At 41.6% G+C, this 144,179-nt stretch overlaps 7 protein-coding genes across 12 annotated transcripts in view; 4 read left to right on the top strand and 3 right to left on the bottom strand.

Annotated features, from left to right (window-relative positions):
• slco5a1b (solute carrier organic anion transporter family member 5A1b) overlaps nt 1–58,716 on the top strand; it is a gene marked incomplete at both ends in the record, with an annotated part of 82,188 nt that extends 23,472 nt beyond the window's left edge. The window contains 12 exons of the mRNA XM_083907996.1: nt 7,596–7,660; nt 30,852–31,064; nt 37,133–37,342; nt 43,846–43,993; nt 46,509–46,582; nt 49,495–49,572; nt 51,346–51,465; nt 51,795–51,961; nt 54,757–54,810; nt 55,751–55,815; nt 57,864–57,937; nt 58,645–58,716. Coding sequence (XP_083764122.1) covers nt 7,596–7,660; nt 30,852–31,064; nt 37,133–37,342; nt 43,846–43,993; nt 46,509–46,582; nt 49,495–49,572; nt 51,346–51,465; nt 51,795–51,961; nt 54,757–54,810; nt 55,751–55,815; nt 57,864–57,937; nt 58,645–58,716 — 1,340 coding nt within the window. The remainder of the gene's footprint in view (nt 1–7,595; nt 7,661–30,851; nt 31,065–37,132; nt 37,343–43,845; nt 43,994–46,508; nt 46,583–49,494; nt 49,573–51,345; nt 51,466–51,794; nt 51,962–54,756; nt 54,811–55,750; nt 55,816–57,863; nt 57,938–58,644) is intronic.
• An 11,987-nt stretch (nt 58,717–70,703) lies between these two features.
• lactb2 (lactamase, beta 2) lies at nt 70,704–111,886 on the top strand (the record flags this gene model as incomplete). 2 transcript variants are annotated; one of them, XM_083907576.1, is made up of 7 exons in its annotated part: nt 70,704–70,833; nt 72,328–72,488; nt 72,583–72,703; nt 77,872–78,050; nt 78,675–78,823; nt 79,301–79,388; nt 79,521–79,657. In XM_083907576.1, 7 exons carry the CDS (start codon nt 70,712–70,714, stop codon nt 79,559–79,561), a joined length of 861 nt encoding a protein of 286 aa, XP_083763702.1. In that variant the 3' UTR covers nt 79,562–79,657. The 2 variants fall into 2 exon arrangements, with proteins under 2 accessions (XP_083763702.1, XP_083763701.1); XM_083907575.1 differs by lacking the exons at nt 72,328–72,488; nt 72,583–72,703; nt 77,872–78,050; ... (1 more) ...; nt 79,301–79,388; nt 79,521–79,657 and adding exons at nt 104,448–104,608; nt 104,703–104,823; nt 109,955–110,133; ... (1 more) ...; nt 111,468–111,555; nt 111,688–111,886 and having other exon boundaries at nt 70,712–70,833.
• LOC310942377 (tripartite motif-containing protein 16-like) lies at nt 74,077–75,777 on the bottom strand (the record flags this gene model as incomplete). Its single annotated transcript, XM_083907757.1, has 1 exon — nt 74,077–75,777. One exon carries the CDS (start codon nt 75,775–75,777, stop codon nt 74,077–74,079), a length of 1,701 nt encoding a protein of 566 aa, XP_083763883.1.
• LOC310942243 (uncharacterized protein) lies at nt 93,919–101,631 on the bottom strand. 3 transcript variants are annotated; one of them, XM_083907585.1, is made up of 6 exons: nt 101,458–101,631; nt 99,348–99,466; nt 99,071–99,253; nt 98,830–98,925; nt 94,780–95,103; nt 93,919–94,248 (listed from the first exon to the last, which is right to left on the bottom strand). In XM_083907585.1, exons 5-6 carry the CDS (start codon nt 94,997–94,999, stop codon nt 94,067–94,069), a joined length of 402 nt encoding a protein of 133 aa, XP_083763711.1. In that variant the 5' UTR covers nt 95,000–95,103; nt 98,830–98,925; nt 99,071–99,253; nt 99,348–99,466; nt 101,458–101,631; the 3' UTR covers nt 93,919–94,066. The 3 variants fall into 3 exon arrangements, with proteins under 3 accessions (XP_083763711.1, XP_083763710.1, XP_083763712.1); XM_083907584.1 differs by having other exon boundaries at nt 98,830–99,253; XM_083907586.1 differs by lacking the exons at nt 98,830–98,925; nt 99,071–99,253; nt 99,348–99,466; nt 101,458–101,631 and adding an exon at nt 98,056–98,080.
• LOC310942799 (tripartite motif-containing protein 16-like) lies at nt 105,225–106,925 on the bottom strand (the record flags this gene model as incomplete). The annotated part of the gene is made up of 1 exon (XM_083908237.1): nt 105,225–106,925. One exon carries the CDS (start codon nt 106,923–106,925, stop codon nt 105,225–105,227), a length of 1,701 nt encoding a protein of 566 aa, XP_083764363.1.
• Nucleotides 111,887–121,876: 9,990 nt separating the features above from the next.
• LOC310942584 (nuclear receptor coactivator 2-like) lies at nt 121,877–137,302 on the top strand. The gene is made up of 18 exons (XM_083907995.1): nt 121,877–121,974; nt 123,767–123,993; nt 125,326–125,427; nt 125,513–125,653; nt 126,835–126,982; nt 128,726–129,914; nt 130,586–130,790; nt 130,875–131,075; nt 132,116–132,274; nt 132,369–132,495; nt 132,572–132,740; nt 133,320–133,631; nt 134,025–134,084; nt 135,379–135,790; nt 136,022–136,250; nt 136,326–136,470; nt 136,849–136,923; nt 137,053–137,302. Exons 1-18 carry the CDS (start codon nt 121,892–121,894, stop codon nt 137,062–137,064), a joined length of 3,996 nt encoding a protein of 1,331 aa, XP_083764121.1. The 5' UTR covers nt 121,877–121,891; the 3' UTR covers nt 137,065–137,302.
• Nucleotides 137,303–140,952: 3,650 nt separating this feature from the next.
• Nucleotides 140,953–144,179, top strand: part of LOC310942223 (ATP-dependent 6-phosphofructokinase, platelet type-like) — a 24,653-nt gene continuing 21,426 nt past the window's right edge. For all 3 annotated transcript variants that reach the window (XM_083907557.1, XM_083907556.1, XM_083907558.1), the window contains exons 1-3: nt 140,953–141,056; nt 142,170–142,243; nt 143,039–143,116. In XM_083907557.1, coding sequence (XP_083763683.1) covers nt 140,954–141,056; nt 142,170–142,243; nt 143,039–143,116 — 255 coding nt within the window. In that variant the 5' untranslated portion in view covers nt 140,953. The remainder of the gene's footprint in view (nt 141,057–142,169; nt 142,244–143,038; nt 143,117–144,179) is intronic.

Genomic DNA, 144,179 nt, shown 5'->3' with positions numbered 1-144,179 from the left:
GATTACAACTGCACTCAAGTGCGCCCTCCTCCTCCTCCTCCTCCTCACTCTCCGTCCTTTATTTTCTCCCTGGATAAAAGAGGAGCAGCGAGAGCGAGAGAGCGAGCGGTGCAGGATGAATAACGTTAAGCGTTGGCTCTGCTCCGCGATGGGAAAGTAGAACATGGCGATGACGACGATGGCGCTTTGAAGTGAGAGAATCAGATCAATATTTTAGGATCGAGCGCAGAGTTTATGAAATCTGTCACGGGGCTGATTTCGGAGCGTAAATCTGGGTTTTCTGTCCCACAAACTGAAAATATCTCCGCTTTGTATGAACATGTCGTCATGGTGGTGGTGAGAGAATGAGCGTTAAACAGATTATTCAGACTCAGTCGTCGGTGGTGGGCGGGAGAACATCGGGTCGGTATTTTTGGCGACAATTTAATCCTCGTCTTTGAAGGTGTCGAAACAAACGGCCGAGGCTCGAACTCACGATTGTTTCCATCAGACAGACGACGAGAGCGAGATTATGGAGCGAGATCTGTGGATTAATCGATCAGTCGTTTGGTCCACAAACTGAAGTTATTACATTTTAATGAATTTTTTTGTGTGACGGAAAAAAAGAAACCGGAGAAAATATTCACAGTTAAGAAGCTGAAAACATGTTTTAGTCTTAAAATAAACCCAAAAAAAATTACGTTTATAAACCACTCAATCTCCCACACCAGCATAACGCAATGTTTTGTTGGCTGGCGTGGCAAATGGATCATTTCCTGATTTTCAAAAATTCATGAAAATGATTCCTTAAGAGATATGCAAATATTTCCAACAGTTCCTTGTTCAGGGCGATGCCGACTATTACGATGATAAATTTCAAGTCATTCCGAGATACTTTTTGTTTTTTTGAAGAAACAGCTCACTGTCAAAGTGCATCAGGGCAAATGGATCATTTCCTGAAATTCAAAAATTCATAAAAATTATTCCTTAAGAGATATGGGAATATTTTGAACATATCCTTGCTCAGGGCGATGCTGACTATTATGATGGTAAATTTCAAGTCGTTCCGAGATACTCTCTCTCTCTATATATATATACATATATACACATATACACATTAATATACGTATATTAACGTAGGTTAACGCATGCCGCGTTTCCATGACGACTGATGGCGAAAAAGACGCGTGTGACGTCATGTTTGCGTGACTCCCCCATTGTTAAAAGGAGTCGCTAAAGCAACGCTAAATATACATATATGTATATATATATATACACATATATGTATATATGTGTGTATATATATATACATATATGTATATACATACGATATATGGACATACAGCCTCAGAAACAAAGCAGCGACCTCTGAAAACAGACTTCAAGAACCGAGCCGCTTATCTTTTTAATTAGGCCTCAGGTTGATGAGAGCTCATGTCTGTGTAACGTGCAACAGTATTGATCGTGTGTGTGCGTGCGTGTGTGTGTGTGTGTGTGTGTGTGTGTGTGTGTGTGTGTGTGTGTGTGTGTGTGTGTGTGTGATGATGAGTGTGTGAGTAAGAACAGCAGATATCACAGCAGCAGAGATACAAATCACTCCCAAACACCAGCGTCCTCGTTTACACTCTTGTTGTGTTTGTCGCGGCTAATACGCTTTTCCATCGCTATCGCGCCTCTAATGTGCAAGAGAAGAAAAAAAAGCTATTTACGCTTCACTTCGAGGCGCTAACGCAACGCGCCGCTCAACCTTATTAGGTTTCTTCACCTGAGCGGTGACGAGCACAATGAGACAAAGTGTTTGTGTAGCAACATGTCGCGTAAAAGACGACGTGTGACGCACCAAAGCCCATAGAAGAAAATCACTGATTTTAGCTCACGGGGACACAGGAGCTGCTGGCTCACTGCTGCCTCGTGTGGTCACTTTGTGTCATTAAAATACATTGGAATAAAGAATTTTGGAAGCCGATTTTTACAAAATAAGACGTTTGAAGTTAGTGATGGAGGCAGCAGTGGATCAACAACTCCTGTGAACTCCTGTGTCTCTGTGAAATCACTGATTTTCTCTATGGGCTTTGGTGTTGGAGAGTGAGTGGTTTACAAACTTCAGTTTCCTGTTGGAATAGTCCTTCTAACAGTGAGATAAAGACGTGAACGTGTTCTTAAGACATCGTAGACTTAAACTGACATAGATTTGATTGCAGGAGTCTTTCGTTAAAGTGGCTAAAATCAGTTTGTAAACCACTCACTCTCCCTGCACCAAACCCCATAGAGAAAATCAGTGATTTTAACATCACAGAGACACAGGAGTTCACAGGAGTTGTTGATCCACTGCTGCCTCCATCACTAACTTACAATGAATGATTTTGTTAATTCGGCTTTAAAAATTCTTCATTCCAATGTATTTCAGTGACACAAAGTGACCACACGAGGCAGCAGTAGACCAGCAGCTCCTGTGTCCCTGTGAGCTAAAATCACAGTTTTTCTCTGTGGGCTTTGGTGCCGGGAGAGTGAGTGGTTTATAAACTTCAGTTTCCGTCTTCCTGGTCAACATGAACGCGAGTTGTCGACGTGACATATTCTCGCTCTCCGTCGAGAAAAGATCGGATTCGATGATTAAAACGATCTGCTTCTGCTGAGGCTTTGATCTGCGTGGCCACGCCCACTTTCACGTGAGCGGCGGGGGAGAAACCGGAATGCAAATTCTTCTTCTTCAAAAAAAAAAGTAAGATTCCCTTCCTTTAATCTGCCGTTCTAATCCAGCTCTGACAGAGAGGTGAGAAGAAAGGAAACGGCAAAAATCCGCACGTACGTTCTTTATTAATTATGCAGGAAAAAAAAAAGAGGAGGAGGAAGTAGAAACGAGGAGCTGCTCTTTGAAGACGGAGGACACTAAACGTCACCGAGGCTTTGAAGCTCTCGTCATCTCCTCGACATGAGACACAGACACAGAAACTCGATAAAATCAAGTCAAATAACATATCTCATATATTCGAGCCACTGTTTCAACAGACAACATTTATCTTGTTCACTAGAGGACATCTATATGTGACGTGACGTCACGCGCGTCGTCTTTTTCCCCGGTCAGTCATCACGGAAACGCGACTTGTTACGCTAACGTCGTTAACGCGCCTGTGTGACGTTAAATGACGCTAACTTCCAGCAAAGTTATTTTCTGCTCACATGCTTTTACTCAACACCCGTCTGTCTCCATCTCTGAGTGAAGGAGATGGACGGTCGTCCTCGCGCTTCCTGTTCAGCCGCGTGACCGAACGCTACACTTGATCGATGGCGGCGCAGATCATGACACTTTGAACACCTGCACCAAAGCCCACAGAGAAGACCGACAAAGTCACTCACTCTCACAAACCAAAGTCACTCACTTTCACACACCAAAGTCACTCACTCTCCCACACCAAAGTCACTCACTCTCCCACACCAAAGTCACTCACTCTCACACACCAAAGTCACTCACTCTCCCACACCAAAGTCACTCACTCTCCCACACCAAAGTCACTCACTCTCCCACACCAAAGTCACTCACTCTCCCACTCTCCCACACCAAAGTCACTCACTCTCCCACTCTCCCACACCAAAGTCACTCACTCTCCCACACCAAAGTCACTCACTCTCACACACCAAAGTCACTCACTCTCACACACCAAAGTCACTCACTCGCCTACACCAAAGTCACTCACTCTCTCACACCAAAGTCACTCACTCTCCCACACCAAAGTCACTCACTTTCTCACACCAAATCACTCACTCTCTCACACCAAAGTCACTCACTCTCCCACACCAAAGTCACTCACTCTATCACACCAAAGTCACTCACTCTCCCACACCAAAGTCACTCACTCTACCACACCAAAGTCACTCACTCTCCCACACCAAAGTCACTCACTCTCCCACACCAAAGTCACTCACTCTCCCACACCAAATTCACTCACTCTCCCACACCAAAGTCACTCACTCTCCCACACCAAAGTCACTCACTCTCCCACACCAAAGTCACTCACTCTCCCACACCAAAGTCACTCACTCTCCCACACCAAAGTCACTCACTCTCCCACACCAAATTCACTCACTCTCCCACACCAAAGTCACTCACTCTCACACACCAAAGTCACTCACACACCAAAGTCACTCACTCTCACACACCAAAGTCACTCACTCTACCACACCAAAGTCACTCACTCTCCCACACCAAAGTCACTCACTCTCCCACACCAAAGTCACTCACTCTCCCACACCAAATTCACTCACTCTCCCACACCAAAGTCACTCACTCTCCCACACCAAAGTCACTCACTCTCCCACACCAAATTCACTCACTCTCCCACACCAAAGTCACTCACTCTCCCACACCAAAGTCACTCACTCTCCCACACCAAATTCACTCACTCTCCCACACCAAAGTCACTCACTCTCACACACCAAAGTCACTCACTCTCCCACACCAAAGTCCATAGAGTAAACCAGTGATTTTAACATCACAGCACACAGGAGTTCACAGGAGTTGTTGATCCACTGCTGCCTCCATCGCTAAGTTAAAACGTCTCATTTTGTAAAATTCGGCTTTTAAAAATCTTCGTTCAGATTGACCCCAGTGACACAAAGTGACCACACGAGGCAGCAGTAGACCAGCAGCTCCTCTCTATGGGCTTTGATGTGGGAGAGAAATGTATGGGTCAGTAAGACAAATCCGTCTAAAGTTCATTTTGCATATTTGTAAGACTCTTTTTCTTGTTACGTGCAATAATAAAGTGATAAAATAACCATAATAATCATAATAGAAGCTGTAGAAAAGTTTCCCTGACTCACCGTGAGAGCGTTGATCTGCTAATGAACTCTTGTTTTTCCCGCCTCGTTGCAGCGACTCATTAATTGTCGGGGCGTGTTTTGCTGCCGTCGCCCCCCGGTGTCGTATCAGCCTTAATGAATTGTTTGTGTGAACTAATGGACGTGTTTTAAAATCCTGCCTTTTTTAAAACGCGTCGGAGCGGAAAAAACCTCCAACGCTCCAAATGTCATCAATTAATGCGACGAGCGGCGAAAACAAGCAAACACGTTATTATGGTCTGTGATGGGAGTGTGAGCCCATAATGACTCTGTTCAGACACACACACACACTCCATAACCTCACTATATACATATGTATATATATATATATACACATACGCAGAATTAGAGTTACTGCCATTATTTTTATAATTTGGTAAATTGATAAAATTCCTTAAAAATGTGGAAAACCCCAAAACATCTGTTTATCCTATTTTATTTAGTCATTTTTAATATTTGATATACGTGTGTATAAGGTTTATATATACGTGTATATATGTATATATATGTATATATATATATATATATATATATATATATATATATATATATATATATATATATATATATATATATATATATATATATATATATATATATATATATACATATATATATAATTTATATATAGCATATAAAACCAGGAGTGTACCATGCTAACGGCCAGAGGAAGTGTGTTTTGTTAATCTGTGACGGGGAGCTTTAGGGGTAAACGGTGTAATCTGGGATTATCCGTCTTCTTCCTTTTCTTCACGTTTTTGCAGAATATTCCGTCTTCTTTGAAACGTCGGGGAAAAACAAAACAAAACAAAAACACGGAGCCTGGAGGAATTAACGAGGACCGAATCTCATTTCTACAAAAGGGGCCCCTCTTTATCCCACCCCCCCCAAAGAAAACACACGGGGGCGCTTCATTTGTCACTCGGGTCGCCCTAACACCACCCCCCCCCCCCCTTGGTGCCTGGATTTTTGCTTTATGTTAACTCAGTGCATGTGAGAGGAGCCTGGAGGGAGACGATTCAAACACTTCATTATTCACCGCTGACAAAAGACAGAGAGAGAGAGACGCCTGGACTATATAAAATATATATATGTATATATATATATATATATGTACTATCACACGGTTTTACCATGTTTTTTACCCCAATTTCCCGTGTTTTCATGCATAAAAAAACCTATTTAACTGAAAATAATCAGTTCAGCGTCTCAGGAGCTTTTTCACTTTTAATTTAATGGTTATGCCACAAAAGCACTTATTGTGAAATTAGCAGTTAAATCCTCATCTCAACGTCATGGATTATATTCTTGATTAATCTTCAAGAAGAATTTGATCCCAAAAGTCAAATGAATGACAATTTAAAAAAAAAATCCATTAAAACTGATTAATAGTCGGCTAATTCAAGGATGTGCGGCAAAATCTGCCTAGACAGGTTGTGGTGAAAGGAAAAATGGGCTAACATAGTTTAAAAAAAAAATAAAATAAATGATTTTAGCCACTTCACAAACCGTGAACCCAAAAAATTTACCACTCACTCTCCCTGCACCAAAGCCCATTGGGAAATCAGTGATTTTAGCTCACGGTGGACACAGGAACTGCTGGCCCTCTGCTGCCTCGTGTGGTCACTTTGTGTCACTGGTGTTAATCTGAGTGGAGGATTTCAAAAGCCGAATTTGACAATTTTACTCTATGGACTTTGGTGTGGGAGAGTGAGTGACTTTGGTGTGGGAGAGTGAGTGACTTTGGTGCAGGGAGAGTGAGTGACTTTGGTGCAGGGAGAGTGAGTGACTTTGGTGTGGGAGAATGAGTGACTTTTGTGTGGGAGAGTGAGTGACTTTGGTGTGGGAGAGTGAGTGACTTTGGTGTGGGAGAGTGAGTGACTTTGGTGTGTGAGAGTGAGTGACTTTGGTGTGTGAGAGTGAGTGACTTTGGTTAGTGTGGGTGACTTTGGTGTGGGAGAGTGAGTGACTTTGGTGTGGGAGAGTGAACGGTTAAAAAAGAAAGTCACCCTTTAATAAAAAAATAACCCTGACAGCAATAACAACATTGATGTAAAGTATTGGACAGTAGCCACAGTTTAAAAGAAAGGGCAACGACATCAGATTAAATCAGATTAAATCAGATTAAATCAGATTTTATCAATAAAATGAAAGTGGGTTGATTTTTATTCACTTTTAGAGGACGGAGAGAACAAAGTTTCTCCCAAAACAGAGCTTTTCAGATTGTTTTCGGCATCTGAAATAATGTCCTCAGTTTGAACGTTCGCTCGTGAACCAAGATGTAAAACGCAAAAGCTTCTCGTTTGAAAGTAAAATCGTGTTTAGGTCAAATTTTTCCTTCGCTGCGTGAACGGAGCAATGAAAGAGTGTAAAAAACGTGATTATGAACACATGAAAATGAGTTTTCTTGTTTTCTTTCATTCATCACGTTCTGTTTTTTTCCGCTGTGTCTTACGTTTGTTTGGTATTTTTATTACGTCCACGTCTTTCTGGTCATTTTTGAGGGTCGTTACGTGATCTGTAGATTTAAGAAAGAGTGTAGTTTTTGTTCATTTTCCAGCGTTTCCTCATTAAAAGTTCTCCTCTATGCAGACGATACACTCCTCTTTGTTCCAGAATGATCACGTCTTTCTCCTACTGTATCAGTGTTTTATTTTTATTATTATTTTTACTCTTAATAACTAACTAATGTTGTTGTATACATTGAAAACACTGCCCTCAGATGAGTCATTTCTCACTGTTTCACCACATTGATGATTGTCGTCTTCTCGCCGTAGTTCACCACAAAGTGGATTTGGAGAAGGAGGCCGAGGTCACCATCCTGGAGGCCGGAGTCACAGACGTGAGTACGATTCAAATCTAAATCCATGAACCTGTCAACACCAACAAATAACATATATCAATATTACGACGATAAACCTTGTCGGTCAAAAATAGGTGAAAATGTGCCTCAGATGAGTTGCAAAAACGTCAACATTCCTGTACCAACAACAGCAAAGCTAAGCTAAATGCTAACGCAAAGTATTTTGTTTCACTGCCCCCTGGAGGTTTAAAAAAATCAATTATGGTCAACGTTCATTTTCCAGCTTTTGGTCGTCAATGTTCTCCTCTATGCAGACGATACGCTCCTCTCTGTTCAAGAATAATCACATTTTTCAGAATAAAACTATTCGAGTTTCCGGTATTTTTGTTTCGTAATAAATTCAAATGTTGGTTAAAACGTTTTTTTGAGCAGAACGCCGTGTACGAAAATTCAATGATGTGTGTGTGTGTGTGTGTGTGTGTGTGTGTGTGCGTGCGTCACATATTCAAATGAATACATGAGAGGAAGTGAATGAGAGGATGATGAAGTGAAGCCTCACCTTTCTCTCTGTGGTCGACACTGAGCCTTTGATATGGAAATCACTGCTCACAGCGGGGGGGGGGGGCAGGGGCCAGGTGCATGCTGGGTATATATATATATATGTGTGTGTGTGAGTGTGTTCTAAAGGTCTGTCAGAGAGTCTGTGGTGGAGACGCTCTCACTCCCTCACACTCCCTCACACACACTCACTCACTCACTCCGTCACACACTCACACACACTCACTCACTCACTCACACTCCCTCACACACACACACTCACACACACACACTCACTCACACACACTCACACACACTCACTCACTCACACTCCTTCACTCACTCACTCACACTCCCTCACACACTCACTCACTCACTCACACACACTCACTCACTCACACTCCCTCACACACACACACTCACTCACTCACACTCCCTCACTCACACACACACTCACTCACTCACACACACTCACTCACACACACACTCACTCACACACACTCACACACTCACACACTCACACTCCCTCACACATTCACTCACACACAATCACTCACTCACTCATTCACATTCACTCGCTCACTCCCTCACACACAGGCACTTACTCAGTCACACTCACTCACTCACTCACACTCACTCACTCACTCACCCTCATTCTCATTCACTCACTCACTCTCTCTCACACAGTATGGTATGAATATCAATGAGCACATTTTTGGTACAAAGGTGTGTAAGTGTGAGTATTTTAGTTGACGTCGTTTTCAATAGACAAAAATAGCACAAAAAGCTAGCTATCTCAGAAAGATAAATAGCTTATTGCGACTTGATGATGGATAGATCCAAACAGGAAGTGAATCATTTAAAAAACAAAGTAGAATCTGGATTGCGTGATAATTATATATATTATATATATTTTTTTGCCCGTGTGCTGTCACTTAGCATTAGCGTTAGCACTCTGGTGCTTTCTCCACGGAGCAGACAACTGATTACAGATGACATTTAGACAACGTGTGTGTGTGTGTGTGTGTGTGTGTGTGTGTGTGTGTGTGTGTGTGTGTGTGTGTGTGTGTGTGTGTGTGTGTGTGTGTGTGTGTGTGTGTGTGTGTGTGTGTGTGTGTGTGTGTGTGTGTGTGTGTGTGTGTGTGTGTGTGTGTGTGTGTGTGTGTGTGAGTGAGTGAGTGAGTGTGATCTAGTGGGATCTTCACATTGTCGTCTGTTATCTCAGTGACATTAAAATGCTGCGACTACGAGAAACTCATCGTCGACTCTGTGTCTCGTCTTGTGTTTCACGAAGAAAAAGAATAAAAAAACACTCGCTAAGGACTCAAAGGTCACAGACGATATCACACTGTGTGTGTGTGTGTGTGTGTGTGTGTGTGCGTGCGTGTGTGTGCGTGTGTGTGTGTTTGACACGTATACAGAAAGACGTTTAACTCTTTATAACTTCATTTTAATGTCATGAAACAATATAGTGCATCAGGAATGTTGGGATTCTATAATTGTCATTAATGCTTTTTATTTTATTATATTAATATTCTTATTATTAATAATATTTTTTTCACAAGTAGATAGATAGATAGATAGATATCGCACAAAGAGATTGTCCGTGTTAGCTAGCTAGATAGTTACTAGGTATCTCAGAAAGACATTGTCCTTGTTAGCTAGCTAGATAGTTACTTGTTATCTCACAAATACATTGTTCTTGTTAGCTAGCTAGATAGTTACTAGCTATCTCACAAGACATTGTGAGCTTTGTCCTTGTTAGCTAGCTAGCTAGATAGATAGTTAGCTCTCTCACAAAGACATTGTCCTTGTTAGCTAGCTAGCTAGATAGTTACTAGCTATCTCAGAAAGACATTGTTCTTGTTAGCTAGCTAGATAGTTAGTTAGCTATCACAAATACATTGTCCTTGTTAGCTAGCTAGATATTTACTAGCAATCTCACAAAGACATCGTCCTTGTTAGCTAGCTAGATAGTTAGTTACCTATCTCACAAATACATTGTCCTTGTTAGCCAGCTAGATAGTTACTAGCTATCTCACAAAGACATTGTCCTTGTTAGCTAGCTAGCTAGATATTTAGTGAGCTAATTAGTTAGCTATCTCAGAACGATAAATAGATATCTCAGATAGATATCTCAGAAAGTTAGTTAGTTTTCTCAGTCAATCATTAGTTAGCTAGCTAGCTATCTCAGAAAGACATTGTCCTTGTTTGCTAGCTAGATAGTTAGTTAGTGAGGTAGTTAGCTAGCTAGCTCAGATAGTTAGTCGATTGGTTGGTGGGTTAGGTTTTTTTGGGTTCATGTATATGCTGATGATAATCGAGTGTTTCTCTGTTTGAAAACAAAGCAATTTCAGTTGGAATTGAAGTAAAATGAGCACAGCTGTCGTCAGCTGTAGATATTTATATACATATTATTACACTCGTGTGGACAGAAAAATCCAAGTTTGGTGTTTTTGTGTCCAGATAAAATGGAACATAATCTGAGCTAAAGTAGCTGAGGTACAATTCTGTTAAAGTTTCTTCTTCTTCTTCCCTCAGAAAATGTGTTATCATCTCTGTATTTTTGGCCTCATTAGAGTTCAGGACGAGAGGGAAAGTGATGATGTTTGTTTTCACGGTCGACCCTCGGCCCTCGCAGCGATCACGACTGCAAACGCTGCTGCAGATTTTTAAAGAAAGTTTAGTGTCGCAGACATTTTTTACTTTTTTTTCCCCTTGGCTCTTCAAACGCCACGAGTGCTGCTGTTAGCGAGCGGCGCGGCTCCTCTCAGAGTGCTCTCCAGGCCGAGGGAACCTGCTGCACTAATCGTGTTTTCACTGAGCGATCGCCCACAGGGCCGACCTCGGCAGCTTTTATCAGCTGATGAATACTTTGAAAAGATTGCACTGTTTTCCAGAGCAGCTTTTAAACCAAAACACTGCAATCACTCGCTAAGAACGGAGATCAGGTCTGAGCAGAGGTTTCTGCAAACGCATCATTCCATCCCAAACATGTATATATATCTATATATATATATATATAGATGTCCTACACAATTTATTTTATGAAATGAAGTAAAAGTACACAATTAATTTTACGAAATGTAGTTAAAGTACACAATTTATGTATGAAATGTAGTGAAAGTGTTACGTTTCCCCTTTAAAGGGAAAACCTAGATCTTAGGGAGTTGGACCCGAATGCAGAGCAGGACACAGGTGAGTATATATATAATAATAATATTTATTAAAAACGAAAAACATAAATATATATATATATATATATAAACACAAATACACGCGCTAGAGAGGGTGTAGGATGTGACAGTATAAGAGAGAGTGAAACAGCAGCAGACCAGATCCTCAGTGACTCCTTCGTGGCAAACACAGTTCGTTTTTTCACGTTCCCACGGAACGGACTCACTCGAGATGTACAGCGAGGAGGGTGTGATGATCCACGAAGGTTGAGGAGAGGTGAAGCCGCGTCGTCGTGGTGGAAGAGACGAATGCGGTAGAGAAGAACAGGAGTAGGCGATTCCAGGAGTGGTAGGAAATCCGCGGAGACTCGGTGTTCTTCTCTCGGCAGGAGACGTGGAGACCTGAATACGGAGATTGAGGTGAGTACTGGAAACGTCAGGAATTCTAATAGCGTAGTAGGAAAGCATTTACCAGCTAAGCGAAAACGTGGAACTGACACCAGAGAGACGCGAAGTCCCGCCTTATATGCCCGGATGATTGCTGATCAGGCGCAGCTGGGCAGGAACTGCGCAGGTGGACGTCATCTCTGGCGTCATGTGGGAACTGGGTCAACCACGCCCCCTGCAGGGTGAACACAGAGAGAAGAACAGAGAGCAGCAGGCAACAACAACAATAAAAATAGACGCCATGAAATGTGGATCGTGACAGTACCTCCCCCTCAACGGGCGCCACCTGGCGCCAAGGCAGGAACATCTGGGTGGTCACGGTGGAAGTCCTGGATCAGCGTCTGGTCCAGGATGAAGTGGCGTGGAACCCATGACCTCTCCTCCGGACCGTACCCCTCCCAATCGACCAAGTACTGGTGTCCCCGGCCGCGTCTGCGAATATTCAAAATTCGGTTAACTGTGAAGGCCTCACCGCCTTCGATCATCCTGGGTGGTGGAGGGGGGTCAGAGGGAGGGACCAGATCCGACTCGATCACAGGTTTCAGGAGTGACACATGGAAAGTCGGGTGAATCTTCAGGGATTGGGGTAACTTGAGGCGAACGGAGGTGGCGTTGATGACCTTGTCGACTGGGAAGGGACCGATGAACTTCGGAGCCAGTTTTCGGGATTCTACCTGTAGAGGGAGGTCCTTCGATGAGAGCCAAACCTTTTGGCCAGGTAAGTATTCAGGGGCGGGGATGCGATGGCGATTAGCTTGCTTCTGGGATTGGAGAGAAGCTTTTTCGAGGGATGCTCTGACCTCCACCCACACAGCCTGGCAGCGTTCCATGTTGGCCTGGACTGACGGAACCGCTACCTCCCTCTCCTGGAAGTCGAAGAGTGGAGGCTGGTAGCCCAGGGAAGCCATAAATGGGGAGACGCCAGTAGAAGCCGAGGTGAGAGAATTATGTGCGTATTCTATCCATGGGAGGACACTGCTCCAGTCTTCAGGGTGGCGAGCGGCGACACAACGTAGCGCCACTTCCATGCTCTGATTAGCCCTTTCCGTTTGGCCGTTGGACTGAGGATGGTATCCGGATGAAAGACTGACGGACGCCCCCAGTGCCGTACAAAAAGCCTTCCAGACCTGGGAGGAGAATTGAGGCCCACGGTCTGAGACGATGTCCATAGGGAAACCATGGATCCGGAATACGTGTTGGACCAACGTCTCGGCTGTTTCCATGGCAGAGGGGAGGGCAGGGAGGGGGATGTAATGAACCGACTTGGAGAATCGGTCTACGACAGTGAGGACAGTCGTGTTGTTATTGGAGGGGGGGAGTCCAGTGACGAAATCAACGGCGATATGAGACCAGGGGCGATGGGGAATGGGCAGGGGATGCAGGAGTCCAGCAGGCGGGCGATTCGACGACTTGCCTCTCGAACAGATGGGGCATGCTGAGACAAATGTGGCGACATCCAGGGACATGGTGGGCCACCAGAAGCGTTGTTTCAGGAATTGGAGTGTGCGCGCAGAACCAGGATGACAAACCAGCCTAGAGGAGTGACCCCATTGGAGAACTTCCGAGCGGGTAGCCTCTGGGACGAAGAGGCGGTCAGGAGGTCCTCCTCCGGGATCAGGTTCGGTCAGCTGGGCCTCGCGGACTCTTGTTTCCACCGGCCATGTAGCAGCGCCCAGAATGCAAGACGGTGGTAGGATGGTCCCCGGTTCCAGCTCCGGAGGATCTGGTGAGTAGAGTCGAGAAAGTGCATCAGGCTTCACATTCCGGGAACCAGGGCGGAAAGTCAATGAGAACTTGAAGCGGCCTAGGAACAGAGCCCAGCGAGCTTGGCGAGAGTTCAGGCGACGGGCGTTCTGGAGGTAGGCCAAGTTCTTATGGTCGGTCCAAACTATGAAAGGTTGGGCGGTCCCCTCCAGCCAGTGTCGCCACTCTTGCAGTGCCAAGACCACGGCCAGGAGTTCCTTATTTCCGACATCGTAATTCTTCTCCGCAGGGGATAACCGGCGACTGAAGAAGGCGCAGGGGTGGAGCTTCTGGTCATTGTGGTCTCGCTGGGAGAGGACCGCCCCTACCCCGGTGTCAGAAGCGTCGACCTCGACCACGAACTGGAGCTCAGGATCCGGGTGGGAGAGGATAGGGGCTGAGGTGAACATCTCCTTGAGGCGGAGGAAAGCAGTCTCGGCATCATTGGACCACAGGAACGCCTGTTTGGGAGAGGTAAGTCTGGTAAGAGGTTCAGCAATACGACTGTAATTCTTAATAAATCTTCTGTAGAAATTAGAGAACCCCAAGAAGCGTTGTAGTTGCTTCCGGGTGGTGGGTGTCGGCCAGTCCTTGACTGCAGAGATCTTATTAGGATCTGGTGCAAGACTGCCTTGCTCAACAATAAAACCAAGAAATGGCACAGATGTTGTGTGAAACATGCACTTCTCGGCCTTCACAAACAGTTTGTTTTCTAAGAGTCTCTGTAAAACTAATCGGACATGCTGGACGTGTTCCTCTTCAGTCTCAGAAAATATCAGGATGTCGTCCAGATAAACGAAGAGGAATTTGTCCAGCATGTCGCGCAAAATGTCATTAGCCAGGTGTTGGAATACTGCAGGGGCGTTAGTGAGGCCAAAGGGCATGACTAGATATTCGAAATGTCCCATGGGAGTGTTGAACGCCGTTTTCCACTCGTCCCCCTCTCTGATGCGAACCAGGTGATAAGCATTTCGCAAGTCGAGCTTGGAGAATATTCTGGCCTTACTGAGGGGGTTGAAAGCAGCGTCTAGAAGAGGAAGGGCGTAACGATTCTTCACCGTTATATCATTTAGCCCACGATAGTCAATGCATGGACGAAGGGATCCGTCCTTCTTCTCGACGAAGAAAAATCCTGCCCCTACAGGAGAAGATGAGGGGCGAATAAGACCGGTAGACAATGACTGATTGATATAGTCATTCATGCTTTGATGTTCGGAGCGTGAGAGGTTGTAGAGTCTTCTGGAAGGAAGAGTGGCGCCAGGAAGGAGATCAATGGCGCAGTCGTATGGACGATGAGGGGGTAACGAGAGGGCCCGATCTTTGGAGAATGCCTCAGCCAGGTCGTGATAACTCTCTGGAACGCCGGAGAGGTCGGGAGGCACTGGTGGGACGTCGGCCGTTCTCTGTGGCGACGGTTGAGCAGATCTGAGGCAGCGGGAATGGCACGGGATACTCCAGCTGGACAACCGACCTGAGGACCAGTCGAAGGAGGGGTTGTGGAGGGACAGCCACGGAAGACCCAGGATCACTGACGCGGAGGAAGCCGGAATGAGGAACAACTGGATCTCCTCGACGTGGTTCCCAGACAAGACCAAGGTGAGGGGAATGGTGCGAAGAGTCACTTCAGCCAGCCGATTTCCGTTGAGGTCCGAGATGATCTTGGGTTGCGGCAGGGAGATCGTAGGGATGCCAGCCTGTTCTGCCAGATGCGTGTCGATGAAGCTTTCGTCGGCTCCAGAATCCACCAGGCATGTGGTGGGAAAACAGTCCTGGTTCCAGCGAAGTTGAGCCTTCAGGGAGACCCGGGTCGGTGCAGGACAGGAGATGGTCCTGCTCACCAGCACTCCTGCGTGCGCTGGTGAGCTCAGGCTTTTTGGGCGATGTGGACAGTACGACATGACGTGACCAGCCTGTCCGCAGTATAGGCAAACTCCAGACTGTAACCGTCGTCTTCTCTCCGTGGGCGATAAACGTGTTCGCCCCAGCTGCATGGGTTCAGGAAGGCTAACCACGTTAGCAGAAGGGAAAGGCAGAGAAGAAGAGACGGAAGAATGTGGGGTATCTGGGGTACGAACAGTAGAGTGACGTCGTCTATCCATTCGTCTTTCACGGAGCCTACAGTCAATGCGAATAGCTAGTTCGATTAACACTTCAAGATGGGATGCTATATCGCGAGTAGCTAATTCGTCCCGTAGTTCGTCTGTAAGCCCACGTAAGAAAATGGCCCTTAAAGCCGCGTCATTCCACCCACTCTCAGATGCCAATATGCGAAAACTGACGGCAAAATCAGCGGCAGATGAGTTACCCTGTTTCAATGAAAGTAGTTGGTTTGAAATGTCACTATTATGAAACGCTTGGTCGAAAACCCGGTTTAACTCCGTAGAAAACGTAGTATATGAGATGGAGCGGTGGTGATCATCTCTAAGGAAGGCCGTGGCCCACTGAGCGGCTCTACCAGTTAGCAGGTTTACCACAAACGCGATTCTAGCATGACTTGTAGGGTAAGTGCTAGGTTGTAGGTCAAAAACAAGTGAGCATTGAAACAGGAAACTCGCACATTTATTAAGTTCCCCCGAAAATCGTTCGGGGGTAGGAACAAATGGTTCGCGGGAAGCTAGCGCGGGGGCTAACGTAGGGGTAGCTGGTGGAGAAGGAGCAGGCAGTGGAACAGGTAACCCGGAAGTTAGCAGCGGCTGAAGGCTAGCGGTTAGCTCATGAACGGCGTTGGCTGCGTCTCTTAGCAGGCCCTCGTGTCTGCATATGGCCTCGCCGTGAGAAGCTAACGCCTGGTGTATCAAGTCTCTGTCTGCCGGGTCCATAGTTGGTCAGTTCCAACTGTTACGTTTCCCCTTTAAAGGGAAAACCTAGATCTTAGGGAGTTGGACCCGAATGCAGAGCAGGACACAGGTGAGTATATATATAATAATAATATTTATTAAAAACGAAAAACATAAATATATATATATATATATATAAACACAAATACACGCGCTAGAGAGGGTGTAGGATGTGACAGTATAAGAGAGAGTGAAACAGCAGCAGACCAGATCCTCAGTGACTCCTTCGTGGCAAACACAGTTCGTTTTTTCACGTTCCCACGGAACGGACTCACTCGAGATGTACAGCGAGGAGGGTGTGATGATCCACGAAGGTTGAGGAGAGGTGAAGCCGCGTCGTCGTGGTGGAAGAGACGAATGCGGTAGAGAAGAACAGGAGTAGGCGATTCCAGGAGTGGTAGGAAATCCGCGGAGACTCGGTGTTCTTCTCTCGGCAGGAGACGTGGAGACCTGAATACGGAGATTGAGGTGAGTACTGGAAACGTCAGGAATTCTAATAGCGTAGTAGGAAAGCATTTACCAGCTAAGCGAAAACGTGGAACTGACACCAGAGAGACGCGAAGTCCCGCCTTATATGCCCGGATGATTGCTGATCAGGCGCAGCTGGGCAGGAACTGCGCAGGTGGACGTCATCTCTGGCGTCATGTGGGAACTGGGTCAACCACGCCCCCTGCAGGGTGAACACAGAGAGAAGAACAGAGAGCAGCAGGCAACAACAACAATAAAAATAGACGCCATGAAATGTGGATCGTGACAGAAAGTACACTTTTTTTTACAAAGTGTAGTAAAAGTACACAATTTATTTACAAAATGAAGTAAAAGTACACAATTTATTTACAAAATGAATTGAAGGTACACACTTTATTTACAAAATGTAGTACAAGTACACCATTTATTTACAAAATGTAGTAAAGGTACACAATTAATTTACAAAATGAAGTAAAATTACAATTCCTGTGTCCACACCTCCTCCTCTGTGTCCACACCTCCTCCTCTGTGTCCTCACCTCCTCTCCTGCTTCCTAACCTCCTCTCCTGTGTCCTCATCTCCTGTGTCCTAACCTCCTCCTCTGTGTCCTCACCTCCTCGTCCACTCGCCGCTCCTCTCCTCTGGTTCTGGATCAGCGCCGGCTAACAGCACGCGCCGCCTCATTAGCATTGGCTGGGTTTCATCAGATTAGTCTAAATTAAACTGTGAAATTGTTGGAGCCGTTAGCTTAAGTCGGACGTGGCGTGGGCAGCGGCGGCAGCGGCGGCAGCCTGGTGACAGAGAGCGAGGACGGGGAGGAAGGAGGGAGTGAAGGGTCAGCGCTGCCACCCTGGCTCACTGCCTCCTCTCCTCCCTCAGCTTTCACAGAAACACTCGGCCGAGCTCATGAAACAGAGTTTCCTTCCCAGTGAGTGAATGTGTAGCATTGTTGGCGTTAGCTTGTGTGTTTTTAACCTTCTTAAACTGACTTCTCACACACAGCCGTCCTTCATGAGCCTCACGATAATAACACAAACAAACTGAATTTCTACCGATGTCACAAACTTCCCATACTAATATCACAAACTCCGATACCGATATCACAAACTCAAGTATCTACTGATATCACAAACTCGAGTATATACCAATACCGATATCACAAACTTGAGTATCTACCGATATCACAAACTGAATTTCTACCGATATCACAAACTACCCATACTAATATCACAAACTCCGATACCGATATCACAACCTCAAGTATCTACTGATATCACAAACTCAAGTATAAACCGATACCAATATCACAAACTTGAGTATCTACCGATATCACAAACTGAATTTCTACCGATATCACAAACTCCGATACAGATATCACAAACTCGAGTATATACCAATACCAATATCACAAACTTGAGTATCTACCGATATCACAAACTGAATTTCTACCGATATCACAAACTCCGATACAGATATCACAAACTCAAGTATCTACTGATATCACAAACTCGAGTATATACCAATACCGATATCACAAACTTAAGTATCTACCGATATCACAAACTGAAGTTCTACCGATATCACAAACTACCCATACTAATATCACAAACTCAGATACCGATATCACAAACTCCGATACCGATGTCACAAACTCAAGTATCTACTGATATCACAAACTCGAGTATATACCGATACCGATATCACATACTCTGACACCGATATCAGTCGGATACAGTCATGTTAGTTTGTCTTCCTCTGTGATGAAGACGAGCACCAACTCCGGACCAAATATAAGTGGGAGTGGGCACAGAGGAGGCTCCGCCCCTTTTGTCTCTTTATTTATGTTTATAAGTCTTAATGTGTGGACACTGTGTGTGTGTATGTGTGTGGGGGTGTGTGTGTGTGTGTGTGTGTCCTCTGCCGTTCAAACCCAGATGTTATTCTGTCTTTACTGTACGTTGAAGATTTACGTCCCTGGGGGGGCCGAGGGGGCTGGGGGGGGGGGGAGGGGGCTAGCGTGTCATTGAGATGATGGCTCTTTTGTCTCCAGTGCCATCTCTGAAGACCAGTGGGGGGACGGTGTCTCACAGGAATCCAAAATATGTCCCCGCGCTCACAAAGGACATTGGTTTGCTTTGGTTTGTACCATTTTGAATATATCACACACACACACAAGCAGTTTATTCCGCAGCGTGTCCGTAGCGGCCTGACGCCGCGTCCGTGCGACACGGCTGACGGCGTTGACGATGTCGCAGTCTCAGACAAAGAGGCAGACGCTCCTGAGTTTAGATGAGTGATGTTTTCCAAGCTCATTATGTGGCGACTGTTGCTCACGAGTCTTTTGTTCGCGTGGCGGTTTAACGATGGCGAGGACCCGCGGCGCCGCAGGAGTCCGGAAAATAACGTCAGCGACGCACACTTCGGCGCTAACACGTCCACGCTGGAGATGATCCTTCAACTAGTAAACTCAGAAACTGTAGAATTGACAAGGAAGTGAAAGAAAGAAGTTTTCCTTGATATTTAGGTAAATGTGCGGCCGTGTGCCTAGGCAGGTCGGGGTGAAAGGAAAGGGAGTGAAGAATGAAACGGTTGGGGTTGATTATTTTGGGACGATTCCTTATGGAAACGCAGATATTTACGTACAGTACAGCGCCAAAGCAGAACCGTTCCACTTGTTAGAAACACTATCAACTAAGGGGACTGATATGCACTTTGTGGAATCTAATTTTTGGGTTAGGGTTCTTGGACCAGAGTTCGGACCATTGTTCGGACCAGAGTTCAGACCAGAGTTCGGACCAGAGTTCGGACAAGAGTTCGGACCAGTGTTCGGAAACTCTGACCAGAGTTCGGACCAGTGCTTGGACCAGAGTTCAGACCAGAGTTCGGACCAGAGTTCGGACCAGAGTTCGGACAAGAGTTCGGACCAGTGTTCGGAAACTCTGACCAGAGTTCGGACCAGTGCTTGGACCAGTGTTCGGACCAGAGTTCGGACCAGAGTTCGTACCAGTGTTCGGAAACTCTGACCAGAGTTCGGACCAGTGCTCGGACCAGTGTTTGGACCAGAGTTCGGACCAGTGTTTGGAAACTCTGACCAGAGTTCGGACCAGTGTTCGGACAAGAGTTCGGACCAGAGTTCGGACCAGTGCTTGGACCAGTGTTCGGACCAGTGTTCGGACCAGAGTTCGTACCAGTGTTCGGAAACTCTGACCAGAGTTCGGACCAGTGCTCGGACCAGTGTTTGGACCAGAGTTCGGACCAGTGTTTGGAAACTCTGACCAGAGTTCGGACCAGTGTTCGGACAAGAGTTTGGACCAGTGTTCGGACCAGTGTTCAAACCAGTGTTCGGACTAGAGTTCGGACCAGTGTTTGGAAACTCTGACCAGAGTTCGGACTAGAGTTCGGACCAGTGTTCGGAAACTCTGACCAGAGTTCGGAACAGTGCTTGGACCAGTGTTCGAACCATTGTTCGGACTAGAGTTCGGACTAGAGTTTGGACCAGAGTTCGGACCAGTGTTTCGGACCAGAGTAAGGACCAGTGTTTCGGACTAGAGTTTGGACTAGAGTTCAGACCAGAGTTCGGACCACTGTTCGGACCAGAGTTCGGACCAGAGTTAGGACCAGAGTTCAGACCAGTTTTCGACGTCCCCCTGATACTGAAGAATGAAATAAAGAACTTCTGCCGGCCGACAAGTTTTTATTTTCGTTGCAAGGAAAAGGTCAATCTTCACGGGAGTGATCCTCGCTGGAGAAAGACCCAGATCATCGTTAGCCCTCCACGTTTATACCTGAGTGACTCCCCTTTCGCATCCCTCCAATAGACAAAGGAGTCTGCCTTTCCAGGCCGTGTTTTCACACCTCTTTTTATCCACTGCAGGTATCGGGGAGCCGATTCCCTGCGGATGCTGCAGGAAGGTGCAAGTTAAGGCCAGACATCCTAGTTTATACAACCAACAGGGCCGTGTCAGGATTATATTAGGATTATCGGAGTGTTCACAACCCAGTGTTTGGGAATGATTCGTTTCGTTTGTCCGCTAACTTTGGTTGTGTGTCGGGGGGTGACATCCTGGACAGATGGTCAGTCCATAGCAGGTGGAGGTGTAGTGATGATGATGGTGATGATGGTGATGATGGTTGTGCGTCTCTTGTCTTTTGTCGTCGTCATGGAGAATAAAAAAGGTGATGTCATTTTTTCAGCTGCTGCTGAAAGGAGAAGGAAAATTAAACGTTGGCGCCCAAAAAAAAAAAAATCCTTTCTCTTTCAGGAGCTTTGAGAGCTGCTGTAGGTGGGGGTGGAGAGGAGAAGCCCACCTACACACACACACACACACACACACACACACACACACACACACACACACACACACACACACACACACACACACACTCTGCCTGCCACCTCCAGCTGTCGCCAAGGGGGACAAAAGGAGGTGTGTGTGTGTGGGGTGTCTGTTAAGAAGCTGGAGTGTGTGTGTGTGTGTGTGTGTGTGTGTGTGTGTGTGTGTGTGTGTGTGTGTGTGTGTGTGTGTGTGTGTGTGTGTGTGTGTGTGTGTGTGTGTGTGTGTGTGTGTGTGTGTGTGTGGTTGTTGAATAGAAAGATCATCTGCATACAGCAGTTTCTTCTTCAGCTCAACAGTTTGCTCATCAAATCAAACGATTTTAAAGAATTACAGGAAAACGGTTGTTATCGTTTTATTCTTCTACAACGTAAATCTACACATATTTGTCGTTCTTAAAAGTTTCCTCACCTGAGTGTGCGGTTGCGTCACAGTGTGGTCGTAGATTAACAATAATCTGACATCACTTGAATCCGTGACGGTGGACATTGAACTGAATCTTGACTTAACAAAATAAAAGTATTTTATTTATGACCCAAAAAAAAAGAAAAGAGGAGGACATTTTCCACATGTGAACACATGGACTTTACTTTCACGCTGTCATTAAATACACAAAAGACTGACGTGCGAACACACACACACACACACACACACACACAGCTGTTTGTCCTTCACTGGACTCAGATCCTCCTTCGTCTTCAGTCTCTGTCGCTAAGAACTAATTAACCCTGTTTGTTGATTAGCCCTGTGTGTGTGTGTGTGTGTGTGTGTGTGTGTGTGTGTGTGTGTGTGTGTGTGTGTGTGTGTGTGTGTGTGTGTGTGTGTGTGTTACAATAGATGGCAACAGTGGAATTAAAGACACAAGCTGCGAGTTCACTGCTCACAAAAGACGAGTTTTGCGTTCAAGCCTTTTGAATCACGTATTCCCCTCCTCGCCTGAGGGGGCGCTGCTGAGTCTCGTGTTGATGTTCACGCAGGACGACGTCCCGTTTTTTTTATTATTTTGTTTGGCGCAATTTTAGCAATTTTCTCCCGCGCTATTGTTCTACACACACACGTGCGTATGCTTTCGTTGGGTTTACCCACAATGCCCTGCGTCGCAGTCCACTTCCTGCACTTCCTGGGAGCAAAACCGTGATTTTTTTTAGTTTTTAGTGCGGTGTTGGGACCAGAGTTCGGATTAGCATTCGGAGCAAAAGGACTCAGCTGCGATGAAGCAAAAAAACTAGACAAAAGTAGACGAGTAAACGACAGACCAGAGTTCGGATCAGCGTTCAGACCAGAGTTCGGATCAGCGTTCCAACCAAAGTTCGGACCAGAGTCCGAAGCAAACGAACCCAGCTTCGATGAAGCAAAAACTAGACAAAAGTAGACGAGTGTATAAAGAACAGCAGACCAGAGTTCGGATCAGAGTTCGGACCAAAGTTCGGACCGGAGTTCGGGCCAGAGTCCGAAGCAAACGAACTCAGCTTCGATGAAGCAAAAAAACTAGACAAAAGTAGACGAGTGTAGAAAGAACGACAGATCAGAGTTCAGACCAACATTCGGACCAGATTTTGGACCAGAGTTTGGACCAGATTTTGGAGCAAACTGACTCAGCTTGGATGAAGCAAAAACAAGACAAAAGTAGACAAGTGTAGAAAGAACGACAGATCAGAGTTCGGACCAACATTCGGACCAGATTTTGGACCAGAGTTCGGACCAGAGTTCGGTCCAGAGTCCGAAGCAAACAAACTCGGCTTCGATGAAGCAAAAAACTAGACAAAAGTAGACGAGTGTAGAAAGAAAAGCAGACCAGAGTTCGGATCAGAGTTCGGACCAGAGTTCGGAGCAATCGGACACAGCTTCGATGACGCAAAAGAACTAGACAAAAGTAGACAAGTGTAGAAAGAACAACGGATCAGAGTTCGGACCAGTGTTCGGAGCAAATGGACTCAGCTTGAAGCAAAAACACGAGACAAAAGTAGACGAGTGTAGAAAAACGACAGCCTCAAAGAGAGAGAGAGAGAGAATAGATGGAGGATGGAGACACATCGCTCTCTCTCTCTCTCTCTCTCTCTCTCGCTCTCTCGCTCTCGTCTTCCTCCTCCTGTCGACAACATGTGGAGCCGTCGTCACGGCAACGAGGGGAGGTGACATGTGCTGTAGACAGGCGGGGGGTTGGGGGGGGGGGGATATAAGGAGGAGCCCCCACAGTGCACTTTGTAGTCTCTCTCTCTCTGTGTGTGTGTGTGTGTGTGTGTTGGAGCAGAGAGAGGGAGGTTCTCTCACTTCCTCTCACTCCTTCGTCTTCGTCGTCTTCATCCTCGTCTTCGTCGAGGACGGAAGAGAAAAAATCTGATCAAAATGGAACAAACGGCGAAAAGAAAATCTGGGAACTTTCTTTTTATCTTTGACTTCTCAGAGGAGGAAAAAATGGAGAGGATGAAACTCTCTCCTCTTCATCCTCTTCATCCTCTTCCTCCTCCTCGTCCTCCTGCTCCGGCACCGCTGTGGTGCTGGAGTCGGTGCAGCCGGACTGGGATTGGGATTAGACGTTAGGAGGAGGAGGAGGCATGAGCGGCACGACCACACCGTGGATTTTTGGTAGGAATTCATTATTGTTTTATTATTTTATTTATTTTTAAAAACGTTATTCTGCAAATAATCTGTGGGAAAAATCATCTCCGTTCATTCATTCATTCATTTCTCTGTTGGATTCACGTACATTGTTAGTCTATAGCGTTTTCTGATATATTTCATTGTAACATTGTAGCGCAGCAGGAGCAGTGGGAGTGTCAGATTAACGCGGATTAACGTTTACGCTCAGATTAAACGGAAATCGCTGTTTGTATGTTTTTTACCGTTTGAGCGCAAACTTTTTTTGTTTTGTTTTAAACGACGCGTTTAATCTCATCGTATTTTTTTGCGTTACGTTGTTGTTGTTTTTCCAAATATCTGCTCTTTTTATTTATTTATTATTATTTTATTTTTTTTAAATGAAAACAAAATAATGACGTATAATAACTTCCTCGCCCTGATAACGAGAGCATGAATTTTAGAAATTAGGGTGATATCGTCGGCGTACGAATAGAGTTTTATTTCCAGGTTTTTCTGGACTGGAGCTGAACGTGTGTGTTTGAGTGGGCGTGTGCGTGTGTGTGTGTGTGTGTGGACCTTATTTTTACGTAAATACGTGTACAAAAAAAACAAACTGTGGCTCCAACTTTGCGACGATGAATCGGACGTTAAAAAAACCCCCCCAAAAAAACCTGAACCGATAATTTTTAATCTTTGTTTCGTGTACGTACGTCTACGGCGGCGAGACAATGGCCGAGCGCCGCTCTCTCTCTCTCTGACCTTTTCTAACCCGCTCTGAATATAAAAAGAACCCAGAGCCGTGAAAATCCATCTGCCTTTTGTCTAACAAGAGCCGGGCTAATCCACACACACACACACACACACACACACACACACACACACACACACACACACACACACACACACACACACACACACACACACACACACACACACACACACACACACATCAAGTACCAAAAAAAAATCCACCTAATTCCGCCCCAAATTCCCTCTCTTTATACGCAGATGATGTCATTGTATTCAATAACTATATCGACTCCTGCAAACACTTTTACACACATATGTTAATTAATTTAACAAATAAATAAATATATGTATAAAAAGTTGTTTGGAGGGAAAAAAATAACCATATGTTATAATATGTTTAAAAAAACACACATAATAATAATAATAATAGTAATAATAAGAATTATTTAAATCTGTCCGTTCTGTTCGGTTTCCCTCGCTTTTTTCCCCCCGAGGTGTTTTTTTTTTTGTTCGTTCCACTCCCTTTCAGGGAAGCCTGTCAGTGTGTGTGTGTGTGTGTGTGTGTGTGTGTGTGTGTGTGTGTGTGTGTGTGTGTGTGCTGAAAAAGGGCTGAACCCAGCAGCAGCAGCAAAAAAAAAATAAAAAAATCACATTTTCTTCCTTGAAATGAATCAAAAACCATGGACGTGGACAGCAGAGTTAGCGTTAGCGTTAGCATTAGAGATAGCGGGGGTCCTGATAAAGTGCCTCCTGAGACGTTGGACGTTGAGATTTTCCACCTTTTTGTCATTTTTTTTTTTTTGGCGGGGGCCAGAGCAACGCTAATCTGCAGCAGGTTACAGATTACGGTTATTCCTCTTCACCCGCGGCGACACTGAGACCTCGTGTTTTCTGTGCGTGACGCCGTCTCAGAGCCGCAGACTCGCAGCAGATAACCTCTGGTTATCGGAGCGTAGGTGGCGCCGCGCTGACAAATCGCTGGCCGCTCCTTCGAGGAACGTTTAGTTTTTCACCGTCGAGGAGGCAAAAACAATATGATTTCACTGACAGATCAGAGGATGTGTGGGTTTATTTTTCTTGTAAGCAGCAGGATTATGGAAAACGTGACGTAGCAAAGTACCTGCTAATCCCAGGGATAATCCTATTACATTCTGAATCAGATCAGATTATTTATTTTTTTCATGAGTTCCTGTAGCAATAATTCTAAATAGTATATATGTCTGTTAATAAAATGTATGTATATATATATACATATATATACATAAAAACCCTGTACAAATTCAGCCTAGAAAAATATCAGACCATTTGAAATCATTACAGCCTGATCCAACAGGGGGCGCTAACTGTGCTAAAAGTGTCCTCCTAAAGCGACAATCATGACACCAAACAACCCAAAAAAATCTTCACGTGGACGTATTTTACGTTCTTCCCAGCAGATGGCAAATCTAATAGCTAATCTGCTGACTCATCTGTTAGCTTAGCTGCAACGAAGCATCCAATGGAAGAGACCCATGGAAGTATTTTATGTTCTTCTGCGTAGATGGCAAAGTAACAGGCAAATGTGTTAGCTTCATCAGCGCTAACGGCAGGAGAGACGCCAGTGGAAAAAAATGTGCTGAGTCACCTGTTAGCTTAGCTGTTAGCGGACAATGATGACACCAAAGCATTTGAAAGTATCTAATGTTTATCTCTCCATCGACACGTGGAAGTATTTTACGTTCTTCTGCATACACGGCAGAGTAACAAACAAATCTGCTGACTCACCTGTTGGCTTAGCCGTTAGCTTCACCAGAGCTAACAGAAGCAGAAGAGGCCTCAGTGGAGCAAATGTGCTGACGCACCTGTTAGCTTAGCTGTTAGCGGACACTCGAGACACCAAGGTGGCATCTGAAAACTGACTGATGGACACATTTCATGTTCTTGCCCGTCGATGTTAAAGTAGCTAACAAATCTGCTGACTCAGCTATTAGCTTAGCTGTTAGCAGACACTGACTTGTGAAACTGTTTTGCGTTCTTACCTGTAGATGGCAGAGCAACTTACAAATCTGCTGACTCACCTGTTAGCTTGTTAGCCATGTACCTGTTAGCTTAGCTGTTAGCGGACACTCAAGACACTAAGGCGGCATCGGAAAACTGACTGAACGTATTTCATGTTCTTGCCAGTAGATGGCAGAGCAAGTCACAAATCTGCTGACTCGCCTGTTAGCTTAGCCGTTAGCAGACACTCGAGGCAATGAGTCGTGGAAGCATTTTATCTTCTTCTGTGTAGATTTCAAAGTGACAAGCAAATCTGTTCACTCACCTGTTAGCTTAGCTGTTAGCGGACACGCGAGACGCCGAGTTATCAGGAAACCGACTTGCGAAACTTTTTCACGTTCTTACCAGTAGATTGTAGAAGTAACTTCGGCTGTACTCACCTGTTAGCTTAGCCGTTAGCTTTGCTCGAGTGAAGCGGCAGAAGAGGCTAAAAGTGACGTGTGAAAATCTGGGTTACATGTCATGTAATATTTGATAAAAAACAATGATTTTCTTATTTAGAAAAAGTGACGGACTGAATTGTTTGTGAGTTATTGTCAACAGTTAAATATGTGTTTTTGTGCGTTTGTTTTCTCTCCAAACTTCATTTAGCAGTTGAGGTCGAGCTACATTTGCTTGAATCAATAGACGGAGACATGTTAGGCAGCCGTGATGAAGTGTGTGTGTGTTTGTGCGTGTGTGTGTGTGTGTGTGTGTCGGCCACATCTGTCCTGTGTAACATGACTGATCTGTTACAGTTAGAGCATTGAATTATGGGTCGTTACTCGCCATCGCTCTGCACGAGACTTCATTTGACAAAAAACAATGAGATGACGACTCCGAGAGTAAAATGACAAATGAAGTTGTTTGATTGGTGGATTAAAAGAGAGAGAGAGAGAGGAGATGAGCGACCGCGGGTTATTAACGACCGAGCTGAGCGTAAACATTTGTTTACGTCGCGGCGTTTTCCACGTGAATGAAAAGAAACATTAGAAATACTCACGCCGCGGTTTGTTTCTGCAGTCATGGACGTCTAACGCAATATTTACAAATGTGAATATAAACGCGCTAAATATTAAACTGTTTATTACTGTCGTAATTAAATCGGCCGATCCGAAAAATCCGTAACTCAAACGACGAAAAGTCGTCGTCAGAAAAAAAAGTCGTACCGACTCAGCGACGAAAATACCACGTCCAAGTGTCACAACTTAAAAATTGACGTCACTGGTTGTTAGCGTGTATCGGAAATTGCATCGTGTATTTTCCCTGATTATCGGTATCGCGTAAAGAACGTAGCTGTCGTTCTTTCAATGGTTAACGCTAATGTACAAAACTGGCCCAATTAAATCGGCCGTTACGAAAAAATCTGGTTTTATGGCTGTCGTTTTATTGTGGGGACGCCTGCCGTTTCCTTTTCAACGCAGCCTCATTACTATGCGATTGGCTCTTACAGTACGGCTTAGAAGGCCCACCCCCTCCCCACCCTGAGAAAAGTGGACGGCCTACAAAGCGCTGTCCCCCGTCTGTCCTCACCTCATTGTGGGTCTTTCTTTATCAGGTGCTGAATGTGGCAGCAATGAATGAATGAATGAATGAAATCATGGCGGGGGGGTGGTGGAGTTGTGAAGGACTGTTGGGGGGGGGGGGGGGCCTTCCTCAACAGTCCATGTCCGAAGTTGATCCGCCCCTTTTCCCGCCTACCCAGGGATTTTTATATATATCATTTCCTGCCTCCATTTTTTTCGTTAACTCACCACACGACACTTCGCATAATCTCTCTGCGCTTAAATGAAAAAAAGAGTATGACTTTTAGTCCGACTAAATCCGATTTCTCAAAGTCCGACTAACACACTCAGATAACCAGAATTGGAGTCGAACTATTCCATGTTTACGTTCAGCTGGACCCAAACTAGCCTGGACTTTCTGCGTATTTTCGACACTTCCCGCCCCTCGAGTTTTCACCCTGAAATAACAGAAGTTGTTTTGGCTAATTTGGGTCCAAATTCAACGTAAAATGTTTCACGTATATGGACACGGAGTGGTTCTAGCAAGCTTCCAGCTAAAGTTAACAACAAACATTAACGGTACAAATGGGAGCTGAGCAGTCATGTCGCGTAATAATGCATCACAATTACCGTCTTCTATAGGTCTCTATAGTGTGTTCTATCTGCTTTACAGCAGTGCCACCTAGTGGTATAATGGAGTAGCACATTCACGACAGAACACAACCACCTTAGGAACGTATTGTTTCTCCCTTCAGATTTTTATTATTCCATGGCTTTCCGGTCATTTTTTTTTGAGGCAAAAATGCGATATTGTCATAGTGGTCGGACCAGTGCTCCTATAGCGCCCCGCCAAGGCGGAACATGGATGATGCAAGCCAAAACGAAGTTGCACCAAATTTCACGAAACTTGGTGGGAAGTTGCCACAGCCCAAGACGAACAAAAAAGTCCATCGGGGCCACGGCCTCAACTCAACAGGAAGTCGGCCATTTTGAATTCGGTGCCCTTCTTCGTGACTTGCTAACGCGGCAATTTGTGGCAGACACATAAGGGTTAGGGTTAACGTGACCCAACAGAACCTGTGCGTTGCACCAGGGCTCTACAGCGCCCCCTGAGGCGAAACAGTGCGAGTTTCTTCCTCTTTTGTGATTGATCTCCATTGAGGATTCTTTGTCAGGTAGAATTGTGAGTCGTTGTCTCATCTCGTTCTCGTTCAGATCCTGCCCGGGTTTTTGTTTGTGCTTTGTTGTCGAGATCATTACACCATGTGTGTGTGTGTGTGTGTGTGTGTGTGTGTGTGTGTGTGTGTGTAATGACGATGTCGGCCATTGTTAACTCTTTATCGTTGTGTGAAATGAGGCGGCCCCTTTATGTCGAGCTGGAAACGAACAGCGAAGGCGAAGCTCGTAATGAACACTTCAATAACAACAAGAACGCTCTGCAGAAGACACTGTGTGTGTGTGTGTGTGTGTGTGTGTGTGTGTGTGTGTGTGTGTGTGTGTGTGTGTGTGTGTGTGTGTGTGTGTGTGTGTGTGTTCATTGTGTTTTCTCAAGCAGACGAGACGGGAAATTTCTAGGAAATTTTCTTCCAATAACAGCAAAGGAGGAGTTTGTGAATTCTTCTCTCCAAATATAAATAAACGAAAGAGAAAACAACGATTTATTGCGATTTACTCCCGAACCCGGACAAAGTTCACAAATTATTATTTTGTCATTTGAAAGATTACAGAGTGAGTTTTTGGCAGATGGTTTAATCCAGGAATTAAAAAATAAAGGTGTAGGATTGATCCAATCGAGCGCTGCATCACATGATGTTGTTCCCACAGGTCCTTGAAATCTTTTAGAAATAGAAAAATAGACATGGAAATGGAATTTTGTGCAAGAAAGAATATGATATTTAGGTTTTAGGTTAAGTTTAAGGTATTTATTACAGGTTACAGGTGTGTACAGGTATGATAAGGTGTGTAACAGATGTGTATAGGTGTATTACAGTTGTGTACAGGTGTTTAGGTGTGTACAAGTGCGTTACAGGTGTGTACAGGTGTGTAAAGGTGTGTACAAGTGTGTTACAGGTGTGTACAAGTGTGTTACAGGTGTGTAAAGGTGTGTACAGGTGTATTACAGGTGTGTACAGGTGTGTTACAGGTGTGTACAGGTGTGTAAAGGTGTGTACAAGTGTGTTACAGGTGTGTACAAGTGTGTTACAGGTGTGTAAAGGTGTGTACAGGTGTATTACAGGTGTGTACAGGTGTATTACAGGTGTGTACAGGTGTGTGTAGGTGTGTAAAGGTGTAGTAAATGTGTATTACAGTTGTGTAAATGTATATAACAGGTGTGTACAGGTGTGTAAAGGTGTGTAAATGTGTCTATAGGTGTGTATTACAGGTGTGCACAGGTGTGTAAAGGTGTGTAAATGTGTCTATAGGTGTGTATTACAGGTGTGTAAAGGTGTGTACAGGTGTGTTACATGTGTGCACAGGTGTGTGTAGGTGTGTAAAGGTGTAGTAAATGTGTATTACAGTTGTGTAAATGTATATAACAGGTGTGTACAAGTGTATTACAGGTGTGTAAAGGTGTATTACAGTTGTGTAAAGGTATATAAGAAGTGTGTAAAGGTGTATTACAGGTGTGTACAGGTGTGTTTCAGGTGTGCACAGTAACAAAGTAATGTTACTTCCATTTTGTGATACAAAGAATATAAAGGTATAAAAAGTTCTGCTTTAGGGCGTGGCTTCTTCATGATTGACAGGTGACAGGTCATGATCAGCCCTCATGCTCCACCCTCTCGTTTAATAAAAACATCTGTAAACGTTGACACCTGCTCCTCTGTGGTCTACAGGAAAGCCAGATCGACCAGATCCCGTCCAAGTTCAGTCAGGCCGAGTCCACCAAGTTCCTGATCCTGACCGTGGTTTCCATCCTGTGCATCGTGGGCGTCCTGCTGGCCTCCACCGTCGTCTACTGCCTCCGCCACCGCTCCCACCACAAGCTCAAGGAGAAGCTCACCAACCTGGGAACGGACACCAGCGGCGATGCTACTGCCACCTATCAGGTAGGAGGTCGCACTGCGCCGTCCGCTATCGCTAAGATTCACCTGGTTTCGTATCGGACGCTGAGGCACAGATTTATCGTATCGCGTCACAAGCCGATATCGTGGCAAATGGGCTACGTTTGTTATTCTGACAAAAATTGTGTTCATCGTGTAATTTAAGCCATTTGGGGCAATGTACAGCCACAGGTCGTGTTATTAAAGTAACGCTAGTTAGCGCAAAAGATGCCGTGGCTAAAATTCACTTCCAAATGCACCACAAGTTAAGAACTCTAAAAAAATGTTTTCGTAACAAAAAATTTTTTGCGACACGAGTGAGTTTAAACGGGCAGATTTGTCATCGTAGATACTCGTGTAACGTTTTCCATTTTTAGAAATTAAATTATTAACGTAATAAAGATGCAAAATAAAAAATGATCGGACTTAAAGTCTAAAATCTATGTAATTTAAAGACTCGGTGTGTGATTTTAGCGAATTGTCGCAAATTAGTTATGAACGTACAGTGGTTAACTGTCGATGATTATTTGCAGGTCGTGTTAGTTAAGTATCGCTAGTTAACCCTTAAACACACCGAGACACAGTTTTTGGATTTTAATATCTTAAATATTTCATCCTTTATTTTTTCACGCGTATTGTTAAAAATGTATGCTACATTTTTTTATGTATTATTTTATTATTTTTAAGTCTATTGTTAACAACTTTAGCGTTAGCTAAAAATACTCACACTAACACCCTTAAGGACAAAAACGTCCCTCATTCAAATCACTGTTTCTGATGCGTCGTGACAACAACTCTGCAATTTAAGGGTTAAAAACTTTATCGACGTTTTAACGTTTGACGTGTGTGATGAGTACTGACGTTGGTGTGAATAATTGACGCAGTTTTTGTCGCTTCATTTCTGCTAATCTTTCACAAATACCAGGCTGCAATAACCAAACCAAAAAAGGAGTATATTGAAAATAATTCATTTATTGTGGGGGTTTTTTAGATCATAAAATCAAGGTGCGTCATGACAAAAACTTAAAGAATAAAGGTGCATTATGTAATAAATCATAAAATCCTCCTAATATGTCACAGAGACTCAGGAATAATGTTCATATAACAAACTGAACTCACCAACAACAACAGTACAAAATATATTTTACAGACTGCAAATCATGTTTATGTTTAGAAATCATGTTTTAGCGTCATGTGGCGCCACCTATCGCCGTCTACCAATCGTTGCAGTCAGTAGAGTCTCAGCTGCCGAGCAACCACAGGTTGCCAGTTCCGTCAGAAAACGAAACCTTGGTGTTTTGAATTTGAATGTAGTAACCGTTTTTGGCCACATGGCGCCTTTAATTTTTTTTAAAATGAATTAATATTTGATAAAGAAAGGACTGATTCAAAAAAAAGTAACGTAACATGAGCATTTTCATAGAATCCGACTTAAACGCAGCACAGATATAGACATAAGTATATAGTCGTTGAATTTATAAAATCTCCCTTCCAACACAACAGGATACGTCCCCCCCCCCCTCTGCTCGCTGTAATTATCCTTTGGCCGGAAAAGCCGGGCGTGAAATTTAATTTAAAGAATCCAATATTAAGAGGTTTTTTCCAGCAAAGAATTAGACGGAGATTTTTCTCTCTCTCTCTCTCGCTGACCTTTTCACCGCAGTGTTTTTAAACGAGAGAGCGGTCCTGAGAGCATTGATTTTATAATGAGCCCGGCCCTTTCCCCTAAGTGCTTACATTTCACGCTCTCCTCCGAGGGAACGTTTACCTTCTGAAATAGACTCTGCTGCTGCTGCTGTTCCTGCTGCTGCGGCTCATCGCCGGGGACGTGATGTCAGTGTTTTGCGTAATCGTCAGCTGTTTATCAAACATCCGTCATCTTATCTTGTATCTTAACGTGTGTTTTCTGGTTAAATTTTCCCTGACCTGAAGCTGCCGTTTCTACCTATCGCTTCTGTACGCGGCTCACTCTCCCTGCACCAAACCCCATAGAGAAAAACAGCGATTTTACATCACAGCGAACATCACAGCAAAACGGGAGTGGTTGATCCGCTGCTGCCTCCAGCACTGACTTCATACATGTTATTTTGTTAATTCGGCTTTAAAAAAAAAACCTTTGTTCAGATTGACGTCAGTGACACAAAGTGACCACACGAGGCAGCAGAGGACCAGCAGCTCCTGTGTCCCCCGTGAGCTAAAAACGCTGATTTTCTCTATGGGCTTTGGTGTGGGGAGAGTGAGTGGTTTAAAAACTTCAGTTTGGTGATAATAATAATAATAACATTCCTTTAAGTGACCAATGACAGGTCGACGTTCAGGCTCCGCCCCCTTCATCCCTCAGTGATGTGCTCATCCCCTGGTTTTTGAACCTCGTCTTATCTTCACGGTTCCTCACCTCCGAGCTTCCTCCTTTAATCCGCTAATTGGAAAATGCAAATGAACGAGTCGCGTGAGAACGTTGTTTACGCGCTTGTTTTGATTTAAATCAGATTTTTAAAAACCCTCGCGGACGATTCCCCCGTCGTCTTTATCGAGTCTCGACGTGGAGAAGCCGTCGTGTCGTCTCCAGGGGGCGACATGAAGTTGGAGTTGACAGGAAGTCAACAGACAACTGCCGCTCCATCACGTCAGCTGTCAAACACACGCATCACAGAGCTCCTAACCCTAAATAAGGGTTCCTAAAGGGTTCTTCTACAAGGACTGAGGTTCTACCTGGAACCATTTGCTTCTGAAAAACCCTTTTCCCCCCAAAGAAAGGGTTTTTCAAGGGTTCTTGGTAACACTAATGGTTCCAGTAAGAACCATTTTGATCCAGAGAACCCTTTAAAACCCCTTTCCTGAATAAAGGGTTCTCGGTGGAACCCTCCAAAAGGGTTCTCCTATGAGGACAAGCCGAAGAACCTTAGCGTTTATATATGAAGACCACTCGCTTACTTTAGAAACCACAATAATCCTAATCTTAGTCCTAAAACTTAACCGGTTCCTCAGAAAATTAGGTTCTGCGTCATTAGGACCCGCCTCCTCCCTCCGAGGCCCCTCCCACTCTCCGGGGCCGCACCTGTCACTCAAGACATTCCAGTGAAACACTGACATGGGATTGGCTGACGCTCGCTGCCCGGAGTTCACAACGTCGCAGATTTTAGTTTTTATCTTTAAATCTCAAAGTCAAACTTTTACATTAAAAAAAATCTAATAATAATCAGATTGTGATTAAATGGGATTGAACTTTACTGAACTCGAGATTTTATATTAACGCCTTTAAACATCTCGTTAAAAGATATCTCCACGATCCAAACGCCGTATTTGCGTATTTTTCAGCGTTGAAGATACTGTTTCATGTCTTTTGGAATTTTGTAATAATCTCAGGATTATAGAAGAGAACAGAACAGAGTAAAATTAATCTGCAGAAAATGTAGGAAATGACAGCAGAGATTAACGTAAACGAACGTAGCTGTGTTGTTTGGTTGTCGCGGAAACAATGTTGTTGCGCTGCACACCGACGCTAATGTTTGCTAATCTTGATTTTAGCAAGACGGCTACTAATGAGCATCGTCTTATCTCAGGCGTTCCCCAGGGTTCGAGTTTAGGCCCCCGCACTTTTTAAAGATCTACATTTTGTCTCCCGCTAACGTCGCCCGCTACGCCGATGACCCTCACCTTTATATCATCGTGTCTCCCGGTGACACGGGGCCAGATTACGTGAGTTTTTAACTGGTTAACAAATCTGTCAGCGACAGAGAATTCTTGGTAAACTTTCGTAAATCCACATCGGATTGTTTTGACGTTAAATTGCGGCGTTCCCCAGGGTTCGATTTTAGGCCCCCACACTTTTTAAATATCTACATTTTGCCTCTCGTCCGCCTTTACTTTTTTAATCCAGTCCAAGTTAAGAAAAGCTGCTTTTAACGACACATTTATATTCTGATGCTTTTCACGGCAGAAATCTATATTTTAAAGGTTTATTTTTGCCATAATATCATATCAAAGTATGTAAATACGTGTTTTTCACCACTTTTTTTTTGAGCTAGTTATCGTTATGAGCCTTTTTTCCATCGCTCTTTGTCCTTCCTGCTTCTGTTTGTTTGTTTGTTTGAGATCAGAATGAAAACACACACACACACACACACACGCACACGTGTTGTGGTCAAAGGTTCGTGTAAACAGGGGCGTCTCTATGGACACACGGGGCCCCCTCCCCACTGGCACCGGCTCAACCCGGGCCCCCGAACCCCCGACCTCCTAACAAGCTTTTGATCAAAGACAGGAGGTCCTCTCTCTCTCTCTCTCCGCCTGATTGGCTCGTGCTCAGCCGTCAATCACATTCTTTGGCCCGGTGCCCAAAAGAGGCGTATCGCTCCTTTAATCTCGCTTCATTACAGCTTATGAGACAGATTAAAAGGCAGATTAACGCCTCGTTAAAGCTGCGATAGACAATTTGTGGCTTGAGCTCGGCCTCCGTGGAGATTTGTTGTTATTTGTTTAAAAATAATCACAGAAGAGATTCCTCACCTTCTTCACTGTCTACCACTTTTCCTTTCACCACAACCTGTCCAGGCACATTTTCTCACCACTGATGTGTTTACTCATTGTTCTCATTTTACACACCCTGAGTGTTTTTGGAGGAAAATCTGCTTTTCAGAAGGTGACAGTCCTTGTTTGAGGTGGTACAGTCCTTGTTTGAGGTGGTACAGTCCTTGTTTGAGGTGCTACAGTCCTTGTTGGAGGTAGTACAGTCCGTGTTGGAAGTGGTACAGTCCTTGTTTGAGGTGGTGCAGTCCTTGTTTGATGTGGTACAGGTAGAACAGTCCATGTTTCAGGTGGTACATTCCTTGTTTCAGGTGGTACATTCCTTGTTTCAGGTGGTAAAGTTGAGGTAGTAGAGTCCTTGTTAGAGGTACTACAGTCCTTGTTGGAGGTGGTACAGTCCTTGTTTGTGGTAGTACAGTCCTTGTTTGAGGTACTACAGTCCTTGTTGGAGGTGGTACAGTCCTTGTTTGTGGTAGTACAGTCCTTGTTTGAGGTAGTACAGTCCTTGTTTGAGGTGGTACAGTCCTTGTTTGTGGTAGTACAGTCCTTGTTTGTGGTAGTACAGTCCTTGTTTGAGGTAGTACAGTCCTTGTTTGAGGTAGTACAGTCCTTGTTGGAGGTACTACACTCCGTGTTGGAAGTAGTGCAGTCCTTGTTTGAGGTAGTGCCGTCCTTGTTGGAGGAAGTACAGTCCTTGTTTGATGTGGTACAGTCCTTGTTTGAGGTGGTACAGTCCTTGTTTGAGGTAGTACAGTCCCTATTTGAGGTACAGTCCTTGTTGGAGGTGGTACAGTCCTTGTTTGATGTGGTACAGGTAGTACAATCCTTTTTTGAGGTAGTACAGCCCTTGTTGGAGGCAATAAAGTCCTTGTTTGATGTGGTACAGTTGAGGTAGTAGAGTCCTTGTTAGTGGTGGTACAGTCCCTGTCTGAGGTACAGTCCTTGTCGGAGGTGGTACAGTCCTTGTCAGAGATGGTACAGTCCAAGCACAGAAAGCTTTGCTCACATTTCATGGTGGTCACGTAGCGAGCAGACTTTTCTTTCTCATGTAAAAACTCAGGTTTCCTGTGGTTTTTTTTTCCAGTCACGTCCTGGAAAAAAATTGCCTCTTCACTGCAGCTGCTGGACGTCGGCTTTGTTGTGTTAAATACGTTTCTGTCGCTCATTGTTGTCGCTCACACGTGTTTCACGTTTAATAATTTCCAAAATCTTAGGGTCTGTGATTGAAACAGAGAACCAGGGTTTTATTAAAGAGACGTTTTGTTGAAAAGTGTTTGTTCCTTGAAGGTCACAACATTAAACAGACCGTTTTTTGATTAGTAAAAAAAAAAAAAACCCTCACACTCACAGTGAGGTTCGTTAAGCAGAGGTTATTTTATCACAAAAACTTCATAACTAATATAAACTTTACAACCTGATGTAGTATAAATATGAACAATTTCACCTTTTTTATACCATTAAATACCACATTCAGGGTCAGTATTGTTTGCTTGAACTTGTATATTTGCGTTGATTTTGTATATTCACTTTCGCTCTTCCTCCTGCAGGAACTGTGTCGTCAGCGCATGGCGGTCAAACCTCCAGCCGAGCGTCCAGAACCCATCTCGTCTAGGATCAACAGCGTGTCGTCGCAGTTCAGCGACGGCGGCGGCGGCGGCGGTGCAGCCGTCAGCCCCTCGGCGAGGAGCAGCATCTCCTCCTGGAGCGAGGAGCCCGTCCACTCCAACATGGACATCTCCACCGGTCACATGATTCTGGTGAGTCGCTTCTTTTGACCCCGCCCGCTCCTCATTTTACACATCCACTGTTCTGTTTGACAAAAAAACCCACGCAAGCGCCACCTAGCGCTGTAATGACCACGCCAAACCTTGAGGTGGCAGCGTATCGGGGAGCGTAGAGCCGTGCTAGCCAATCGGAATCCTGCGAAAAACAAAGAATGACTTCACTTTCCCCCCCGTAAACTCGCAAACATCGCACACACCAGATTGAAAGCTGTCATGACCACGCCAAACCTCTCGGTGGCAGTGTAGCATGAAGCGTAGAGCCATGCTAGCCGATCGGAATCCTGTGAAAAACAAAGAATGACTTCACTTTCCCCCCGTAAACTCGCAAACATCGCACACACCAGATTTTCATCTATAAAAAAACAAAAACATAAATACCGTGCGGCGTTAAAAGCTGTCATGACCACGCCAAACCTCTAGGTGGCAGTGTAGCATGAAGCGTAGAGCCATGCTAGCCAATCAAATCCTGCGTAAAACAAAGAACGACTCAGTTTTCCCTCGCACGCTCGCAAACATCGTACACACCAGATGTTTAGGGAAGTTTTCATCTAAAAAAATTCACACAAATTCGCCTTTGAGCCCTGTCATGACCACGCCGAACCTGTGGGTGGCAGTGGCACCAACATCGCCACTAAAATAACACGTAGAAATCTGGACGTTTTCCTGCACATTTTATCGGTTTCTGGTTATGACTAAATTCTTCTTGGGCTGCTTTTATTTTCATCAATCTGACATCGAAAGCTGTGTCGCGTAACCGCGGCAACATCGTCACCGATATCCGCGATGCTTCCTTCTGTCGTGTTTAGCATATGCGACGTGACTCACTGGAGGCAGAAAAGAGGAAGAGAAAAATGTTCTCGTTCCTTTTGTCGCCACAGATTTTTCTATTCATTGCTTTTGTTTCATCTAAATGATCTCGTCGCCCGTCGCCCGTTCATCTCTTTAAGAAAAACCCTGTTTTCACTGTTGTCTCTCATACGTATGCAAGACTCCGTCTCCTGGATTTTGTTTTTACCCTCATGTCTCAGTGCGTCTCTCGTCTTTCTCCCTGGGTCTTTTTTTCTTTGTTTTTTTTCTCCCTCCGTCTCATTACGTCCACACTTTCAGATGAAACATTTCAATCGAAACCTCAGCTGCATTTTGTCGAGCGCCATCGTAATTGGCGGTTTCACCTCGACCGCCCCCTCCCTCTCCTGTCTGTGATATGAAGCTGTCGGCGAGACGTGACGCAGCTTCTTGACGTGTTCAACAGGCGCAGAGACGATAATTACCCCTGAGATTTGCACCAGAGTCCAAAGCAGGAGAAAAACATTTCTCTTCGACTGCTTCAGTGTTTCTTCTTCTTATTTATTTTTTTCCACGTATCGATGAAAGGTTGAGTTCAGGTTGAGTTGTAGTTGAACAATTTGAAATACGTAGACATGTATATGATGTACACAGAAGCTGCTGGGCATCACACGTGAGATTCTATTATGAGATTATAGTTGGAGCCAAAATGGCGTCTTCACCAGGCGTGAAATTGAAATCGCTGGCAGAACCAGTTTTCTTCTTCTTCTTCTTCTTGTGTTTTGAGATTCACAATCACCAACATCAACAACATCAACACCAACATCATCACCAACATCATCATCAATACAAACATCAACACAAACATCGTCATCAACACAAACATCGTCATCAACACAAACATCAACACCAACATCAACACCAGCATCATCATCATCAACACCAACATTTACACAAACATCGTCATCAACACAAACATCATCAACACAAACATCGTCATCAACACAAACATCATCATCAACACAAACATCAACACAAACATCGTCATCAACACAAACATCGTCATCAACACAAACATCGTCATCAACACAAACATCATCATCAACACAAACATCAACACAAACATCGTCATCAACACAAACATCGTCATCAACACACACATCGTCATCAACACAAACATCATCATCAACACCAACATCAACACAAACATAGTCATCAACACTATAGAAACAGAAAGAGACTCTGAGGTGTGTGTGTGTGTGTGTGTGTGTGTGTGTGTGGGTGTGTGTGTGTGTGTGTGTGTGTGTGTGTGTGTGTGTGTGTGTGTGTGTGGGCCACAGTCTGGTCCAGCTGATTGATGACTTTGTTATCATGCTGGAGATTAAAGTGGAAATGTTGTGAGAGTGAGCTCTGATGAAGATGAAGATGAAGATGAATGGATTCAGTGGAGGAGGCGACAGAGATGAACGTCCTCTTCATGCTAAACTTAAACTTAAATCCACAGAAACTTCTTTAGAACATCGCTACAACGATATATTGCATCTTTTTTAGTCTTTTTTTAGTCATTTTAAAACGAGCTAAAAAGAGATTTGAGTCACCGGTTTCACTCCTCCTCCTCCTCCTCCTCCTCCTCCTCCTCACTAAACCCTTCACCACTTCACCAAAAATAATAATAATTAATTTCCTTCCATGAAAAGCGAACCCAGGTTCTTCGTCAGCGTCCACCCACTGCGTTTAATTTGAGGAGAAACAGCTTCCACCATCTTATCTGACTTAATGTATTACTTGGTCCCATGTGACCGCGTCCACCCCCGCCGTCTTAAGAGGATTAGTCCACTCTCTCTACGTGAAGCGCACTATCTCGTCGCTAAAGTAAGTGTCGCGGGAAGAGTGGGCGTGGCTTCAGGAAGTGGACGTTAGCAATGTGACACCGGCCTCTAAAATGAAGGCCAAGCGACTCGTGGTTGATTGACGTGATGTTTGTTTTCCACATTTAATGACATTTTAATGACATTTGTGAACCACTCACTCTCCCACACCAAAGTCCATAGAGAGAAATCATCATTTTAAGATATCACAGACTAAAATTGGTTAAAAGCTGTACAGTTAAGGCCATTTTACTCAATATTATTATAAAAAAAGTGACTTCAACTTCATTTTCCGGTCATGTACTTGTACTTTTTACTCGAGTGTCACCTTTAAGGTACTTTATACCTTCTGTCGACCCAAAATGGCCGCTGTATTAGTATCGCCCGCCCACCCGCACCCCCCCGCTGTGTTTGCTACAGGTGCTCAGATTGAGCCGTGATGGAGGCTGAGGATGAGTCTTATTGCAAAGCAGTTTTTATTGAGCTCCTTTAACCCCCCCCCCCCCACACACACACACACACACACACACACACACACACTCCCCCGGCGGTGAGGGGATTATTCAGTGTTTGGTCGACACACGGTGATCTCAGCATCTGCTGATTGGATTGCAATAATCCTTTTACACAGCTACAAAAACCCTATTACTCTGGCATTAGAGAGTGAGAGAGTGAGGCCAGAGGTGAGAGGGTGAGGGAGGGTGTGTGTGTGCGTGTGTGTGTGTGTGTGTGTGTGTGTGTGTGTGTGTGTGTGTGTTACCTCTTTACGACCTTCTTTCTCTCACAAACACTGACCTTGTCAGGACCAAAAAACCTGGTCCTAAAACATGGGGTTCTACGTTAGTCCTTAAGTTTAAAGACTAATATTTGAATTGTGGTTATAGGTTAAGGTTAGGGTTAGACATTAACTAGTTGTGGTTAAGGTTGTAGTCCGACTAATCATCCAGGTATTTTAGTCCGACTAAGACTAGCTCTGTTTTAGACGGACTCATGTGTTTACATGACATTAACAAAGCTGAATTATTGTCTTAGTCCGACTAAGACTAGCTCTGTTTTAGTAGGACTAACGTGTTTACATGACATTTAGAAAACTGAATTATTGTCTTAGTCCGACTAAGACTAGCTCTGTTTCAGTTGGACTAAAGTGTTTACATGACACCTAGAAAACTGAATTATTGTCTTAGTCCGACTAAGACTAGCTCTGTTTTAGTCAGACTAATGTGTTAACATGACATTAACAAAATTGAATTATTGTCTTAGTCTGACTAAGAGTAGCTCTGTTTTAGTCAGACTAATATGTTTACATGACATTAACACAACTGAATTATTGTCTCAGTCCGATGAAGACTGGTTCTATTTTAGTCGGACTAATGTGTTTGTGTGACCTTTAGAAGACTGAATTATTGTCTTAGTCCGACTAAGACTAGCTCTGTTTCAGTTGGACTAATGTGTTTATATGATATTAACAAAAACAAAATGTCGAATGCACTTTATCGTAAACTCACTTCATCGTAAATTCTCTGATATCAAACCACTTTTTCAACAAACATGCAGAGAAGCGACATTTTCACAATTTTAATCGCAGGTTTGACGACATAGGGTACGCAAACACAGAGCCGGTTTAGCTAGCTGCAGTCCTGCTCTCTGTTGCCCCCCATCTCTATTAGTGGTACTGCAATGCAATGTAGAGAAGATACATAAAACATTACACTTACAGTTATAGTACTGGACTGTCGTAAGCTGTAATTATTATTGTAAAATATACAATGTCTAGAAATTTTAACACAGAAGATCTGATGAGTTCATCGAGCTACGCTGCCGCTCCATTTTTAACCAACTCCCGTTTTAGCGGGAAGCCATTAGCCATTTTTTTCTTCTTTTTTTAATCTAATTCTGATTAAGATCGGCCGCCCCATTTTCTAACTGCCACCATAAATCATCGCCGGAGCCATTTAAAGAGCCTCGCCAGCTCATTTTTGTTCCCTCATCCATTACAAACAATCCATACTCTGTGACGCGGCGGACGACGATGTCCACGTCTGACACGGACACGGCGGCGCCGTCGCATCGCAGTCTACGCCGTCGCTAACGTGCGCGCGAGCCCCGACGCGTCCTCGTGTGAAGGCAGTTGATCGATTACGCTCTGACTGCTTTAATTATGAAATAGTGGCTGGAAATGATCTTCATTAACCAGAGTCGGAGAAGATTAGACGGATTTACGCTCACTGATTAAAGCGCAGGTCTCTCATTTAGTCCTGAAACACTTTGTATCGTTGTTCTGTTTTTGAAATTCTAATCAGGCTCCATGAGAGACATCGATGCATGAACTTAAGTGGATAAAGAAGTCGGATATCAAAGCATTTCTTTCGCAATCGTGTACATAAGCACATTTTTTTCCACCATTTTAATCGCAGTTTTAACGACGTTCTCTACACAAACACAGCAGCTTTAGCAACTTTTGGTGCTTTTTACCGTTGTTTTCCGCACTTTCTGACTCGATTTTTAAGGTTTCCGTAAATTTTCCGAATTGATGCACAAATACGGACAAAACAGGCAGAATAATTATACAGAATTAGCCACTTGGTTTCAAATCAAAGTTTCCAAACTTTGTGACATATCTTACTTTATTCCACCTTACTTTCTTCTTACGTCTCCTCCAGCGCTTTTCCAACATCAACACCAACACCAACACCAGCATCTACATCAACACCTACATCTTCATCTACACCAACATCTACATCAACATCTACATCTACATCTACATCTACATCAACATCTACATCAACATCAACATCAACATCAACATCAACATCTACATCTACATCTACATCTACATCAAAACCAACATCAAAACCAACATCAAAACCAACATCAACATCAAAATCTACATCTACATCTACTTCAACATCTACATTTACAACTACATCTACATCAAAACCAACATCAACATCTACATCAAAACCAACACCAACATCTACATCTACATCTACACCAACATCTACATCAACATCAACATCAACATCAACATCTACATCTACATCTACATCAAAACCAACATCAACATCTACATCAACACCAACATCAACATCTACATCTACATCTACATCTACATCAAAACCAACACCAACATCGACATCTACATCTACTACTACATCAAAACCAACATCTACATCAACATCAACATCTACATCAACATCAACATCTACATCTACATCAACACCAACATCTACATCAAAACCAACATCTACATCAAAACCAACACCAACATCATCAACATCTACATCAACATCTACATCTACATCTACATCTACATCTACATCTACATCTACATCTACACCTACATCATGTCTTACCAAGGGACACATTAGCATGTAGACTAGCGTAGCTGGGACTCAAACCCGTTACCTTCCAGTTGAAAGGCGACTCACTCGACCACTGAGCTACCGTTACCTGTATTAGAAGCTAGTAGCATCACTGCACCAGGATCCTCCCTAAAGACTCACTCTAGATTTCCTGAAAAGAAAAGTCCAAGTCCACCTTGTGCCGTTAGAACCAAAGATCGTAAAAGTATGCGTTCTGTCAGTTTGTCGTTGTTGTTCCTCAGACTGTTCTGTTGTTTAGTAACCGCGCGCTAACTCTGGAGGTGGAGTCTGTCCATCAGGCCGATGAAGACGAGCTGAACCAAAGTCTGATGGACGTGCGACGTGTCTTTATATTCCGCCGTTGACAGCAGCAGCATCACATACAGAAATCCATCCATCCATCAATCTTCTGTCTCTCCTTACTCACCTCCTCCCTCTTCTCCCCTCCCTTCTCCTGCAGTCCTACATGGAGGACCACCTGAAGAACAAGGACCGCCTGGAGAAGGAGTGGGAGGCTCTGTGTGCGTATCAGGCCGAACCCAACGCCTCCACCGTCGGCCTGAAGGACGGCAACGCCAAGAAGAACCGCTCTGCTGCTGTGGTGGCATGTAAGACGTGAACCCTCTGTTTGAGACTGTTCTTCTGCTTCTGTCGGACGTTCTGCTCATCGTTTTAGACGATTGTTGAAATTAACCGTAGTACAATATCATTTCTGAGGTTCTTTCAGCAGGAAAAAACCCCCTGAACTCACATTTAAGACCTTGAAACGCAACCCAATAAACCCAAAGTTAGGATTCTTCTGTTTCATTTTTATCCGTAGACTTGTAGCTACTGTTTGGCTAACGATGGCTAACCTGGGATACGTTTAATCCATGGTTTTTCTCTCAAGAAATCATTGCAATATTTGTGCTGTATCATCGTGGACCAACAGTTCTCAAAACGTTAAAAAAAAATTGTCAAAAACATTTTTGTTCCTCAAAAAAACATTTTTTGCCCTCAAATTTTTTTTTTTTTTCAAATTTTTTTTTTCTCAAACTTACATTTTTCTTCTCAAAACTTCATTTTTCACCCAAAATGTATTTTGTTATCAAAAAATGTTTTTCCTCAAAATGTAATTTATTTATCAAAAAAAAAATTCTCAAATTTATTTTTTTTCCCTCAAAACTTAATTTTTTTTCTCAAAACTAAAAAAAAATGTCTCAAAATTTTTATTTTCTTTCTCAAAATTTTTATTTCTTTCTCAAAATGTGTAATATTCATTGAAAAAAGTGCTTTTCCTTAAAAAATAAGGACATTTCATATGGGACCTGTTTGTTTGCTAACATCGTGCGAGGCTAAATGTAGCGTATGGGACCTTTAATCACTCGAACGCCCTGCACCGGAAGAACTGCAAAAACGTTGCCGATAATAGTTACCGATAATGACTGTTGTTTTACCTCATTTGCATAATTACTGTTCAGGAGAGCGTAGGTGAACCACGGCAGTTTGACGGCGACACTTCCTGGTGTCGCTCGCTCAAACGTGGAATCGTCTCACCACAACATTCCCGGTCTTTTCCGAGCGCAGTCTCCATTATCGCAGTCCGAGAGCAGCTGCAGTGAGCAGCAGGGCCGTAAATTAGTTTTCTATTAAAGCTCTCGAGCTCTGCCCTCATCAATGATTAAAATTTCTACGCTTCTGTGGAAATAGCCCATCTTTAAAAAAAATAACTTCCGTCCCGTTCTCTGCTCCGCGGCTTAATGAAACCCAGGTCGTCAGCAGGGAAGCGTTTTGTCGGGGAGAAATTGCACTTCCCACATTTGAAGCATCGCTGGCTTCTGCAGCAGATTTGTCTGGAGCGTCGTGTCAATCAGGAGTCGGCCGCGTTCGCCACGCGCCGCGTATTTCCGTCCAATTCCAAAAGCATCACTGCACGAACGCTGCAGACAGAACTGGTTTGTCTGTCTTTGGTTTTAAAGACTGTCCACACATACACAAAATGTCCACATGATCCCAAATGTGTCCTCACTTTATATTCTTTTTTAACTCCTGCAAAGTCTCAAACTGTCCCTATTTTCTAAAGTGTCCCAGGTTTTGCTAACTCTGTGAAGACGTGTGAATGTCCACAAATGTCCTCAAATGTCCTCACTTTCCTAAACTGTCCCCATTTTCCAAAACTGTCCTCACCTTTCCATTATTTTCTTATTCATTTCAAAGTGTCCTCACTACGCCAGGCTGTCCTCGCTTTCCTAAATTATAGTCTACCTCCCAAACTGTCCACACGTTCCCAAACTGTCCCCAGTTTTCTCAAACTGTCCTCATATTCCAAACTGTCCTCATATTCCAAACTGTCCCCAGTTTTCCCAAACTGTCCTAACCTTTCCAGTGTCCCCAGTTTTCCCAAAATGTCCTCTTTTTTTCCCAAATGTCCTCACATTCCCAATTTGCCCCAGTTTTCCAAAACTGTCTTTGCCTTTCCATTTTTTTCTTCAAATTTTTCCAAATTGTGCTGTATTTTCCAAAATGTCCTCACGTTCCCAAAGTGTCGTCACATTTCCAAATGTCCTCTTTCCCCCAAAATATCCCCAATTTCCCAAAATGTCCTCACATTTCCAAACTGTCCAGTTTTCCCACAGTCCTCACCTTTCCAAAGTGTCCCCAGTTTTCCAAAAATATCCTCTGTTTTCCCAAATTGTCCTCACATTTCCAAATTGCCCCAGTTTTCCAAAACAACAATTTTTCCAGATTGTGCTGTATTTTCCAAAGTGTCATCACATTTCCAAATGTCCTCTTTTTTCCCCAAATTTCCCGTTTTCCAAAACTGTCTGTCTATCCATTTTTTTTCATAACATTTTTTCCATTGTGCTGTATTTTCCAAAGTGTCCTCACATTTCTAAATGTCCTCTTTTCCCCCAAAATGTCCCCAATTTCCCAACATGTCCCCAGTTTTCCCAAATGCTTCTCAAACGTCTCCTGTTGGTTTCAAAGTTCTGAAGCAAAGTGAAAACAAAACCTCACAAACGGGTAAATCTCTACGTGACAGAGACGTTCTTTGTTTCCCTTCACAAAGACTCTTGTTTTCTCAGCCGCTGCGAACGGAAGTTTTCGATAAAATGCGTTGAAATTCCTGCGTTTGTCTTCCAGACGATCACTCCAGGATCACCCTGAAGGTGGAGAGCAGCCACGGGAACTCGGACTACATCAACGCCAGCCCCATCGTAAGTGACCGCACTCTTTGACGAGTTGGTACGTCGGAAGGTTGGAGTTTAAGTCATAAAAAACTCACTTTCCCTGCACCAAAGTCCACAGAGAAAATTGGCGATTTTACATCGTTGCATAGAAGACTCGTTGATCCACTGCTGCCTCCATCACCAAGTTTAAATGTAGTATTTTTTGGAATTTGGGGGTTGAAACCTTTTGTTCCGATCTACCCAAGAATAGCAAACTTAGCAAACGAGGCTAAAAACGCTGGTTTTCTCTACGGACTTTGGTGGCAAACGTTAGGTTCAAGTCAGAAACGCTGTGGTGAAGATATTGCAGATTTTTTACCAGTTGAATCTTAAGATAAAGGGTCAGCTGTACAGAGGCGGCCATTTTGGATCTTCTTTCTTTATTTACAGTAGCCCTCAATGGACAAACTAGCGTCTTTTTGCATATTTACGGCTACGTAGATTCTCCAACAAACGGAAGTGAAGAGATTTTTAAGTAAATTGATGTTATTCTTATAAAAGGGTTCGGGTTTTTGTTATTCTTTCAAAATAAAACATCCGTTTTTATGTAAATCGTAAATTTTTTACATTATCTGTCACTTTTACATTATACCCTTTTTTTTATGTCATTCTTCGGATCCTTGAACGAACCAAATGTTATTTTCATACGTAGCACCGCTTCCTCTCAAACTGGCCTTCAAAATAAAACGTGTGTGAACCTGCTTTTACGACATCTTCCAAGTCTTTCTTAATTATTTTTTAATTCTCGTGTATATACGTTAGCGATAACGGGAACAAATTGCTCTTAAGCTTATTCCTCGTCACAGGAAAAAAAAAAAACTATCACTTTAACTTCCCAATCTCCACGTCGCCGCTCCACACGGCTGCTGCCTCCGTCCCCCGGGGGGGCGCCGCGGGAACAAAAGCAGCCTCGCGTCGTACAATATCAATTTTGATGCAACGCTTGCTTAGCCTCAGCTAGTGTTTATGTTCTGCACCATGAATATTAATGATTGTTTGACTGGAAACACCTCGGGTGAGGATTCACAACGAGGAGGAGGAGGAGGAGGAGGAGGAGGAGGAGGAGGAGGAGGAGGAGGAGGAGGCGCTAACGCCGCGGCGCTCTCAGCTCACTTCTCATTTGAGACGGAAAAACTGGATCGTTGAGAAAACGCTCGTCTTTGACCTTGATTTATGCTAATTTGACATTAGTTAGCGTGTTTACTCTGACGGTGGGTTTAAGCCTCAGAACACGACAGAGGAAGAAGACGTGGAGAGTTAACTTTTCTGTTTTCTGTTTGGAATTTAGCAAAAAAAAAAATCAGCGGATTATTCCTTTAAACGCTTAAGAAACATTTAGCATTTAAAAATCTGTGAACCCACACACACAAAGTTAAACAATAACGCAAGAACATAACTCACGACAAAAAAAGTAAAACACACACAAAATCAAAGTCACTTTTTACTCCATTTAATTGCAAATTAAACAAAAATACAAATAAATATGATTTGATTAGATTTTTCTACACATTGTTTTTCTTGTCTCCTGAACATTTTCCCTCCTTTCTCACACATTTTCCCTCCTTTTTTTTGCCCTATTCCCTCCTTTTTTACACTATCCCTCCTTTTTCACATTCTCCGTAGTTTTTCACATTTTCCCTCTTTTTTTCCACATTTTCCCTCCTTTTTTTTGCCCTTTTCCCTCCTTTTTCACACTATCCTTTTTCACATTTTCTGTAGGTTTTTACATTTTCCCTCCTTTTTCACATTTTCCCTCCTTTTACAAATTTTCACTCTTTCTTCCTCTAGTCTTCTCCTTCTTTTCTTAGTCTCAACAAATGTAGACGTAAACATTTTTTTACCTTCAAATGTCTTTTTAAAAGCACAACTCCTGCCTCTTGCTACATTATTTTAGACCCGCGGTGTAATTCCGATGTTTTAATGAGCGTAAATCATCTGTGCCGTGTCGTCCCTTTTTTCTCCCTCTGAGTTACATTTGGAGTTCATTAGCGTAGCGTTATTGTTTGGTCGCCATGAAGAGAACAGAGGAGCGTTAAAGACGTTCAGAGAGAATCCCTCAGAAATGATCCGTCCTCCTCGCTGTAATTGCCTCCAGCTAAATTGGTCTCGCCCGTTATTACCGCACAATTTGCATAGTAATAGGCGGGACTGTCACTCACTTCCTCGCACATTTTTCGCTTCCACGCTCGTCGCCGACGCCTCCTGCTCTAATCTCCATCAAGTCGCCGAGAGGAAGTCCAAGTCCTCATCTCCTCCTCCTCCTCCTCCTCCTCCTCCTCCTCCTTTGACCGAGAAACTCCTCCAGCTGTGAAAACACGAGAATGTATGATTAACGTAAAATGGACAGAGATACGTCGTAAACTGTCGCGGTACGGTTCGGGTTGGAATGCTAACGTCCTCGGTCAGACTTGCATTTTCACCGACGACGGTACGGGAATAGATCGCAGTGCATTAAAGAAACACCGGTTGCAAGAGAGTGACGTTTTTCGGACTGTTGTGGGTCCTCTGTTGGGACCATACCATACCGTACCGTACCCTTTTAATCTGGTACTCCAAGGGGAGGAAGGGTGCCAAAGAATGGAACGGTTCGGGCTAGTTATTTTGGTACTGTTCCGAAACGGAAACCGAACCGAACCGTTCCGCTCTGTTTTTCCCCGATCTGGAAAACTTTAGCGGCCTCACCTAGCTTGGACAGTTCCCGAAAAAGTCTACCAAATTCCAGAAGAACCATGAATCGTCCCTCACTGATAAATCGCTCAACATCTATAGAGGAACTAGAAAAGCATCTTCTGCTTTTCCGAGACGAAGTCAATTAGGAAGTAGGAGGAGTTTATTGGAACAGCCACCAGGGGGCGACTGTGCTGGTTGATATGATCATGTCCTCATCTTTCCTTCCTCAGATGGATCACGATCCCAGGAACCCGGCGTACATCGCAACTCAGGGCCCTCTGCCGTCCACGGTGGCTGATTTCTGGCAGGTAAAACACACATACAAACAAACACACACACAGACACACACACCCCACACACACACACACAATCAATATTTCCTCTCCCCTTAAACAAGAGTTAACCGATTTTCATTAGTGCTGCTGAGTCGCATGGGAGACCGGCCTGTTCTGTTGGTGTCGTTATTAATCTCTCTTTTACCATCGTGTTCACTTCACACACACACACACACACACACACACACACACACACACACACACACACACACACACACACACACACACAGACACACAGACACACACACACACACACAAAACCAGTCAACAATGAAACACATTTTTAATGCAGGACAGCAAACACTTTCCCAACCGTCCCAAATATTAGATTGGGTTGAGATTGGGAATCTTAGACCAGGAGAGTGTGTGTGTGTGTGTGTGTGTGTGTGTGTGTGTGTGTGTGTGTGTGTGTGTGTGTGTGTGTGTGTGTGTGTGTGTGTGTGTGTGTGTGTGTGTGTGTGTGTGTGTGTGTGTGTGTGTGTGTGTAAATACAACAAAATGCAGTAGACGGCAGATGGATGTTAGCGGTCGTGTCGTGAAAGTATGCGCTCCCGTACGATGAAAAGCCGTTATGATACAAATCGTTGACGTAGCTTGTGCTCGCCGTTATCGTAAGCCAGCCTTTTTAACCGCGACTTATTCGTTACACGAACTCTTCTCCACGAGGATGCCGAGGAGTCGGCGTCGGAATCTGTCAGTTTCACATCTGCGCGATGAGAATCCGCGTAAAAGTGCGAAAAGTAACATCGGTCATTAACATCAATTAAATCTCCATCATGGCGGCGGCGGCGTTGATGGTGGCGTTCCTGTCCCTGAGTGGACGGCAGGTGAATCCGTCTTGATTATCCGGCGCGGTGATGATGTGGGAGCGCCGTTGTTTTATGGCTTCCATTAACAGCTGACTGAATGGATCTCCAGAGCCGGAGCTCTCTCGCCCTCTCGCCCTCCGGCTGTGAGAATACGACCGCCAGCAGGAAATATACGACCGCACGCCGCGCTCTCCAAACGACTCAGTCGGGAACAGCAGCAGCAGCAATTACAGCGCTCCGCTTCCATTTAGTCCGTTACCAGAGTTTCAAACAGAGCAGACTGTGTTTGAAAATGCGAAAGTGAAGCCAACGCAGAAGTAACCTAAACCTGTGTTCTCCAGAATGGCCACAGGGGGGCGAATCAACTAGGAAGTACACGGTGTTTCCCATGAAAAGTCAGACTGTTATTCATCAAAAAAGTTGCAAAATGAATAGAAAATATAGTCAAGACATTGACAAGATTAGAAATAAGGATTTTTATTCCAAATAAAACTGTTTTCAACTGTGCTAACATCATTGCAAAAGGGTTTTCTAAGCATCCAATAGCCTTCTAACGTCTGGCGACAGTATGACGTCTTGTTGCCACAAACCGTTGCTCCGTTGTCGCGTTCGATGACGTTGTTCGTTGTCGGCGCACTGCTACAGCGTCACGCTAGCCTACCAAGTGGAGGTATCAAGGACCGAGGACAACGATGCTAACGCCATTAGAGTTATCGCTCAATCAGACGTTAATGAGTCAGTTCTTCTGCCCTTTTTCTTCCGAGATAACTTTCACTTTCCATATTTCCGCCAGTTATTCAACAGTTGAGGAATTACGCTAACACGAGAACGCGTGACGCCGAATCTCGTCCGCTATTGGACGGTCGTTCCCGGAATGGCTCGAGTCGGTGTGAGGTTCTGTCGCCAAAGTCTTACCGCGCTCGTGTTCTGGTTTCAGATGGTGTGGGAGAACGGCTGCGTGGTCATTGTCATGCTAACGCCTCTCGTCGAGAGCGGCGCGAAGCAGTGCTACCATTACTGGCCAGACGAGGGCTCCAACCTGTACCACATCTACGAGGTAAGAGGCCATTGTTTGCACTTATTCATTGTTTGATCCATAAAATGGCAGAAAAGTGTAGAAAAATGTTTCCCAAACCGTTTAGTTTTCATGATTTCTTTGTTAAACGGAGCAAAGAAACCAGAAAATATTTCCGTTTAAGAAGTCAGACGAGGTGTTTTTTAACGTTAAGCGATCATCAAAACAGTTGAAACACAAGTTTAGAACCAAACGTTCCTTGTTTTCCAGACTCTTTACCAGATTCAAATCAACACATTTGACGTAAACTGATCTAAAAAGTGTGAGTTGTGGTGATAGTTGTGATGGTTGTGATGGTCGTGCTCCTGCAGGTCAACCTCGTGTCCGAACACATCTGGTGCGACGACTTCCTGGTTCGCAGCTTCTACCTGAAGAACATGCAGACCAACGAGACGCGCACCGTCACTCAGTTCCACTTCCTGACTTGGCTCAACCAGAACGTTCCCGAGAGCAGCCGGACGCTCCTGGACTTCCGCAGGTAGGCGATCGTCTTCGGGAAGCTCGGCGGCCTCCGCGGTCGTCGGGTTTGCCTCACCTCGCGCTGACGGCATGTTTTTGTTTTGATTTTTAACCTCACTCACAAACGACTGAGCTTCTTCTTCCTTCCTTCCTTCCTTCCTTCCTTCCTTCCTTCCTTCCTTCCTTCCTTCCTTCCTTCCTTCCTTCCTTCCTTCCTTCCTTCCTTCCCTCTTCCCTTCCGTCTTACCAGCTAACTAGCGGTTGCCAGTGTCATTTTTGTGATGTTGCAGCTAGTAATATAAGCCCAGTTGCATAGTCACAAAAGTGATCATTGGAGACTGTGACTCTGCAACCAAACGGCCTCCCTCCTCCTCTTCCTCCTCCTCTTCCTCCTCTTCCTCCTCCTCCTCTTTTTCACTCCTTGCTGTTGCCCGGTGACCTGCGGTGACCTCTCACTCCTTGTTTTTCTTTTTGCTTGCTCATGGTTTGCTTGACTGCGTCCAATCTCCTCCTCCTTCCTCCTCCTCCTCCTCCTCTTCCTCCTCTCTTTCTCTTTTGTCGTCGTCTCTCCGTTGCTTCCCTGCTGTCTGACGATTTCTGACTTGTGCCGTGATCTTAAAGGGATCGCTCAGGGATAGAGTGTCATATGTTCACTCCTTTATCTCAACTTTAAACGCCCCGAAAACACACGTTCACACACCGATTCCTCGCCTCAACCAAACCCCATTGAGAAAACCAGCGATTTTAGCTCACGGGGACACAGGAGCTGCTGGTCTACCGCTGCCCCGTGTGGTCACTTTGTGTCACTGAGGTCGTTCTGAACGAAGGTTTTCAAACGCGGACGTGACGCGATCGCACATTTGAGCTTTCCGACGGAGGCGGCGGTGGAGCAACAACTCCTGTGCGCTGTGACGTAAAATCGCTGGTTTTCTCTATGGGGTTTGGTGCAGGACAGTGAGTCACGGGTTTAAATCGTATTGGACAAATAGACTTCAGCACATATCTATTTTGCTCTTTTGTTAAGTGGTTGAAAATCAGTTTTTAGCACAATCAGTGGTTCATGGACAGAAGTAATAATATTTAATAACCTATTTATGTTTTATTTATGTAATTTGTCCCCATATTATATATTATTTATTTTTTAGCAATAAATGTACAAAGCTAGTTCCGCTTCCTCGGCGTCAGAGCTCACGACTCACGTTAAATCCACGACGATCGAGCGATATATCGCAGAATCTGACAGACCCAGAATAAATCTGACACTTACGCTGCCCCCTGGTGCTTTTTATGAGTATTGCAATAGCCAGAGAGGACCTGAAGTATCCGAACTTTCTGATAAATGGACGCCTGGATCGTCGACATTGCTCGTCCAACGTTAACATAAAGACACAACTAAGACGCTACGATCACAAAGCAGTAAAAATATATATAAATATAAATATACTGTGGAGTAAAGTCAGTGTATTGCACAGGTTTGGTGTTAAAAATGAGTTATTGTGTTGAGAGAGCGGCTCGGCCGCGGGGAAGGAACTGTTAATGAGTCTGCCGCTACGTCGCGATTTTATTGACCTTTATCGCCCCCCTGAGGGCGAAAGGGTCGAACTCGCGATGGCCGTGAGTAGAGGAGTCTGAGATGATGTGGGTATTTTTTATTATTATTATTATTGCTGCGGTGAGGCAGCGTGTGTCTGCGACGTCCTGGAGTGAAGGAAGAAGGAAGCCGAGGATTTTCTGTATGAATGAAAGCGTGAAAAGTTACGGTGGCGTCCGAACTCGTAGGATCTTTGGTGATTTGGTAAAAAGTTCCGCCGAGGGTTTGGGTTTCCTGCAGCACAACGTTTATCCAACAATCCAACAAAAAAGGCGAGTTAGCGCACGTATTACTGTGAAAAACTGAATCTCTGTGGATGTGAACAGTGCAGCTTCCTGCCAAAATCATACTCAACGCCATACTATACTATGTCGTCCAAAATGTTATGACTTTTTGGAAAAAAAAATGTTTGGTCCAAAATTTTACTAAAACGTCATATAATGATATGTATGACAATTAAAAAAAAAATTGGTCCAAAATTTGAAAAAAATGTCAAACTGTACTAAATTGTCCAAAATTTGACAATTAAAAAAAAAAATTCGTCCAAAATTTGACTGAAATGTAAAACTATATTATATTGTCCAAAATTTGACAATTTAAAAAAAAAATTTGGTCCAAAATTTGACTAAAATGTCAAACTATACTATATTGTCCAACATTTGACAATTAAAGAAAAAAAAATTGGCCCAAAATTTGACAAAAAGTTCTGGTAATTTGGTGAAAAGTTATCCTGAGTGTTTTGGGTTTTCTGCAACACAACGTTTAACCCAGAGGAAAAGGTGCCAAACAACGGAACCATAGTTTACGTTAGTTACAATTCCTAATGGGAACGCTAAAAAAATACGTACCGTACTGAACCAAACCGGACCATTGCACTGGCTTTGTTGGGACATTCTCTGACAGGTATCCAAGGTTTTTAAAAATGTGACAGAGGAACACATTTAAGGATTGAACAATCAAAAACAGAAGATTTAAGCATTGCGTTGTTTCAAACTGCAGTTTTTCAATTTGAAAAACGATTCATCGTAAACGTGGTGAACACTAACGGACAAGAAGTGTTAGCCAAATGCATCGCTAACAGGGGCTTTGTGGACAAACTCACAGAATCCGTTTCTGTTCCTTTATCGAAAATGTGAATAAACCTGTGTTCCGCGGTTGTTTGTGCTGAGACTTTTGTCATCGACTGATATATTTCTTTCCTTTTTGTTCTGTTTTCTTTACAGGAAAGTTAATAAGTGCTACCGCGGACGCTCGTGTCCGATCATTGTCCACTGCAGGCAAGTATAAAAACGACTGAAACTGTGCCTTTAATGTTGCTGTTAATGTTTCGTTCAGTATCTGTAGTTGTACATGAACACCGGACTTTTGCGCGTTGAATTTTAAATTTGAACAGCATGACACGTGTTTGTTTGAGATGTCCAAAAACAGGCCAAAAAATGGAAACTTGCGTTTTTCGCTGGCTTCCTGCAACAGCGTGAGTAAAGTAACCGTAATGAGCACGCGTTGGCGTTGACGTGCAACTTCTCCCCTTTCAGAAACCGTGTGAATTTGTCCGATAGCGCAAACCGTTGCGCAATTGCGGCAACACAAAGTGCGCAAATGTGTCGTAACGTGTATAAAAATCCAGTTTACAAAAAAAAAAAAAATTGAACGGGTTCAGAGTCGGTCTCTTGTGTCACGTAGGAAGTTTCAAGACGATCGGTCAACGTACGTAAGTTACAGAGGCACTTTCTGTTACGTGGCGAATCGTCAGAATCCGCCAAAATTCTGATGTTTTCGCTTTGTCGCGACGTGTCTATGTCGGTACGATAAACGTGCCCATAGACGAGTTAGCTCATTTCCGAAAGCCAAGATGGACGCCCAATTCAAAATGGCCGACTACCTGTTGCGTTGAGACCGCGGCTCCAATTGACTTTTTTGTTCGTCTTGGGCTGTGACGCGTACACGCCAAGTTTCGTGAAATTCGGTTCAATTCAACTTTGGCTCGCTCCATCCACGTTTCACCTTAAAGGGGGCGCCAGCACGATAGCTATATGCGGTTTTCGCCCCAGCTCGTAACGTCCGTGTCAAGTTTCCAGAGTTTTTCTGCTCGTTAAACTCGCTGTAAAATGAAGGCAAAGACACGGATTATTAATATTAATAATCTGAAGGATTAACTCTCTCTCTCTCTCTCTGTGTTTGTGTGTGTGCGTCTTTGTCTCTCGCCCACTCGCGCAGCGACGGCTCGGGCAGAACTGGAACCTACGTCCTGATCGACATGGTCCTCAACAAGATGGCTAAAGGTGGGTGTTTGAAAAAGTGCTTCAGTCTCTGCAGGTTATGTGCAAACGTGTTACCATGGAAACAGGCGGCAAAATGGGAAATTGTTGTGTTTTTCTGCCAAAAACAACAAATGAATGAGAGTAAATTCATAGATTAATGAATGATCCGCTTATCTTTATTTTTCTTGCTATTTTCAATAATAAAAAAGAGAAATTAGACGCGTTTTTTAATCAGATTATCATCTGATCTCTGATTTACAGTCGATTAAAGAGCAACAGGCAACAGCGTCAATTTATACGGATTTATTTATTTTAGGTTCGCGATTTACGTAAAAACTTGAATACTCTCGAGCATCGACAACAGAAAATCATCGTTCATCAATGTATATGTTTAGTAAAAAATTGACAAAAACGTCTTACTATACTATGTCGTCCAAAATTTGACTTTTTTTTTTGAAAAAAAATATTTTGTTCTAAAATTTGACAAAAACGTCAAACTATACCATGTTGTCCAAAATTTGACAATTAAAAAAAAAAAGTAAAATCTTGAAATTCTTTTCTGACAATTTTCTTGGAATTTTTTTTGACAATTTTCTTGGATTTTTTTTTTGAGGAAGAAGAAATCTGACAATTTTTTTGAAGAAAAAATTTGGGTCCAAAAATTGACAAAAACGTCATACTATACTATGTCGTTCAAAATTTGACAATTAAAAAAAAAAAAAAAATCATTTTGGAAAAAAAAAATTGGGTCCAAAAATGTCATTATATTATAATTTGCCAATTATCCTCGAGTGTGGGGGGGCGGGGCTTTCCATAGCGTTGCTCGTCGTTGCTTGTTCTGTCCACCTGCCCTCTGCTGGATCTTTTGGTGTACTACACGTACTACACCTCATGTATTTCCCGCTGAGCTCGTTTTTCCCTGCATTTCTCTCCGTCCTGAGAAGCCAGCGCCTCCAGCTCTTACATTCCTCCTCCTCCTGATCAAAGACCTCCTCCTCCTCTTCCTCCTCCTCTTCCTCCTCCTCCTCCCTCTTTCACACGGCAGATGAAGGACGGCGGCATCGCAGGGTCGAGGAGGTGTTGCTGTGGTTCTCACGTTTTATTCCCTTTTACCTTCCTCCTCCTCCTCCTCCTTCTCTTCATCCTTTAAGAACTGAGAGAAAAGCTTTTTCAGCGTCTCTGCGTTTTCTTTTTCCCGCCTTTTCTTCTCCCAGGTCCAGCTGCGTCGCTCGGCGTTTTTCTCGACCTCCTCCTTAACGCTCCCTCTTTTCCTTTTCTCCTCCTCCTCCCTCCTCCCTCCTCCCTCTCCTCCTCGACCAAGGCTTTTTGTCTTCTTCTTCTTTGCTTTAGGAAGCTTCTTTTCCCTTAATGTCGTCCAATTTCAGGGGTTTTATCCGGAAACAGCAACGAGGAAACGATTGTAGGATGAAAAAAGGACAATAAATTCAATGTTTTTCTTGTTTTCCAATGCTCTTAATCCTTAATTCCGTCTCTAAGTATTTTTTTTTTGCGTTCAAACCATCGTCTTTTGTTCCTGCGTCACAATATTTAAATAAAGAACACATTAGGAAACAGAGTAAACGACTAAGTCCTTGTAATCCTTGAAAGTTTTGGAAAATTCCAGGGCCCTTAAATAGTCACGGAGTCATTGAAAGGTGCTTGAATGTTGTGTCAGAAAGAAGTGAAGTTGATATTTAGGGTCCTTGAAATCCTTGAAAGTTTGTGAATTTGAAAAAAAAATGTTTTCAAGCACTTTCAATGACCTTCAGTGTCTTTTTAGAGTGAAAACCTTCAAGGGCCTTGAAATTTTTTTCCAAACTGACAAACTTTCAGGGATTTCAAGGAGGGTCCCCCTGGGTCCTAAAGATCATTGGTTAAAGGTTGTAAATGTGAAAAAATTAAATAAATTATAATTCAAGGGTCCTTGAAATCAAGGCCCTTAAAAATGTTAGCTGCATATGTAGTAATATTATGTGATATTAAAATATAGAAACATTAAACAAACATTATTTAATTTAACAGTGATTTTTTTACAGTATTTGTTGTTGTTGTGTGTTTTTGTGCGACAGGCGCCAAGGAGATCGACATCGCCGCGACTCTGGAGCATCTGCGCGACCAGAGGCCGGGGATGGTTCAGAACAAGGTAAAGGTTCTAAAAATAATAAAATAAATGTATTATTATAATATTAATATAATATTAACATATGAAAAAGTCAATGTCTACGGCAAATTTGACATACAGTAAATCCTGAGCTAGTTAATGCTAACTTTAGCGGTTATGGCTATGTGTGTTAGCGTAAACAACAGCTAACACAAAGACAACAAAAAAAAAACCTTCTTAATTATCAAAGAGACAATTAGTAGTTTACAAAGCGCTAACCTTCACACAACATGCTTATGGTAACAGCAAATGAAGTACCCACAATCCTTTGCACACACAAAATAAAGGTGACAAACACTGGGCTAGAAAATGCTAACTTAAGCTGTTATGAGCATGTTTGTTAGCATAAACAACACACGGCTAACACAAAGACAAAAGAAACTGTGTCCGGCTCAAGCTAAATGCTTTTTTTTATTTCACCTAGCCTACATAGCGCTAACTTTCACGCCAAACACAAGTGCCCACAATCCTTTTGCGATTATTTTAACAGCAAATACTTAGCTGGAAAATGCTAACGCGAGCTGGCGTTGGTAGTTAGCATAAACACCAGCTAAATATGTGAGACGTCTTCTCTTTTCTACTTTCACTGAGGGCTTTTCTCTTGCTAATCTGATTTTAACTCTTCTTCTACTTCTTCTTCTTCTTCTTCTTCTTCTTCTTCTTCTTCTTCTTCTTCTTCTTCACCACAGGATCAGTTTGAGTTTGCGCTAACGGCCGTCGCTGAGGAAGTGAACGCCATATTGAAGTCTCTTCCACAGTAGGACGGAGCGCCACCTGCTGACGTCCAGTGCTAGTGTTCTCTGTTACTGCTTCCTCCTCTCTCCATCTTGTCCTCTCCCGTCTCACCCTCTTCCTTCATCTCGTTTTTATCCTCCACCTTTTACATCGTCCGTTTTTCCCGTCCCTCTCCTCGCGCTAATCCGTCCAAATCGGTCGCGTACGTACGTAGAACTTCCCGCTATCGTAAACAATCCATGCCGCCTGTTCTCCAGGTGACATTTCACTGTATTTTATTTATAAACTGATTTAAAAAATCGTGTTCAAATGTACGAATTATAGTTTCTGTTCATTAGATTAGCATCAACTCGTTGCGCGGGGAAAAAAACGAGATTGTCAGTTTGAATCGGTAAAAATGCAATATTTTACCTGAATTGACGCCGCACGTTGGTGTACGAAAATTGCGACATTCACACAGTGTGACATTAGCGCCCTCTTTTGGTCGGCGAGACAAATTTGTCTTAAAATCAAAGTGGGGAAACGTCTTAGGATGAGGCGGCGCTGATTTCCCGGCGTATTTTGAGAAAAATAAACAAGATGCTAATATCAGAAGTGAGATTAAATGCGATTTTTTTAAGGGGCGCGAGCTCGAATTCGTGCGAGGAACCTATCGTTATCCTTCAGATTAGAGGTAAGCTCCGGCGAAAATGCCGAAAATCGGCATAGTGCCAGAACCCCTGCGTTGCTCAAGGGCTCAATAGCGCCCCCTAAAATGAAAAATTGAGTTCCACCAAATTTCGCGAAACTTGGTGTCAAGATCTTCTAGAACTAGACGGACAAAAAACTCAAAATTGTGGCGTCCATTTTGGCGATTTTCACCCGACGTAAATGAGCGAACTCTGAGCGCATTTGTCGTACCAACATTTTTTCAGTTTGTATTTCATTATATATATTAAGAACATTTTTTTAGCCTAGCCTAGCCGTAGCAATATATGTGTGTGTGTGATTCTTCGACATGAATCGTGGACAACCGATATCGTGGCTCGTCAGTGAAGTGACACTAATGTCTGCCTTAACAGAAAACACGAAACAAGGCTTTTTCTGCGACAAAACTCCGTCAGGCTAGTTTTGCTTTTTCTTTTTAAAACGGCACCTCCTCTACGTAGCATAAATGGACGACGTGTGCGGACTCTGTAGCTGAAACTTTATTGTTCCGAACAGTTTTCTCAAAGGCATCTTTTTACTCGCTGTTTTCTTGAACGTTGAAAATGAAAAATACTTAATTTGAGTTTCTGGTTCATATTCACTCCACGTGTCGTTAAAAATAACAAAATATCGCGCGGCTTTTGGCAAATTTCATGAAAATTAACATGAACTGAAAAATAAAGTCCGTTAAATGCACATCATGATCGACTCTATCTACGATACCTCATTTGTCCACCGTAAAGTCTCGGTGGTTACGAGCGTCGATCCTGGAATTCCAGAAAAAATCGTAAAAATCGCATGAAAGTCGTAAATGTCCGATAATGTGGAAAAAAAATGAATACACAAAATGACAGAAGCCGTCTTTTGTCAACATTTTACGTGACGTTTAATGCTGACATAGAGAAGGTCGGGTTTATGACGTGTAATACAGCCAGCCACCAGGGGGCGATAGAGAAGATCGGACTTATTTTTTTTAAACCAGCATTTGCGATCAATTTGTGTGTCCAATACGATACCGATGTCACAAACCCAGAGTATCCGCTGTCACTCTGATTTAGTCTTTTACGACTTTTTACCACCTACGTTTAGGGTTAGTGTCGAGATCGCGAACTTCTCTCTTTACAGTTTGCTTGCGTGCGTTCAATGAAGCGTTCACGTCATAATTTGCGTAATTCTTCGTACGGATACGCGAGTTTGTTCAGGATGAATTTGGGAAAAACCCGGCTCGTATTTTGTGTGAAATCAAACCGTTTTCTCTCGCCGATTTTGCCGATAAGTGGATTATTCGTTTTTTTAAAATATCTAATCCGTCAAATTCTGGTTTTTGATCGTCCAGTAATAATATTGACTTCCAGAGATGATGCTACTACTGCATGGCTGTCAGTTTATCTCTATCTTCACCTTCAGTTTGTTCACTGCACCGGAAGCAAAGTGCAAAAGCCAAGGATTATAATTATTATTATTATAACGATTATTATTTTTGTTGTTGTTGTGATGATTTGCAGTAAATTAGGTCACAAAGGTGTCGCAACACTGCTGTAGAAACTATTTTTATGAGTGCGTCTTTGATTTCCTACAGTTGTGTTTTTGTCGCATTGAGGATTTAAAGGTCATTTTCTCCCCAAACGCTGAACTGTTTCACCCAGTGTCACATTAACTCTGTACATAAAGACAAACAGAAACTACAGAAGATATTTTTGTTCTATCGGTGTAAACATATTGTGAATAAAGTCTCATTGTTGATTGGTGTGTTGTTATGGAAACCTGACTCGTGACCTTTCTGTCGCTTCACACAGCAAACGCTGGTTTTCAAGAGGGTGAAATCAGGGGAATTGTTTTTCCATTAATAGAGAATTTAAAGAAAAAAATATCTTAATTCAGCTTAATTTAAGCTTGAATTACACATAAGTAGTACAAATTTGGAGGTATTCATTCTTAAATTCAAATTCTACGTATAATCCCAAAATCTAATGTAATTCCAAAATCTACTTAAAGTTACACAATCTACTTATATTTCCAAATTCTACTTAAAGTTAAAAAATCTACTTAAACTTCCCAAATCTACTTATAATTCCAAAATCTACTTAAATTTCCAAAACCTACTTAAAATTTCAAATTCTACTTATAATTCCAAAATCGATTCCAAATTCTACTTAAAGTTGCAAAATCTACTTATAATTCCAAAATCTACTTAAATTTCCAAATTCTACTTAGAGTTGCAAAATCTACTTAAATTTCCAAATTCTACTTATAATTCCAAAATCTAGTTAAATTTCCAAAATCTACTTAAAGTTCCAAATTCTACTTATAATTCCAAATTCTACCTAAAGTTGCAAAATCTACTTAAAGTTCCAAAATCTACTTAAAGTTCCAAGATCCACTTATAGTTACAAAATCTACCTAAATTTACAAAATCTACTTAAAATTTCAAATTCTACTTATAATTCCAAAATCTACTTAATGTTCCAAATTATACTAATAATCCCAAATCCCTCTGATTGGTCAGAGAGTGTCGTCACTAAAGAGTCATTAATCTCTAACATTTAGCAAAGGAAACGTCTAACATGCCAATATTCAACAGTCTGGTGACATCATTTCATTTCTCAGATTTTTCCGGTGCACGAGTCCTTCAAAGAGGTTTGACAGCATAACATTCTTTAATTTAAACGAGCGTTCAGGTCTTTTCTCGTTAGCACCTCGTCCTCTCGGATTTCTCGGATTACTCGCGGCCTCGACTCTCGGCGCTCAGCGGGTTTCGCTTCGTCGTACGAAACACTTCTGGTGTTTAGCCGATCGCTTTCATCGGTGCGGCGCGAGCAGTGACCCCAATATCGCCCGCCGTCGCTCATCATTAGCGCCTCCGTTAGCGCGCGGGTGGTGTCGCCCTCGTGGGGAATTCAACCATTAGCATAGAAAAATTGCTTTCGTCCGTGCAACCAGAACAGCTCTGTTTTGCATAATTACAAATGATGTGTGACAGAGTGAGGGACCGTCGTCGATACGATGTCTGTCGGATACTTTTTTTAGAGTTCTTTAAAATATCACAATACATTCATTAAAAAAGTTAAACAAAAATGGTTATTTATTTATGGAATAAAAAGTTTGTTTTGGTTTGTACAAAAGAACATGTTGTACATTTCCTTCTTATTCTACATCAAAACAACAGGGGAAAGAGGAGTATTATCCCGTCAGATGCCTGGTTAGCCTAGCTTAGCGTAGATTAGAAGTAGTTAATTTTAAAAATGTATAAATCCATTTGTAGCTTTGAAAATATATAACGTCTGTATTAGCTTGTAGACAACATAAATCAAGTGGAATCCGACTTGGTTTAGCCTAGCTTAGCATAATGCAGTGAGATGTGAAGACTTGTTTGTAACAATGAGAAGCTTCTTATTAGCATCAGAAAAGAACAAACATAAAATGCTACAGCTAACATGTTAGCAGGAACATAGAGCTGCATTAGCATTAGCATTGCATTCATATGCTTTAAAAAATGGGACTTGTTAGCTTGCATAAAAATTTTCTGGTTTGGCCTTTGAGCTCAAATTTTTTAAATGCATGGTTAGCCTAGCTTACCGTACAGTAAGCTAGCTGTAAAGAAGTACAAATCCATTTCCAGCTTAAAATCATGATAATGAAGTGCTAGCATACTAGCCAGCTAGCATGTGGACAACATAAACCATGTTGAATCAGACTAAGTTAGCCTAGCTTTGCATAGCATATGTAGTGAGCTGTAAAGAATTGTTGGTTAATTGAAAGGCTACAGCTAGCATGCTAGCAGGAAGCTTTTTTTTTTTTTTTTACTCCTTCTGCAAATCAGTCTTGGGTGAGTTTTTGTGTAGCCTCAGATCTAAAATGTTCTACTTTTTTTGGAATCATACAAACGTGGAGATACTTTTTAGCTTCACGGACCACAGGTCGTTTCCGTGGTTACGCCCGAACACATCTGAGCTCATCCTCACGACTCCACACAGCCCCTCCCCCTCTGTCCGTCTCGCTCTGGTGACCTCGGAGGAGGCGAGAATGAAGAGGACGAAGACACACACACACACACACACACACACACACACACACACACACACACACAGACGACTTATCGACACCTTGCACAGAGCTAATTCCCAGTGTAAACAGTAGCCGACAAACTGCTGTGTCAATCACACACTGTTCCTTCCTGTCTTTGTATGACTTTATCACACACACACACACGCGCACACACACGCGCACACACACACACGCCATATTGTCACATTTAAATGGTTTATTAACAATTTGAATGTTCACAATAACCAGTTAGCTACTAACTAACTCCTAAACTACTACTACTAACTCACTGGCTAATGTAACAGTGAGTTAGCTTAAATGCTAAGCATTTAGACAGTTTAAAAAATATATATTTATATATATACCAGTTAAGCTAACCACTGACTGCTAACAGTGACTTAGCTTAAATGCTAAATATTTTGGAAGGTTTTTTTAAGCTAGCAACTGTAACTGTCACTTAGCTTAAATGCTTAACATTTATACTGGGTTCTTTTACCAGTTAAGCTAGCTACTCTAAGAGTCACGTAGCTTAAATGCTAAATATTTAGGCAGGGTTTTAAGCTAGTTACTGTAACTGTCACTTATCTTAAATGCAAAACATTTATACTGGGTTCTTTTACCAGTAAAGCTAGCTATTGTAACAGTGACTTAGCTTAAATGCTAAGCATTTAGACAGTTTAAAAAATATATATTTATATATATACCAGTTAAGCTAACCACTGACTGCTAACAGTGACTTAGCTTAAATGCTAAATATTTTGGAAGTTTTTTTTAAGCTAGCAACTGTAACTGTCACTTAGCTTAAATGCTTAACATTTATACTGGATTCTTTTACCAGTTAAGCTAGCTACTGTAACAGTGACTTACTGTAGCTTAAATAATAATAATTTGTTTTCTTTTGATTTGCAAAAAATATGAGATAAGTAGGTCAGTAGGTCAAAGGTCAGTAGGTCGGCGACCTGTGACTGAACACCACCTCTGAGCAGCGTGGTGTTTTCTCCGTCTCCTGAGGATGAACTGAGTCTGGATCACGTTTCCTCGTCGTATTTAATCCTGTACAAACTGAGCTGTTGTGGCAGCGGATTCATTAATGACAGAAACATCATTAAAAACCATTTAAATGAGTGACACTGACACACACACACACACACACTCACACACACTGCATTTCACATTCACTCACTCCTCTGTGAGGAAACCAAGCATCCATAATGCATCACACGTCTCCTAGCAACAGCCGGTTACCTAGCAACTGGATCTTAGCAACAGCAACAACCTGACGCCTCCTCGTGAGCCGAGCCAATGAGGGAGCGACGGGACGGATGCAGAGCTGCCAATCAGGAGGAGGCGAGACGGCGAGTGAGTGTGTAGACACACACGCACACACACACAGGGATGTGTGTGCATATAAAAATACAGACACTAACATGAGCAAAATATGTTCCAAATATGTCAATAATTTTGAAAAAGAAATTTCAAAAAATTCAGAATTAATTTTCAACCAAAAAAATAATAATCAAGATTTCAAGAATTTCTCACAAATTAAAAAAAAATCGAAGCTGAATTTTTTTTCGGAAAAAATTATCTCAGTCATTTTGAAAAACAAAATTTGCCAATAAATTTTAACTCATTACTTCCAAATTGTTTGTTTGTTTTTTCAAGAAAACTAAAGATCTCATTCATTCACAAATCTCATTCTAGAGGCTCTTGAAAACCACCAGGGGGCGCTACGAGCTACAGTAAACACATGTTGTTGTTGACAAGGCCAGTAGCTGCTAATAGCTACTATGGTAGGTTTAAGAATATTTGTTAGTCAATAATAAAGGAGACAGTCATCGCTAACGTCGGCCTTTATTGCCGCAGTACCTGGGTAGAGTAGCTGTAGCAGTACACAGCTAGCTACAGTAGCAGCTAACATAGCAGCTAATGACTGCAACATATGGTTAGCAGCTAATGACTGGGTTTATTTGAGGATAGAAAAGGAGACGGTAGCTGCTAACATCAAACGCCATTGCATCATTAGCTATTAGCTGCTACAGTAGCTGTTAGCAACTCATTTCAGTAGCTGCTAACAGCTACTACGGTAGGCTTGATAAATTAATGTTTGTTCGGAGATAAGACAGTAAGTTGCTAACATCAAACAGTAGCTGCTAACGGCTATTACAGGAGGTTGCTCACGTATAGCTATAATAGCTATTCAGCTGGTGTACCGTAGCAGCTAGCATTGAGCAATCCGGCAACGGCCGTTGGTAACGACAAACGCCGATGACGTAACGTCGCTGTTAGCAACTGCTGTAGCCCGAGGCTAGCAGCTAGTGCTAGCTGTGTGAGGTCTTGAGTCTTGCGGGTTCAAAGGGTCAGGTTATTCTTTGCGTCCTCGCAAATTTGTTAATAAACATCCAGACAATTCATCAGGACAACAGCAGTTAAAAATGACCGCACCCTAGTGGCAAAACGGGTGAAAAACAACCGTTTTAGTAGTATATACTGTATATAAATGTGTATTTTATGCTACGTCTTCCTACATCATAGCAAAATATATCCACTCATAACAGTGTCTCTTCTTCCACCTCTCCCTCATTTTGTTTCACCTTCTCTCTCTCTCTCTCTCACACACACACACACACACACACTCTCTCTCTCTGTGGATGTTTTTTCTCCATCACTGCTCAGATTAATCAGCAGATTCCTGCCAGAGTCTGACAGTTTTCCCAGAGTTGGTCCCTCTCCAGATCAGCCAGTGTTTTTCTCATTCTCTGTCTCTGTGTCTTTGAGAACATCTGCCTCTTTGTTTTGTTCCAGTTTTGGCCTGCACTTTTTACATTTGCTTGCATTTGCAGGATGTTTACCTGAGACTGTGCAGGACAACACGCTGTAAAGCATCATAGCCTACGGAGTCATTTTAGTTTATATAAGGCAGCCTGAGACACTGAAACTAGAAACTCATCTCTCTGGGATCAAAGTTCCTCCAATGTAGCCCAAAGTTCCTTCAACGCACTCCAAAGTTCCTTCAGTCCAAAGTTCCTTCAGCGCTGTCCAAAGTTCCTTCAGTCCAAAGTTCCTTCAACGCAGTCCAAAGTTCCTTCAGTCCAAAGTTCCTTCAGTGCAACGTTCCTTCAACACAATCCAAAGTTTATCCAACACAATCCAAAGTTCCACCAACGCAGTCCAAAGTTCCTTCAGTCCAAAGTTCCTTCAACGCAATCCAAAGTTCCTTCAGTCCAAAGTTCCTTCAACGCAATCCAAAGTTCCTTCGGTCCAAAGTTCCTTCAGTCCAAAGTTCCTTCAACGCAGTCCAAAGTTCCTTCAGTCCAAAGTTCCTTCGGTCCAAAGTTCCTTCAACATAATCCAAAGCTTCTCCAACGCAGTCCAACGTTCCACCAACACAGTCCAAAGTTCCTTGAACACAGTCCAAAGTGTCCACCTCGACGAAACCGTCAGACAGTTAATGGGACCAACAGACAGACTAACAGACAGACAGACAGTTCCTTGTGCTTCTATATTTTTTAATATCGCTCTTATAATTTATTATTTTTCTATATTTTATGCCTGTTTTTAATTGATTTTACTGCTGTTTTATTACTTGGTTTTTCTGCAGCTGCTGTTATTAAAATCCTGTTCGGTTTGATTTTTTTTTGTTACCGTGGAGAGTTTTGAGCGAGAGAACGCCGCGATACAAATGACTTTTAATCAATTGATAGATTGTAGTTTCTCCTTTGAGTTTATTCTCTCTCTCTCTCTCTCTGAATCCCCCTCTCCTCGTCTCTATCTCCCTCATCTCCACCTCCTCTCGTTCTCTCTCTTTGCACTTATTTAATTTGGTAGCACATTAAGGCTTCACTGGAGAAAGTTAATTACGCAGCGTTCTGAATTATGAATTGCGATAGCGCGGAGTAACATATTGCCTCATTTCTCACCACAGACTGAAGCCGCGAAGAGATTTTTCACACTTACTTTTGCAAAGTAACAAAGGTAACAAAGACGCTTCCGTGTGACTGGAATCTTTTTTATTATTATTTATATTATTTAATTGATATCATCTTTCTTTTTTGTTGAAGCCCACATGACAGACGAAGGGATTGAGTTCAAAATGTAAAACTGTACAAAATTAGAATTGTTGCTTTCTGCAAGGGTTAAGCTAACCTTAACTAGGGTAAGGGTGTAAGGCTAACCCTAACCCAAGACACTGAAACTAGAAAATCATCTCTCTCCAGAGAAAATCTGTTATCAAAGTTCCTCCAACACAGTCCAAAGTTCCAAAGTTCCTTCAGCACAGTCCAAATTTCCTCCAACGCAGTCCAAAGTTCCTCCAATGCAGTCCAAAGTTCCTCCAATGCAGTCCAAAGTTCCTCCACAGTTCCTCCAACAGTTCCTCCAACACAGTCCAAAGTTCCTCCAATAAATTTCTTTCCTCCAACTTTCCAGTGCTAGCTTGGTTTTCAAGAGTTTAAAAATCCGGAGAACCGCTGTTTACGTTTTTTCAGAGATCTCGTTGAGCCCCGAGATTACAATAAACACAGCGTTCTCAGCAGTGGCTGAACTGTTTGTATAGAACCTTCAGGGCTTCTTAAACAAGGTAATGACGCAGATACACACTAAAAAACAGCCTTAATTGGAACTTCCGGTCTAGGTCCGCTTTAAAAAACGGCCGAAAATTGGAAGACACCCAAGATTGTTGGAAGCACCAGATCCGTGGTCCATTATCCTCTGGTGTGGGGCGGGGCTTTGAGCACCTATTTTTGTTGTCGATTACCTGTGTTTGCTGTTCTGCGAACTCAGAACTTAAGCGGAACCGCTCCACTCTTGTCGGTTCTCAAGTAAAGGTACTGTTCTCGGTCGAAATGCAAGCCTTGCAAACCCAGGGCTTGACCATTCAAAACCGTACCGTACCGTACTGGAAACGGGTCAGGTTGGAGCCCTTAAGCCCAGATCAAAGCTAACCTTGGTTGGTTTCAGCTTTTTATTCGTCCAAAGCCTTTTTAGACTCCGACCTCTCGATTGAGGCAACATTGGATCTTTTAATGTTGCTTTAATTGAGCGTTTTGCACCGTTCCAAACGCTCCGTTTGTCGAAAATGACGATAAAGACGGCACTTGGTGAGTGTAAGTACGGCTACGTGGTGAGAGCAGACTCCCACATTTACACTCTACTTACTGTTCATGCAGCTGCCTCACCCCCCCCCCCCCCCCCCCCCCAGCCTCCTCCTTCACACTCACCCAGTCATTTACATTTATATTGAATTAGAAGCCGCGGTGAAGAGCTAGCGGAGGCAGCCGAGACTGATCATGATGGGAGATTACGGGCCGACTGCACCGCCATTATGTCGCGTAATTACAAAGCGAGAGAGAGAGCACGGGACCTATAGACGTCCACGTGTCAGGATCGATTTCATGAAGGGAAATAATGTCCCTCAATCTTCAACTGCGTTTTCTTTCCTTCTGCAAATATCACAATGTTTGTGCGAGGTGTTCGTCCTCATCGGGCAATTTACGTTGATGACGGCGATGTTGTCTTTGGGCTAACGTTGCTGTCGGCGATGTTGTCTTTGGGCTAACGTTGCTGTCGCCGATGTTGTCTTTGGGCAAGCGTTGCTGTCGGCGATGTTGTCTTTGGGCTAACGTTGCTGTCGGCGATGTTGTCTTTGGCCTAACGTTGCTGTCGGCGATGTTGTCTTTGGGCTAGCGTTGCTGTCGGCGATGTTGTCTTTGGGCTAACGTTGATGTCGGCAATGTTGTCTTTGGGCAAGCGTTGCTGTCGGCGATGTTGTCTTTGGGCTAACGTTGCTGTCGGCGATGTTGTCTTTGGCCTAACGTTGCTGTCGGCGATGTTGTCTTTGGGCTAGCGTTGCTGTCGGCGATGTTGTCTTTGGGCTAACGTTGCTGTCGGCGATGTTGTCTTTGGGCTAACGTTGCTGTCGCCGATGTTGTCTTTGGGCAAGCGTTGCTGTCGGCGATGTTGTCTTTGGGCTAACGTTGCTGTCGGCGATGTTGTCTTTGGCCTAACGTTGCTGTCGGCGATGTTGTCTTTGGGCTAGCGTTGCTGTCGGCGATGTTGTCTTTGGGCTAACGTTGATGTCGGCAATGTTGTCTTTGGGCTAGCGTTGCTGTCGGCGATGTTGTCTTTGGGCTAACGTTGCTGTCGGCGATGTTGTCTTTGGGCTAACGTTGATGTCGGCGATGTTGTCTTTGGGCTAACGTTGCTGTCGGCGATGTTGTCTTTGGGCTAACGTTGCTGTCGGCAATGTTGTCTTTGGGCTAACGTTACGGTACGAGGTACATACCCTCGTACCGTAACGTCGCGTTTGTTCACAGAGCTTCACGTTTGTGGCTAATGTTAGCACCTAGCTAGCGATTAAGGGGCCGTCACGATCTTGACGCTAACATGGATTATATAGACGTCGCGATCACAACCTTTTTGAACGCAAAGGTGGAACAAAACGTGCCAGTGTTGTGGTTGTCGTCCTTGTAGCACGACTACACGTTAGCGCCTCCCTTCGCTAACCCGAAGCTGCTGCTAACTTATATCGACCGAACTCCCGAAATCCCGAATTATTTTGCGTTCCCCCTGAGTTTTTGTAGAAAACCACGGTGTGTAAACTATGTTATGAGTTATAAATGACGTTATCAGGAGGACGTGGACGTAGCTACGGCAACAAATCGGTTAATTCGGACAACTATTTCGATGTTCTCACTTCCTGTGAAACAGCTGCTCACTTTAATTTGTTTGTTAATTTTACACCTGTTTTTATTGACGTTAGTTCCCACTTTCAGTTTAATTAAAAACAAACAAACAAAGAGATATTTAATCTCTCAGATTAATGAGAACAGCAGATATTCTGATATTCTCCATTAAACTGTGAGTTTATTATGACGCTTCCTGAGCTATGATCACATGGGACAATGACGCCATCTAGTGTTTGCGTCACCCAACTGCCGTTTTCATTTCACACTGACGGTGACGGATGTCCTGACAAACGTGTTTACAGCTGCTTTGGCAGGATTTTCTCTGTAAGTATACAAATGCGTGTATAAATTGTGTACTTTCACTACATTTCGGAAATAAATGTGCGTACTTTTACTCCAATACATAAGAGTTTAGGGTCGCCTGTGCCAAATGGATGCCTAAGCTTTTATTTTGAAGGCCACTTCCTGACAGGAAGTAAACATCACTAACTTCCGGGCTCCTGCAAACAGCGACTATATCTTAGTTTTCGTGTGTGTTATTATTGTTTTTCAGCCGTTTTCACAGACCGTCGGTAGTCACCGTCACAGCGGGTCCACTGCTGCGGCCATGAGTGCCATTATTCCCCGGATAGAACAGCTGTCCGCGCGGGTTGTCCGGATTCTGGGCTGTAACCCGGGACCGATGACGCTACAGGGAACCAACACGTACCTGGTCGGCACCGGGAAAAGGTGACACTCGGCAAACTTTTGACTACTTTAATAGTGTGTCGTTTGTGTTTGGTGTGTTTCCAGGTGCTATAGAGTGAAATTGTCATATTTATTGTTCGTCGGAGACGACTTTAGTGGGCTGAGTACGGCTCTGTTTGCGCTTGGGCTAAATGTCACCAGACTCCATTCGAAATTTGCTGTATTTAATACGTTCTTGTTTGTAGACCACGCATCGTAGCATTTAGGCCAATACTAACATATCGGCGTAATAGAACAGGTCTGTGTTCATAATTCGGCATATAAATAATAAGTGTTAAAATCACTCTTTTGTTGCAAGGCATCCCTTCATGGAAAAAAGGTTAAACCAAACTCCATTGGAAATTTACTGTATTTAACAATTTATTGTTCGTGGACCATAGATCGTAGCATTTAGGCCAATACTATAATATTGGCATAATAGAACATGTCTGTGTTCATAATTCGGCATATAAATAATAAGTGTTAAATCAATTATTTGTTGCAGGGCAGCCCCTAATTTGTTCATGGAAAAATGTCAAGCCAAACTCCATTCGAAATTTGCTGTATTTTATATTTTCTTGTTTGTGGATCGCAAATTGTAGCGTTTAAGTCAAAACTGAGATGTTGACATAATGTACCAGGACCGTGTTCATAATTCGGGATATAAATAATAAGTGTTAAATCAGTAATTTGTTGCAAGGCAGCCTTTAATTTGTTCATGGAAAAATGTTAAACCAAACTCCATTCGAAATTTACTGTATTTAATAATGTATTGTTCGTGGACCACAAATCGTAGCATTTAGGCCAATACTAAAATATTGGCATAATAGAACAGTTCTGTGTTATTAATTCGGCATATAAATAATAAGTGTTAAATCCATATTTTGTTGCAAGGCAGCCCTTACTTTCTGTCATTCAAAATTTGTCAAATTTCTTTTTTTATTTTAAGTTTAGACGATGTACACAACTAACACGACTCTGTTAATAATTCTACACATAATTATGGTTGTGCAGAGTACTGATTAAATCTGTTCAGTGTGGTTTTTACAGTTTAAAGGTGCATTATGTAATAAATCATAAAATCCTCCTTATATGTCACAGAGACTCAGGAATAATGTTCATATAACAAACTGAACTCACCAACAACAACAGTACAGACAAAATATTTGCATAAAAAAAAAAAAAATTGGCAGACTGCAAATCATGTTTATGTTTTGAAATCATGTTTTGGCATGTGGCGCCACCTATCGCCGTCCACCAATCATTGCAGTCAGTAGAGTCTCAGCTGCCGAGCGACCACGGGTTGCCAGTTAAAAAGACCTCGGTGTTTTGAATTTGAATGCAGTAACTGTTTTTGGCCACATTCTTACATATGGCGCCTTTAATTATACTAGTTTTATGCTAGTCTTTTTTTTACCTTCAAATAATTGTTGTACAACAAATAGTAAACAGTAGTCCCCTGTAATTAACCGTGCTATTATGACGCGTTTCCTGCAGCCGCGTGCTGATCGACGCCGGAGAACGCGGTGTACCGGAATACGTCCACAGTCTCAAGCGGGCGCTGGCGCAGTTCGACGCCGGCGTCCAGCAGGTCATTGTCACACACTGGCACCACGACCACAGCGGCGGCGTGGAGGACGTCTGCCGCGATGTCGCAGGTAACGTGACAAACGAGTGTCCCAAGAAAAACCCGACCCCGCGGTCACGAAAGGTTGCCCTGAAGTTGTCTTCTTTGCGTTTGACGTCCTGCAGGGTCAGAGGTCACGGTCAGTAAACTGCCTCGCTCCAGACCGGTCACGGAAACGGCCGGAAACAAGAGCTACACCTACCTGAGGGACGGAGACGTCATCCGGACGGAGGGAGCCACGCTCAGGTCAGAGTCGCACCGTCACCGTACGTGATACGCCACACAAATATGAAACTTTTAGTTTCACATATTAGAAAATACACCCAATAAATCCTCATAACTGAAGTCACACAAGTTTCACATACGACAAAGAGAGTAGGTTTGATACAACATTAGTCAACTGACAGAAAACAAGAAAAGTATACGGATAACTTCTTCAATGATTAGGACAATCTAAAATACAAATAAAACACAGTTAAATGAATGAATGAATGAATGAATGAATGAATGAATGAATCGTTTATTTCGGGCATGACAAGTAATCAACATCTGCATACATCATCATTTATATTCATACACATGACCGAAAGGGACAGCGGGAGAAGCAAAGCTTATCTAGTCCCGCCCCCATTACCCATACAATTTTATTACTTTTTCTTTTTTTTTTTCCATGTTAACTTTCGACATTTAGGACGTCGCAGCAACAATAGCATAAGGCTGCAGTTCATCTCAAGGCAGTCAACAGACTACATGCACGGCCGTACATGTGTCCCTGTCGAACCATCACGAGCGATCACAGTCTCAAGTTGTTGCCTCGGTTCCGCCGATTTATTCATCCCTCTCTCGCATAGCTCTCACCGCGCTTAGTTTCACCAGCTCATCTCGTTTGGCTGCATCCACTCCCATCTGTACCACGCAGTCTCGAATTGCGGAGTTGTCGGTGCGCAACCCCATCACGGCATTCTTAATCGTGGCGATGTCCACCCTCGTCTCAAGCTGCTCCATGGAGGCCTTCCTCTGCCTCCGAATCTGGATGTACATTCCACATGCCAAGGATAACATTCCAATTATCATGAATGTGAATATGTACACATCTTCGACATCCTCTATGTCTAGTGCAGCCAGGCATGAGATTTGCCATTTCCCCCATGCATCTCTAGTGTAACCAGCCGGGAATGTCCCTCCAGGACATTCTGGTTCATCAGAGCCCGCTTTTCGCGTAGAAAAAATCCGGTCAATTGCGTTCAGTGACCAGCTCAGCAGTTCCATTGCAAGTTAGGGCAGCGTTGTAATGTTTGAACGGTTCGGTTTTGGAACACAGCTTTATACTTCACAAGTTACATAAGGCATTCATCATAACATCTCAGTATAGTGTCAACAGATATTTGACCATGACTTCATCCACAGCCTGGTTGGGACGCCCTGTACCCAGCCACAATCATGTTTACATACTTTTTTTTAAACATTCTCAGTGTAGCTAAATGGAGTTAAACTCAGTATATATGTGATTAAATATATAAGATAATGAACAACAATGATCAAGACGCAAAGGACCCGCCCACAATGTTTGATTGACAGGAGGAGTCAGTAACTCACTGACTCTTCAAATAACTCAAGACTTACTGGAGTTTACAGAACTCAACTGTGTCTTGATAATGATCAATCCAGACTCCAGCGTAGAGAGGCTGAGAAAACCTGGTCTGGACTCTGTGGATCAGAGTCATGGTGTCAGAGACTCTGTAGAAGCACAGAAGACCTGCTCTGTGGTCCAGGTAAACTCCCACTCTGAACGGAAGACTTACAAAGTTGAAGAGGGAAACTGTGGAGGACAAACCATCTGAGACTTTAGTCTTGATATCTCTGTGATAAAACTCACAACAGCTCATGGAACAATATAAAGACCAAGATTTGTCGTTGAATCCAAAATGACATTCTCGTGGTTTTCCTGATCTGCTGATGTTCTTGTACGTCACTGCTACATCAACTCCTAATCCGCTCCACTCAACCTCCCAGTAACAACGTCCAGTCAGACTCTCTTTACTCAGGACCTGCCACACATCAGTGAATCTGTCTGTGTGATCAGGATGAGACTGATTTTCCGTCATTAATGTGACTTTTCTGTTTCCCTCAGATAAAAGCAGACGTTCATGAGCTGTGTTTGGATCCAGTGTGAGTTCCTGTGAATATCTGAGGAACTCGGCTCTGGTCTTTGGTTCTTGTTCTGTCAGTAAGTCTTTGAAGGTGTTTGTCCACGTCTCAGTCAGAAGGTCCTGTAGTTGACCTCTGACCTTTGCCACAGCTGCCATCACGTCCTCAAAGTGTCTCTGAGGTTGGACGTTGATGGTGGACGAGTGTGTAGATGGACTGAGTGCTGACAGTGAGCGGTAGTTTTTGAGAAACTGGGTGTGATCCTCTGAGTTCAGAAGCTGCTTCAGTTCAGCTTCTCTCTTCTTCAGCTCAGTGATCTCCTGCTGCAGCTTCTCCTGAACGTCTTTGATTTGACTCACTTCAGTTTCCTGCTGGGATCTGATCTGCTGATTCACCTCAAAGTGTCTTTTCTGCAGGAGATTCATTGTCTCAGTGAAGATCTTGTGAATGTCCTTCTCTGCTTTATCAGCAGAGTCATTGACATCCTTCACCTTCTTGTCCATCACCTTCTCGTCTCTGTCTCTGTCCTTGAGTCTCTGCTGGGTTTCTTCTAGACTCAGCTCCAGCTCTTTCTGCTTCTGCGTCCTCTCTGCTGCAGCTGAGACTGTGTCGTGGTCTTTATGTTGGTCCACAGAGCAGAGATAACAGATACACTGCTGATCAGTGCGGCAGAACATGTCCATCACCTTGTTGTGAAGAGGGCAGATGTTCTCCTGGAGGTTCTTGGAGGGCTCCACCAGCTTGTGTTTCTTAAATGGAAGTGATTGATGATGAGGCTGGAGATGTTCCTCACAGTAAGAGGCCAAACAATCCAAACAGGACTTGAGAGCTTTCAGTTTCCTCCCAGTGCAGAAATCACAGGCCACATCTTCAGCTCCAGCATAGCAGTGATCAGCAGGAGCAGCGTGGACTTCAGTCTTCCACTTCCACTTTAGCTCCTCCACTAAATATGCTAACATGGTGTTTTTCTTCAGGTCAGGCCTCGGTCTGAAGGTCTCTCTACACTGAGGACAGCTGTAGATCATATTCTCATCCTCTTTGTCCCAGTGTTCTTTAATACAGTTCAAACAGTAGTTATGTCCACAGGTAAGAGTCACTGGATCCTTCAGAAGATCCAAACAGATCGAGCAGCAGAATCTGTTTCTCTCCAGCTGATTTCTTCTGTGAGCCATTTCTCGTCGTCTGCTAAGTTTGGTTAAATGTTATCAACTTTGAGATGAGAATAAAGAGGAAGAGTTGACAGGTTTTGCTTCATTCCAGAGGAGGAGAGGTTTGATTTGTTTGAGGTGTGTCGTGTCCTCGCTTTTAACAACGTTGCATTTGTCATCACGCGACGAGAGAAGCTGGCAGCGAGTTTGAAAACGTCTGAAAAGGTGAGATGAAGTCACATATCTGGATTCTTAAAGGCCTACATTTACTACAGCATGTATACAGCAGGCTGGAGTTCTACCATGTTCTACTTGAAGAAGAACCAGGTTCTTCTCCTCTGCGGATGTTGTAGGAAGGTGCAAGTTCAGTCTAGACATCCTAATTACACAATATACAATACACAAAAGGACCTGGTATTCTGTGTGAGGAACAGGGTGATGGGCAGTTGTAGCTCTGAGACAAAGACATTGAATTTACCGTTACAGTGGATGTATGTTGTTGTGTTGTTGTAGCTGTAGTAGTAATAGTAGTAGTAATAGGTCTTTGTTATGTTGTAGCTGTAGTAGTAATGGTAGTAGTTATAGTAATAGTTCTTGGTTATGTTTTTGTTGTAGTAGTAGTCGTAATAGTTCTTGATTTTGTTGTTATAGCTGTAGTAGTAGTAGTAGTAATAGTCTTTGTTATGTTGTAGCTGTATTAGTAGTGGTAGTAATAGTTCTTGGTTATGTTGTAGTAGTAGTAGTAATGGTAGTAGTAGTCGTAATAGTTCTGGATTTTGTTGTTATAGCTGTAGTCTTAGTAGTAGTAGTAATGGTAGTAGTAATAGTCTTCGTTATGTTGTAGTTGTAGTAGTAAGTGTAGTAGTAGTAGTAATAGTTCTTGGTTATGTTGTAATTGTAGTAGTAGTAATTGTAGTAGTAGTAGTAATATTTATTGGTTATGTTTTAGCTGTAGTAGTAATGGTAGTAGTAGTAGTAATAGTCCTTTTTTATGTTTTTGTAGATGTAGTAGTAATAAGAGTTATTGGTTATGTTGTAGTAGTAGTAGTAGTAATAGTTCTTGGTTATGTTGTAGCTGTAGCAACAATAGTAGTTGTGTTTGTTGTTGTCATAGTATCTGTGGTAGTAGTAATGGCCATAGTAGTTGTTCTTATAGCCGATGTAGTAGTAGTGGTAGTATTTGTTGTAGTAGTAGTAGTAGTAGTGTCATTTACAGTTGCTCCTCACTCTCAGACTGTTGGTCAGAGTCCTGAAAAAACCGACTCCAGTTCCCTGTTGAGGAAATGTTCATGTGTGAGAGAAGAAATGAAGAGGTTCACGAGTTGTCTTTGTAGGTTTTATTAAGCAGGACCAAAGAGTACAAGAGTTTACAGAGTGCAAAGCGGTCGGTGAAAGAGTTTGACACTGAACTCTCTGAGCAGCAGAGTGACTAGTTCTTACAGTCAATGTGAGGTGGACAGGAAATGGTGCCCTCAGCACATGTTGGTGTGCTGCTGCTCGTGGCCTTTGTTACGAGAGTTTGTTTGTGGTAAAGGTGAAATGATATGTACAATATATGTGTCTGTTCTCAGAAATGTGTGATTTGAAACGTGAGTTATAGACCGAGTTCCTGTCAGTTGCGGTTTCTTCTCACGGTTTTAGAAGATGTGCATTTATGAGTTCGTTTAAGCTTGAATGACTGAGTTTAGGCTGCACACGTGTCTCCTTAAGAGGCGGAGTCACAGTCAGACTTCATGTTATTCTGTTCACAACAGAAAGTCGTTATCAGGAGGTAAAATGGCTCAGAGGGGAAACCACATGGACAGAGAAAGATTCTGCTGCTCGATCTGTTTGGATCTTCTGAAGGATCCGGTGACTCTTACCTGTGGACACAGCTTCTGTATGAACTGTATTAAAGAACACTGGGACACAGAGGACGTGAAATTCCTTTTCCGTCTATGACATTGTCAAACGGAAAGCATTGAATAAACAATAGAACATAAACAGAGACTTTTCTCGTGTTTTCACTCTCGTTCAAACGCACTGAAACTGTCGACCACAGTAAACGTTATTATAAAAGCAATTTAATGTAATAAAATGGTAATTTCTAACATGAAAATGTTTATTTCTGTTTCCCAGGGTGTTGTTCACGCCGGGTCACACGGACGACCACATGGCGCTGCTGCTGGAGGAGGAAAACGCCATCTTCTCCGGAGACTGCATCCTGGGCGAGGGCACGGCTGTGTTCGAGGACCTCTACGACTACATGAAGTCTCTGGACGTGCTGCTCCAATCCCAGGCCGAACTCATCTACCCCGGTGAGGTGAACCACAGACCCCAGCATGTATCTCCATTCGCTCTTAAAGGGGACATATGATGCAAAATCAACTTTTTAATCATTTAAATCCTTATATTTGGGACTTTACCTTATCAATTGGCAAAGTGTCAGGGCAAAAGGATCATTTCCTGATTTTCAAAAATTCATGAAAATTATTCCTTAAGAGATATGTAAATATTTTTTATGGATCCTTATTCAGGGCGATGCCGTCTATTATGATGGTAAATTTCAAGTCATTCCGAGATACTTTTTGTTTTTTTGGCAAAGTGCTTTTCCTTCAAAACTAAGGACTTTTCTAAATGACCCCAAACTTTTGAACGGTAGTGTACGTATACATTCAAGTAGACCCAAATTGGTCTGGACGCTCTCCATCTGTAGTTCCCGCTCCTGACCCCTGACCGGGAAAATAAAGAAGAAGAAGAAGACGAGGATGGTGAAATCCGGACCAAACACTTTTATTTTGAAATTCAGTGAATCCAGGAACTCTGCTTTGAGTCGGAGGCCCCTGCTGGAGGTTTGATGTGTTTTTAAACGGAGGCGTCTTCAGATGATGGGACAAAAGCACTGACGCTTCTTCTTCTTCCTCTTCTTCTTCTCTGGGCAGGTCACGGCCCTGTGGTTCAGGACGCCGCCTCTAAAATCCGACACTACATCAGCCACCGGCAGCAAAGAGAGCAGCAGATCCTGGCGGCCATTCAGGACGGACAAAGAAAAGCTTTCTCTTCCATGGAGCTCGTCAAGATCGTGTATAAGGTATCATCGCAGCAGCGATCACAACTGTACGGTGGCCCTGAGGTGCAAACGCAAACCAAAAACACAAACGCAAACCAAAAACACAAACGCAAACCAAAAACACAAACACAAAACACAAGCATTTGTGTTTTGCGATTTGCGTTTTGCATTTTTTGTTTTGCGTTTGTGATTTGCATTTGTGTTTTTTGTTTTGCGTTTGTGTTTTTTGTTTTGCGTTTGTGATTTGCGTTTGTTTTTTGCATTTTTTGTTTTGCGTCTGTTTTTTGTTTTGCTTTTCTTTTTTTTGCGTTTGTTTATTGTGTTTTGCGTTTGTGATTTGTGTGTGTTTTGCGTTTTTTGTTTTGCGTTTGTGTTTTTTGTGTTTGTGATTTGTGTTTTTTGTTTTTTGCGTTTGTCTTTTGTGTTTTTTGTTTTGCGTTTGTGTTTTGCACCTCAGGGCCACCGTACAACTGTGTTAAAACTGTCTTTGTCTTCCAGGACACTCCTGAACATCTGCACCACGCAGCTCAAGTGAACCTGGTCCATCATTTAAAGAAGCTGGAGAAAGACGGCAAGATTAGTTTGGGTACGTGACACGTACATTTATTCACTTCAGTTTGTTTGGATTGGATTATGTCGGGGGGGTTTATGTGCGTTAATTTACTATTTTTGAAAAATGTTTACTACCTTTTTTACTAATTTTTTTCTTTCTCCTCAGTTAAGGAGTCACAGATCACCAAATGGAAGAGCAACCTGTGACGGAGACAATGATCAGAAGGACTTGGAATTGATTGTGACAATCCATCCAATCAGTGATTTAAAAAAAAAATATATAATATATATAGATATTAGACTAGATTATTCCACTAATTTTCACTTCTGCTGCTGTTGCTGCAACGAGAAATGTTGTATGTGTTCAGTCAGTCACTAGGGGGCAGTGTCTGTCAAGTGAATTATGAGACATTTTCCTGTGATGTTGAGTTGGGTCCAACTGAATGAATGAATGAATGAATAAATGAATGAATAAATTATATATGAATGAATAAATAAATAAATACACTGTTTACTTTAAAGGAAAGCACACGTACTGTCTTTTTAACGCATGATTAAATCTTCGTTTGACAAGTAAACGCTTCAACAAACTCAATAATAATCCTAAACTTATGATGAACTCGACATGTGTGTAAATAAATGTTTATTTTAAAGCAAACCACCATGTGTTAGTGTACTGTACGGTAACCTATAGTATTATATATGTATATATATATATATAAATGGCTAGTGTTAGCATAGGCAGGAAAGTAGTTGCTCGATAGCATAAATAGATAGTTAGCTAGAGTTGATAGATTGCCAGTTAGCATAAATAGGCATTTACCTAGTGTTGATAGATTTCTAGTTAGCGTAAAAAGATAGTTAGCTAGTGTTGATAGATTGCTAGTTAGCGTAAATAGATAGTTAGCTTGTGTGGATAGATTGCTAATTAGCATTTATAGGTAGTTAACTAGTGTTGATAAATTGCTAGTTAGCGTAGATGGTTAGCTACTGTTGATAGATTGCCAATTAGTGTAAATGGATAGTTAGCTAGTGTTGATAGATTGCTAGTTAGCGTAAAAAGATAGTGTTGATAGATTGCCAATTAGTGTAGGAAGCTAGTGTTGATAGATTGCCAGTCAGCATATATAGGTAGTTAACTTGTGTTGATAGATTTCCAGTTAGCGTAGATAGTTAGCTAGTGTTGATAGATTGCTAGTTTAGCGTAAGTAGATAGCTTGTGTTTATAGATTGCTGGTTAGCGTAGATAGATGGTTAACTAGTGTTGATAGATTGCTAGTTATGATAATCTCAGGTAGATATATTGCTAGTTAGCGTGTGTGTGTGTTAGCGTGCGTATGTGTGTTTCTACTGTTGGAGATAAACAGCTGAGCTGTGAAGCCTCTCAGCCTCGGGAACATGGCGGCTCCGGCCATAGAAGCCGCCGCCTCCGCCAGCAGCAGCAGCAGCTTCGTCCCGCAGCTGACTGAGCCTGGACCGCCCGCACAGCCCCGCCTCTTCCCCGCCTCTTCCCCGCAACTCTCAGGTTAGTTTTCCTGTCACTTCACTGACCTCCACACACACACACTTCCACTACCGTGTGTACAACTGCCGCTGAGTAAAGTGTGTGTTTTCAGCTTGTTGGACTTTTATGGAACAGTATTTATTTCTGGATGACGCCGCCACATTACCGTTATAACGTGTAAACGTCCGTGTGATAACACGGTGGTGCTGGTGGTGGTTGTGCTGGGTGTCATGTCCGCACCGACTGGTGGCGACGACGCTGAAGTTGGCACCACATTCGCTTCCGGTTCTCTTTAAGTTTCCGTTCCACCTTAAAAAGTGCAAGTTTCAGCCACTGGGTGGCGAGCTATTCTGCAGAGCAGTGCTGATCACACAGCTGTTGATATGGGGGTGTTTTTTGTTTTTTTTTTTGGTTAAAAAAACTTGCCAGCACATACAGGTGCATATACATACAATAGATAAACAATAAACATAAATATTTATTAAACAACACAAGAATTAAACACTTTAGAAGAACAACATTCAATAATATTTAGTAATTTTAATATTTAATCATTACTAATATTGATATGTTTTTAGTTCTGTGAGGGGGAGATTGTTGATATAAATTGTTATAATGTTATTGATATAACACTGTGGAAATTTGGAGAAAATCCATTTCAAAAATCAACATTTTGATGTTTTTGTTGCAACAATTGCTGACTTTGCAGTGCCACCTAATGGCCAAATAAGGTTTCCCGTTGGAGGTCTCACCTGATTCACATACTACAGTTTCTCACCTTTCCAGTGATGATGCCCCATATGTCCATATTTACTTTGGAATTTTGGAGAAAATCCAATTCAAAAATCATAATTTTGATACTTTTATTGCAACAATTGCTGACTTTGCAGTGCCACCTAATGGCCAAATATTATCTGATTATTTATTGCCTTCTCACCTTTCCAGTGATGCCCCATATGTCCATATTTACTGGAGAATTTTGGAGAAAATCCATTTAAAATATTAACATTTTGACGTTTTTATTGCAACAATTGTTGAATTTGCAGTGCCACCTAATGGACAAATAAGGTTTCCCGTTGAAGGTCTCACCTGATTCACATACTACACCTTCTCACCTTTCCAGTGATGCCCCATATGTCCACATTTACTGTGGAATTTTGGAGAAAATCCACTTCAAAAATCATCATTTTGATACTTTTATTGCAACAATTGCATGATCTAGGGCAGGGGTCTGCAACCTGCGGCTCTAGAGCCACATGTGGCTCTTCAGCCACTCTGCAGTGGCTCCTTGTAGCTTTAGAGATCAAGGCGACAAATAAAAGTGTTTTAATATCTTGTGCAACATCCAATGTCGACGTAAAATGCAATATTCAGTACATGTTTGGATGTGTCCTGTCCATCTTTGGATCCACATACCGTTTTTCTTGAGCACGAACAACATACAATCCAAATATTTGCTTCATTTATTTCAAAGTGGGGTCATTTTAATTTCTTTAATTTGCCACAAACAATGAAACAATGGAAGAACCAGGTCTTCGGGGTATAGAGGTTGGATATAAACTGAACATGTTGTAGTTCTTAAATGTCATAAATGAAAGAGACTATTACTATTGTATATAGTTTGCCTGTATAAAAAACCTTTATATGTGTTATTATCTTCATCTTGTGGGTTTTTTTGCGGCTCCAAATGAATTTTTGGGTGGAGAGACTACAAAAATGGCTCTTTTCATCCTAAAGGTTGCAGACCCCTGATCTAGGGGGATTGTCCTCATGTTGGTCACTGCCTGATGTGCCACACTTAAGCAAATCTACTGGCTTAACATGATCTTGTATGGGCCATTTCTAGACTTTTCCTCACCGATGTTGTACTGTGACAAATTTGAGGGCACCTTTCCCACTTATATTGGCCTAACATCCAATGCTTGACCTCTTTAGAAGGCTTCTTAGGTGATGTGCTGGCACAGAGTTACAATGGCCATAACATTTTTTATATAAAAGAAAAACTTATTTTGAAACATAAAACGTATTAATGGGGTGGTCATTTTATTATTAAATGTAATTGAGACAATTAAGATTAATTTGACAATGTAAATCACTGGACATATTGTAAAAAATTGTCATGCATGGATTTCCAAGACTCCAAGCTGTCCAATCGTGTATAATATCACTATGCTCCATAACAATATGCTGTATACAACTGACCATGTTGGACAGAGATTCCCCAGTAAATGTGGATATATGGAGCATCACTGGAAAGTTGAGATGGTGTAGTATGTGAATCAGGTGAAACATTCAACGGGAAACCTTATTTGGCCATTAGGTGACACTGCAAACTCAGCAAATGTTGCAATAAAAGAGTCAAAATTATGATTTTTGAAATGGATTTTCTCCAAAATTCCACAGTAAATGTAGATATATGGAGCATCACTGGAAAGTTGAGAAGCTGTAGTATGTGAATAAGGTGAGACATTCAACGGGACACCTTATTTGTCCATTAGGTGGCAGTGCAAAGTCAGCAATTGTTGCAATAAAAGTGTCAAAATTATGATTTTTGAAGTGGATTTTCTCCAAAATTCCACAGTAAATGTGGCTATATGGAGCATCACTGGAAAAGTGAGAATCTGTAGTATGTGAATCAGGTGAAACATTCATCGGTAAACCTTATTTGGCCATTAGGTGGCACTGCAAAGTCAGCAATTGTTGCAATAAAAGAGTCAAAATTATGATTTCTTTTTAATGGATTTTCTCCAAAATTCCACAGTAAATGTGGCTATATGGAGCATCACTGGAAAGTTGAGAAGCTGTAGTATGTGAATCAGGTGAAACATTGAACGGGAAACCTTATTTGGCCATTAGGTGGCACTGCAAAGTCAGCAACTGTTGCAATAAAAGTGTCAAAATTATGATTTTTGAAGTGGATTTTCTCCAAACTTCTCCAGTAAATATGGACATATGGGGCATCACTGGAAAGTTGAGAAGCTGTAGTATGTGAATCAGGTGAAACATTCAACGGGAAACCTTATTTGGCCATTAGGTGGCACTGCAAAGTCAGCAACTGTTGCAATAAAAGTGTCAAAATTATGATTTTTTTAAGTGGATTTTCTCCAAAATTCTCCAGTAAATATGGACATATGGGGCATCACTGGAAAGTTGAGAAGCTGTAGTATGTGAATCAGGTGAAACATTCAACGGGAACCCTTTTTTGGCCATTAGGTGGCAGTGCAAAGTCAGCAATTGTTGCAATAGAAGAGTCAAAATTATGATTTTTTTTTAATGGATTTTCTCCAAAATTCCACAGTAAATGTGGCTATATGGAGCATCACTGGAAAGTTGAGAAGCTGTAGTATGTGAATCAGGTGAAACATTCAACGGGAAACCTTATTTGGCCATTAGGTGGCACTGCAAAGTCAGCAACTGTTGCAATAAAAGTATCAAAATGATGATTTTTGAAGTGGATTTTCTCCAAAATTCTCCAGTAAATATGGACATATGGGGCATCACTGGAGAGGTGAGACGCTGTAGTGTGTGAATCAGGTGAGACATTCAACGGGACACCTTATTTGGCCATAAGATGGCACTGCAAAGTCAGCAACTGTTGCAATAAAAGAGTCAAAATTATGATTTTTTAAAATGGATTTTCTCCAAAATTCCACAGTAAATGTGGCTATATGGAGCATCACTGGAAAGTTGAGAAGCTGTAGTATGTGAATCAGGTGAGACATTCAACGGGAAACCTTATTTGGCCATTAGGTGGCACTGCAAAGTCAGCAATTGTTGCAATAAAAGAGTCAAAATTATGATTTTTTTAAATGGATTTTCTCCAAAATTCCATAGTAAATGTGGCTATATGGAGCATCACTGGAAAGTTGAGAAGCTGTAGTATGTGAATCAGGTGAGACATTCAACGGGACACCTTATTTGTCCATTAGGTGGCACTGCAAAGTCAGCAATTGTTGCAATAAAAGTATCAAAATGATGATTTTTGAAGTGGATTTTCTCCAAAATTCCACAGTAAATGTGGCTATATGGAGCATCACTGGAAAGTTGAGAAGCTGTAGTATGTGAATCAGGTGAAACATTCAACGGGAAACCTTATTTGGCCATTAGGTGGCAGTGCAAAGTCAGCAACTGTTGCAATAAAAGTGTCAAAATTATGATTTTTGAAGTGGATTTTCTCCAAAATTCTCCAGTAAATATGAACATATGGAGCATTACTGGAAAGTTGAGAAGCTGTAGTATGTGAATCAGGTGAAACATTCAACGGGAAACCTTATTTGGCCATTAGGTGGCACTGCAAAGTCAGCAACTGTTGCAATAAAAGTGTCAAAATTATGATTTTTGAAGTGGATTTTCTCCAAAATTCTCCAGTAAATATGAACATATGGAGCATTACTGGAAAGTTGAGAAGCTGTAGTATGTGAATCAGGTGAAACATTCAACGGGAAACCTTATTTGGCCATTAGGTGGCACTGCAAAGTCAGCAACTGTTGCAATAAAAGTGTCAAAATTATGATTTTTGAAGTGGATTTTCTCCAAAATTCTCCAGTAAATATGGACATATGGGGCATCACTGGAAAGTTGAGAAGCTGTAGTATGTGAATCAGGTGAGACATTCAACGGGAAACCTTATTTGTCCATTAGGTGGCAGTGCAAAGTCAGCAATTGTTGCAATAAAAGAGTCAAAATTATGATTTTTTTTTAATGGATTTTCTCCAAAATTCCACAGTAAATATGGACATATGGGGCATCACTGGAGAGGTGAGAAGCTGTAGTATGTGAATCAGGTGAGACATTCAACGGGAAACCTTATTTGGCCATTAGGTGGCACTGCAAAGTCAGCAACTGTTGCAATAAAAGAGTCAAAATTATGATTTTTTTAAATGGATTTTCTCCAAAATTCCACAGTAAATGTGGCTATATGGAGCATCACTGGAAAGTTGAGAAGCTGTAGTATGTGAATCAGGTGAAACATTCAACGGGAAACCTTATTTGGCCATTAGGTGGCACTGCAAAGTCAGCAACTGTTGCAATAAAAGTGTCAAAATTATGATTTTTGAAGTGGGTTTTCTCCAAAATTCTCCAGTAAATATGGACATATGGGGCATCACTGGAAAGTTGAGAAGCTGTAGTATGTGAATCAGGTGAGACCTTTGACTGGAAACCTGTGATGCGGCCCAGCCTCACCCAGACTCTAACTCATGCAGCCCCCAGGCAAATTGAGTTTGAGACCCCTGATATATATGTAATATCACGTGTGTCCACCGGGGGGCAGGTTTAACAGTTGAACAGCCGTGAATTAATTCATCTACACGTAATATCACGTTTGTCCACCGAAGGGCAGCTTTAACATCTGAGCAGCCGTGAATCAATTCATCTACACGTAATATCACGTGTGTCCACCGGGGGGCAGGTTTAACAGTTGAACAGCCGTGAATTAATTCATCTACACGTAATATCACGTTTGTCCACCGGAGGGCAGCTTTAACATCTGAGCAGCCGTGAATCAATTCATCTACACGTAATATCACGTGTGTCCACCGGAGGGCAGTTTCAAGAGTTGAATTAATTATCCCTCGACTTGGAATCAATCTACTTGTATATGTAAGATTGAAGAGTTGAGCAGCAGTAATATTACGTTTGTCCACCGGAGGGCAGTGTCAACTTTTGAGTAGCAATACTATCACATTTGTCCACCGGATGGCAGTTTAGATATTTTTGGAATCTTCCACTTCCTGTTTGTCATTCAGAACTTCCGCGCACGCAGGTGCAGGAGGAGACACCCGGAAGGACGAGGAGCAGCGGTGACAAACATGTGGTGGTAACTGCTGCTGAAAAATGATTGTTTTTAATGTTGAAGACATACTTTATACTATGACGCTGACCGTGACCGTTTTGTTTAGGAAGCTGTCGTTTCGTGTCGGCCAAAGCCAAGAGTTCCCGGATGTTCTGCTGGAGAAGCCACGCTGGATGAAGAAGACGAGCCGCCATGAAGACTCGGTGAGCGGCTTCTTCTACCACGCTGAGACATCATATCAATGTAGTTTCTACCCATTTATATTGATTAATTCTATTTTTTTTTAAAAAACAAAAAACAGACTGTATTACGTAGACATATTCTGATAATTCTGAAAAAAAATTAACTCGATTCAAATGTAATGTAAGTCTATGAGAAAATTAGCTACTTCTCACTTGATTAAAATGTAATTTAAGCTCTTAAATATAACGTGATGATCATTTTAATCCATTTTAGTAAGATAACAGATCAGTGTCTTCTCATATGAATCCTGATTTGTCTAAATAACAGCTAATATTGTCCACTTTTAAAATAAACCTTCTGTGGGGAAAAAAACCAACAAATGTCTTTTAATATTTACTTGCTCTAATTTTATCAGTGACCTGTCAATAGAATGACTAGAATTATTAAGTCTTAAACTTTTAACTGCATTAAAGATATTACTCTCACAATCTCCTCAAATAAACTTTAAATTCCTGTTTTTATTAATAGCTAAAACTAATTGATCGTCTTTGTCACTAGAGACTTTGAATTCTCCTGCTCAACCTGCCAAATAAAATGATTAAACTAATCTTTCTGTATAGTATCTTTATATTTTAAATAACTGAATTGTCACTTTGTACAATGTGTGTCCAAATCAAAAAAATCTTAATTGTACTATGTTTCTATCACGTTTTTTTATATATAATTTTACAACAATCAAACATAATAATGTCGTCTTTTGAAAACCGTGCTGCTTTTTTCGTGCAGTTTCTATAATTTAAATAAACCCAGTGTTCACAAAATAAATGTAAAACGAATATAATATTGGGTTGTTAAAGGAGTACAATTTTGGAAATGCATAAAATCATTATGTAATTATACAATCTTGCATAGAAAAATAATCTAAAATTCGTTTAAAAAAGAAAAATGCTACTTTAATCCCATGCTCACCATAAAAATAGATTTACTTTAACTGATTATTAGACCAAAACTAAATATTATCATTTCTTCAGTGACTTATGTTAAGATTTCAATCAATAATCATTGAGTAATTTAACAGTAAACTGTAAAAGTAAAGTTACAGCATTAAATAAAGTGTACTGTCTATTTATTAAACGATCTAATCAAGTCCCTTTAGGATCTATTTTTAGACCAATTTATTTTTCCAACTCAGATTAATTCAAAATAACCACACAATTACATTGCCCATCCAGTCTAAACCATAATGTCAGTGTGTCTCAGCAGGTGAAGACCACCTCTCTCTCTCTCAGCCAAAGAAAATACTCAAAGTTAACTGCAAACTAACACTTGTACATTTTCACAGAGACATGTTCAGCAGCTCTGTCAGTGATCAGTGACACAACTGCAGAGACAGTGTTTGAGTCTTAAACTTATCACTGAAGAGAACTTCTTTAATGATAAGTGCAAGTCTCCACTGTCTCTGCAGTTGTGTCACTGATTACTGACAGAGCTGCTGAACATGTTTCTGTGACAATTGTTAGCTGTTAACTTAGCATTTTATGTTGTTTATACTTTGTCAGATTATTTGACTTTAACTCTAGATTTAATCTTGTTAATGTCTAACTTAGTTCAGCAGCTCCTCTGATAGTCTTGTTTGTTATAATTATTCTCTGTGCAGCTTGTGTCACTCTACATTTATACTTAGTCATTTTTTCTACATTTATACTTAATACATTTTTTTTTATATACTTAGTAATTTTTTCTACATTTATACTTAATACATTTTTTTTTATATACTTAGTAATTTTTTCTCCATGTTTTAATGTGTTTAACTTTACTTCATTCAGCAGCTTCTCTGGTTGTTGTACTTTGTTATAATGTTTTGTCCTTAGCTCCAGTGTTAACTGGTTCATTGAATGTACTTAGTAAATTTGTTTTACTTCTTCTGTTCCTTATAATAAAGATACACATGAAAAAAAAAAGTATGCTTGGAATATTTTTGAAAAAACAATTTGAAACAAAGTGTAGTTCAAGTTTTTATTTTGAAACACAACAATTCCTGCATTGCACTATCTAAACGCATGTTTCTCTCTGGACATTGAGAGCTCAAGGGATTCTTGAACACTCTTCTTCCAAATGGCAGCAAATAGACAAAACTGAAGTTCTTGCAAGAGTCCATCTTCATTCTGGAAGACAAAGCACAACAAGTTCAACACAAACACCACAGAAGTGGTGACATGCTGCAAGACAACATACTCACATGATGGTGCAGTTGTCTCTTCAAGGAGCTTCTGGTTTCTCAGCCAAGTGGAGCATCATCTCAACAGCATCCTGCAGAACACAAGACACCAAGTTACACATAGACAAATGGACCCTTGTTTAGCAGAACACTAATAAAGATTGTCCATGTGAGACACAATGACAGTCAACATAAGGCTGGGTATTCACAATCATTTGGATTGTGGCTAACAGGAAGGACACGTGGACTATAGCAGTGAAGACGCAACATAAGTCACTAACACTACAAAACACATCTAGGTCATTTAAACCAAACTTTTAGTCAGATACTCCCAATTTACTAAGGGCACAATGGAAGACCTTTAAAAATGACATCTTCAGGTGTTGGTGTTAGCATTAGCATTAGCATTAGCATTAAAAGATCAAGGTCTTGCAGATTAGCAGCTTGTTGCATGAATGACTCAAATCTAACAGCCCTTTTGGATTGTGGGTAACAGGAAGGACACGACTATAGTGGTTTAAAAGACGCAACATGAGTCACTCTAACTTGGGGACATGGGCAATTTCTAAATCAGTTAAAGTTAGACATGAGTCAAGGAGCTGTGACACTAAAGCAATGTAAACCCAACTTTTAGTCACTTACTCCAAATTAAGCAAGGGGACAAAGAAGGAAGTTTATAAATGACATCTTCAGATGTTAGCATCTTCCAAATTAGCAGCTTGTATGAATTGCATTTGTGGCCAACAGGAAGGACTATGAGAGTGAAAAAACCAATGCCAGATTGAATAAAAGCAAAATGCAACAAGTAACTTTGTTTAAATGCCTTTGAGCAAATGTTTATTAAACACAACTGCAAACAGTTTCTGTGAAGTGTACCTGAGGTGGTTCACATCCTGCATTACACCTTCAAACATTCCCAGAGTCTGAAGTAAAGACAAGAAAAAAGGGTCAAGCACATTTGTAAGAGGTCAATAAAGGAAAAGTGCAGATTATAATCTGTCCTCTGGCGCCATTTTGTGGTCAAACAGTGACGCTGGAGATTTACCTGCTTCTCTAGCAGATTGTCCAAGCTTCAACTGCTGCAGGAAGTCAGGAATCCTGAAAAAAAAAAATACAAGTTTATAAGAATAAAGAGCAAGAGGAGAAAGTGAAATTTAAAGAACATTAAATGGTTAATTTGGTTAAAGGAATCACAAACATTTAAGTCACTAGTCAAGGAAGCACTGGCTTAATGCATGTGTGCCATGATGTTAAAAAACAAAATTTCTCTATAGAAAATGGTGCAGGGACTAAGTTTAAGATGCCATTATCCCCATTTGCTACAATTGCTGTGAGCAAGTGAGCACATTTGAGTATGTGGTTACAAAAAAAAAAATGACCTGATGCATGTCTGCTGCAGGGACTCAGGATGGAGCTTCTGTTCCTTGTCCGAGTGACTCTGAACAGGAAGTGATGCCGACTCTGGGCAGAAGCGGAATAAGAAGAACAGGAAGTGAAGAGGCTGATTCAGGTCGTGAGTGATGGCTTTTTCCTTCACCTGGTGATGAATAATGATGCAAGTTAATGGAATTCCACTAGTTTTCTAATTATCTACTGAAGACAATAGATATCCTGCAGAAGACAAGACACCAAGTTGGACATAAATGACAAATGGACCCTTGCTTAGCAGTACACCAAGAAATATTAGGGTCATTTAAACCCAATTCATCTGCATTCAAACAAATTTGACATTAGCACAAGTATTTAAAGATCAAGGTCTTCCAAATTAGCAGCTTGTTGCATGAATCCTAAAGCCTTTTTGGATTGTGGGTAACAGGAAGGACACAAGTCACTCCTACTTGAGGACAATATCTAAAGCACTGAAAGTTAGACATGGGCATCAAGGAGATGCAAAACTAAAGCTTGATACACATCAAGGCAATTTAAACCAAACTTTTAGTCAGTTACTCTAGGTTTAAGCAAGGGGACAATGGAAGACATTTAAAAATGACATTAGCCTACAACATTAGAACAAGTTTTCATAATGAGTCCGATAGCTTTTTTGGAATGTGGCTAACAGGAAGGACACAAGGACTATAGTAGTGAAGAGAAGACTACAGCGTGAGAGAATTTACTCCAAATTAAGCAGGAGAGGATGGAAGAAATTTAAAAAACATCTCCAGATGTCACCAACATGAGAAGTATTCAAAGCTCAACATCTTACAAATTAGCAGCTTGTTGCATGAATGTGGCCAACAGGAAGCACTATGGTAGTGAGTGGAAAAAATAGAGTCCAGATTAAATAAAAGCAAAATGCTTCACCTCAAATCAAACAAGTAACTTTGTTTAAATGCCTTTGAGCATATGTTTATTCAACACAACTGCAAACAGTTTCCATGAAATGTACCTGTGCAGATTACTTGAAGGGGTTGACTTCCTGCATGACTCCTTCAGACATCATCCCCAGAGTCTGAAATAAAGACGAAAGGGTCAAGCACATTTGGAAAAGTCCAATAAAAGGAAATCACAAGATTAAAGTCCACCCTCTGGCGCCATCTTGTGGCGAAACAGAACAGATAGTGGATGGGGATTAACCTGCTTCTCTGGCAGATTGTGGACAAAAGCTTCCACTGCTGCAGGAAGTCGCACACAGGCCAGAATCCTGAAAAAGAAATGCACGTAAAAACAAAAAAAAACCGAGCAAGGGGGAATATAACATTTAAAAATAAAAATAAAAAATCAGTCTTGCAGCTCGTACCTCTGGCTGCATGGACTTCAATGGATGTACTTTGTAAGAAGCGGCCGGTCTGCAGGCCGTGAGTCATGGCGTCTTCTTTCACCTGGTGATGAATAATGATGCAAGTTAAGGGGGGGAAAAAAAGGAATTCCACTAGTTTTCTATCAAAAGTCATTATCTACACACCTCCTTCGTGTGTCTCGGTGTTACCTACAAATGGATGAAAACAAAAGTTTAGTGAAAGGTGGGAATCTTTCGCAAATGTCAATGAGACGAATTGTTCAGCTTGATCCAACGGAGCCGCAACAAGTCCTAGATACAAGGGTTTTGGAAAGAGAGTCACTTATTAAAGCGTTAGTTCACAAAAATGGCAGAAAGTTGAACGGGGTTTGGTTTGTGGCACTCACCGAACAGACATCACGGCGGGTGGATGAGCAGTATTTCAGCCGCAGAGTCTGTTAAAAAAAAAACAAAGACACGTTAGAAAGAAACAACGCGTTCAAATGTAAACAAGATTAAAGACAAAAGGATCAACTGAGCGTTTTTACTTTACCTTCAGTTCAGGCTCAGCTGCTCAAGTGATGATTCACTGAGGTTCAGCGGAGAATGAAGCATTTGAAGGAGTTGACTTATACACACACACACACACACACACACACACACACACACACACACAGGTGTCAGTGGTTGGCCTAATCACCTGCTCATTTACGTCACCTGTGATACCTGGCCGCTGGGGGGCGTGGTCTCTGCTCCACGTGACCTCGCGTGCTTCTCTTTTTAAAACAGTCGTTTTTGTCTTTCATACTAAAACTACTTGTAAACAACAATATAAACTCTACCTCCTATCACTATATTTAAAATGTATATGTTATTGTTTAAATAGTTCATTCACTGTGTAGAAAGTATAAGACTTTTTATTCCGCTGCTTCCAAAATACAGCTTTTGAAATGTATGTGGTCAGTTTACAGTGATGTTCATCTGAGAAATGAGAAATAAACAAACACAAAGTCACATTTAAACATCGATTACAAATGGTTTTAATTCAACACTGCAAAACCCACATTAACGCTGTCTCTGCTGGACTTTGATCACTTTTTATGGAGAAATTTGACATAAAAAAAGATGGAATTTAGGCTCCACAGAAAGACAGATGTGTAAAAGTCAAAAAAACAGGAGAGCATTTGAGATTCATGTTATTATTGTTCATATTCATCTCATTTAAATACTTTAAAAAGACCTATTTATTGTCAAATTTTGGACCAAATTTTTTTTTCAAAAAAATTGTCAGATTTTGGACGAGATAGTATAGTATGTCGTTTTTGTCACGTTTGGGACCAAAAAAATGTTTTCAAAAATTTGTCACATTTTGGAGGACATAGTATAGTATGACGTTTTTGTCAAATTTTGGACCAAAAAAACTTTTTCAAAAAATGTTGTAAGTCAGCAAGAATAGCTTGTGTTGGAAGAGAAAGACTTGTCTGAAGTTGTGAGTTCAAACCTGATGGTCAACTGTTGCGTGAGTGCAATGTTCATAGTATGTTCATTGTCAAAAATTTTTTCTCAAAAAATGGTCACATTTTGGACACATAGTATCGTATGACACACTACATAGTATAGTATGATGTTTTTGTAAAGTTTTGGACCAAATGTTTTCTTTCAAAAAAATGGTCAGATTTTGGATGAAATAGTGTAGTATGACATTGAGGTCTACGACATAGTATAGTATGACGTTTTGGTCACATTTTAGGCCAAAAAAAAAATATTTCAAGAACATTTTTCAGATTTTGGACGACATAGTATAGTATGACATTGAGGTCCTTTTGGGCAAAGTTTGGTCAAAATTTTTTACAATATTTGACAAAAACGTCATACTATAATGTCGTCCAAAATGTGACACTTTTTTTGAAAAAATGTTTTTGTGAAGCGCAAGTGCAGAATAACTTTAATAAGTATTATAATAATAAAAATAATAAGAATGACAGGAAACAATGACACAAACATTTCCCTTTTTTCCTGAAATTTTGTTTCCTTTATTTGTTGTTTTATTTTTTTTTATTAAAAAAATGTGATCAAGAACAGAGCCACGTGTCTAAACGTCCTGTCGGGGTCAGTCTATGTGGACGTCTTTAAACTCACTCACGCTCCTTCACCAAAGCCCATAGAGAAAATCAGTGATTTTAGCATCACAGCACACAGATTTGGGGTGTGTGTGTGTGTGTATGTGTGTGTGTGGCATTTCACTGGTCTTCACAGTGAAGTGATGAGTCATGATGGTGAGAAGAGCAGAAGATCATTCATCCATGTTTGGAGCTTCCCTGGTTTGTGAGGACTGTGATCAGAAAGAGTCCAGCGCTGAAAACCAGACTCTTCACGATGAGCAGTGAGTAGAACAGAACCAGCAACCGGACCTGGAACTGAGACGGTGGAGGAGAAGAAGTCGGTGGAGGAGAAGTCGGTGGAGGAAGAGCAGAAACTTCTGTAAAGATTCAAACAGACTTGGTGTCAGAGCTGTTTCTCTCTGACATGAACCTGAATCACTGAAGAACACGGAAACCTGGCCAGAAAGTGACCAAAACCTGATCAAAACCTGAGCAGAACCTGACTAGAACATGACCAGAACCTGACCAAAAATTTACCAGAACTTGACCAAAACCTGACCAAAACCTGACCAAAAGTGACTAGACCATGACCTAAACTTGACCAAAACGTGACCAAAACGTGACCAAAAAGTGACCAGAACGTGACCAAAAAGTGACCTAAAAGTGACCAAAAAGTGACCAGAACTTGACCAAAGAGTGACCAAAAAGTGACCAAAACCTGAAAAGAACCTGACAAGAACATGACCAAAACCCTGACGTTTTTTATGAATCAAAAACAACTCTTTGTTTTACACAAGACTTATTAGGATCAACGTTTGACTTGATTTTATCACCGTTTCTAACTTAAAGTTTGCATTGTGAATTGAACTTTACGTACATTTTGAAGCGCTACACGAATCGTTTATTACCTTGTTCTACCGGAGCCTCCACTGTTCTTCCCTCGTGTTTGACGTAGCAGTGATATTTGTACGCGTGCACAGCGTCGCGACGCACCAGCCTGATGGTGGCGACGCGTCCCGACTCTGTGAGCTGCAGTTGCTCTCCCTCGCCAGCAGGGGGCAGCTCCTCCTGACCACCGCCCTCCGTCCTCTGTCTCTTCCAGAAGAACTGGACCAGAGGAGGAGACATGGACGAGGCCACGCACAGCAGGGAGCTCCGCCCCTCCAGGGAGCTCCGCCCCTCCAGGGACACTGCTGGGTACACGGTCAACACTGGCGCCACCACCGGGTCATCTGAAGCAGTACACACACACAAAAATTCATCAGTATATATGAAATATATGAATATGTTTATCTTCTTCTTTTTCTTTAAAAATTAGCATAATCAATAATTATAATAATTAATTATTAACAGTGCCGAGCCCCAGGGCTCTATAGCGCCCCCAGAAGTCAGACAAAAGTAGTCCGATCAGGACAAAATTCAGTGAGTGTGCTAGGCTAAGTCCAAATTTTCTTGAGGAATTTTTGACGCGACATAAAGTGGTGGTCAAAATTGCGTAAAATGCTCCATTTTTAATTTTTTTGTGTCCAAGTCTTGGTTCAGTTGCTGCTCTCATGATTCCAAACAAATTTCTAATGTGCTTCAATTAGCGCCGCCCCCCCCCCCCCACCCAGAAATCGGCCATTTTGGAAAAACAAAAAAAATTGACTAGTCTACGCATTTTGGAGGAACTCCTCCTAGCACGTTTGAGCTAGCCGCGCCAAACTTAGCACATATGTTCTAGACAAGTTAATGATTAAAAACGATCAAAAACTTTTATATAACTTAAAAGGCCTCAGTGTTCGAACAAAGTTGACCTTTAAATTCAAATTTCTTGAATCTTTAACATGAACAAAACTACACTCTTTCACTATTTTCACAATTGATAATTAATTGTTTATTTTTAATTATTTGGTTTCTTTTCTTTTGTCTAATTTGGCTTGTTTTTGTCGTATTTTTCTGTCTGCACACGTTTGCCTGAACGGATTTTTGCTGCCGTAACAAGTGAATAAATAAAGTTGATCTTATAATAATATCATGTATTATATTTGTCTTTTACTGTATGAACATAAACAATAATATGAGCTAATAAAACACGTCAGTGTGATAAATGACATTTACATACATTTACTGTGCTGTACGTCGTCACATCAAAGTTGATGATATCATATATTCTTTTATTTACCACATTTCAAATATAAAATCTGATCATATTTAAAATAAAATATTAAAATATTTAAAAGTCAATCATTTACATAGTGGTGAATATAGTAGAATATCAGTAAATATAAGAATGAACAGGAATGACAGTTAACTATCAGGTATTATTATTATTTATATTTATATTCTTTATGTAGATTTTATTATTTATTTTGGTTCAGTTTTTCAAAAACAAATGAAAAGAGTGAAATATAAATAATAATATTTGAGCCTCATACAAAAACAAACCTGTTTTATCCTGAATATGAATTATATTATTTCTTTCATTTCGCAAACAAACGTCTTTATTTTACTGTCATTAAACCGAATAATTACTCTTTAAAAATTCATCTAAAATTTATCTTAATTCTACTTGTTTGATTTTTTTTGTCAGTAAATTTCACAGAAATTGCTTCATAATAATAATAAACTGTCCGTAAATTAAAAAGTTACCAAAACATTAAGCAACATTTATTTTGTTTACATTTCGGTCTAAAATGTGTTAAATACACAAAATTTATAATCTCATGATTTATTTATTTATTGATTCATTGATTGAAATTTTAAGTTTAAATAAATTCTACACTTTAACAAACATCATAAATATTTATGGTCACGTAAAAAAAATTTATTATCAGAAAACAATCTAAATAAAATATAATATCAAAATATGAATGATTTAAACATTTATCATTGTTAATATATGTCACGGACAAATCTACACTATTATAGGAATCACATTTATATGTTTCACAGTTTTAAGTAAATAATATATTTATAATAATATTTACGGTTATATTATTATTATTTAACATGAATTTTAAAATCACAGTGTATGAATGTACAGTGTTTACATGAATACACAAATAAAATCTTGATGACAAATGAACGTAAATACAAAAGTATTATAAATCGTTATAATTATTTATAATATAATAATACCTATATAATATATATAATGATTATTATAAATCGTGTAGAGATTTGTAGGGAAATATGAAATATAAATGTTAGAGTTCATTGATAATTCTGTATTTATCTGCGTGGAATTGTGAGGATCGACATTTAAACGTTTTGAGACAGAAAACAGATTAATATTGGATTATTATGATCATGAATTATTATGAAATATAATCATTTGTTTTTGTACAAAATAATATTAATAATAATAGTTTTTATTATTGTATTTTGATCATTTATGAGTGTTTTTTTTGTCGTTTTCTAAGATCTACGATCGCGTTTCCTCACGTCCTCAATTTGTTTACGCAGATGACTTGTTTCTTTGTGATCAAATCATAAGAAATGCCATCACTAAAATACACTCATTATAATTATTTATATGTTATTATATTATTATTACAAAGGAATATTAACATACATTATTTAATGTTTTTATAAGCATTTACGAACATTTTCATTCATGTTTTAACCAAACATTTATGAATGTGAATGAGGTTATTCAAGAGTCTGTAGAGTTACTGATTATGTCAATAATAATAAACTTAATTAAAGCTTTAAGTTACAATTAATATTCATGTTTTCATAGGAAACAGCTGAGAGAATAAAAGTGAGTTCTTACCTGTGACATAAAGTTTAGTTCCAGAGGAAAAGATCCAGCCCACAGTGACACACAGTGGAACAAAAACCTTTCACTCGTTCATCTTCATCCATCACCTCTGGTTTCACACATTCATCTTCATCCCAACACTTCGGTTTTCACTCATTCATCTTCATCCAAACACCTCTGTTTTCACTCGTTCATCTTCATCCCATCACCTGTTTTTCACTCGTTCATCTTCACCCCATCACCTCGTTTTTCACACGTTCATCTTCATCCAAAACTTGTTTTCACTCATTCATCTTCATCCCATCACGTTGGTTTTCACACGTTCATCTTAATCTCAACAACAGTTTTCATACGTTCATCTTCATCTCAACACTTTGGGTTTTCACACGTTCAGCTTCATCCAACACTTGTTTTCACTCGTTCATCTTCATCCCATCACCTCTGGTTTCACACGTTCATCTTCATCCCAACACTTCGGTTTTCACTCGTTCATCTTCAACCAAACACCTGTTTTCACTCGTTCATCTTCATCCCATCACCTCTGTTTTCACTTGTTCATCTTCATCTCAACACCTCGGTTTTCACTCGTTCATCTTCATCTCAACACGTGTTTTCACTCGTTCATCTTCATCCCAACACTTGTTTTCACTCGTTCATCTTTATCCAAACACCTCTGTTTTCACTTGTTCATCTTCATCCCAACACCTCTGGTTTTCACTCGTTCATCTTCATCCAACACTTGCTTTCACTCGTTCATCTTCATCTCATCACCTCGTTCATCTTCATCCAACACTTGTTTTCACACTTTCATCTTCATCCCAACACCTCTGTTTTCACACGTTCATCTTGAACAAACACGTCTGTTTTCACATCTTCATCTTCATCCCATCACCTCGTTTTTCGCACGTTCATCTTAATCTCAACAACAGTTTTCATACGTTCATCTTCATCTCAACACATCGGTTTTCACTCATTCATCTTCATCCCAACACCTCTGGTTTTCACTCGTTCATCTTCATCTCATCACCTCGTTTATCTTCATCCAACACTTGTTTTCACACGTTCATCTTCATCCCAACACCTCTGTTTTCACACGTTCATCTTGAACAAACACGTCTGTTTTCACATGTTCATCTTCATCCGATCACCTCGTTTTTCACACGTTCATCTTCATCCAAAACTTGTTTTCACACGTTCATCTTCATCTCATCACCTCTGGTTTCACACGTTCATCTTCATCCTGGACTTCCTGTCACATGACCCGTGATCGTCAGCTGGTTTTTGTTCAGGCAGCAGGAAACTTTTCTCACTGTGGAAATCATAACAGCTGCAGTAATAAGAGGCTGAATGAGAGGATTGAACGTTGTTTATCTTCAGTTCACAGATGTTGTTCGTCTTCTTCTCAGCTGTGAAGTCTTTAATCTGAGGATGATTGTAACCAGAATAAACTTCACCAGTGTTTTTATTAATATCCAGAATCGCTCTGAAAGTTTCCGTCTCTTTCTTCTGGATCCAGAGAACATAATTACTGCCACACCGGTTAATTCTTCCACAGCTGAAAGCAGCAGTTTGACCAACTCTCCTGGTCAACGACAGCTGCTCCTGGATCAGCTGTGCTGTTGCCGTGGTAACCAGAGCTGCAGACACACAGACAGATGGACAGAAGGTCAGTGAGGTGGTGTTTGGTCAGAGGTCCAGATCCTCGGCCTCTGATTGGCTGGAGACACTCACCTGAACACAGACAGCACAGAGCAGCAGCTCGGAGCACAACCATCTTCATCTTCTTCTTCTTCACAAAGACACGTCTTCAAATCTCCCATCAGCCCTTGCAGCTGCTGTGGTGTTTTCCACTGAGCGAGAGAGAAAACAAAAAAAAAACAAAGAGGTTTCACGTGTGAAGAATTGACTCGAGTGTGAAACTGTGTTTGAACGCGACGATGAAGATTATGATGAAGAAGAAGAATTTGTATCTAAAGCACAAAATGGCCGACCGCGTGTTAGCATCTCATACAACAACACTTTAAAAAAATGCAACCCACCGAGTTCAAAGTTTAAGTTCAGTTTTAAAATCCTTTGTTCGGATTGACCTCAGTGACACAAAGTGACCACACGAGGCAGCAGAGGACCAGCAGCTCCTGTGTCCCCGTCACACTGAGCTAATCCTCACGATCGTACATCTCGCGATCAATGTGATCATTTAAAAGATAAGAATAAATCATAATAAATAAATACATAATAATAATAAATACATAAATAATAAATAATTTAATTAATAATAGTTAATAATAAATTAATAAAATAACAATGAATAAATTATAATAAATAATAATAAATAAATAATACAGTAATTAATTATTTAATATATTAAATAACTACAACATTAATTAATTAGTAATAAATAACAATAAATGAATAATGTTTAATAATAAATAAATAAATACATAATAAATATGAGCTTTTTTATGATCAGGAAAAGAGAAAACAATATCAATATCATAAATAAACAGTGTTTTAGTCTGTGAAACTTTACTGAAGCTGAGTGAACACACAAACACACACAGACACACACACACACATCACAAACTGTGTGTGTTTTCCCATCAGCGTGAGCAGCAGATATGAATCTGTTCTCTGTGGTTATTAAACTTTATAATAAAAAAAACACCTGTGTGTGTGTGTGTGCGCGTGTGTGTGTGTGTGTGTTTCCGTTCACTGTGGTTTTTCACAGTAAAAACACACAAACACTTCTAATAATCAACATCACTGTGTCCTTAAACAGAAGGTCGGGTGTTTTTTTTTAAAGTTACTGACTCATATTTGGAGTTGTTGATGTTGCTGTGAGCGCCCCCTGTGTCTGGAACTATGTCAGTGATTATAATCACGTCTTTGTAAACCACTCACTCTCCCACACCAAAGCCCATAGAGAAAATCAGGAGATTTTAACATCACAGCACACAGGAGTTGTCGATCCTCTGCTGCCTCGTGTGGTCACTTTGTGTCACTGAGGTCAATCTGAACAAAGGATTTTTAAAGCCGAATTTTACAAAATAAGACGTTTGAAGTTAGTGAAGGAGGCAGCAACAACTCCTGTGAACCCCTGTGTGCTGTGATGTTAAAATCACTGATTTTCTCTATGGACTTTGGTGTGGGAGAGTGAGTGGTTTACAAACTTCAGTTTCCTGTTCTCACAGTGAGATAAAGACGATAAAGTTCTACTCTGTTCTAAAAACATTCTGGTTTTAATTGCATTAGTTCCACTCAGAGTTTGAAGTGTTTTCTGTGTTAAATACCAGTTTTATTATTAAGTGAAAAGCCTAAATTCCATTAATTACACACTTTGCTGTCCTTAAAGTGAGCGGTTTACAAACGTCAGTTAATTTGAATATTTTAACAAACAAAATTAATCTGTGAATAAAACGTAGATTATATTTCAGTGTTTTTGTTAAATATCCATTTTTTCTCCTTAAATTACCGTTAAAATTCCCCGAGTCAGAGTCGAGGCTCTGACGTCAGCGTCCTTCCACTTCCTGACACAACAACAACAAAAAACGTCACTGTAACGTGTTGCATTCTGGGAGCTGCAGTTCGCTGCACTTGTAACGTTGCTCGTGTTAACCGTCCGCCAGTATTTACGGGTTTCGGTAAACGGTAAACGGGTTTTTTTGTTTGTTTTTTAAACAAAAACACGCGGAAAAGAAGAATAAACGCGGCGAACGATCGCGAGAAGAGGAGAATATGACGACGCCGTGACGCAGCAAAAACTACAAGTCCCACAAACATGGCGGCGTCACAGCGCGGCTCCGGTGTCACCGAACTCCGTCACGGTTCTGTAAAAGCTCACCTGACATGATGTCGCAGCTCCAGAACTCCAAGAAGAAAGACAAGCGGCTTCTGTGCGGAACCTGTCCAGACCCCAAGTGTCAGCTTCGGCTCTTCTTCCCCGCTCACGGCTCCGTTAGCATCGAGTGCGGCTAGCGGCGCTAGCAGCGGACCCGGATGTCGTGCTCCACGATCTGCTTCGAAGAAGGGGGCGGAGCTAGTGAAGGTGACGGGACCATATATGGAACTGTCCCCGGTCCTCAGCAGGTACGGCTTCTATCCATGTGACCATGACAACGTCCTCTGCCTCGGTTAATCCGCGCTCAGCCAGTGCGGTTCACGATATTATTGCGATATTTCTAAAAAAAATTTAAATAACACAGAATATTTTCACCAGTGGTGATGAACGTACGTTACATGACCTCAATTTCTTTTTTACTTTTTTGTCAATTGTTATTTAGTATTTAGTAACTTTTCTCATTATTTTGATTTTTTTTTTTTTTTTTACTTTTTTTTGTAAATGTTTGGACAACATACAATAAAATTACTTTTTTTGGACACATTTTAGAAAAAGATATATTTTTGTAAAATTTGGGACAAAAAAAAAGTTTTTTTTACTTTTGTAAATTTTTGGAAGACATACAATGGAATGACTGTTTTTGTCAAATTTTGGACCACATACTAAACTGTAAACTATCATTTTTCTACTGTCACCGACTCATACTCTTAAGGTAAAAAAAACAGACCACAGACCCACTCTCTCGTTTCCACACAACAAATGCTTTACTACGCTCACATGACGCTCACATGACGCTCACATGACACACGGCGCTGGCACAGAAGCTAACGTTGCGCACACATCACATTCTTTTTGCTTCACTTCCACAGAACGTGATCTGAAATTGGGAAAAAAAAAAAAAAAGACAAATGACAAAGACAGTTTTTCAATGTGCGATCATGTGACCAGGTCTTTGACGGCGACAGTGATTCTAATGGTTCGTTCCCTCATTTAAAAGCAGCTTAACATTAATTTACGATTAAAGTGCAGGAGAAAAAGAGAGAAAAAAAAACAAATAGAGCTACATTTAAAAACCAAAACTTAAATACTTTAACAGTACATTATATCCTCATATGTTAATGTTAATATATATATTAACTCTATATTTTCTAAATTTCCAATCAATCTCTTGTTGAAATTACCCTTTAAATTTAATGTGTATATCTGAAATAATAGATATAGATCTGTCCTGAAAAGTGTGGTGACTTTAACATACAATATACCTTTAATAATCTATCTACCTATATACGTATATATCTATATATATGTATATGTATATACATATATATAGATATATACATATATACTTATAGTTAATTTATTTTCTTAAATCTACTGTGGTGTGTGTTCGCCGTCACGGCGTTGGCTCCGCCCCCGGGTTTCAGATGTGATGAGACGTGGTGTGGCTGTCTTTGGGCCGGATCCGGGTCACGTGTTCCAGCTGCCCGGAGTCGGACACGTCGTAGCTCGTCTTGTACTTGGCGAGGATTTCATCAGGGGGCGGAGCTTCAGCCACCACTGCTCCTTCGGAATCCTGTGGCTGAGAAATGAAAAAAAATCAAGATAAATTTTAGATTTTTAAAAAAAATCAGATCTGTGTTGCCTTAAATGTACGAGTTTAATGTTTTCACAAAAGTATCCGTACGCATAACGAGAAAGTATATAAAAAATGTCACGGTTAAAAGTGAAAAAGTCGCACTTTACGTCACAAAAACATCGTAGCGTCGTCAGACGTCAGAAGATTGTCGCAAACCATTGTCTGAAACGCGACAAACTTAGCGTCAAAGCAAAAACGTAAAACAGTGAGACGTAAAAATAATATTATATATATAATAATAATAATAATAATAATAATGTCAAAATTATGATTTTTGAAGTGGATTTTCACCAGATTTCCACAGTGCTATATCAATAACATTAAAACAATGTATATCAACAATCTCCCCCTCACATGACTAAATATTATTGAATGTTGTTCTTCTAAAGTGTTTAATTTTTGTGTTGTTTAATAAATACAAGTATGCACCAGCATATTTTTATCTATTGTATGTATATGCACCTGTATGTGCCGGCAAGTTTTTTTCACCAAAAAAAAAACAAAAAACACCCCCATATCAACAGCTGTGTGATCAGCACTGCTCTGCAGAATAGCTCGCCACCCAGTGGCTGAAACTTGCACTTTTTAAGGTGGAACAGAAACTTAAAGAGAACCAGAGGCGAATGTGGTGCCAACTTCAGCGTCGTAGCATTTAGGCCAATACCAAAATATTGGCATAATAGAACAGGTCTGCGTTAATAATTCGGCATATAAATAATAAGTGTTAAATCCATATTTTGTTGCAAGGCAGCCCTTACTTACTTTTTTCGAAAAAAAATGTCATTCAAAATTTGTCAAATTTCATTTTTTATTTTAAGTTTAGACGATGTACTAAACTAACAGGACTCTGTTAATAATTCTACACAGAATTATGGTTGTGCAGAGTACTGATTAAATCTGTTCAGTGTGGATTTTACAGTTTAAAGGTGCATTATGTAATAAATCATAAAATCCTCCTAATATGTCACAGAGACTCAGGAATAATGTTCATATAACAAACTGAACTCACCAACAACAACAGTACAGACAAAATACTGTTGCATAAAAAAAAAACATTGGCATCATGTTTATGTTTTGAAATCATGTTTTGGCGTGCGGCGCCACCTATCGCCGTCCACCAATCATTGCAGTCAGTAGAGTCTCAGCTGCCGAGCGACCACGGGTTGCCAGTTAAAAAGACCTCGGTGTTTTGAATTTGAATGCAGTAACTGTTTTTGGCCACATTCTTACATATGGCGCCTTTAATTATACTAGTTTTATGCTAGTCTTTTTTTTACCTTCAAATAATTGTTGTACAACAAATAGTAAACAGTAGTCCCCTGTAATTAACCGTGCTATTATGACGCGTTTCCTGCAGCCGCGTGCTGATCGACACCGGAGAACGCGGCGTACCGGAATACGTCAGCAGTCTCAAGCGGGCGCTGGCGCAGTTCGACGCCGGCGTCCAGCAGGTCATTGTCACACACTGGCACCACGACCACAGCGGCGGCGTGGAGGACGTCTGCCGCGATGTCGCAGGTAACGTGACAAACGAGTGTCCCAAGAAAAACCCGACCCCGTGGTCACGAAAGGTTGCCCTGAAGTCGTCTTCTTTGCGTTTGACATCCTGCAGGGTCAGAGGTCACGGTCAGTAAACTGCCTCGCTCCAGACCGGTCACGGAAACGGCCGGAAACAAGAGCTACACCTACCTGAGGGACGGAGACGTCATCCGGACGGAGGGAGCCACGCTCAGGTCAGAGTCGCACCGTCACCGTACGTGATACGCCACACAAATATGAAACTTTTAGTTTCACATATTAGAAAATACACCCAATAAATCCTCATAACTGAAGTCACACAAGTTTCACATACGACAAAGAGAGTAGGTTTGATACAATTAGTTATTAGCTAACAACGTTAGCCCATTACGATTAGTCAACTGACAGAAAACAAGAAAAGTATACGGATAACTTCTTCAATGATTAGGACAATCTAAAATACAAATAAAACACAGTTAAATGGAGTTAAACTCAGTATATATGTGATTAAATATATAAGATAATGAACAACAATGATCAAGACGCAAAGGACCCGCCCACAATGTTTGATGGACAGGAGGAGTTTAACTCACTGACTCTTTAAATAACTCAAGACTTACTCGAGTTTACAGAACTCAACTGTGTCTTGATAATGATCAATCCAGACTCCAGCGTAGAGAGGCTGAGAAAACCTGGTCTGGACTCTGTGGATCAGAGTCATGGTGTCAGAGACTCTGTAGAAGGACAGAAGACCTGCTCTGTGGTCCAGGTAAACTCCCACTCTGGACGGAAGACTTACAAAGTTGAAGAGGGAAACTCTGGGGGACAAACCATCTGAGACTTTAGTCTTGATATCTCTGTGATAAAACTCACAACAGCTCATGGAACAATATAAAGACCAAGATTTGTCGTTGAATCCAAAATGACATTCTCGTGATTTTCCTGATCTGCTGATGTTCTTGTACGTCACTGCTACATCAACTCCTAATCCGCTCCACTCAACCTCCCAGTAACAACGTCCAGTCAGACTCTCTTTACTCAGGACCTGCCACACATCAGTGAATCTGTCTGTGTGACGAGGATGAGACTGATTTTCCGTCATTAATGTGACTTTTCTGTTTCCCTCAGATAAAAGCAGACGTTCATGAGCTGTGTTTGGATCCAGTGTGAGTTCCTGTGAATATCTGAGGAACTCGGCTCTGGTCTTTGGTTCTTGTTCTGTCAGTAAGTCTTTGAAGGTGTTTGTCCACGTCTCAGTCAGAAGGTCCTGTAGTTGACCTCTGACCTTTGCCACAGCTGCCGTCACGTCCTCAAAGTGTCTCTGAGGTTGGACGTTGATGGTGGACGAGTGTGTAGATGGACTGAGTGCTGACAGTGAGCGGTAGTTTTTGAGAAACTGGGTGTGATCCTCTGAGTTCAGAAGCTGCTTCAGTTCAGCTTCTCTCTTCTTCAGCTCAGTGATCTCCTGCTGCAGCTTCTCCTGAACGTCTTTGATTTGACTCACTTCAGTTTCCTGCTGGGATCTGATCTGCTGATTCACCTCAAAGTGTCTTTTCTGCAGGAGATTCATTGTCTCAGTGAAGATCTTGTGAATGTCCTTCTCTGCTTTATCAGCAGAGTCATTGACGTCCTTCACCTTCTTGTCCATCACCTTCTCGTCTCTGTCTCTGTCCTTGAGTCTCTGCTGGGTTTCTTCTTGACTCAGCTCCAGCTCTTTCTGCTTCTGCGTCCTCTCTGCTGCAGCTGAGACTGTGTCGTGGTCTTTATGTTGGTCCACAGAGCAGAGATAACAGATACACTGCTGATCAGTGCGGCAGAACATGTCCATCACCTTGTTGTGAAGAGGGCAGATGTTCTCCTGGAGGTTCTTGGAGGGCTCCACCAGCTTGTGTTTCTTAAATGGAAGTGATTGATGATGAGGCTGGAGATGTTCCTCACAGTAAGAGGCCAAACAATCCAAACAGGACTTGAGAGCTTTCAGTTTCCTCCCAGTGCAGAAATCACAGGCCACATCTTCAGCTCCAGCATAGCAGTGATCAGCAGGAGCAGCGTGGACTTCAGTCTTCCACTTCCACTTTAGCTCCTCCACTAAATATGCTAACATGGTGTTTTTCTTCAGGTCAGGCCTCGGTCTGAAGGTCTCTCTACACTGAGGACAGCTGTAGATCATCTCCTCATCCTCTTTGTCCCAGTGTTCTTTAATACAGTTCATACAGTAGTTATGTCCACAGGTAAGAGTCACTGGATCCTTCAGAAGATCCAAACAGATCGAGCAGCAGAATCTGTTTCTCTCCAGCTGATTTCTTCTGTGAGCCATTTCTCGTCGTCTGCTCAGTTTGGTTAAATGTTATCAACTTTGAGATGAGAATAAAGAGGAAGAGTTGACAGGTTTTGCTTCATTCCAGAGGAGGAGAGGTTTGATTTGTTTGAGGTGTGTCGTGTCCTCGCTTTTAACAACGTTGCATTTGTCATCACGCGACGAGAGAAGCTGGCAGCGAGTTTGAAAACGTCTGAAAAGGTGAGATGAAGTCACATATCTGGATTCTTAAAGGCCTACATTTACTACAGCATGTATACAGCAGGCTGGAGTTCTACCATGTTCTACTTGAAGAAGAACCAGGTTCACTTCACACGAGTGGTCCTTGCTGGAGAAAGACCCAGAGCACAGTGAGCCCTCCACATTTATACCTGAGCAACTCCCCTTTTCGCATTCCTTCAATAGAGAAAGGAGTCTGCCTTTCCAGGCCGTGTTTTCACACCTCTTTGTCTACTGCAGGTATCAGGGAGCCTACTCCCTGCGGATGTTGTAGGAAGGTGCAAGTTCAGTCTAGACATCCTAATTACACAATACACAAAAGGACCTGGTATTCTGTGTTAGGAACAGGGTGATGGGCAGTTGTAGCTCTGAGACAAAGACATTGAATTTACCGTCACAGTGGATTGTTTATGTTGTTGTAGCTGTAGTAGTAATGGTGGTAGTAATGGTAGTAGTAGTCGTAATAGTTCTTGATTTTGTTGTTATAGCTGTAGTCGTAGTAGTAGTAGTAATGGTAGTAGTAATAGTCTTTGTTATGTTGTAGCTGTAGTAGTAATGGCAGTAGTAGCAGTAATAGGTATTGGTTATGTTGTAGCTGTAGTAGTAGTAATATTAGTAGTAATAGTTCTTGGTTATGTTGTTGTTGTAGTAGTAGTAGTAATGGTAGTAGTAGTCGTAATAGTTCTAGCTTTTGTTGTTGTAGCTGTAGTAGTAGTAGTAATAGTCCTTTGTTATGTTGTTGTAGCTGAAGTAGTATTAGTAATCGTTATTGGTTATGTTGTTGTTGTTGAAGTAGTAGTAGTAGTAGTAGTTGTAGTAATGTTAGTAGTAGTCATAATAGTTCTTGCTTTTGTTGTTGTAGCTGTAGTCGTAGTAGTAGTAGTAATGGTAGTAGTAATAGTCTTTGTTATGTTGTAGCTGTAGTAGTAATGGTAGTAGTAGAAGTAGTAGTTATTCTTTGTTGTTGTTGCTGTAGTAGTAGTAGTAATAGTCCTCGGTTATGTTGTTGTAGCTGTAGTATTAGTAGTAGTAGTAATGGTAGTTGTAATAGTATTAGCTCTTGGTTATGTTGTTGTAGATGTAGTAGTAATGGTAGTAGTATTAGTAATAGTTCTTAGTTATGTTGTAGTTGTAGTAGTAGTAGTAATGGTTGTGGTAGTAGTAATATTTCGTAGTTATGTTGTAGCTGTAGTAGTAGTAGTAGTAATAGTCCTTTGTTATGTTGTAGTTGAAGTAGTAGTAGTAATAGTTATTGGTTATGTTGTTATAGATATAGTAGTAGTAGTAGTAGTAGTAATAGTTATTGGTTATGTTGTTGTAGATGTAGTAGTAATGGTAGAAGTAGTAGTAGTAATAGTTCTTGGTTTTGTAGTAGTAGTAGTAGTAGTTGTAGTGATCCTAGTAATAGAAGTAATAGACATTGGTTATGTTGTAATAGTAGTAGAAATGCTAGTAGTAGTAGTAGTAGTAGTAGTAGTAATAGTTATTGGTCATGTTGTTGTAGCTGTAGTAGTAGTAATGGTAGTAATAGTTCTTGGTTATGTTGTAGTTGTAGAAGTAGTAATGGTAGTAGTAGTAGTAACATTTCTTGGTTATGTTGTAGCTGTAGTAGTAGTAGTAATGGTAGTAGTAGTAGTAACATTTCTTGGTTATGTTGTAGCTGTAGTAGTAGTAGTAATGGTAGTAGAGTAGTAATAGTCATTTGTTATGTTGTTGTAGCTGAAGTAGTATTAGTAATAGTTATTGGTTATGTTGTTGTAGATGGAGTAGTAGTAGTAGTAATGGTAGAAGTAGTAGTAATAGTTATTGGTTATGTTGTTGTAGATGGAGTAGTAGTAGTAGTAATGGTAGAAGTAGTAGTAATAGTTATTGGTTATGTTGTAGTAGTAGTAGTAGTAGTAATGCTAGTAGTAGTAGTAATAGTTCTTGGTTATGTTGTTGTAGCTGTAGCATTTTGTAGCAGTTGTAGCAACAATAGTAGTTGTGTTTATTGTTATCATAGTATCTGTACTAGTCGTAATGGCCGTAGTAGTTGTTCTCGTAGCTGTAGAAGCTGTGTTTTCATTGTATTAGCAGCAGTTGTAGTAGCATAATTTATAGCCGCTGTAGTAGTTTGACACTGAACTCTCTGAGCAGCAGAGTGACTAGTTCTTACAGTCAATGTGAGGTGGACAGGAAATGGTGCCCTCAGCACATGTTGGTGTGCTGCTGCTCGTGGCCTTTGTTACGAGAGTTTGTTTGTGGTAAAGGTGAAATGATATGTACAATATATGTGTCTGTTCTCAGAAATGTGTGATTTGAAACGTGAGTTATAGACCGAGTTCCTGTCAGTTGCGGTTTCTTCTCACTCATTTATGAGTTTGTTTAAGCCGAATGACTGAGTTTAAGCTGCACACGTGTCTCCTTAAGAGGCGGAGTCACAGTCAGACTTCCTGTTATTCTGTTCACAACAGAAAGTCGTTATCAGGAGGTAAAATGGCTCAGAGGGGAAACCACATGGACAGAGAAAGATTCTGCTGCTCGATCTGTTTGGATCTTCTGAAGGATCCGGTGACTCTTACCTGTGGACACAGCTTCTGTATGAACTGTATTAAAGAACACTGGGACACAGAGGACGTGAAATTCCTTTTCCGTCTACGACATTGTCAAACTGAAAGCATTGAATAAATAATAGAACATAAACAGAGACTTTTCTCGTGTTTTCACTCTTGTTCAAGAGCACTGAAAATGTCGACCACAATAAACGTTATTATAAAAGCAATTTCAAAAATGGTAATTCCAACGTGAAAATGTTCATTTCTGTTTCCCAGGGTGTTGTTCACGCAGGGTCACACGGACGACCACATGGCGCTGCTGCTGGAGGAGGAGAACGCCATCTTCTCAGGAGACTGCATCCTGGGCGAGGGCACGGCCGTGTTCGAGGACCTCTACGACTACATGAAGTCTCTGGACGTGCTGCTCCAATCCCAGGCTGACCTCATCTACCCCGGTGAGGTGAACCACAGACCCCAGCATGTATCTCCATTCGCTCTTAAAGGGGACATATGATGCAAAATCAACTTTTTAATAATTTAAATCCTTATATTAGGGACTCTGGCCTTATCAATCTGCCAAAGTGCATCAGGGCAAAAGGATCCTTTCCTGATTTTCAAAAATTCATGAAAATTATTCCTTAAGAGATATGCAAATATTTATAATGGATCCTTATTCAGGGCGATGCCGACTATTATGATGGTAAATTTCAAGTCATTCCGAGATACTTTTTGTTTTTTTGGCAAAGTGCTTTTCCTTCAAAACTAAGGACTTTTCTAAATGACCCCAAACTTTTGAACGGTAGTGTACGTATACATTCAAGTAGACCCAAATTGGTCTGGACGCTCTCCATCTGTAGTTCCCGCTCCTGACCCCTGACCGGGAAAATAAAGAAGAAGAAGAAGACGAGGATGGTGAAATCCGGACCAAACACTTTTATTTTGAAATTCAGTGAATCCAGGAACTCTGCTTTGAGTCGGAGGCCCCTGCTGGAGGTTTGATGTGTTTTTAAACGGAGGCGTCTTCAGATGATGGGACAAAAGCACTGACGATTCTTCTTCTTCCTCTTCTTCTTCTTCTCTGGGCAGGTCACGGCCCTGTGGTTCAGGACGCCGCCTCTAAAATCCGACACTACATCAGCCACCGGCAGCAAAGAGAGCAGCAGATCCTGGCGGCCATTCAGGACGGACAAAGAAAAGCTTTCTCTTCCATGGAGCTCGTCAAGATCGTGTATAAGGTATCATCGCAGCAGCGATCACAACTGTACGGTGGCCCTGAGGTGCAAACGCAAACCAAAAACACAAACGCAAACCAAAAACACAAACGCAAAACACAAGCATTTGTGTTTTTTGTTTTGTGTTTGTCATTTGCGTTTTGTGATTTGCTTTTGTGTTTTGCGTTTATGTTTTGCATTTTTTGTTTTGCGTTTGTGATTTGCATTTGTTTTTTGTTTTGCGTTTGTGTTTTGTGATTTGCATTTGTGTTTTGCATTTTTTGTTTTGCGTCTGTTTTTTGTTTTGCTTTTGTTTTTTTGCGTTTGTTTATTGTGTTTTGCGTTTGTGATTTGCGTGTGTTTTTTGTTTTGCATTTGTTTTTTGTGATTTGCTTTTATTTTTTGTGATTTGCGTTTGTGTTTTGCATTTGTGATTTGCGTTTGTGTTTTGCGTTTTTTGTGTTTGTGATTTGTGTTTTTTGTTTTTTGCGTTTGTCTTTTGTGTTTTTTGTTTTGCGTTTGTGTTTTGCACCTCAGGGCCACCGTACAACTGTGTTAAAACTGTCTTTGTCTTCCAGGACACTCCTGAACATCTGCACCACGCAGCTCAAGTGAACCTGGTCCATCATTTAAAGAAGCTGGAGAAAGACGGCAAGATTAGTTTGGGTACGTGACACGTACACTTATTCACTTCAGTTTGTTTGGATTGGATTATGTCAGGGGGGTTTATGTGCGTTAATTTACTATTTTTGAAAAATGTTTACTACCTTTTTTACTAATTTTTTTCTTTCTCCACAGTTAAGGAGTCACAGATCACCAAATGGAAGAGCAACCTGTGACGGAGACAATGATCGGAAGGAATTGATTGTGAAAATCCATCCAATCAGTGATTAAAAAAAAAAATATATAATATATATGTATATATATGTATATATATATACATATATATTAGACTAGATTATTCCACTAATTTTCACTTCTGCTGCTGTTGCTGCAACGAGAAATGTATGTGTTCAGTCAGTCACTAGGGGGCAGTGTCCGTCAAGTGAATTATGAGACATTTTCCTGTGATGTTGAGTTGGGTTCAACTGAATGAATGAATGAATAAATGAATGAATAAATTATATATGAATGAATAAATAAATAAATACACTGTTTACTTTAAAGGAAAGCACACGTACTGTCTTTTTAACACATGATTAAATCTTCGTTTGACAAGTAAACGCTTCAACAAACTCAATAATAATCCTAAACTTATGATGAACTCTACATGTGTGTAAATAAATGTTTATTTTAAAGCAAACCACCATGTGTTAGTGCACTGTACGGTAACCTATAGTATTATATATGTATATATATATATAAATGGCTAGTGTTAGCATAGGCAGGAAAGTAGTTGCCCGATAGCATAAATAGATAGTTAGCTAGAGTTGATAGATTCCTAGTTAGCATAAATAGGCATTTACCTAGTTGATAGATTGCTAGTTAGCATAAAAAGATAGTTAGCTAGTGTTGATAGATTGCTAGTTAGCGTAAATAGATAGTTAGCTTGTGTGGATAGATTGCTAATTAGCATTTATAGGTAGTTAACTAGTATTGATAAATTGCTCGTTAGCATAGATGGTTAGCTACTGTTGATAGATTGCCAATTAGTGTAAATGGATAGTTGGCTAGTGTTGATAGCTGGCCAATTAGCGTAGTTAGCTAATGTTGATAGATTGCCAATTAGCATATATAGGTAGTTAACTTGTGTTGATAGATTTCCAGTTAGCGTAGATAGTTAGCTAGTGTTGATAGATTGCTAGTTTAGCGTAAGTAGATAGCTTGTGTTTATAGATGGCTGGTTAGCGTAGATAGATGGTTAACTAGTGTTGATAGATTGCTAGTTATGATAATCTCAGGTAGATATATTGCTAGTTAGCGTGTGTGTGTTAGCGTGCGTGTGTGTGTGTGTGTGTGTGTGTGTGTGTGTGTGTGTGTTAGCGTGCGTGCGTGCGTATGTGTGTGTGTTTCTACTGTTGGAGATAAACAGCTGAGCTGTGAAGCCTCTCAGCCTCGGGAACATGGCGGCTCCGGCCATAGAAGCCGCCGCCTCCGCCGCAGCAGCAGCAGCAGCAGCTTCGTCCCGCAGCTGACCGAGCCTGGACCGCCCGCACAGCCCCGCCTCTTCCCCGCCTCTTCCCCGCAACTGTCAGGTTAGTTTTCCTGTCACTTCACTGACCTCCACACAAACACACTTCCACTACCGTGTGTACAACTGCCGCTGAGTAAAGTGTGTGTTTTCAGCTTGTTGGACTTTTATGGAACAGTATTTATTTCTGGATGACGCCGCCACATTACCGTAATAACGTATAAACGTCCGTGTGATAACACGGTGGTGCTGGTGGTGGTTGTGCTGGGTGTCATGTCCGCACCGACTGGTGGCGTCTGTTTCAGCCGCTCTTGGCGAACTGTTTTCGGGGCTTCGGTGGATTTGCACACCGTACGGCTCTCACTGTGACGAAGCGGAATTATCGCTAGCTTAAACGGATAAACTGTCGCCGTCGCCGTCGTGGTGGACAGACAAAAAGAAGACGAAGAAGAAGAAGAAGCAGTTAATAATGTAAAATAACAACACAACAAAGGTAAAAAAGCTGTTGAAAAGTGAACTTTGAACACGTTTAAGCAGTTTAATGTGAACTCTAATTGTTGTCAACAGTACAACTGATTATTTATTGTTCTTAAGTGATTTATTGATCGATATTTGTTATTAATTATGCACAGTTAATTCAGCTTAGACTTCCTTTAAGCGTCAGGTGATTTAAATATAGTCATGTACTTCCGCTTTGGCCTTTCAAAATAAAATAAATAAGTATGCGTGTATGTATAGATTTATGTATGTATTTATTTATTTACTTATGTATTTATTTATTTTATTTATATATATATATATTCATTTATTTCGAATAGTAGTAGTTGTTTTGTCGTGTGGTTGTAGGAGGTGCAGACTTATATGGTGGCCATGGAGGGCCAAATGCTAGAAAACACAATGACATTTAGAAAACGCTAAAACATTAGGAAAATACTAACATGTGTTGTGTTAGTGTTCTTTTTTTTTTTCTTTTCTTTTTTTAGCATTTTCTTACTGTTTAAGCGTTTTCTTTGTGGTTTAGCGTTTTCTTAACGTTTTAGCGTTTTTCTTAATGTGTTCGCGCTTTCTTAATGTGTTAGCGTTCTCTTCATTTTTTAAGCGTTTTTCTTAATATTTTAGCGTTTTTCTTAATGTTTTAGCGATTTCTTAATGTGTTAGCGTTTTCGTAATGTGTTTTAGTGTTTTTCTTAATGTGTTAGCGTTTTTTTAAATGTGTTAGCGTTTTTTTAAATGTGTTAGCATTTTCGTAGTGTTTTAGTATTTTTCTTAACTTGTTGGCGTTTTCTTCATTTTTTTTAGCATTCTCTTAATGTTTTAGCGTTTTTATTAATGTTTTAGCGTTTTCTTAATGTGTTAGCGTTCTCTTAATGTTTTAGCGTTCTCTTAATGTTTTAGCGTTCTCTTAATGTTTTAGCGTTCTATTATGTTTTTGTGTCCTCTTAATGTGTTAGCGTTTTCTTAGTGTGTTAATGTTTTCTTAATGTGTTAGCATTCTCTTAGTGTGATAGCGTTTTCTTAATGTTTTAGCATTCTCTTAGTGTGTTAGCATTCTCTTAATGTGTAAGCGTTTTCTTAATGTGTTAGCATTCTCTTAGTGTGTTAGCATTCTCTTAATGTGTAAGCGTTTTCTTAATGTGTTAGCATTCTCTTAGTGTGATAGCGTTTTCTTAATGTTTTAGCATTCTCTTAGTGTGTTAGCATTCTCTTAATGTGTTAGCGTTTTCTTAATGTTTTAGCATTCTCTTAATGTGTTAGCGTTCTCTTAATGTGTTAGCGTTTTCTTAATGTTTTAGCATCCTCTTAATGTGTTAGCGTTTTCTTAATGTTTTAGCATTCTCTTAATGTGTTAGCGGTTTCTTTCTGTATGACTTTTGCATACATTGAGTTCCTCCAAATTTCCCCTTAAACTTGGTGGATGAACAAAAAAGTTTAACGTAACCGTGGCCTCAACGCAACAGGAAGTTGGCCATATAGAATTTCGGCGTCCATTTTTGGCGATTTTAAAGCAATAAAAACTCGATTCTCGTTAGCTTTAACGCTGCAGGGTCGTCAGAATAAACGTCGGAGAGCTTCAGAAGTTCTGCAGCACGAGTGCAGGAATGTACTTAAGGCCAAGATCTTAACCTGAGATTGACAGTTGACCTCAGCGACGGCTTCTTAGTCGCTTGATTTCACTTCACCATCACGTGACGGCTCAGATAATGAGCCGACCAATCACAGCAGCTCAGGACGAGGAGGAGGAGGAGGAGGAGGAGGAAGGGCAGAGGTTCACTGCTGCAGGTTTTCCAATAACAAACGAGCAAAACCCACGCTGAGGAATTGACGATACGTACGCTCACTTCCTGTGTGTGTGTGCGTGTGTGCGTGCGTGTGTGTGTGTGTGTTAATCAGAGCACTTGGTCTGAAGAGGATCAGATGACTAGTGTCTGCTGCGTGACAGAAAGCCAGGTGGCTCTGCCTCTGCTATCTGGCTCCTCTCACACACACCAACTTATCACACACACACACACACACACACACACACACACACACACATGCACACACACACACACACACAGTGGAGCAGCTCTCACACACTTGTACAGTAAATACCAGAGCAGATGTTAATTACTGTGTGTGTGTGTAGACGTAATAAGTTATAGTGTAGTTTTAGTGTGTAGTGTTGGTTCGTCATAGTGTGTTTTAGTGTGTTATGGCATAGTTTTACTGTGTTGTAGTGTAGTTTTAGTGTATTTTAATGTGTTATATGGTGTAGTTTTAGTGTGTTATAGTGTAGTTTAAGTGTGTCATAGTGTGGTTTTACTGTGTTGTAGTGTGTCATAGTGTAGTTTTAGTGTGTCATAGTGTATTTTAGTGTGTTCTAGTGTAGTTTTAGTGTGTGCTAGTGTAGTTTTAGTGTGTCATAGTGTGTTAGTGTTGGTTTTATTGTGTTCTAGTGTGTCATAGTGTGTTCTAGTGTAGTTTTAGTGTGTCATAGTGTGTTAGTGTTGGTTTTATTGTGTTCTAGTGTAGTTTTAGTGTGTTATAGTCAGGTTTTACTGTACTATAGTGTAGTTTTTGTAGTTATAGTGTAGTATAATAACATATATATTATTATTATTATTATTAATAATAATAATAATAATAATAATGGTATATAATATGTATATAATATACTATGTATATATATGTATATATATATTTTTCTTTTCTGTATTGGGGAAAATGTCAATAATAATAATAATACAGTGAGAATCAGTAAATTCACTAAATGTTGTCATGACATGAAGAAAGAGAAGAGGATGTGATTCATGTGAGTGTAACATGTGATCAACGCCGTTTCCTGTAAAGTTGAGTTTTCACCAGATTATGTCAGAAAAAGGTGGGGCGAGGGGGTGGTATTAAAGCCTGCATATGTTACATTTAAAGGAAAAAACGCTGATTTTCTCAATGGACTTTGGTGCAGGCGGATTTCGAGGAATTGAGGAGGAAGTTCAGCTGTTCAAATAGATTCTGAGGTTGTGCAGTGGGAACCTGGTGAACCTGGACTGGCACCATACGGACCGGGGTCGGCCTCACGTGGTGTTGAGAGTCATGAACACAGTGAGATTGTTGACCTGAGGAGCCGTCAGTGTGTGGGAACAGCAGCAGGTTACGTGTTATTGAGGCTCAGAGTGAGAAGTGACGCACACTCAGCTGCTCATGGTGTTTGACTTCATATTAATGAAGTGTGTGCTTTATCATAGGTTAATGTTCTACATTTGATTTGATCATTGTTGCTGTTTACCTGTGTATTTTATTTCACTGTGTACTGTAGTTTAGTGTGTACTTCCAGCTCATTGTAATGTAGGTATATCATTGTTTAAGTGTTGTTGTTATGGTGAAGGTTTACTGTGTTATAGTGTAGTGTTAGTGTATTATAGTGTAGGTTTAGTGTAGTTTTAATGTGTTAGTGTGGTTTTACTGTGTTATAGTGTAGTGTTAGTGTATTATAGTGTAGTTTTACTGTGTTATTGTGTAGTTATAGTGTAATTTTACTGCGTTATAGTGTAGTTTTACTGCGTGATAGTGTAGGTTTAATGTTATAGTGTAGTTTTACTGTGTAATAGTGTAGTTTTACTGCATTATAGGGAGGTTTAGTGTATTATAGTGTAGTTTTAATGTGTTACAGTGTGGTTTTAGTGTGTTATAGTGTAGTTTTACAGCGTTATAGTGTAGGTTTAGTATTATAGTGTAGTTTCTTGCGTTATGGTGTAGTTTTAGTATTAAAGTGTAGTTTTACTGTGTAATGGTGTAGTTTTACTGCGCTGTAGTTTAGGTTTAATGCGTTATGGTGTAGTTTTACTGCGTTATAGTGTAGTTTTACTGCTTTATAGTGTAGTTTTACTGCTTTATAGTGTAGGGTTAGTGGTATAGTGTAGTTTTACTACGTTATGGTGTAGTTTTACTGTGTTGTGGTGCAGTTTTACTGTGTTGTGGTGCAGTTTCACTGCATTATAGTGTAGTTTTACTGCATTTTATTGTAGTTTTACTGCGTTATGGTGTCGTTTTACTGCGTTATGGTGTAGTTTTACTGCGTTACAGTGTAGTTTTACTGTTATGGTGTAGTTTAACTGCGTTATGGTGTAGTTTTACTGCGCTGCAGTGTAGTTTTACTGTTATGGTGTAGTTTTAGTGGATTATGGTGTAGGTTTAATGTCATAGTGTAGTTTTACTGCGTTGTGGTGTAGTTTTACTGCGTTATGGTGTTGTTTTACTGTATTGTAGTGTGGTTTTTTGAGAAGCTGAAACTCATTTTTGTCGTCATTCGTTCGTTGTGTGTTTCCCGTGTTAATGATTCTCATCCTTGTGTGTCTCCGCAGACTGTCGTCGTCGCCATCATGTAACGCTGTGGAATATTTACCCAGGATGCTTTGCATGTGAGGTGAGTGAGCACATGAAAAATAAGAATAGAAATATGTTCTTTTATTTAAATTTTTATTGGAAATATGGTGTAAATATAGGAGAGAGAGTTTCTGTTTCCTGGTCCTGGGCGAACAGGAGGGGGAGGAGTCTGTGTGAGTGTCCACGTGATGGGGAGGGGCCACAGAGAGAGGGAGGGAGAGGATTTGTGGTATGTAGTTTGTCAGCTGTCATTAGACACAGATGACACACACACACACACACACACTGTGAAGACAGGAAATACAAAACAAGTGTGTGATTCACTGTGTGTGTGTGTGATGATGGGATGTCTGCTCAGCTGTGGACTTGTTGTTATGGACCTGGTTTTGGTTGAACCACGGCAGAGGGAGGTACGTGTGTGTGTGTGTGTCAGAGTGCACAGTCAGCAGGTCAGTAGCTGCTCCGTCTCCTGAGGTTCAGCAGCTGTTGACTCCTCCCATAACAACAAAAGTACAAATACTTTGTTACTGTGCTTTAAAGTACAAAGACAAAATCACGTATCTGTACGTTACTTTGTTATTTATGTTTATTTTATGTATTTTTTACTTTCTGTGTGTCTGTATTTATACACAGAGCTTTTCTAGTCATTCATTCATTCACTCACACACACACACACTCACTCACTCACTCACTCACTCAAGTGACCTTTGACCTCTGTGTGGAGACGTGAGACTCCCGATGAGTTTTCACTTTCATTTCATTGGAAATTCCACAGTGTTTTATCTCACACGTTATTGCTGAGTCATCGTTTCAGCTCACAAGTTATTGCTGAGCCACTGTTTTAACTCGCATGTTATTGCTGAGTCACTGTTTTACTCATGCGTTATTGCTGAGTCATCGTTTCAGCTCACAAGTTGTTGCTGAGCCACCGTTTTACTCACACGTTATTGCTGAGCCATCGTTTTACCTCACATATTATTGCTGAGTCAGTATTTTAGCTCACACATTATTGCTGAGTCACTGTTTTAGCTCACACGTTATTGCTGAGCCATTGTTTTACCTCACATATTATTGCTGAGTCAGTATTTTAGCTCACACGTTATTGCTGAGCCATTGTTTTACCTCACATATTATTGCTGAGTCAGGTTTCCTCCGGTGTTTCCCAGCAGGCGTCTGGACCTGATTGTACTTTGTTTATCTTTGGTGTCATGTGACCTCCATCTGCCTGTAATCTGACACCTGCTCCTTGTTAACCTGGAGTAAACCAGGAAGTAGATAGAACGATATATATATATATATATATGCAGTATTTTATGTTTTTTAAACCGTTAATAAAAGTTGTTTTTTTGCATGTGTCCGCTTGCAGGTGCTGATATTTGGTGAAGATGAGCAGTAGGGGGCGGGACACCCCGGAGCCCCCCCAAGGGGGGGAGTGTCTGAAGAGGAAGAAGAGCTGTCAGTCAGAGCAGTCGGGACCCAGGTGAGCAGGAAAATATCAATATAATGAGAGGGGGAGGAGCCTGTAGCAGGTTATTTTTACCACCTAAAGTCTTCAGATGGAGGCTTCTTTAACGATTTAACGTGAATAAAAACCTACTTTTACGTTGTATTTTCCATTTCCTGCCAATAATGGGTTGATTTGTGCCTCAGTCCTAAGAGGAGCAGCGACAGGAGGAACCGTGAGCAGGAGAACAAATACATCGAGGAGTTAGCCGAGCTGATCTTCGCTAACATCAACGACATGGACGACGTCCTCGACGTCAAACCGGACAAATGTGTCATCCTCAAGGAGACGCTCAAGCAGATCAGACAGATCAAGGAGCAAGGTGAGGACATCTCCTGTGTCCTTCCTCTGTGTCCTTCCTCTGTGTCCTCTCCTCTGTGTCCTTCCTCTGTGTCCTTTCCTCTGTGTCCTTCCTTTGTTTCCTTTCCTCAGTGTCCTTCCTCAGTGTCCTTCCTCTGTGTCCTCTCCTCTGTGTCCTTCCTCTGTGTCCTCTCCTCTGTGTCCTTCCGGCCTTCCTCTGTGTCCTTCCGTCCTTCATCTGTGTCCTTCCTCTGTGTCATCTCCTCTGTGTCCTTCCTCTGTGTCCTTCTGTCCTTCCTCTATGTCCTTCCTCTGTGTCCTTCCATCCTTCCTCTGTGTCCTTCCGTCCTCTCCTCTGTGTCCTTCCGTCCTCTCCTCTGTGTCCTTCCGTCCTCTCCTCTGTGTCCTTTCCTCTGTGTCCTTCCTCTGTGTCCTTTCCTCTGTGTCCTCTCCTATGTGTCCTTCCTCTGTGTCCTCTCCTCTGTGTCCTTCCTCTGTGTCCTTCCTCTGTGTCCTTTCCTCTGTGTCCTTCCTTTGTTTCCTTTCCTCAGTGTCCTTCCTCTGTGTCCTTCCTCTGTGTCCTTCCTCTGTGTCCTCTCCTCTGTGTCCTCCCTCTGTGTCCTCTCCTCTGTGTCCTTCCGGCCTTCCTCTGTGTCCTTCCGTCCTTCATCTGTGTCCTTCCTCTGTGTCTTCTCCTCTGTGTCCTTCCTCTGTGTCCTTCTGTCCTTCCTCTATGTCCTTCCTCTGTGTCCTTCCATCCTCTCCTCTGTGTCCTTCCGTCCTCTCCTCTGTGTCCATCCTCTGTGTCCATCCTCTGTGTCCTTCCGTCCTCTCCTCTGTGTCCTTCCGTCCTCTCCTCTGTGTCCTTTCCTCTGTGTCCTTCCTCTGTGTCCTTTCCTCTGTGTCCTCTCCTATGTGTCCTTCCTCTGTGTCCTTCCTCTGTGTCCTCTCCTCTGTGTCCTTCCTCTGTGTCCTTCCTCTGTGTCCTTTCCTCTGTGTCCTTCCTTTGTTTCCTTTCCTCAGTGTCCTTCCTCTGTGTCCTCTCCTCTGTGTCCTTCCTCTGTGTCCTCTCCTCTGTGTCCTTCCGGCCTTCCTCTGTGTCCTTCCGTCCTTCATCTGTGTCCTTCCTCTGTGTCTTCTCCTCTGTGTCCTTCCTCTGTGTCCTTCTGTCCTTCCTCTATGTCCTTCCTCTGTGTCCTTCCATCCTTCCTCTGTGTCCTTCCGTCCTCTCCTCTGTGTCCTTCCATCCTCTCCTCTGTATCCTTCCGTCCTCTCCTCTGTGTCCATCCTCTGTGTCCTTCCGTCCTCTCCTCTGTGTCCTTTCCTCTGTGTCCTTTCCTCTGTGTCCTCTCCTATGTGTCCTTCCTGTGTGTCCTTTCCTTTCCTTCATCTCTCCTGCTTGTATCCTCTGTCCTCATCAGTTGGTCGATGTCCACCTACGTCACATGACTTGTGTCTAAAAACAACAGCTGAATAAACACACACACACACACACACACACACACACACACACACACACACACACACACACACACACACACACACACTAAAATCTGCCTGTTTTTACACATTGACATAGTTTTAACATCTTTACTGTACTTTTATTTTCAGCTCTTTTTAAGGGAACTGTTAACTGTTTAAGGACTGTTTAAGGGCTGTCTTTAAGGGACTGTTTAAGGACTGTTTTTATCTGTTTCCTATCTCCTTTCCTATTCCCCTCCTCTTGCTTCCTAACCTCTACTGTCTATAAAGTAACTGATTCACCATCATCTCATCAGAATAAATGCAGCGTATTTGAATAAACACAGAAACAAAAAATCAGTCACATTAAAATAATAAAAAATACACAAAAACAAAAAACAAAAGAAGAAGCTCTGAACAAAGACTCTTTCTTTTCCAGACAAAGCTCCCGTGGTAGACGCTGAGGAGGTGCAGAAGGCCGACGTGTCCTCCACAGGACAAGGCGTCATAGATAAGGACGCTCTGGGGCCCATGATGCTGGAGGTTTGTCTTTCAAACTCACGGCACTAACAATCAGTGAAGATGAAAGAATCATCTTCTTCTTCTTCATCATCTTCATTTTCTTCTTCTTCTTCTCTCCTCAGGCTCTGGACGGCTTCTTCTTCGTGGTCAACGTGGACGGCGTCCTCGTGTTTGTCTCGGAGAACGTCAGCCAGTATCTGCGCTACCAGCAGGAGGAGCTCATGAACACCAGCGTCTACAGCGTGCTGCACGCCGGAGATCACCAAGAGTTCATCAAGAACCTGCTGCCCAAGGGTCTGGGTCAGTACACACACACACACTCGCGCGCACACACACACACACACACACACACACACACACACACACACACACACACACACACACACACACACACACACACACACACACACACACTCATACACAGCCTTTAAATGTGTCCGTAAGTCTTTTAAAATTGTCCTTGAGTATTTAAAAGTATCCTTGAGTCTTTTAAAGGTGTCCCTTAGTGCTTTAAAATGTGTCCTTGAGTGTATAAAATTGTCCTTGAGCCTTTTAAAATTGTCCTTGAGTCTTTATAAAGTGTCCCTGAGTCTTAAAAGGTTTCCTTGAATCTATAAAATTTTCCTTGAGTCTCTTAACATTGTCCTTGAGGCTTTAAAATGTCCTTGAGTCTTTAAAAGTGTCCTTAAGTCTTTTAAAATGTGTCCTTAAGTCTTTTAATATTGTCCTTGAGTATTTAAAATGTGTCCTTGAGTCTTTAAAAGTATCCTTGAGTCTTTTAAAAGTGTCCTTGAGTATAACAAAATGTCCTAAAGTCTTTAAAATTGTCCTTGAGCCTTTTAAAGGTGTCCTGAAGTCTTTGAAATGTGTCCTTGAGTCTTTAAATGTGTCCTTGAGCCTTTAAAAGATGTCCCTTAGTGCTTTAAAATGTGTCCTTGAGCCTTTAAAAGTATCCTTGAGTCTTTTAAAAGTGTCCTTGAGTATAAAAAATGTCCTATAATCTTTAAAATTGTCCTTGAGTATTTAAAAGTATCCTTGAGTCTTTTAAAGGTGTCCCTTAGTGCTTTAAAATGTGTCCTTGAGTGTATAAAATTGTCCTTGAGCCTTTTAAAATTGTCCTTGAGTCTTTATAAAGTGTCCCTGAGTCTTAAAAGGTTTCCTTGAATCTATAAAATTTTCATTGAGTCTCTTAAAATTGTCCTTGAGGCTTTAAAAATGTCCTTGAGTCTTTAAAAGTGTCCTTAAGTCTTTTAAAATGTGTCCTTAAGTCTTTTAATATTGTCCTTGAGTATTTAAAATGTGTCCTTGAGTCTTTAAAAGTATCCTTGAGTCTTTTAAAAGTGTCCTTGAGTATAACAAAATGTCCTTAAGTCTTTAAAATTGTCCTTGAGCCTTTTAAAGGTGTCCTGAAGTCTTTGAAATGTGTCCTTGAGTCTTTAAATGTGTCCTTGAGCCTTTAAAAGATGTCCCTTAGTGCTTTAAAATGTGTCCTTGAGCCTTTAAAAGTATCCTTGAGTCTTTTAAAAGTGTCCTTGAGTATAAAAAATGTCCTATAATCTTTAAAATTGTCCTTGAGCCTTTTAAAATGTCCTTGAGTCTTTATAAAGTGTCCCTGAGTCTTAAAAGGTGACCTTGCATCTATTAAAGTGTCCTTGAGGCTTTAAAATGTGTCATTGAGTCTATAAAATTGTGCTTATCTAAAAAATGTCTGTCTTTAAAATGTCCTTGAGTCTTTTAAAAGTGTCCTTGAGTATAAAAAAATGTCCTCAAGTTTTTAATGTGTCCTTGAGCCTTTAAAAGGTCTCCCTTAGTGCTTTAAAATGAGTCCTTGAATCTATAAAATTGTCCTTGAGTCTCTTAAAATTGTCCTTGAGTCTTTAAAATGTGTCCCTGAGTCTTAAAAGGTGTCCTTGAATCTATAAAATTGTCCTTGAGTCTCTTTAATTGTCCTTGAGTCTTTTAAATGTGTCCTTGAGTCTATAAAAAGTCTTGGGTAAGTTGCTCAGAAGAATCCTGTCGGGATTCAAACACACAACCCTCCGGTTACGAGGCGGTGATGTTTGACGGTGTCCTTCACATCTCTGTCTTCCAGGCAGTCATCGCAGCGCAGACTCGTCCAGCAGGAACAGTCAAACCTTTACCTGCCGCATGTTGGTCAAACCTTCACCGTCTGCGTCTGACCTGCAGGAGGCGCCGCTAACGCCGCAGCTAACACCGCCGCCAACACCACAGCTAACGCCGCTAGCACGGCAGCAGCAGAAGTACGAGACCATGCAGTGTTTCGCTGTGTCTGAACCCAAGTCCATCAAAGAAGAAGGAGAAGGTACGGACACGTTTATTTATGACGTCTTCCTCCAGTCTTTAAAAATGTCCTCCAGTCTTAAGAAGTTGTCCTCTAGTCTTTAAAAAGTGTCCTCTAGTCTTTAAAAAGCTGTCCTCCAGTCTTTAAAAAGTGTCCTTGAGTCTTTAAAAAGTGTCCTTGAGTCTTATGAAGGTGTCCTCCAGTCTTTAAAAGCTGTCCTCCAGTCTTTAAAAAGTGTCCTTGAGTCTTTAAAAAGTGTCCTTGAGTCTTTTAAAAAGTGTCCTTGAGTCTTTTAAAAGTGTCCTTTAGTCTTTAGAAGATGTCCTCTAGTCTTTAAAAAGTGTCCTCCCCTCTTTAAAAGCTGACCTCCAGTCTTTAAAGTGTCCTTAAGTCTTTGAAGTGTCCTGAAGTCTTTAAAAAGTGTCCTTAAGTCTTTGAAGTGTCCTTCAGTCTTTAAAAAGTGTCCTTAAGTCTTTTAAAAGTGTCCTTAAGAAGATGTCCGCTAGTCTTTAAAAAGTGTCCTCTAGTCTTTTAAAAGTGTCCTCCAGTCTTTAAAAGCTGTCCTCCAGTCTTTATAAAGTGTCCTTGAGTCTTTAAAAAGTGTCCTTGAGTCTTTTAAAAGTGTCCTTAAGTCTTTAGAAGATGTCCTCTAGTCTTTAAAAAGTGTCCTCTAGTCTTTAAAAAGTGTCCAGTCTTTAAAAATGTCCTTGAGTCTTAAGAAGGTGTCCTCTAGTCTTTAAAAAGTGTCCTTAAGTCTTTAAAAAGTGTCCTTAAGTCTTTAGAAGGTGTCCTCTAGTCTTTAAAAAGTGTCCTCTATTCTTTAAAAAGAAGGTGTCCTTGAGTCTTTAAAAGGTGTCCTCCCCTCTTTAAAAGCTGTCCTCCAGTCTTTAAAGTGTCCTTCAGTCCTTGAAGTGTCCTGAAGTCTTTAAAAAGTGTCCTTAAGTCTTTGAAGTGTCCTTCAGTCTTTAAAAAGTGTCCTTAAGTCTTTGAAGTGTCCTTAAGTCTTTAAAAAGTGTCCTTAAGTCTTTAAAAAGTGTCCTTAAGTCTTTGAAGTGTCCTTAAGTCTTTGAAGTGTCCTTACGTCTTTAAAAAGTGTCCTTAAGTCTTTAAAAAGTGTCCTTAAGTCTTTGAAGTGTCCTTAAGTCTTTGAAGTGTCCTTAAGTCTTTGAAGTGTCCTTCAGTCTTTAAAAAGTGTCCTTAAGTCTTTAAAAAGTGTCCTTAAGTCTTTGAAGTGTCCTTAAGTCTTTGAAGTGTCCTTAAGTCTTTGAAGTGTCCTTCAGTCTGTAAAAAGTGTCCTCCAGTCTTGTCCCTGTGTCTTGTTAAAAAGTGTCCTGTGGTGTCCTTTAAACTCAGATTTCCAGTCGTGTCTCATCTGCGTGGCCAGACGCGTCCCCGTCAAAGACAGACCTGCGACGTCCTCGTACGAGACCTTCACCACGAGACAGGACCTTCAAGGTCGGTGTCTCGCTGAATCCAGATCGACGATGAACCATCAACGTTTTTATTTTTTTTTACGATTTAAATGCTAACGTGGTTTCAGGTAAGATCACGTCGCTGGACACGAGTCTCCTGAGAGCGTCCATGAAGCCTGGCTGGGAAGACCTGGTCCGGCGCTGCATTCAGAGGTTTCACCTGCAGAAGGACGGGGACATGTCCTTCGCTAAGAAACACCATCAGGACGGTGAGTGAATGGGGGGGGGGGGAGACTCTGGCTCTGGATGTTTACGCCGCCATGTTGGCAGGAACCACATCACTTCCTGTCAACATGGAGAGTTGCATGATGGGATTACGTCATCGGTCCATAACAGACTCACATTTCAGAGATTATTATTGACAGCAGGTGCTCATGCTGGTGTGTTGTGTGTCTTCTGTTGTGTTGTGTGTCTTTTGTTGTGTTGTATTGTGTGTCTTTTGCTGTGTCATGTTGTGTGTCTTCTTTCTGTTGTGTTGTGTTGTCTTATGTTGTGTTGTGTGCCTTATTTTGTGTTGTGTTGTCCTCTGTTGTGTGTCTTCTGTTGTGTTGTGTGTCCTCTGTTGTGTTTTGTGTCTTCTGTTATGTTGTGTTGTGTGTCTTGTGTTGTGTTATGTTGTGTTGTCTTGTGTTGCCTTCTTTTGTGCTGTGTTGTCTTCTATTGTGTTGTGTTGTGTGTCTTCTGTTGTGTTTTGTGTCTTCTGTTATGTTGTGTTGTGTGTCTTGTGTTGTGTTATGTTGTGTTGTCTTCTGTTGTGTTGTCTTGTGTTGCCTTCTTTTGTGTTGTGTTGTCTTCTGTTGTGTTGTCATCTTGTCTTCTGTTGTGTCCTCTGTTGTGTTGTCTTCTGTTGTGTGTCCGCTGTTCTGTTGTGTTGTGTTGTGTGTCTTCTGCTGTCTTGTGGTGTGTTGTGTGTCTTCTGTTGTGTTTTCTGTGTTGTGTGTCTTCTGTTGTGTTGTCGTCTTGTCTTCTGTCATGTTGTCGTCTTGTGTTGTCCTCTGTTGTGTTGTCGTCTTGTCTTCTGTCGTCTTGTGTTGTCCTCTGTTGTGTTGTGTGTCCTCTGTTGTGTTGTGTCTTCCGTCATGTTGTCGTCTTGTCTTGTGTTGTCCTGTGTTGTGTTGTGTTGTCGTGTTGTCTTCTGTCGTGTTGTCGTCTTGTCTTCTGTCGTCTTCTGTGGTCTTTTATTGTGTTGTGTTGTCCTCTGTTGTGTTGTGTTGTCCTCTGTTGTGTTGTCTTGTGTGTCCTCTGTTGTGTTGTGTTGTCGTCTGTTGTCTTGTGTGTCCTCTGTTGTGTTGTGTGTCCTCCGTTGTGTCCTCTGCTGTGTTGTGTTGTGTGTCCTCTGTTGTGTCGTGTTGTGTTGTGTTGTGTTGTGTTGTGTTGTGTTGTGTTGCAGTGATGATGAACGGTCACGCCCTCAGTCCCATGTACGGTTTCTCTCTGGCTGATGGAAACGTTGTCTCCGCTCACACTAAGAGTAAAATGGTTCGCTCTGCTGTCACCAACCAACCACAGCTCTACATGTCCCTGCACATCCTCAAGAGGTAACTGCTGCTCTGTGTCCTCAACTTTGTGTCCTCACCTCTGTGTCCTCACCTCTGTGTCCTCACCTCTGTGTCCTCACCTGTGTGTCCTCACCTGTGTCCTCAGCTCTGTGTCCTCACCTCTGTGTCCTAAGTTCTGTCCTCACCACTGTGACTTAAGTTCTGTCCTCAGCGCCGTCTCTGCTGCAGAAAGTAGCCATCTTGCACCGAGGCTAAATTCTGTTCATGAGGACGAAACGACAAGAAAACCCGCCTGCAGTTACGTACTGCAGCTTTAAATGCGAGCAGACGACTAAATAAAGTAGATTCCGTGCTAATTTATCGAAGGTTTTTCCTCGTAAACAAACCTCTGATGTTTACATTAGATCACAACATCACTTTATATTTTTATCTCCTCTCTTTGAGTCACATGTTTCCCCTTCAGGCTGTTTTTTTTTTTGGTCCAATAACAAACAAAGACACCGTGCTCCACAGCGCCCCCTTCCTTTTCTCAGGATTGTTACCCAGAGAGTTTCACAGATCAACGGAAGAAAGAACTTAACATTTTGCCCTTTTTTCCACTGGTTTCACGTCCAGATTTATGGCCTCATGACTCGCGGGGAGTAAACAATGAGAGCTTTGTGTGTTGTGTTCACTTTCACGTTTTTTTTACTTCAAGGCGAGACAAATCGGAGCTGAAAGAAGAAGCTGTGTGGTTGTTTTTAACTTATAGTTATATATTCATTAGTCAACAAAAACAACATTTTATTTCAATAGCGCCAATTCATGACTAGCACTTTATTATCTCACGTCACTTTACATCGCTAGGTCATTATTTTATGTCGATTTTACAGTTTCTACTTAGATGATACTCTCGTCTTTGTGGTTACCCTTAAGTTAATTCGCAAAGATGCTAATAAAACATACTTGATTTATTGCTCTACTGCCTCCTCTTGGTTTAAAAAGGGATGTAGTTGTCGAGCTTTTAATCATTTTATTGTTCGCCTCTATGCAGACGACACAGTCGTTTTTTTGCGATTACCCTGATCGTTTTCAAATTGTATGGTTAATTTTTAAAGATGCTAATAAAACTTAGTTGATTTAATGCTCTACTGCCCCCTCTTGGTTTCATAAAGGAAGTTGTTTCGGTAAATTGTCCCATTTTAATCATTCTTGTCAGTTTCTATGCAGATGATATACTCGTTTTCGTGGTTACCCTGATTTTTCTAGAATGATTTTAAGTGAATTATTAAAGATGCTAATAAAACATACTTGATCTAATGCTCTACTGCCCCCTCTTTGTTTAAAAAGGGATTTTTTACATTCATTGTCTAGCTTTTAATAATTTTATTGTTCGTTTCTATGCAGAGGACACTAGTTTTTTTGCGATAACCCTGATCGTTTTAGAATGATATGGTTAATTCTTAAAGATGCTAATAAAACATACTTGATTTATTGCTCTACTGCCCCCTCTTGGTTTCAGGAAGGAAGTTGTTTTTTTGTGTGTTTTTTTTCTTCAGTTTTTAATCATTCTTATCAGTTTCTACGCAGATGATACACTCATGTTTGTGGTTACCCTGATTTTTCTCGAAAAATATTAGGTGGTCATAAATCGTGCTTGATTTCACGCTCTACTGCCCCCTTTTGGTTGAATTAAAGGATGTTTTACATCGTCATTTCCCAGCTTTTAATCATTATTGTTTGCTTTATATGCAGACGATGCACCGTGTTTTACCTCTGTCTGTTCTTTCTTTTTACCTTTAGAGAACACGCGCCCGTGGTCACGCCAATGACCCCGACCAGGGCCGGTGGCTCCTCCCCTTCCCCTGACGTCACTGTCGGCAGCAACACCCACCACCCCACATCCACGTCCGGCAACCCCGGGCGTGGTTTTGGTTCGTCGGTGTCGTCAGGTCGGGCGCCCACACCTCAGGGAAGCGGCCACACTCTGAGGCTCGGCAGCCCGTCGGCGCAGGGAAGCCCCAGCGTCAGTTCGGCGGCTCAGGGCGTCGCCGCGTTGTCGCCGTGTCACCGCCAGAGCCCGGCGCGGCCGGTGAGCGGCAGCGGCGGCAGCAGCTGCAGTAGCCCTCGCCTCCCCCAACACCCGCCGGGTTCTTTCTCTCCTGGACCCGGCCTCCACTCGCCGGCCTCCACGTGCAGCAGCAGCACCGGCAACGGACAACCGTTCAACCCCCTCAGTGCGCTGCAGGCTCTCAGCCAGAGCCACAGGGTTTACCAGGGCCTCGCCGAGGGGCGGCACCCGGACTCGCCTGACAGGAAGCCGTCCGGCCTCCACAGCCCCCTCGCAAGAAGCCACCCGAGCTTGGAGGCCGACTTGTTCGGAACCTTTGCGGAGCAGCAGGACTTGTTGTCGTCCCAGAACCAGGAGGGTGAGCACGGGGAAGGCAAAGACGCCGACGGTGGCGGCGACGGCGACGGCGATGCCCAGAACCGCCTCCAGAGCACCAAAGGACACACGAAGCTGCTGCAGCTCCTCACCACCAAGTTAGAACCCTCCGATCCTGGCTCACCACCCGGGTCCTTCCGGGACGAGCAGAACTGCAAAGACCACCTGGGCCGGGGCGGCGGCTGCGGCGTCGGCGGCCATAACTACTCCACCTCGCTAAAGGAGAAACACAAGATCCTGCACCGGCTGCTGCAGAACAGCGCGTCGCCCGTGGAACTGGCCAAGCTCACGGCCGAAGCCACCGGGAAAGAAGGTCCGATGGAGTCGTCCGCCGGGGACGACGTGGCCGCCGCGCTGGGCGAACTCTGCGCCAAGCAGAAGCCGGGCAGCCCCAGGAAGAAGGACAACGCGCTGCTGCGCTACCTGCTGGACAGGGACGATAGCGGCACGCCGGACGAGGTCGCCGAGATGGAACCCGGCGAGGGACCGACGCTGTGCAACGTGAAGACGGAGGCGCAGGAAGTGGCTTTTGGCGTGACGGACCAGGTTAGCTGTGTGTGTGTGTGTGTGTGTGTCTGTGTGTGTGTTACTGTACATCACACATGACCTCATTAGTGATGGACGTTTATTTTTAGCTACTACCCCATTCATCAGCTAAAACAGCCGGTGTGTGTGTGTGTGTGTGTGTGTGTGTGTGTGTGTGTGTGTGTGTGTGTGTGTGTGTGTGTGTGTGTGTGTGTGTGTGTGTGTGTGTGTGTGTGTGTGTGTGTGTGTGTGTGTGTGTGTGTGTGTGTGTGTGTGTGTGTGCACAAACATACCAGCAGAAACACAGTGAAAAACATTTTGTTTCTTTCAAAAGACTAACCAAATAAAATGTGCACTTTGTGTCGCTTTATAAACCTGCTCACTCTCCCTGCACCAAACCCCATAGAGTAAACCAGTGATTTTAACATCACAGAGACACAGGAGTTCACAGGAGTTGTCGATCCACTGCTGCCTCCATCACTGAGTTACGATGTGTTATTTTGACAATTTCGGCTTTTGAAAATCTTCATTCAGATTAACCTCAGTGACGCAAAGTGACCACACGAGGCAGCAGTAGACCAGCAGCTCCTGTGTCCGCCGTGAGCTAAAATCAGCGTTTTTCTCAATGGGGTTTGGTGTGGTGTGGCGGAGAGTGAATTTAATTGTTCATTTCCCGCTGTTGCTGATCTCAGACCAGTGAGCTGGAGGAGCTGCTGGAGGACCTGCAGAGTGGTGGCCAGCAGCAGCAGCAGATGTTTGGTTCCAGAGGACCATCCTCCTCCTCCTCCTCCTCTACCCCACCTGGTTCCTCTGTAGACAAACAGACCATCATCAGTGATATCCTTCACATGACCAGCAACACCAACACCAGCAGCAGCAGAACCTTCAGCCCCACCAGTATGCCCACTACAAAAAGTGAATTTCACAGCTTTGTAAAAGATTAACAATCAAACTCTATCATCTTCTTCTTCTTCTCTGAAGGCTTTAATGGATCCAGGTCAGGTCCACCGAGTCGAGCTCCTCCTCCTCCTGTGAGGGGCGTGTCTTCTCTGGACCACACCCCCTGCAGCACCAGGCCGTTCCCTCCTCAACACAGGAGCAACGCCCACTACTCCCTACTGCAGCAGCAGCAGCAGCAAGGCATGATGGGAAGTCACGCAGGCATGGCGATGACCAACACAGGTGAGGAAGGGGAAAAAAAAAACAACAAACACTATTGACTAGTTTTATGTATTTTACACATTTATTATACATTTTTATTAGTTAATTTGGTCCATAAACTGATTTATTTTCTTTATTTCATAAGCGTTCCCTCATTTCTGCTTCTTCTCTTACATATTTTAATATAATCTGTTAGTGGAGCTTTATGATTATTATTATTATTATTATTTAATCTTATGAAACACAAGTCTCAGATTATTTCATTGATGTGAATGAGAGACTAACTAGAGGTAAAAAAAAAAGCTAAAAAACTGCCAGCCAATGTATATGTGTGTATATATATGTATATATACGTAAATATATATATATATGTATGTATATGTGTATGTTTATATATATATGTGTGTATGTATATATGTATATTTATGTGTGTATGTATATATATGTGTATATGTATATATGTATATATATGTGTGTATGTATATATGTATATATATGTATGTATATATATATGTATGTATGTATATGTATATATGTGTGTATATATATGTATATATATATGTGTGTGTATATGTGTATATATATATATATATATATATATATTTTTTTTTTTTTTTTTATAACTGACATTAATCTGTTTTTTAAATGAATTTTAGAGAATATACAGAATGCACCAAACCCCATAGAGAAAATCAGTGATTTTAGCTCACAGGGACACAGGAGCTGCTGGTCGACTGCTGCCCCGTGTGGTCACTTTGTGTCACTGGTGTTAATCTGAACAAGGGATTTTAAAAGCCGAATTTTACAAAATAAGACATTTTAATTTTGTGATGGAGGCAGCAGTGGATCAACAACTCCTGTGAACTCCTGTGTGCTGTGATGTTAAAATCACTGGTTTTCTCTATGGGCTTTGGTGTGGGAGAGTGAGAACTTCACTTTATTACGTCCTACAACCACATTTCTTCTTCATTTGAACTTTTTTTCCCTCCGGTAAAAACAAACAAATGTTCTGGAGATGATATTTGATGTTTATTCAGACTAAATCCTGTCCTTAACTCAAGGCCTGATGCCTCACGGTTCGTTGCGGGGCTCCATGCAGCAGAGCTGGGCTCCTCAGGGGCCCGTCGTGGGGCCCGCGATGGGACCTGGTCGCGTGAACCCGGGCCCGCCCTCCTCCTCCAGAGGTCCACCAGGATCCAGAACCATGATGGTGGGCAACGGTGAGGAAAAAAAAGACACGGGGGGGGAAAAATCTGGATTCTCATCCGAACCAGAACTGATCCCTGACGTCTTATGTGCTTTTCCTTCCGTCAGAGATGGAGATGGTAAACTCCGCCTACCCGCCGCCGCCGCCTCAACAGGCCCCGCCCAATCCGACGGCACCGTGGCCCGACGGGATGATGATGATGACGATGATGGATCGCTACGGAAACCAGAGCAGGTTTGTGTCCTCTAGTTTTTCGTTAACGACGCGGGGTTTGACCCTGTCGAGTTAACCGAGCCGCGGTGTCGCTCAGGTCGCAGTACGGCGCCGCCCCGGAGGACGTGATGGGATGCTACGGCCCAGGGCCCGAGGGCCCCCCGGACGAAGGGGCCCTGCTGAACCAGCTGTGCACGGTGCTGAAGGACTTTGAGGGTCTGGAGGAGATTGACAAGATGCTGGGGATCCCCACGCTGGCTGGACGGGTACGAGGATTAAATATCTGTGTAACAGTCGGATTATGTTATTTTCATGAAAATGTCTTAGATTATAGTAAATCCAATCTTAATCCATGTTTTCTTTGGGAGGGACAGTGCTTAGTTTCTCTGCACCACAGGTCAGACTATCACAATAAGAGCCTCATTACTTGGCCCTTTAGTCACTTTTAGGGATTCAAAACCTGGGATTAGGCTAGTCTATCAAAGTAAAAGCCTCATTACTTGGCCCTATATTCATTTTAATCCTTCAAAGCCTGGGATTAGGCTAGCCTATCAAAATAAGAGCCTCATTATTTGGCCTTTAAGTGACCTTTAGGGATTCAAAACCTGGGATTAGGCTGGTCTATCAAAATAAGAGCCTCATTACTGGACTCTTTATTCACTTTGGGCTTCAAAACCTGGGATAAGGCCAGACTATCAAAATAAGAGCCTCATTACTTCGCCCTAAAGTGACCTTTAGGGATTCAAAACCTGGGATTAGGCTAGTCTATCAAAATAAGAGTCTCATTACTGGGCCCTTCAGTAGATTATTAATTTCTTCTGATTTCCCATGATTCCACGCTGCAGGGTCCACTCTCAGACCAGGACCAGTACTGCGGCCCCTCAGACCCGACACAGGCTCTGAAGCCTCCTCAGTACAGTCAGCACTACGGTGGCCCGTCGCCGGGTTACGTCGGCGTTCCCCCCGACTTCCACGGCTCCGGCCACATGGTGGCGCCACAGAGGACGCCCCCTGCTGGTTACCCTCCCATGATGAGAATGCCCGGGGGCGTGGGGCCCCGGTCGCTCGGCATGCGGCCCGGGGCCCCGAGTCCAGTGGCGCCGCCTCAGCCCAACAACCTGAGACTGCAGCTGCAGCACAGACTCCAGGCTCAGCTGGTGAGTTTCCTGTTTCCTGTTTCCTGTGACCATGTGACCACTTCCTGTTAGCGCTAATGTGTTAGCGTTGTGGAATAAAACGTCAACTTTAATTTAGTAAGAATCACTCGTGAAATGAAAGAAAAGTGGATTTTATTTTATAAGAATCACTGTGACTGTGAGTTCATTTTATTGTGGCGAAATGTTTACACAGGAAGTGTTACAAATACCAGTGATTGGCTCTTATTTTGAAAAGCCAGGGTGAAAGGAAATAGTGAATTAATGGCTAAAACAAGCTCCTGTGTCCCCGTGGGCTAAAATCACTGATTTTCTCTATGGGCTTTGGTGTGGGAGAGTGAGATTTATTCACTTGTAAATGTCTGACATTAACGACGTTCTCTAATCCCCGTTTAGAACCGTCAGCCAGTGATGAACCAGATGAATCTACCTCTAAGGTCTAATGCACCAAACCAGGTCAGTCCACGTGTTCTGTCGCCACAATCTGTAATAAAGAGGATAAACTGATGAAAATACATTTAAATGTGTAAATAAAAGTCCTTCATACCAAAGTAATATGAGGTTATTTCCAGTTATTTAAATAAAAGATTAAAAAATTCTCAAAATGTCTTAGACTAGTTTGTCTGCACTTTGATAGGCCAGACTATCAAAATAAGAGTCTCATTAATGGGCCCTTTAGTACAGTATTTCTTTCTTCTGATTTCCCATAATTCCACGCTGCAGGGTCCACTGTCAGACCAGAAATGGGCAACGGGTTTATTGATTAAAATGCATTTAAAACGTGCAAATAAAAGTCCTTCATACCAAAGTAATACAAGGTTATTGCCAGTTATTTAATTAAAAAAAATATCCTACGTCACCATTTTGTGGTTTTCTGACGTTGTTTTGGACCACATAATTGATTAATTGACATTTATTATGATGTAAATATTATATTTACACACATCTGCTGTAAAATCTGATATAAAATCTGGTATGTTTACACATATCTGATGTAAAATCTAGTATATTTACACGTCTGCTGTACAATCTGGTATATTTATACACATCTGATGTTAACTGGTATATTTATACACATCTGATGTAAACTGGTATATTTCCACATATTTGGTATATTTACATGTGATGTAAATCTGGTATATTTACACATTATGTGATGTAAAATCTGGTATATTTACGCACATGTGACGTAAAATCTGGTCTATTTACACATATCTGATGTAAAATCTGGTATATTTACATATATCTGATGTAAAACTGGTATATTTACACATATCTGCTGTAAAATCTGGTATATTTATACATATGTGATGTAAAATCTGGTATATTTACGCACATGTGATGTAAAATCTGGTATAATTACACATATTTGATGTAAAATCTGGTATATTTACGCACATGTGACGTAAAATCTGGTCTATTTACACATATCTGCTGTAAAATCAGGTAAATTTACATATATCTGCTGTAAAATCTGGTATATTTATACATATGTGATGTAAAATCTGGTATAATTACATATATCTGATGTAAAATCTGGTATATTTACACATATTGGATGTAAAATCTGGTATAATTTACACATGTGATGTAAACTGATATATTTACACATATGTGATGTAAAATCTAGTATATTTACACACATCTGATGTAAAATCTGGTATAATTACACATATCTGATGTAAAATCTGGACCAAATGACTATTTTCAGCTTTTATTTGTATTTATTTATGTATTTATGTGTGTGCAGGGATCCCTCAACGCCCAGATGTTGGCCCAGCGTCAGCGCGAGTACCTCAGCAACCACCTCCGCCAGCGTCAGCAGCAGCAGCACGCCATGATGATGCGGCCACAGGGCGTCAACATGCCGTCTCCCAGGATGCCTAGCGGCGGCGGCTCCGCCCCCACGCCGGTGCCCGTCGGCGGCACCAACCCGCGTCTCCCTCAGGGAAACCCGCAGCAGTCGTTGTCGTACCCGTACCCGACTTACGGCTACGGCAGCGGCCTGCCCTCCTCGCCGCCCCAGAACCCCGGCTCCTCCTCACCGCTCTCCCCCGGCCGTCACCTGAGCGGCCAGGGCATGATGGGAAATGTAGGCCGGCAGTACGGCGGGGTCATGAGCCCGCCTGCGCACGTCAGCGGCTTCCAGTTCAGCAGTTCAGGTATTTGACGAAAGCTAGAGAAGCAGTGTCGCTGTCGCTAACAGCTGTTAGCTGTTTGCTCTCCTGCACCAAACCCCATAGAGAAAATCAGTGGCACAAAGTGACCACACGAGGCAGCAGTAGACCAGCAGCTCCTGTGTCCCCGCGAGCTAAAATCGCTGATTTTCTCTGTGGGGTTTGGTGCAGGCAGAGTGAGTGGTTTTACAAACGAAAACCTCCTCCTCTCACCAGGAATGAGCCAACAGCAGCAGCACCACCACCACCAGGACCCGGTGTCGGGCTTCTCCTATGGGGCCGCGACCCCTCACAGTCCCCTGATGTCCCCCAGGATGGGTCAGGGTCCGAGTGCCATGCTGCTGCAGAGTCAGGGCCAAACGCAACCCCAGGGCCCCAACCAGGGGGCGCCGCCCGGCTACCAGGCCAGCACTGACGTCAGCCGCTGGCCCCAAACTGCCAACAGGTGAACACTGGTTCACAACGCGACGACGTAGCTGTTTATAAGCATTTCTGTGACTTACCATCATTCTGCTTACAGTGTGTATCCTCAACATCCCAGTGGAGGACTGTACAACAACAACAACAACAACAACAACAACAACAACAACAACATTAACATGGGAGTCATGGCCGGCAACATGTCCGGACAGATGACCTCTGTGACCTCTGTGAACTCAGAGCAGGTGATGTATATTTACACTCATCTGAGGTAAAATCTGGTATATTTACACACATCTGATACAAAATCTGGTATATTTACACATGTCTGATGTAAAATCTGGTATATTTACACACATCTGATGTAAAATCTGGTATATTTACATATATCTGCTATAAAATCTGGTATATTTACACATATCTGAAGTAAAATCTGGTATATTTACACACATCTGATGTAAAATCTGGTATATTTACATATATCTGATGTAAAATCTGGTATATTTACACACATCTGATTAAAAGCTGGTATATTTACACACATCTGATGTAAAATGTCTTAAAATATGATGTATTAAGAGAGTGTATTTATTCATATTCAGCATGTTTGTGATTGGACACAGGTGACAGACAACAGCCTGATGTTGGAGCAGCTAACGTCGCTCGATATGCTAACACACGACGACGACGACGCGGCTGTGAGTAAAACACTGAGGATGAGGCCACGCCCCTGTAGAGATTATTGTTTTAAATTCTGTGTTTAGTAATTTAATAGTTCATATATATATATATTGTCGTGATTTATTCGATTTTTCTGTCTTTTGTAGAATTTTTGCTGACCCCTGCTGATCGGATGAGGAAGCACAGTTGGGAGGACAGAGACAGACAGAGGACAAACTTTTCATATAAAAAAACAACCTCTGAACTGTGTTTTCACTTCACTGTGACCTAGTTCACAAATTTTTTTTTTAAATTATGCAACGGAAAAACTGCATGGTGACAAACTGTTATCTGAGCCATGCTAACGGCATGCTAACACCAAAAAATAATAATAACACAACAATCACAGGAAGATGCTGTTTTTTTTTTTAGGGCTTTTAATGTGAAACAGTCACAGGAAGTGTTTGCTTAAATGTAGCATTATGGTGTTAGCAACGTGTTGGTACAGTAGCCCAGAATGGACAGAGCTAACACTGTCTTCAGGGACGCTCACTGTCGTTTCTCTAAACTCGCACTGGTCCTTTAAACAAAGGTAGCATATGTTTATGCTAGCTTGTTGTTATTATTAGCGATTATTGTTGCAGACAAACTAAATAAACGCTGATATTAGTCGTTTCTTGACAGAAAACTACGTCATTTTCTAAACTTTTGGACGTTTTTGCAATGCAAAATTCTCAAAATTCTGTATTTTGTTGTTAGCATGGTAGCATGTGCTCGGATTAGATGAATGTATGCAACTGTGTGTGTGTGTGTGTGTGTGTGTGTGTGTGTGTGTGTGTGTGTGTGTGTGCGCATGCGTGAATGAGTGAAAGCAAAATGATGTCACACTGGAGACATCGCGTGATTGGTCGACAAATGTAAACTCTGGTTTTAGAAGCCGACTGAAAGACGCCAAATAATAATAATAATAAAAAATATATATATATTTTACTTGTATTTATAGTTTTTGAAGAAATGTAGAGATACTTTGTATGATATTTAAAGAGAAAATCATGATCTATATCTTTTAAAAATCTCACAATGGTACATTTTGATGTTGATTTTTCAGATTTAATATATTTCAAGTGTTAACAGGAAACTTTCCATGTTTAATGATGTGTTTGAATGAGGCTTTGTGCTAATAGATGATGTTTATATGACATGCAGCAGCAGCACGCTAACATTAGCTCATGTTGAGTAGGTAGCATTAACCATGTTCACCATCTTCGTTCGGGATGGTAGTATGCTAACATTAGCTAATGTTAAGTAGTATTTACCATGGTAACAACTTAGTTTAGGGTGCTAGCATTAGCAAATGTGAAGCTAATGCTAGCTAGCTAATGTTGAGTGGCTTGATCTGTGGTCACCGTCTCAGTTCAGGGAGCTAGTATGCTAACATTAGTCAATCTTGAGTAGCATTCACCATGGTAACATCTTAGTTTAGGGTGTTAGCATGCTAACATTAGCTAATGTTGAGAAGCTTGATCTGTGGTCACCATCTCAGTTCAGGGTGCTAGTATGCTAACACTAGCCAATCTTGAGTAGCATTTACCATGGTGACATCTTAGTTTAGGGTGTTAGCATGCTAACATTAGCTAATGTTTAAACAAAAACTATTTAATTGTCTTTAATTCAGTCACTTTTCAGAATGAAAGCATAAAAATAATAAATTACCTTTATTTAAAGTCACATTATTTTTCTTTTTGTGCTCTAACATGTATTAAATGTACTTATTATTGTTGTTGTTGTTATTATTACAGTTTCCAGTGATAAAAACACACCAGACCACATGTTTCACTGTTTCAGATCAGAGCAGTTTTTATTATTATTATTATATTATACGTAATGGTCTGAACTTTGACCCCAACACTTTATACAAACTACTGGTTAATTTATGATTCTTGCCACTGTAAATAAACTATTTTTATTGAGCGGCGTCTTTGTTTTATTTCATCTGACGTTTACATTATGTTAATTATTAAATGTTAATCATTAATATAAGTAATTAGTGTCAGATCCTTTTAGTACTGTGAATAATAATATTCGCCCTCCTCCACCACCACCATGAGGGGGCGACATTGTCTGGGAAATATTAGTAAGTTTGATATGGTGCACCTTTTTCTTCTGTATATGTATATATGTGTATGTATATATATATGTATATATGTGTATGTATATATATATATATATATGTGTATGTATACATATATTTACATATATGTGTATATATATATATATACACATACATATATTTATGTATATATATATATATACAGTTGTGTATTTCAACTGTAATTGTTACAATTCATACATTTATATAAAATGTCCATAACATTATTCAGTGAACCGGGGTTATTTCCTTAACCTAAAAAAATATCTTACATCATTAAACTTCATTCATGTTTCAGAGAACCGGGGTTAAGTACTTAACCTAAAGTTGTATTTTAATAATTAGCTTTAATCGCCAACATCTTCAAACCACTCACTCTCCCACACCAAACCCCATAGAGAAAATCAACCCTTTTTCGCTCGCGGGGACACAGGAGCTGCTGGTCTACTGCTGCCTCGTGTGGTCGTCCCCATGTCCTCTGTGTGGCCCCTGTGAAACTGTTAGCTTGTTAGCACACTGTCTGCAGGTGGCGATAAGTCGGCTCACACTCAAATAATCCTTTTCTTTTCTTTGTTATTGTTCTTATGATGATGAAATAAACCTGATAAAGGTCACAGTGCACACATACAGTCTCATGGCTCAAGGTCACAAACTTTCCCCGGTGTCTGCGCTCACTTCACACTTTCCGTGGTCACGTGATATTTCACGTGTAAATCTAATCTCCTCGTGTTGCGACATTCACTTTCTCCTCATGTTTGTGTTTAAACTCTTTTCTTATTTTCTGAATTATATACTTTTCTTTTGTTCTTTTTCTTTTTGTCCCTGTTGCTATGTTTGTCCTCTGGACGTGCGCTGGACGCTCAGTGGTGGATTTCAGCTGTCAATCAGAGAAGAAAAACAAAGACGACAGGAAAAAGTAAAGATGTGCCACTCTGATGGATTTTCCCCAGACTCAGGGACAAAAAAGATGTAAGATGTTCATTTTCTATTAAGATATTCTGCACTTTTGAAGATAACTATAAACGTAAACATAGAGCATGTTTTAAAAACATGAATATTTGAACGTAAACTGTGAGAAAAACACTTTAATTTGATAGCTAGCATTTTAGTGTGTAGGCTAGTTCCTCTACAAAATCTCTTGAAATACAATTTGTTTTCATCAGGTTTGCGACAAATAATTAATCGGAAACTGTTTTTTTTTTTTTTTTTTTTAATAAAGTAAAGACAAAACTTCTAAAACTAGCTAAATTCGATCTGTTTTTCTTTTCTTTTTTCGGAAACTAGGAATTTGGGCTTCTCTGTGAAATTCTGCGAAAATTATCATAAATATTATTTTTTTCATTGTAAAATATCATATTTTTTTTCTATATATTTTTCGTTTCACATCAAAACAAACGCATTTATTTTGAAATTCTGTGAAATATCATCAACATAATCTTTTCAAGATATGTATTTTTTCCTTCCACGTCAAAACTAACACTTTGTGATAATATTGTATCGTGACTTAAATATCGTGACAATATCGTATCGTGATAATATTGTATCAATATCCTTAATTATCAGGGTTTTTTTTTATATAGTTTTCGTTCCACATCAAAACAAACGCTTTTATTTTGAAATTCTGTGAAATTTTAACTTTTTTTTCTGATATATTTCTCTCCTCCTGACCCCCGGTGAGACTTCTGCTCCGTAGTGACTCATCTTAGTCACCGGGGACGATCTTTGTGGAGAGGGGGGCGTGTCGGTGTTAAAAGGGGGCGGTGCCCACTGCGGTCTGACTCCAGTCCATCACCTCTCGTCTTCTCAGGCTCTTTTTCTTCTCCCTCCATCTCTTCTTCTTCTTCTTCTTCTTTTTACTCTGTCCGTTAATTCCAGTCTTTATTTTACTTTAACAACACTTTCCGCTTCACCTCTCAAACATGGCGGTCGCGCCGAAGCGACAGGACACGCGGAAATTCTTCGAGAATTTGTCCGGGGAAGGCAAATCCATCGCGGTGCTGACGAGCGGAGGAGATGCCCAAGGTAACGAAGAAAAAGATGAATTCCATTATCGGACACATCCTCTGTAACAGTCAAACATTAAGAAAACTAACCCTCATTTTTTTAATATTACACAATTAATCATCACTCATTCGTTCGTGTCACATTTTACGTCATCATTTTTTACCGGTAATTGTCACATGTTTGTCAGGCACGCGGCTCGTCCGATAATGGAATCAGCATGGAGCAGGTACTCCCGTGGACTGAACTAAATAAATGTGTTCTTTTTGCCGCAGCACAATAAAAAAAAAGGGTGACGCCATTTTAATGAAGTAATCAATATATTGATTAAACAGTCACGTGGTGTTAATCTGTACTTTATTGTGTGTTTGTTGAATGTCGTTAGGGTTGGTTATGCAACAGCTGATCGTCCTGTTCTCAGTCAGGATGATGCTAATTGGTCATCGATGCTAATTGGTCATTGATTGGTCACGTGACAATTTGATTTAGTTTATTGTTTTTTTTTGCTAAATTAGCTCCTGTTAGCCTCGGGGACAGAGGGCGTGTCTCTGTCCTCGTAGTGGTGCATCTGTACGTGAGGTTTTCACCCCGAGTCGTGGTGCGGAACCATGACTCGGCGTGTTGCGCCGCTTTGCTCGAGTAAAGTAAAATCTTTGAGGAGCTGCACTTTTTTGGTGCGTTCCAGTTGCCGTCGGAAGCCGGGAATTCCAACTCAGGAACTCGCAATGCAGTGAAATATTTTGATAATTTGCGTTTGCCGATATATCGGGTTTTTGCTATTTTTCATTTAACTGATATTAAAAATAAACATTCACTTTTTTGTGGATTAGAATAAAAAAAAATCTATCAATTTGACATCAGTATATTCCAATATCGTGATAATATCGATTATAATACGATATTATCACGATATTTAAGTCATGATACAATAACGAATATCGTAGATAAATATTGTGATACTATCGTATCGTAAGTTAAATATCGCAACAGAATTATATCGCAATCATATCACGACTTTAATATTGTGACAATATCGTATCGTGACTCAAATGTTGTAATAATATCGTATCGTAACTTAAATATCGTGATATATCGTATCGTGACTCAAATATCTTTTCTCTTTGTTTCCTCCAGGTATGAACGCAGCCGTGAGAGCCGTCGTCAGAATGGGAATCTACGTCGGAGCAAAGGTCTACTTCATCCACGAGGTGAGGCGTGACTCCAGACCAGGCCTGTGGGGGGCACTGTTTAAGAATTTTTGAAAATTTTTGAAAGTTTTTCCCCCAGGGGTCCTTGAAAGTTTTTGAGTTTTGGAAAAAATTTCAAGGGCCTTGAAAATGTTGGAATCTGAAATAAAATTCCAAACCCCCTTGAAAGTTTCCTCCCCAAGGGTCCTTGAAAGTTTTTGAATTTTGGAAAAATTTTCAAGGGCCTTGAAAATATTGGAATCTGAAATAAATTTCCAAACCCCCTTGAAAGTTACCTCCCCAAGGGTCCTTGAAAGTTTTTGAATTTTGGAAAAACAATTCAAGGGTCTTGAAAATTTTGGAATCTTATGTCCTGATCAAAACTATAAAATATTGTGTGTCAGGATTTTTAATATTTTTTATGAAAAAATGCCTCTAAAGCTTCATGAAAAATAGAGCGACAATTAAAACAAAAGTCTACCAAATAAATGCTAACACTAAAACCAGGTATACATATGATGGTGTGGTGAGTGATAGAATGATTCAGAGAAGTGGTTTGTCTTCCCTGCAGCAGGTCATAACATCCTGATGTCTTTCATTAGAAACTCACTGGACAGCGCTTGATCGTGGTTAATAATTCATGTTTTAATACATGTGTCTTCCATGTCTGTGGGAGACACAAAACGAGAAGGAGGAACTGTTTTATTCATCATTATAATGTAATAACCAGTGAGGTTTTATTTAGCGCCGTCAGGACGACGTTAGCTTGATTAACTTTGTTATTGATGATGATAAATGTGATGCTGTATAACACAGGGTTACCAGGGCATGGTGGACGGTGGAGACAACATCCAAGAGGCGACGTGGGAGAGTGTCTCCAGCATGCTGCAAGTGGTGAGTGAAGTAAACAAATAAACAACCTCCACGCCAAATCCCATAGAGAAAATCGTAAATGTTTAGCTCACAGTGAATCAGGAGCTGCTGGTCTACCGCTGCCTCTTGTGGTCAGTTTGTGTCACTGAAATACTAGAATCTGAACGACGGATTTCAAACACCTAAGTCTTAAAATAGCTAGTGCCGGACACTTTAGCGACGGTTAGCGGCGCTTAACGTAAGCGCGCCTACAGTTGAACATGGAAACGTGTTTCCATGACGACTGACCGGAAAAAGACGTGAGTGACATTATTTGTACGTGCCGCGGCAACAGAGTCCAGGCACCGTTTACCTGTTAGCTACGTTAGCTCCTTTAGCGCCGTTAGCGCGCCTACAGTCAAACATGGAAACATGTCAAGCATTAACGCCGCTAACGTTGACACGTTTCCATGAGGACTGACCGGAAAAAGATGCGTGTGACATCATGTTTGCGTGCCATGGCAACGGAGTCCAGGCACCGTTTACCAGTTAGCTCCGTTAGCTGCGTTAGCTCCATTAGCTGCGTTAGGGCGCCTACAGTCGAACATGGAAAGCGTCAAACATTAACGGCGCTAACGTTTGATGCGTTTCTGTGACGACTGACCGGAAGAAAAAAAATGCGTGTGACATTATGTTTACGTGCCACGGCAACAGAGTCCAGGCACCGTTTACCAGTTAGCTGCGTCAGCTCCTTTAGCGCCGTTAGCGCGCCTACAGTCAAACGTGGAAACGTGTCGAGCATTAACGGCGCTAACGTTGACGCGGTTCCCTGAGGACTGACCGGGAAAAAAAATGCGCGTGACATCATGTTTACGTGCCACGGCAACGGAGTCCAGGCACCGTTTACCAGTTAGCTCCGTTAGCTCCTTTAGCGCGCCTACAGTCAAACATGGAAACGAGTTTCCATGACGACTGACCGGAAAAAGACGTGCGTGACATCATGTTTACGTGCCACCACACCAGAGTCCAGGCATGTTTACCAGTTAGCTCTTTTAGCGTCGTTAGCTTGCCTACAGTTGAACATGGAAATGCGTCAAGCTTTAAC

The sequence above is a fragment of the Microchirus variegatus genome, assembly GCF_963457635.1.
Source record: "Microchirus variegatus genome assembly, chromosome: 21".
Taxonomy (NCBI): domain Eukaryota; kingdom Metazoa; phylum Chordata; class Actinopteri; order Pleuronectiformes; family Soleidae; genus Microchirus; species Microchirus variegatus.
This window is presented reverse-complemented; position numbering and strand designations above follow the sequence as displayed.

Coding starts and splice junctions, on each gene's coding strand:
- LOC310942243 (XM_083907584.1), bottom strand. CDS start 94,999: ATGTCTCCTCCTCTGGTCCAGTTCTTCTGGAAGAGACAGAGGACGGAG. Junction 94,249..94,779: donor GGAGGCTCCGGTAGAACAAG/GTAATAAACGAT, acceptor GAATCTTTACAG/AAGTTTCTGCTCTTCCTCCA.
- LOC310942584 (XM_083907995.1), top strand. CDS start 121,892: ATGAACACCAGCGTCTACAGCGTGCTGCACGCCGGAGATCACCAAGAG. Junction 125,654..126,834: donor TAAGAAACACCATCAGGACG/GTGAGTGAATGG, acceptor GTTGTGTTGCAG/TGATGATGAACGGTCACGCC. Junction 132,496..132,571: donor CGCTACGGAAACCAGAGCAG/GTTTGTGTCCTC, acceptor GGTGTCGCTCAG/GTCGCAGTACGGCGCCGCCC.